We start from the raw sequence: 143804 nt of genomic DNA on the forward strand, positions 1-143804 counted from the left end.
GAGAATTGGTTGCTTTTTTATTATTATTATATCTATATACACATATACAGACACTTAGGAATATTACATTTGATTATTTTCTTAGAGAGCAAGTAAGAATATTCGTTTTCTTATACTTTTAAGAGTTCGCAGTATTATGATTATAAGAAATTTCTTTAAGTTTACAAACAAACTTTTAAATATGGTCCCAACGGGAAATAAATCTAGTATAATTAAATGTAAGCATTACGCATTACTTATGAAGAGAAATATGAGGCCAAGAGCCTGGGGGTTGTAGCGCCACTGGTTTTTATTAATGAAATGTTATACTACATTAATTCTCACGCATCGCATATTAACAATAAGTCTGTCTGTCTGTCTCATTGCCTAGCTGAACATTTCTTTTTATGATTCAGGAAATAATTCTTCGGGCGTTATGTTGCATTGAAATATTTGAAATCGATCCAGTACTGTTTGAATTTGTCCCTTACATAGATACAAAATCTTTCATCTTACTTCACCCCCTGGTTCTTTAATCCAAATCTATATATTTGCCCTTTTAGTTAAAGTATTCTTCCATCCCATTATAGATATGTACATAAGGTTAGGTGTGTTTAATCTAAATATATAAAACAAAGTCGTGTTAGTTACACCACTTATAACTCAAGATTGGCTGGACCGATGTTAGTTATCTCTTTTTTGGTAGATTCTTCTCCGCTCCGAATAGTAGAATCAGTAATAAAATATCGATAATTTTACGAATGCAAACACCATCTGTTGACAAAATTACGCACCATTTTACATCGAATTCGTGTCAGTTCAAGAAATCCCGATCTTGAAGTGAATGAGGAGATGCCTCCAGGCTTTGATTTTGATCGACATGTGTTACTTCATCAAAAAATGTTTTATATCAGAAACTGCTTTAACATGCAGTATTGCGATATTGGCAATAGAGAGAAGAGGCCTAATGTGTAAAACTGTAATTCTTCTTTTGCAATGGCAAGCAATAAACATTTCTGTATTTGCAAAAAAAATTGTATTAATGTTATTACCTTAATGAAATCCTAAATTAAGTTTAACTAAAGTTAACACGATATTATTAGACTGTTAGGCGGAACGAACTTAGCCGGGTCAGCTAGTATTATATATTTAATGTATAACGCTTTATAACCAATATATCGATAATAGTATATAAAAAGTGATTAAAACTTTACCATTTTCACCTAAAAAATTCATTTTCTCAACACCCTAATTACCTTATCCATCATGTATATATTGATAATATTGATAATTATCTCGGATTTATATAATCAACATTCAAAGAGAGCAAGTGTATAGTTCGATTGTGTCTACTAGAGCTATGGCTGAGACTATAGAGAAACCTAATGCAGAGGAGGATGGCAACAAAGACGAGGTGTCTTTGGACAAGTTGCTGATAGAAGAAGTTGGGCAACTAGGAAGATACCAATGGCGCATACTAGCTCTCACTGTAGTTACTGTAATATTTGCTGCGTGGGCGGCAGTTGAATATATATTTACCACAGGAAGGATTCCTACAAGGTATGCCTGCGTAATTATTTTATTTATACATTTTGAAAAAATATTATACATTAATGTATAATATACAACGTATATGTTTTAAAATATACATTTAAAATTGTAGCTAAATATATAAATTTACCAAAATAAAGCTGAAAATACGGTATTACTAAAAAAAAAAATGTGAAAAGCCGAAATTTTGTATCGTTTTATGCTTTGTTTTTCAGATGCCTAATTCCAGAGTGTGACGTTCCGGAGTCTATAGAGTTTCGACCTTCGTGGCTTTTAAACGCAGTGCCTGAGAGTGGCAGCTCTTTTGACAACTGTCGCAGGTTCAGCCCTGCCAACGCAACACTCCACACAGACACATGTCCCGCAAGCCTCTTTAACAGAGACAATGTGGTCAACTGCGAAGAGTTTCTCTATGAGAATACCGATACTGTCGTATATGATGTGAGTAGTAGTATATAGTAATGTTTTATAATCATAAATCAATTTCAAAGAACATTAAACTTGTGCGCATATTCTACTTGCAATATACTCTTGAGCCTTCTGTGCTATCCAGCTAGAAATCGACCTCTATATAAATACATGAACATAACAAAATATACTAGTAGTATGAAAGATTATCGTCAATATTCCGGCCACGCGCCGACAATTTGAAATTGCTTCAAAAATGTCTTTATTAGTTGGTTTTGCAATTTGTTGGTGTCTTGCGTTGAAAAGGAAAGGAAAGCCACTTACGAATAGATAAGGCTTATCAGATTTAAAACAATGCAATGTAAATTATGGGCAAAAAAAAAAAAAATGACCACGTGACTAACACGCTTTAACGGGTTTGGCCTGTTTTATCATCATTGTTCTACTGATATGACAAAGCTTTAATGCGATCAAGAAGTGATCTCTCAAATATACTCTTAATTGTTCTTAGTATGATCTGGCTTGCGACGAATGGCGTCGGACCCTCATAGGATCTGTCAGAACCTTTGGAACCCTTACTGCCCTACCCATCACTGGATTCATATCGGACAGATGGGGCAGACGTACTGCCCTCAGCATTAATGCCATAAACACTGCTTGGATTGGTGTTCTGCGTTACTTTGCAGATACGTATGTTGGTTTCCTCATTTCGCAAGTGGCCGAAGCTACTTTTGGGTCTGGATCTTTCTCTTGCGCTTATATTTTATGTGAGTATTTTCAACGAATTCTATGATTCGATTAGTTCTATTCAATATTAGAAATAAATGCAATCGGCAGCAGTTATTTTTAAAATGAATATTATTTTGTTACGCTTACCTCACCTAGTTTTTTTTCTCGCAGTAGTTGCCTCAAAGAGATCGCTCGAAAGCGAAAAGCCCGCCCGTTGTCCTCCTTTTTATTTAATTATTTTTCTGTATACTTGCAACGAAGTATTAATGAATAAATACAGCATAAAAATAACATACCTACGATATTATTATGCATGATATCCTTTTAATTAAGTCACGTTTGATGGAAAATCCAGTTTGGACATTAAAATGGTTAATTGCTGAATCGAATAGTATTTTCGATTATTTTTAGAAATGATGTAACATAGCCACTCAATACTCTGCTAAATTTAGTCCGTTCGTATGGAAATAATGTCAATCATTTTACATAAAAATAATGTATTTATATGTGTAAATACACACACATTAAATACAATTATATATTGCAGTGATGGAAGTAGTTGGTCCTAAGTATCGCGTGGCAGCAGGAGCTACAATGAACACATGCTTCTCCATAGGTCAAATTACTATGGGATTAATTGCCTGGGCTGTGCCCGATTGGAGGAAGCTTACACTCATTCTTTATATCCCTCAGTTCATAACAATATTTTACTACTGGGTGATGTTCGAATCTATTCGATGGTACATGAGCAAGGGACGGTATGAAGATGCAGAAAAAACACTTAAAAGGGTAGCGGAAATTAACGGAAATCAACTATCTGATGACTCTATCGAATCTCTTAAATTGTCCGCCGAGAAAGAGAAAATCCAAGCGCTTGTAGACAAAGAGGCTAAGAAGGAAGATCCGTGGCTGATCGTAATTTTATTCCGCTACAAACGTGTATTGTTGCGTGTTTGCGTTTCGCCAGTCTGGTGGATTACCACGACGTTTATTTATTACGGCATGTCCATCAATTCAACAAATATGTCTGGAAATCGATACGTAAATTATATTGCGGTGGCTGCCGTTGAAATCCCCGGGTACTGGACTGCTTTTCTCCTAATGAGTATAGTAGGAAGACGACCAGTGTTGGCAGGAGCGTTTTGGGTCTGTGCCGTGTGTCAGATCGCATATATTTTTATACCTTCTGGTTAGTAATATTAATACGTAGTTGTGAAAAAAATATCTGGCTTGAGAACTTTACTTACTGATATTTATATTTTTCTGCAGAAGTGTACAGTTTGTCGCTCGCCGTATACCTGGTAGCCAAGTTCAGTATTGCGATGGTTATGACCTCAGTATACGTCTATACTACTGAATTGTATCCCACAAAATACAGACATACACTGTTCGCATTCTCATCAATGATGGGCAGGATTGGATCTATCGTAGCACCACTAACACCAGCTTTTGTATGTATTAAAACTCTTTTGTGCATTGAGATTAAGATTCCATCGTTCTTATTAGAAACTTCTAAATGAATATTCATATATTGCTTTACGTCGCAGCAATCACGTTCCTGCTATGTTTTGCTAATAATAAATTGTAAGGCGTTTCTAATTTAAAAAATCAAGATTCTTTCCAACAAATCTTTTTTTCCTTTTTTATATAAACTATAAATAGTTTTCAATGCACAAAAATAACAATCAGTAATCAACAAATGTTTTAATGATGAATTAATTCAATTGTATCGAAATCAATTATAATGAATTATTATTTTTCTGTTTTCAGGGGGCAGCTGTGTGGGAAGAATTTCCCTTTGTTCTGTTTGCATGTTTTGCTTTATTGTCGGGAGCGTTAGTGCTAATCACTCCAGAGACTTTGGGTTCAAAGCTTCCTGACTCTATGGAAGACGCTTTTAATATCGGTCTGAAAAAAGATGATCCAAACCGTAGATAGTAACATACTATGCGTTTTATTGAATCAAAGAGTCATTTAGTCATAATATTAGTTACTCTAACGCGTTTAGCCCGGCAATTGGTTTTTTTTATTTTATTTTTTTTATTTATAGAACGGGGGGCAAACGGGCAGGAGGCTCACCTGATGTTAAGTGATACCGCCGCCCATGGACACTCTCAATGCCAGAGGGCTCGCGAGCGCGTTGCCGGCCTTTCAAGAATAGGTACGCTCTTTTCTTGAAGGACCCTAAGTCGAATTGGTTCGGAAATACTTCAGTGGGCAGCTGGTTCCACATAGTGGTTGTGCGCGGCAAGAACTGCCTAGAAAAACGCTCAGTTGTGGAACGGCGGACGTCGAGGTGATACGGGTGGAATTTCGTATTCTGTCTCGGCATCCGAAGATGAAATTCAGCTGCAGGTATTAATCCGAACAACTCCTCTGAACACTCTCCATGGTAAATGCGGTAGAAGATGCAGAGTGACCCCACATCTCTACGCAACGCCAAAGGATCAAGCCGCTCGGAGAGGGATTGGTCGTCGACGATTCGAACCGCTCTGCGTTGTATACGGTCAAGTGGAAGGAGCTGGTACTGGGGAGCCCCCGCCCAGAGGTGAGAGCAGTACTCCATGTGGGGCCGAATTTGCGCTTTATATAGTTGCATGCGGTGGCCCGGAGTTAAGTACCGCCTCGCCTTGCTGAGCACACCAAGCTTTTTGGAGGCTAATTTAGCCTTTCCCTCCAAGTGACCGCGAAACTGAACGTCGTTCGATATGTCAACGCCAAGTATTCCAATGCTGGCTGTGGCTTTAAGAAGAGTGTTTTCGAAAAGAGGAGTAGCGACAAAGGGTGTTTTTTTTAGCGGAAAACGCGCAAACTTGTGTCTTCTTGGGGTTAAATTGGACTAGGTTTTGTCTGCCCCAGTCTGAGACTCCACGTAGTAGAGTTTCGACTTCAGACACAAGTTTGTTCCGGTACTCATCAACAATTGCCCGAGAAATACCTGCCCGGCCAGTGTAAAGAATATCCCCAGTGCTGTCATCCGCATAGCAGTGAATGTTGCTAAGTTGCAACATATCATTGATATGCAGAAGAAATAGGGTCGGGGATAGAACACAGCCTTGTGGGACCCCAGCGTTCACGGGTTTAAGGTCGGAACATGCTCCGTCGATGACGACCTTGATGCTCCGATCGGCCAGAAAGCTGGAGATCCAATCGCATAATTTCTCGGGAAGCCCATAGGCTGGAAGCTTCGAGAGCAGTGCTCTGTGCCACACCCGATCGAAGGCTTTCGCTATGTCCAAACTTACCGCCAGCGCCTCCCCCTTGGACTCAATTGCCTCTGCCCACCTATGGGTAAGGTATACAAGGAGGTCACCAGCTGAGCGACCACGACGAAAGCCGTACTGAGAATCGCTAATCAACTGGTGGCCTTCTAGATAACTCAAGAGCTGGCTATTAATAATGGTTTCCATTATTTTGGAGAACAAGGAGGTTATAGCTATTGGGCGATAGTTGGACGGATCAGAGCGATCGCCTTTTTTTGGGATCGGATGTATCGAAGCGGTCTTCCAGCACTTTGGGACAGTGCCGAGCGAGTACAGGTACCGGTTTCGTCAGGGAAGAGATAAATGATTTAGTTTAAAAGGCTGTTATGGTTATTAAGATATATAATTTATTGTATTGTTATTTTTTTTAAGAAACAATGTAAATAAAAAATACACGAAATGTCTCTATGTAGTGATTTATACCACGTAATTTCACTTTAATTTAAAAATTATTATAGGGTTGTAAATATTTTTTAAGTATGTTTTTAGAAGCATAATTTCATTAAACACAAGAAATATTAACCAATTAAGAAATTACTATATTAAACGTTATCTAAGTCACCAAGTGCAAAGGTTAAAACATTTGTCCGTTTTCTATTAAATCTACGATTATCGTATCTGAATATTTATTAGAAATGTCACAATGTATTTTTTTATTATTTATACAAAGAGTTTAACCAACCAATTAAAGCATGTATATCAGTGTTTCCCAACCTTTGTTGTGCCCACCTTGGCCGTTCTATTTTTTTTTAATAAAAATGTGACTAGAAAATTGTTAACGAAACACTATAATTAAATTTTCGAAAACTTAAAATTCAAATTACAAATAATTTGGATAAATTTTTGAGTAGACCCCAATCAAATTGCCCTGTGACGTGGTGGCGTAGGCCCCACAGGGGGCAATTCGTTGAAATGGAATGATAATGTGTGATGCGCAGTATTCCCCAAGTTGGAAAACACTGATTTATATCAAAACAGATTCGCTAACGTATAATTTTCTAACAATAATGTTTACAAAATAACAAAACGTATATCATTAATAAACGTGACAACGTTGATGGAAAGATTTTGAAATTTACAAAGACAAATAAATTACTTATACGCTACGATTACATTGTTAAAACCTATAAAATATATATTACTCTTGTTGTACAAAATGTCATATATTTATATTTAATAGATACTGTCTCGATTTATAAGGGATTGTTTAAAAAATATTGTTTACCTATATAATATAATATAAATTGTTACTTTGCATATTACCCCAACGGCCAGTTAACTGAAGGCGAAGGATATTATTATAGAAGGATTGGTTAACGCATTGTGTATTTCTCCGGTTATCAAACCAAGGACCCATTAATATATAGGGAGATTTAATTTGGCCAACCACTGACTAACTGAAATCTTTTATCAACTAGATAATCGCTAACTTTATAGTAAGCCTTTTACACAGCTTTTCTTAAATGTATTAAAATACAAAAAAGAATTACTAACTTTAGATAGACTAGAAGATAGCACGGGGAAATTGCGTTTGTTCCGAGTATTAACATTATTCGTATGTTCTGTTCTAGTAAACATATCACTATTTTTGTTCACATACCTACATAATATTTTCATAAAATAAATATTAAGGCTTTACGGTTTTCGCAGGACAATACAATTCTTTTTTGACTGAATTGAAACTAGACAAGAAAAACCTTGAAATTTCTTTGCAAATTATAAAGAAAAACGGAAACTAAATAAAAAAAACATAAATGCCAAGTTCGCGTTTTGTTAAATAAAAAAATTAACACAAACTGCACTCGTATCTACTTAATACGATCTGGAGAAAGTTGTCGAATAAAGAGCTATTGGTGTTTTACGTACCTACTAGTTGGTAAGTAATTTGTAGAGATATAAACAAAATCTCTAAATTGCTATTGGATTAATAAAATTAAATAGACATTCCAAAAAAAATCGTTACTAACCACTAAGATAAGAAAACTTTCTACTATCCGTAATACTGAGTCCGTTTATTAAGATTTGTCTAATCACAGGTTGGATAATAATAATCAATAAGATTTAAAAATGTATGTGGTAATTCATGATTTATTAATTTTTTTATCAGATAAACATAACATACAATAATTTTCGTTTCCATAATAATGCAAAAAATCTGTGGTATATAAAACATCGAAAGAAGGGCTACGACTCATAATGAAATCAGTGTATGTACAAGCGACCTAAGTAGTACACAATCAGACGTAGGTATGTAGCATTTTCCGAACGAGAACATCGCACTTTATAACAGTGCGGAGCGCGCGCTAACGCAGACTTTTTCCAAATACGGCCATGTATGAATAAATAACACACTTTTCTAAATATATTTTAATTGTGTTTTGTGGAAAAAATGTGTATTTTACACATGTGATAAGTGATGATTATTTTATATTATTCTTAGGTGAGTAAAATTAATTTTAGATATTATTGATACGAATAAAACAAAATACATATTTTGAAACAACCTAATTTGCTTAACAATAATATATGTTAGTTCTTTACATTGGATTTTCTTTTACTAAATCCAATGTAAAGAACAAACATATATTACTAGAGAAATATATAAAATACATACATACGTTAGTCAAAATGAGATGACTTATTATTAAATTTATAAGTTGATAATATCTAAGAATTGTTTCTTACAAGATATATATTCTGTAACGACCATTTTTCCATTAAACAATTAATATTATTTTATGTATAAATGCAATCTTAAATGTAGTATTGCATAGTACTTTATTATAACCATCGGAAGAAAAAGCATCCAGGTTTTTTCGACGATTATAAACAAGTTGTCGGCGCAGTGAGAGCGACTATATTTAGCTACGAACGGGTAACAGCTTCGATAATGCTATCACTTTAAGCACTTCCTTATCTTCGTATAACGCGTTATATACTAGTAACGGACGGTAGTACTATAGCAAAATTGTAATTCGATTTCACATAGGGTACCGTAGATATTTTCAGTATCAAAAACAATTTATAGCGTAAAGAATAATAATTTGTCGGTACTAAAAAACAGAATAAAATAGTAAAAGTAAAACTAAAATATTCTCATTATGAATTAATTATTTATTTCTAATACCTATAACTTCTAAAGGTCGTCTCTTAATATATTCAAGTTCTCGACGTTATTTAGTGAATTTTTATTTATAAATGTAAGATCGAATCAAATCAAGAATTTGAAATTACATGTATTAATAATATCTACGTTGTACTCGTATTTACTTTTGGGAAAAGTAATTTACATTTAAATTATATGTAATAACTTTGCTCGTTATTAGATGATTTAATGTAAGATTTAAACTATGAATTTGATAGACAAACTTTCGAAATTCTTCTTATTTTCGTTCGTTTAATTAACAGGTCTTACATCAATTACAATTGTTTTGATTTGGCAAAACAAACACAACAGAAGCATTCGACACGTGCAAAAATTACACATCTAAATAAACAATGATGCTAATTTATTGTGAATATATTCAGACAACAATAGTTTCATTTAAAAAATAAACCAATAGTGACTATCACTTTCTACGAAACTAAGTAACATGTGTTTTGTCAAGGACTGGTCTATATATAAACCAATATATAGATATAAACCAAGTAAAACTTGGACGATTTCGAATGAATTTGGATTTTTTGTAATATAAATTAGCGTGTCTACTTTGCCTTAAATAATCAATAAGATTAGTAGATTTCAATAGTAGTTTCATTGAGAGTAATAAATAGACTTAAAAAATGCAACGTCGTACATAAAAGCATTGAGTGCAGAGATGAAATCTTTGCGTCAGGTTCAACATATTTATAAAATTGTCTCTACACTAGTACATATTTAATTAGTATCAATATAGAGACAATATTTTACATTTATTGGATTGATATAATACTAATAAAAAAAAATTAATGAATATTGTTCGAAATTTCTTACGAAATCAACATTATGTTGTTTACAACTAAAGTAACCTACGAAGACAATAGCATAAAACAAATAATAAAAACCACTAAACTAAACGCAAATTTTATTATAAGTAGTAATGCATCGTAATGACATTTCCCCGCAAGCGATAACGTACCTCAGTACTGGTTTCTAATTAATTTTTATTCTTTTCCAAACGTTTTATGACGAAATAAACACTATAAACACAAATGTGTCACTATACACACAATTTCAATTTCAAATATTTAGTAATTTTTAAGTAGTAGGTATACTTTTTTGAGTAGTACTGCTAAGTTAGGCCATTAGAGTTTGTCTTCATATTAAAATTTGATTTATAAAAATATATATGTATCTGTCGAGTCAAGTCAACCCCTTTGAATAACCATTTCTTAAGCTTTCTTTCTCGCACTTGTAAAATTCCAAATTCAAATTCAAAAGTCATTTAATTATATAGGTATCTAACACAAGAGAGAAAATATTGTAGCAGAGCTGGTTAGGTAATGACCATAATATGTTTAATAACTATCATAACGAATAATAGTATGTCAAATTTAAAATCTTTTTACACGGAATAGGGGTTAACGATGAGAATTATTACGTGAAATTAAATAACAATCGCCGTCCCCCGGTACATATAAATAATATATTTGAACTATATTTATATTTACATTTAGTCGCATACAAACAATCACGTATCATCCACGGGACAGTGTCAAGGGCGTTCTCACACGCGGAGATATTTTGGATATCTTCCAACCCGCTTTGTTTACAGACTAAATTTACTGACACACAAACGAGCAAAATAAAGCAGACCGCAAGCTTTATTGGAAGTATCGCGATATAACGACGATCAACTTTTGTATCAAAAATCATAAGGGTGAATATGATTAAAATTGTACTTTGACGCTAATTTGTAGGATTTTTCTTAATTTTTTTTAAAGCTTGGGGTTTTGTTAGGATATATATTATATAAATCAACTTAATGCCACTCCTCTGTGGTCCAGTTTCACATAGGAAAGGGTTGTGAGGATATATTAAAAGGAACAAGTGTTCAACGAACAATGCTGTTTATGAAAATCGACTCTCACCGACAAAACATTTGTACAATAACCGGAATTAGACGAAATATCAGTGTATAAATTTTGTGTAATGGAGGATATAGTTTTGTGTTTCTTTAAATTGTAATTAACACTACATTATACACTTATAGCTATTTAAATAGAAAGCACGTCGTAAAAATAAGCATATATAATATTATCTCTTCTAAACCTATAACATTAAAAATATTTCGATATGATATACGATGTAATATATGTCGCAGCCTACGCCTAAGCCTACTAGCTTAAGTTGGCTGCAACACATATAAACGTTTTGGTTTAATGCTCCTATACTTCACCTTTGTGCTCCGGGTAATTCTAATAAGTATAAAGTAAATGTAGCAATTTAAAAGTCGCCGAAGCGTGGCACACGTTAGCAACAACCTACAATTTGATAGTACATAATCATTTATAATATACGTATATATACTCATCTTTGGCATGCATGTTTATACAGAACGAAGAATATTTCAGCACACCAAAGTAAATATGTTTGATACTTTTTAATACGTTTTAATTCATTTACTTAGTAGAAAGTTTGGAAACTGTTTAAAGTACTATTTATCTCTTTGTAAAGGCATACCAAAAATAAGCAAATTTAAAGCAAGCAATATTGTTATGGTAGTTAACAATGGTTAACGTAAGAGTTACGTGATCACTATTGCACGGGTTCTCCGACCACGTAACGTAACTCTACTCTTCATAAACCACTCTAAGCGTACTCTATATTTCTACGGGAAATATCGAATGTTCCACTGCCGTAACATGACGATCAAGATACCTACTCTATTAAATATATAGATATTTCCGCTACTGGGTAAAACATATACTTATACACAATATTAAATTATCTTAATAACATTTTAAAATTAGTAAGAACTTTTACTATACGAAATCAGTAACATGTTAGATTTGATAAAAGTTTAATAAGTTTCATTAATTTATTACAGATATCATGCAACGTGTGTGCTAGTAAAGTTTGGAGTCAAGACAAGGCACATATCTTAAAGTAAGTTTTATAATTTTTTAATAACTTTAAAACCTATCATAAAAAGGGAAGTTCATCCTCACTTGAAGTATCACAGCAATTATAAGAACGAGAGAGCATAATGCATTTAATCAAACATTCCAGATGGGGGAACAAGGAGTAGATGGCTTCAATTTGGACGGAATTCTTAGTGAGCTCGGAAGCTTTGGGAAATATCAGCTGCTGCTTCTACTGCTCTTGGGTTTCCGTGACTCCTTCCTTAACATGTGTAACTTTAACTATGTCTTCACAGCTGCTGATGAATCATTCAGGTATACTATTCCCTTAAAGTTAATTAGGATTAGCAATTAATACTTGTAGATGACGTCACAAGATTAACCAAATCCTACAAATAAATAAATGTGCCTGAAATGAAGAACATATTAATTTTATAATCAGTGAGTTTCATGTGTTTTAAAGTGTTAAGTGAATTATTTTACGTCACTTCACAATTTATGTCTCATGAGGAATTGAACAAAGAACCTCTGTCATAATAAAAATGTTATACGGACACTGGAAATTTATTTAACAATGGTAAATTAAAATCTTCATATAATGGGCATAACTAATCACAGGGCACAAATCTTAAGTTAAACGAAAAGAAGACAAAATGTGTTAAATTTGTAACTACAAATGTAAAAAGTAGTCATTCTCAAATAATAATTAAAGACGAGGAAATAGACTTTGTTGATAATGCGGTGTTCTTGGGAATTACTTTAGATAGTAAACTCCAGTGGGGCCGACACATAGAAGGTCTTTCGAATAGGCTAAGTTCCGCAGCGTTCGCAGTTAAAAAGATACGCGATCTTACGGATGAGAACACAGCAAAGCTTGTTTATTTCAGCTATTTTCATAGTATAATGTCATATGGTGTTATTTTGTGGGGTAATGCAGCTGACATTAAATCGATATTTGTAGTGCAAAAGCGGGCTATAAGAGCGATCTGTGGGTTGTCCCCACGGGAGTCGGTCCGAAGCAAATTTAAGGAATTACATATTTTGACTCTGGCAAGTCAATACATTTATGAGAATATTTTGTATGTGCGGAAAAATATAGATATCTTTAAAAAGAATAGTAGCTTCCATAATTATAGTACTCGTAATAAAGACAAAATTAGCGCACCAACCAGAAGGCTGCATAAAACGAGTAATTCTTTCCAAGGCAATTGTATACGTTTTTTCAACAAAATCCCTAGTGAGATACAAGCGTTGTCAATAAATAAATTTAAATCGTACATTAAAGTAAAACTGCTTACTAAGGCTTATTATAATATAAATGAATATTTAAACGATCCTAGTGCTTGGATATGAGTTGCTCCAGTATATATTATAGGTAACACGACTGAATCTCTCGGCTGCATTTCCAGACTCTGGGGCGATCGTCAACATCCACGACTGTTTTAATGTAAAGTGGGAACAAACCGTGATCCATGTGGTATCCAATTATTTCAGTATTATTATTATTTTCTTATGTAGCCAAGTCCACATTTCAAGGATCGTCATGCTCGCTTAAATGTCATTGCTTGTGGCGGCGTCCATGCGTCGGGTTGTCTCTCTCCCTAAAATATGGCGAGGGGGCCGATGGCTGGCCATGCGTCATACTCGTGAACGGGTGCTGCTTGTGGTGACTGGTCGTACTTGAATTCGTGTATGCGGTGATGTTAATTATTTCGACTATGTGTTTGCGTGTTGTTCCCACGAGAATGTAAGTGCGTGCTCCTATTTCACCATGCCTCCTGCTGATAGGGGACAAGTCTTTGTTTTTATTTATGTTCTTATTATTAATTACTTAAAATGTCATGTGGAACATGGTGTAATGGTTGCAGCTCCTTACAACCGTTGTGTAAAAAAAAAAAAAAACATGGCGATTAAAAAGAGTGGCGGAGAGTTTATTGCCAGTTCTTCTCTTCCGTTCTACGCCCTTGATTTGAGAACTGGCAGTAAATGTAAAATTAGAAGCATTAATATTTATATCTTTAATGACGAATCACAAGTGTACATTGTGTTACCTACGTGAATAAATGATTTTTGAATTTGAATTTGAATTTGAATCAAATTCAGTACCAACACAAATGTTTAATAATGGGGACGTAAAGTTTTTGTGGTGGGTGTGCTGTGTGGTGGTGGTAGTGCGCCGACTTACTGGCCAAAAGCATTAAATATTCAACGAATTATATATTTTAAAGATTCAGTTATAACGGATGAGAAGGAATAATTGGTGCCTTGCCTAGTTTTTAGAAGGTTAAATTGGCGGAGCACCAAGAGCCAAGTTTAAGGAAACAATAAAATCGCTTAGTCATAACCATGGACAGTAGAGCAAAGGTCGCAGACACTCCGGGGCTATCTCTTGTTATTATCACGGCTGTTACACTTTATGATTTATTATTATTTTAGACTCGTGTATCGATAAACGTGACGATATGTTTTGAATTCGCCTTTATGCGAATAATGCGAGAAACGCGTGAAATGGCAACCAAAATATTAAATGACTAACGTAAGAGTAAAACGCAATACGAAATGATTTATGCAATTATATTTTTTATACATTAAAGCCCATTTGTTCATATAAATATATTAAATGGTCATTTAAAATGTTTGATGATAAAGAAAAGTTGGGTTTATTTAAACATAGCTGATGACACGATATCACTTCTGAAAATAGTAACATCAAAAATTCTAAAATTATTAATAATTTACTAGATCATCGCGATTGGTCCAGTTCTTTAACTTAATAATTAAGATCGGCCGGTTATGTTAAAGTCGCATTCTTTATATTTATTACATAAAGACGCGTAAAACCCCGTAGCATGACATACATTTCTATCGCTCATTTAAAGATATTCTTTATAGGAATACTTTTATATATTTCTACTCAGCAAAATAATAATTTCGCTGGGAATCGAACCCGAGATCCCTGCGTCATCACTATGCGCAATGACATCTCAGTTACGGAGCTAGTATGAATATTAATATTAATATACTATGAAAAACGTTCCAGATGCCTGAAGCCATCTTGCGACACCAATTCAACTGATTCCTGGATTTTATTTCCTTCCAATGACACAACCTGCTATAGATCCGACAACACATCCTTGAGCTGCTCTTCTGACACATTTGGTCCTAAGGTCGTACCCTGTGAAGAAATCATATACGACAAATACGACAGTATAGTTGCTGAGGTAATATAGCATTTTATATTTCCTATGAAAAAATATACGTGTAACATACAGTCTATTTTACATATACAATTTTGTTCTTTAAATCTCGTATATTAAAAAAACATAAACAATATTGTCGCTGACTATATTTAGTAAACACAATCATATATTAAAGCAGTCACTCGTGTAATTTCCATGTTATCGCTAAAAGACTCGACAAAAATAATAACAAACGGACCAGACGGTAACAGAGTTCATTAACAAGGTTACTATTTGTTGCCTCGCTCTATGTGATCATAAACAGCGCTTTGTAATGAACGAAACACAGCTAAAAGACGTAAAGACCACCATCAGGCAACCGTGCCGCGGGAAACGTAAAAACGTAAGCGTAACGCATTTACCCACGAAAAAAAACTCTAAGTCTAACTGTCACACCGCTTTATATTGAAATGTATGTTTAATATAAAGCAGTGTCACCGCTAGAAGATTTAATTATAATTCGACTGGTTCGCAAAATTATCACCCTCTTAACTAGACATTACAGTGCCTAAGTGTTGTAAAATAACACAAATTAGGAACTCACATGGGACAGTAATGGCAGAGACGCAGTTTCTTAGATTTAATGAGCGAACGTACGATTTAACGTCTCCAACGATTATTTTTATTATAATAACGTACAGATTTAGATGTTCGTTACTAAACGTATGAGATAGAAAGAGACGAAAAAGTAGTATGATTTAAAACTTGAGCTCATAACTAACAAAAAATTACGACGCTAGACTAACTAAAAACTAACTAGACTTTTTGAAAAGTAGTTAAATCTAACACTTCTGTTACCTATAAAGAATAGAAGTATAATCGACTTTTTGGACATTATCAAAAACAAGAATTGCAGTTTATGAGTTTGGGAAAAACTAAAGGGCTCATTTTGGCTTAGTGTGCGTTGATTGCTTAGAGCTTACATTGGTTAGCGCTTCTAATTATTAACTAATATATAAATACAGCAACTTAACTAATGTTAGTTACGTAACTCGAACCATCTTAATATTTTGTTCATGACAGTAATGTTAACACTCATATACTTGGCCACGTTGAATATATTGCATAATTTAAAATTTATATTATATTTTTTCTTAATCCGTTTGATACTCATACTTTGTTTTTGCTCATAATATTACTAAATACACAACAATAATAAAATAGTCACATAATATCACATTTACAATGATGTCGAAGATGTGCATTGCGATAATCTAGCTATATTATATTGAATTATATTAGAATATATCGTAAATTTCAGTTTGACTTGGGATGTCAGCCATGGAAGGCTACTCTTATCGGGACTGTGCACAACTTGGGGCTTGTCTTCTCATTTGTACTCTCCGGATTTATTTCAGACAGGTGAACACTACAAATGTAATTACTAATAAGAGAGTCGTTTTCATTTTAATAAAAAAAATCGGTTGTCTGTAAAGTCGGTTTACTGACGATAGCTGAACGTGACAACGTCATAATCAAAATACTGATGGAATGGTTGCATTTTTCAAATGAAAATTTTAATTTTATTTGTTTGATCGATATTTGTATGGATATAGAGAAGGAGGTAAATGGAAATCACAATGTGACTGGATAGACAGAGAGACAGATGTCGAACGGTGCCGAACGCGGAGGCCGATTGTTCCTCTTTGTCGCTCGTTCCGCGCTCTCGCTTGCACTTCAAGACTTAAAGGGAACGCCTCAGAGCGAGGTAACGCCGCATGCGTCATGTTTTTTTCGTGCATGCAGCCGGCTCCATCGAATTATAAGACGTTGTCACGTCAAAAACTCTATTGTTACCGTATACGAACACAATATGACCTATAACTCAAGAATTGCACGCTTTGTCAGTTTGGTAACAAAGAAGATGTAAGAAAAATTTCATATAGTAATTTAGTTATTTATTGTCAGGTATGGACGGAAAGTGATTATCGTCAGTACCCCCCTAATGGTGGGCATCGCCGGTCTACTCAAGTCTTTCGCCATGGACTACTGGACTCTTCTCGGTTTAGAATTTCTAGAAACTGCCCTTGGGTATGGCAATGCATCTATGGTTTTGTGTAAGTTTTTTTTATATTTCAAATCATTTTCTTATTTGAAAAGATCGTTAATATGATCCTTAATCATTAAACTCTTTACCCAATCAAATTGGTTATTAAGCATAATATATATATAATATAATAATTTATCTAGTTAGTCTTTATAAGTAACTAACGACTCACCTTGGCTCCGTATGGGCAACCGTAACCCGTAAACCTTGAAAAATTATATGTATTCAATTTTACTTCCTCAGGAATTCCGTACTAAATTCCGGTGCAATAGTTATAGTAGTAAAGTATAATATAGTAAAGTAAATATATCGCAAACAGACAGACGAATAGATGCAGCAGAGGACTTATGTATACTATTCTGTATGCTGTTAGTAGTTGTAGTAGAAATCGAGAAACTATTCATTCAACCCCTCTTCGTAACAGTTACAGTTAGACATGATGTCGCTGACTTTTTGATGGTATTTTAAAGCTTTTTGTATTTAATTTCTTGTTTATTTATATAGCTTATGGCACTTATAAATATAGGTTGTAGGAGATCTACTAAAATCTTTTTAATAGAAATATATAAATATATATAACCACTCAAACTTAACTCTTAAAAAAGTAATTAAAACAATGCAATGGTTTCTCGATCGGTTAAGGAAAACATCGTGATGAAAATGGCAAGCCTTAGACCCAAAAATCGACGGCGTGTGTCAGACACAGAAGGCTGGTCACCTACTTGCCAATTAAAAAAATAAGATGATGAAGAAACAAATAGAGATATCTAAGGCCTAGTGTTTGTGGGTTCATTTAGCTCTAGAAGCGGTCAGCCACAAGAGCCGGGTGGTGTATTCCTGCATATCAGACATCTTAGCGTGCCTTGGGGGCGCGTTCTTTGGGCTGATTGCATGGAAAGTGCCATATTGGAGACACCTTATGAGAGCCATCTACGCACCACTACTTGTAGTAGTAAGTTAATTTTTAGTAATCATCGCTATGGCTCGCGAAATACTTTAGAAATAAATAAAATACTATAATACGCAAACTCTCCTTCGATCTATGTATTATTATGTTTAAAGACAAATGCTATAATATACATATTTTCAGGTGTTTTACATATTTCTGATGGATGAGGGAGTACGATGGCTGCTGGCCCATAACAAGAGGGATGAGGCTGTTCAAGTATTGAATAAAGTAGCGAAAATTAATAACATTACCCTATCAAAAAATGCGCAGGATATGCTATCCAGCATTAGTGAACCAAAAACTGACCTTAATAAGGTATATTCTTCAGATTTATTAATTAATTAAAAATATAATATATAGAATACTTTGACTTGCCAAATGATAAATAAGAATATTACATTTTTGTTTGTTGGTTAGAGCAAAAGTTTATTTGAACTAAACTTCACTGTTGTACACTGGCGTTTTTAAACAAAATTTTTAATGTTACGATCGAAAAACACGTAAAGTTACGAAACATAAAGTTGTTTTACATATTCTGTCTAAAACTTACACAATATAATAGTAGAAAGTATTGAACATGTAAACATCTGATGAACTTAGCTCACAGCACCCGGGCTAAATAACACTTAACAATTAAGAGTGAGAATTTGTAAATAAGGGCTGATCTGCGATAAAACAAAATCAGTAAATTTTGTAAATCATAAATTTCATTTTAGTGAAGATCTCCAAAAGTCTAAAAAATTTTAGCCGTCCAGCCTTTCATAGAATTAAATAACAACAGTAGGTAGTAAATGTAAAAGGCGACCTCACAAAGGAAGACAAAAGATGTGAATAGTACTTGAATGCTCAAGTTATTGAAAATTTAACCGTGAAACATATTTTTATGAATCATCATCGATTTTAAGATAGTGTATTTAGTGTCATTCAAAGTTAACAAAACGTTTAAAATATAGTATTCATACTTTGATTGCCTCTTTAAAAATGATATAATTACATTTTCAGGTGGAGAATACTGCCGAAGAAACTCCTCATATTTTCACTGTTCTCCGGTCAAAAACAATTCTCTTGCGAATGGCACTAATCGCCGCGTGTTTCATCTGCTGTTCGTTCGTATTCAGTGGTGCTATTATCAATTCCGTCAGCATTTCTGGTAGCAAATACTTGAACTTTTCGATCATGATGTTAGTTCAGGTTCCGACTAGAATAATCACAGCTCTGACGTTAACAAGGTTCGGAAGAAAGGCGCCGATTTGCGTCGCTTATTGTTTCTGCGCCTTATTTTTTATGGCGTCGGCATTTGTACCTAAATGTAAGTAATAGTTTGGGAGTTTATATACACTAAATTACTGTGAACGTTGTGTTGTTAATATTAGGTTAGAATAGCAAAAATTTAAAGACAGACAGATTAAAAAGAAGATAACTATACCATCTACAGTCGAGCCTTCGAATCTTGGATGTACACGAATGGGTTTTCTATATATTATGAGCGCATTTACTTTCATACAGGAAAGGGAAACATCGTTAAGACAGTGACACTAAGGCATCGTAAAGAAAAAAACATTCTAAGACTTAAGACACGCCATATACAGTACCCACGTGAGCACAAAAGGCTGTAGCACCACTATATAAATATATTAGAATAGATTTTAAAACATCATATTTAATTCCAGCCATATGGTGGGCGTCGGTATTGTTCTATATTGCTGGCAAGATGTGTAGCAGCTACGGAATCTTCTCCGTACAAGTGGTTGCCATGGAGATCTTCCCCACCACCTCCCGTAACTGCCTCACCAACGTTGCTAACACTGTGGGCAGGTTGGGTTCTGTCTTAGCACCGCAGACACCGTTACTAGTACGTTTTTGTAATACTTTTTATTATGAGCTCTCGTTTGATGATTATGAAGAAACTAATTCGAAGGGTTTATACCTCGTTTTAAATAAAGCGGATTAATGTAATAAAAAACGCTTATCATTTATAGTTTAAATAGAAACTGTTTTTAAATACTAATCCGTCAGATATTCAATTGTCCTAACAATGAAAGACAAGATGTCGCTACTTAAAACGTATAGTCTAAAATAATGACGTACTTTTAGTTTTAGATATAATTAATCATTTTATCAAAGAGATAAAATTGTACTCATAAATGTAAATGATAAAGCCACGCTCTAAATTCTTTAATAAGACGATGATATACGACGACGATCTCTAGAACTAGCCTTCTGAAAAGGGCACATATGATTCGGTGTTTTACCTTTGTTAACGAAATACATAGGTTAACGGCGGTTTTTGTTGTCCGTTGAGTGCACTGACAATGTTCTATTATTTGTTAGTGCCTATAGTAGTTACTTTGTTTTTCCTAATAAAATTTCTTATGTTTTTGTATCGTATGTAAACTTTATTCACTTGTTGTGCACTCTTGTGAATTTCGGTTCACCCGTTAGGACAGAAGTGTTTTTATAAATTAAGTAAATATGTATCTATTACAGGAAAAAGTTATGCCCGGTCTACCGAGCATTGTCTTCGCATTGGCAGCACTAGGCCCAGCATTTCTGGCTCTTCTGCTGCCAGATACAAGTCACACAGTTTTACCAGACCAAGTGGCCGATGCTGAGAAACTAGACGCTACTAAGGCCGAGAAAGTAGCAACAGAAAGCTTTAAACAGCGGTTATGATCTTTGTAGATCTTGTATCCCATAACCAGTTTAATGACTTTTACCTTGCCGTATAGCTCCTCTGTCTATCTCTCTCTTTGTACAAGAAGCAGCTTGGAATAGTACGTAAGTAATGTTTTGACTTAGTAAATAAGATTTGTGAACCTGATGTAAAGATTTCACCATGTGTACGAACTTTCAACCTATCTACAATTAGGATTATTGTAAGTTGTGATACTATATTTTATATTTGTAAAAATGTATTATTAAAATTATTTAATTAATGTTATATAATAGGCATTTTTACAATGGTCGCGGTGTTTATTACGAATATAATACCTTTTAAAATATAGGTTTTTGATAAGTATGAACATTCTTTGTAAACATATGATCCACTTTAATAAAAGCAATATTTTAAAGTGTGTTTATATTTGTGTTGCAACGCATAATAAAAAGATTGGTATATTGGGCATTGCATTAATTAAATCATAGTAATCGTACTTATGATTCGTTTTTGTAAGATTCATTGTAGAATGTAAAGTAAGGACACGCGTTATAAATATAAATTAATTGACTAAATAAAGCGATCTCATTCTGTGTTCATTTCGTTTTATTTTCAAAGAATCTAATCTAAAAAATATATAATAGTAATTATATAATAAAATGATGATAAGATATGCGTTTATTATTTGTTTATTTAGTCACAACATGATATTACTTCAAATCTATAAAAAACGTGACGCACTTACTATTAAGTTATTACTTATTAAGTTATTGAACCTAACAAAATTATAAAGATAGCGACTCATTTAACAAGAAACTACACCAGACACCAAGCTATTTAGTTTGCGAGACCTGAACACCTGTGCAACACCGAATTTACCAGTGAAACTACACCAGACGGAGAGCTGTGAGTCTAGAATTTAAGCGAACATATAGGAAAAAAATCTACAACATATCAAAGAGAAATCCTGAATCCCAAATCTATAGGGATTGAATGAAGAGGTTGTGTCAAAAAATTATAGTAGTATATCATAATGGAATAAATTATGATTTTATAAGTGATAATTTAAAAAAATATTACAAAGTCTTCTCAGAGACAAAAACTTCTTGAAAGTTGAAGTTCTTTTCTTTGTTGCTGTTTAGAATGTGACCTTATAATTATTCGTGTCTGTAACTTATATAATTCCACTATCATATCACTTCTTTTATCATAATAATATGTACTATTGAAATAGTTTAATCTTTTGTATAATCTTTAAAGGAAAACATTAAAAAACTGATTATTAGTGTAAAATCGAAACGAATTACTTTAAAGGTATATTTTTAGCGTCGTTAAGTTTTAGATGAGCCATTAATAATTTAATGTCATTGCTAGCCATTGTGAGCCAGACCATATTAACGCATCTGTAAGCAGTTTTTAAACAGATATGTTGACATGTAAAAGTTGTGGGTTATAACTGACTGACTATCAGACAAATTTCTTTTTCTTAATCTCACTTTACTACATTATCGACAGATTAGAGAACTATATTTAACCAATGATAAATAATTTCAGTATCAGAGTGAAGTAATAGACAGATTCGTGATTTGCATATAATATTCAATTGGTAATATCTAAGAAGACCACACAAAAGAACTGAGGCCCAAAGGTTGAGACTCGATAGTTTGCTGTGGTATAGACAAAACAGAAATGATCTCATGCCTGTTTTATAAGACCTGATAAAGTTTCGCAAGAAATATTGTGATAATATTTCGATACAGATCAATTTGTGTTTTGCATTGTCATTTGTCATATTTTATGTAATGGGTTTTTTGTGTGTACGTAGAAATCTGATTGCCATATTAATATAACTGCATAGTTATCATAAATTACTCATAACATATAGTACATATGTACTTAATTTAAGCACAAATAAAACAAGAATTTGATATAAAAATAAGAAATATTTATTACTAAGCGTGAATTATTTAAAAATGTATAATGATTAGACTTTAACATTTCCTTCGTCATTTCTTGTCCCTTCCAATGGCCTCTGCATCAGCAAGAGTATCAGGCATTTTGGTGCCCAATGTTTCGGGCTGAGTGAGAACCAGTAGACCAGATAGTATAGCCATGCCACCGAACAACATTGACGGAATGCCGTGCCAATAGTCCATCTGTGATAAAACAGTAAAATAAAATTATAATTAATTATAATACATATATACAATAAATATATTAAAATTTCAAATATTTAATAATAATATTAATTAATAACCTTAAATAGAGTGATTTCTTTTTATGACAAAATTAATCTTTTTATTAATAAAAAAACTACCTCAGTTTGCTCCTACAGTTTTACCTAAAACATTAATCCCTTATTCTGTTTACACTGACAAAAATTCCTCACAGATGATCTGCATCATATAATACCTCATATAATACTAGTGCAGACTGTATTCTTCAGATTTTTTACCGACTTCTTACAGATGCTTTTACCGACGAAATAATTTTGGATAACCGAAAAGTGAAGTTGTTTAAGCTAGCCGAGAGATATGTATCAAAGGTGTTGGAAATTTACTAGATAAATATTTGGTATATGAAAGCTCTGTTCAAAGTGGGCGGTGCGCAAGCTCACAATCGAGCAAAACCAACAACGAATTAATGATTCTGAGCAGTCTTTGGAGCGGTTCAATCGTAATAAAGATTTGGCTCACAGCGACTTTTTCTGTTATCAGACCTTAATATATAGATATTTGTTGCTTGTTTTTAAGTTATGAGTCATACAAATTGTTTGAACTGGACCAATCAATCGCAAGGATTAGGATCATTTAAATATTCGTCCAATATATAAAAAGCTTTATTTATTAATTAACGTTTCACAAGAGCTTGGAATTTATTTAGTGATAATTCTCTAATTTCGCTTGGGAAATGTAAAAACGAATACAACATCCATATAATGAGTGGTTTATCTTCTGGAGCCTGGTTGGTCGTACGCTCAAATTATTTCTGTTTCGAGTATTATACTGGCGAAAGTCACCATTATTAGTAGGGATGTTTGTTGATGTTCAAATATATTATATTATATTTGAACATCAACAAGAACCGCCACCGAAATTAACTACTTTATTGTTTGTTAACTTGACGTTATTGCTTGCTAAGCTATTGATTGTTTTCCACATCATATTAATATGTGTGTATGGTAATAATATCACTGCTTTGTAATTTGAATTAGTTTGTCTACTTCGATTCTTTTCAAAAAACTCACACTGCAATGTGATGTCAAAACTATTTTTCTTAATCGCACTCAATACATTAAGTGAAGTTAATTAGATTTATTTTTTCTTTCAGTGATTATATAAGAATCTAAGTTTTTAGCATTTTTCTCGTGTGACTTTCATAATAGTTTTTTCGTTACGTGTTTTTATATCTTCGCTTTCATGAACTCATACAGTTCCAAGAAATTGATAGCTTCGTAGTGTCAGTATAGCCGAGGTGATTTTATATTTTTAATAATTTCTAAATATATAATAAGCCTATGGTCCGATAAAGGGAAAATTAATTTAGGTCATTTTTTTTTATAGAACGGGGGGAAAACGGACAGGAGGCTCACCTGATGTTAAGTGATACCGCCGCCCATGGACACTCTGAATGCCGTTGATTTGAATGCGTTGCCGGTCTTTTAAGAATTGGTAACCTCTTTTCTTGAAGGACCCTAAGTCGAATAGGTTCGACAATTCTTCAGTGGGCAGCTGATTCCACATAGTGGTGGTGCGCGGCAAAAACTACCTTAAAAACGGTCAGTTGTGGAACGGTGGACGTCGAGGTGATACGGGTGCAATTTCGTATTCTGCCTCGTCGTCCGATGATGACACTCAGCTGCAGGTATTAATCCGAACAACTCATTTGAACACTCTCCATGGTAATTGCGGTAGAAGATGCAGAGTGACCCCAGATCTCTACGCAACGCCAAAGGATCAAGCCGCTCGGAGAGGGATTGGACGTCGACGATTCGAACCGCTATGCGTTGTTTATGGTCAAGTGGAAGGAGTTGCTACTGGGGAGCCCCCGATCAGAGGTTGAGAGCAGTACTCCATGTGGGGCCGAATTTGCGCTTTATATAGTTGCATGCGGTGGCCCGGAGTGAAGTACCGTCTTGCCTTTCTGAGCACACCAAGCTTTTTGGAGGCTAATTTAGCCTTACCCTCCAAGTGACCGCGAAACTGAACTTCGTTCGATATTTCAACGCCAAGTACTCCAATGCTGGCTGTGGCTTTAAGAAGAGTGTTTACGAAAAGAGGAGTAGCGACAAAGGTCATGTGGAATGCGTAATTTTTGCAAATTTTTGCATTTTCGGCTACAATGCTTGTGGTTGATATTTTGATATCTATATCTATTTTGACTTGGTCTCTTGTGAGTTGGAGATCGGTGAGCTCTCCGAAGTTACGAAAGTGCGAGCGTAAACAACACTTTAAGTAACTGGTTTTGAGCTTCATTAGAATCCGGCCGCATTTATTCACAGCCCGCAGTCCGTGCTAAACATATATTTAATATGCTGCGCTAATATTTTAAGGTAGTTTTTAAACCACAATCCCTCATTAAGCGAATCTAAGAATTTAAGTACTTTGATTTATTTCATAAATCACACTGTTCTTGAGAGTTTGTATACCGGTTCAATGTTAACAATGATTAAAAGCGACGCGACAAATTATTACTATATTATCGTTTCAATCAGTCTACCTACCATGTAATCGTCTTTCTAAAATAACTTTGATAATTGTAAAAGGCTACCTTATTGTGCTGCATGCAGAATTGCTTTTCTGTCGCCTGCTATAAAATACTTACAAGTACTGGTGTGAGTGGTGCTGTGATTGACCCAATTCTGCCAATCATCGAGGAGAAGGCCAGTAACGTGTGTCGAAATTCTGTGGGGTACAGCTCTGATGTGTAGAGGTATAGAGATGTGAACACCAGCGAGATACCGAATTTACCCGCGAGGTACACCACCAGACGGACCACGCTTAGATCTAGAAAAGATGTCATGGTTTCAAACTTTTCATTTATGCGCGTCTATTTATTTTTGAAGTTAAACTTCTTTGGGCGCGTTATGAAAAATTTATGAGAGTGAAATTTTACGATGCGCGCGCACCGTGACACAAAATTAACAGAATGAAGTTGCCCACGGAAGATGTTACGGCATTGGACATATAATAATTTAAAAACAACATTCGAATAATAAAATAAAACTGAACTTTATTGACTATAATAACTCCTTTTCCAGTCTTTGATTATTTAATTGTAATTATTTATTTGCATGCAATCAAAACTATTTTTAATAATGCCAAATAAGTATAACTTCTTACGCGCGTACATTAGTACACGCACCCTTTTTTATTATTTATTTATCACTACTTTTAAACGCGTTTTGACGTACTAATTTACAACAAACAATCATTGTGATCTTGGAATGTTATCCTAATCATTTGTTATCATCATCATTCTCAAAATATATTTCATTAATAAATATGCCCGATATTGAGATTCTAACAGGAATAAAACAAAACATACATGGCCAAATAATTAAATATTGATTAAACTTCTGACCGTATTTACTCATAATTGCAGAATAAATCTTACCGGAGGGAATAAACACAAAAGCTATATTACAAGCGGCGCTGAAGAAGAACCCAGCGGACAGGGTGGGTTTCCGTCCAATCCTGTCCAAAATGAAAACCGCCGTGTAGAATCCTGGAATCTCGATGGCAACGGTCAATATGTAGTTCAGATAGATTGTGTCAGAGAGACTGGTGGAGTTGATAGAGAGACCGTAGTAGACGAAGGTTGTGGTGATCCACCAAACGGGGGTGGTGCACACTCGGCGTAATAAAATCTTAGATTTTAATATTTTGTTGAAGAGGTTATCTTCATTTTCCTGTAACATAAAATTTAATCGCTTTTAGAAATGCGATAATAAATAATCCTACCTACGTGTGTAAAGATTAGTTATTGCAAGGCTTTTTGACTAACTGCTAACGGCCCACTAAACAAAGGACACGTACCTTGGTTGACTCCGCAGTCACAACGGGCGGCAGCAAAAGTCCCCGCATGGACTTCTCGCTGATATGTGTCTTATTAACCCTTGCAATATTTTCCAGTGCTGCCTTAGCTTTTTCGAACTTTTGCTTTGACAGTAGCCACCTGATACTCTCCGACAATATCCAGTAGTAGGAGATGATAAGAAAACATGGAATGTGAAGGGCCATAATCATGTAGCGCCAAGGCTGAATCGCCCAGGCGACTCCGCCGAGAATTGCTTGTCCAACCGAAAACATAGCAGAAGCAGTTGCGCTTGCCACCACTCTCCATTTGGGACCCACCAGTTCAGCAGCTATGGCGAGAAGTTATGTTAAAAGAAAACTCGTATATAAAAAAATTGAACGCTTTAACAAAAAATTTGCCAATAAATGCGTAATTATTTATTTCCAACCTAAGCATTTGAAGGCTTAAAATAAAATTTAAATAACAGTCAGACTTCATTTAAAGGGAGACTTAAGACTTTATAACATAGACAATAGACAAACATGGAATACGGAATATAGCTAAATGTTCTACTCACCGAAAACATACGCTGAACTGAAGGTACCAGCTCCAAGTGTAGTTTGTAGAATTTGAAGAGCCACGTACATATTGTAGTTTACTGAAAAAGCTCTTATAAGCCCGATTAATGCTAAGTTGAATACACTGCTAATCAAAGCCACTCTCCGCCCGAATTTGTCTGAGATGTAGCCTATAACAGGTAGAACAAGCAGAGTTCCCACACTGCTAAGAGTCCCCGGCAATACTCGCAAGAACTCCTGACAACCGAGGTCAAACTGAAACAAATCAAGGAGATATGTTATTTTCGAAAATGACGTTCAATAAAATCTTAAGGCTATTGTGCTTAAACTACTAACATCGTAGACGATAGAGTTGTCTCGTGCATAGACGTAACTATCACATTCAACAGTGACTGACGAGTCGAAGAGGTCCGCGGGACAGTAATCTAAAGTGACGTTAACATCGATATTTCTTGGCCGGTAACGAACGCAGCTGGAAGCGGTCGAACTCTCGGGCATAGCATTCGTTAGCCAATCGGGGTCAAACTGGACTAATCTTGAATCTTCACCACATTCAGGGACACGACATCTGAAAGAACATATTAATACTAAATTCACATTAAATTTTGATAGATGTTGCCTCAATTTACTGTTTTAGAAATATTTACAGTAGTGTAAGAATATACGTAGGTATAAAGCATTTTAATTACCACATTAAGTGAATTTTTAAAAGTTGTTTAATTATTTAAATGATATGAGAATGGAGGAGGTCATATTATGCCAGCTTACACATTTTAAATTTGGAGATATCCGAGAGCAAGCAAGCAATCCCATCATAGTTTTATATGAAAACTGTGATATTCCCATCATAGTGCTTTCTAAAATAAATCATAATCCATGTTACTTGGTGTTTTGTATTTATACAGATTTAATTTATCTAGATTAAACTGTTTCTAAGTCTCTAATTTAGAGTTTTAAAGCCCTGACTTTGTAGTTTTGTTCTAAAATTTAAATTGCATTACTTACCTATGAGGAATAGCAGCAGCTGAAAAAACATATTCACTCATGAAGGCGGACATAATTATAGGTATCGATACCAACATTAAGTATCGAAGCTGAAAGGGTCCAAATTGACCCAACTCATCACGCAGAACATCATCTAAATCGACTCTCTTTATGTCGTCAGTTTTTACATCGGTGGCGGGTTCCATTTTTAATTTTTCAACGCTCACGCCCAACTTCTACACTTTCCTATCATTTACTCAATAAATAAAATATTCGGTGTATCAGCTGCATATCAGACAAAAGTTTGTCTTAATCTAATTTTACTATATTATCGACGGATTAGAGAAATATAGTTAAAAATGATAAATCATTTTATTACCAGAGTGAAGTAACAGTCAGATTCGTGACTTGTATATAATATTCAATTGCTAATATCTAAGAAGACATAATACAAAAGAACTGATGCCAAGAAGCTGAGACTCGATAGTTTGCTGTTAGAGACGAAACAGATTTCATGCTTGTGTTATAAGACATGATTAACTTTCGCAAGAAATATGGTGATAATATATCGATAAAAATCAATAGGTGATTTGCGATGCAAGACTTTATGCAATGGGTTTTATGTGTGTACCTAGAAATCTGATTCCCATATCAATATAACTGCATAGTTGTCATAAATTACTCATATACATATAGTACGTGTATTTAATTTAAACACAAATAAAACTAGAATTTGATATTTAAATAAGAAATATTTATTACTATGCATAAATTATTTAAAAAATTATAATGATAATACTGTAACATTTCTTTCATCATTTCTTGTCCCTTCCAATGGCTTCTGCATCAGCAAGAGTATCAGGCATTTTTGTGCCCAATGTTTCGGGCTGAGTGAAAATCAGTAGACCAGATAGTATAGCCATGCCACCGAACATCATTGACGGAATGCCGTGCCAGTAGTCCATCTGTGATGAAAAAGTAAAATAAAATATTTAATGCGTAACGTTAAATAAAGTATGACGAGTGGCTCCTTTTTGTCACAAAAATAATCTTTTTTTCTGTTTACACTGACAAAAATTCCTCACAGATGATCCGCTATCTATACCTCATATAATACTAGTGCAGCCTTGCGATTCTGTAACTCACTTTTCGAACTCACACACAGCGGTTTTCACAGCGGCGGTCGCGCTCAAATCAGTCGTAAAGCAGTCATTTTACGATTTGGCATTCTGATAAGGAGGGAGTTTGTAGTTAATTGTTTATTATATTTGAAAAGTGAGTTACAGAATCGCAAGGCAGACTGTATTATTCAGATTTCTTACTGACTTCTTACTTTTCTTTTACCGACGAAATTATCAAAAAAGTCCAGAAAATAATTTTGGATAACCGAAAAGTGAAATTGTTTAAGATAGTTGAGACCCTAAAGATATCAAAGGTAAGTGTTGGACATTTGGGGATGAATATTTGGTATGCGAAAGCTCAGTTCAAAGTGGGCGAGCTCACAATCGATCTCACAAACCAACAACGAATTAATGATTCTGAGCAGTCTTTGAAGCTGTTCAATCGTAATAAACTCAAATTGTTTGGAAAGATTTCGCCCCCGGCTACCTTTTCTGTTTGTCTGTTATCAGTAGTTTATGTGTACCTACCAAGTTCGTTTTCTTTCAATATATTTTGGCCCCTGACATTTCCCGTGTTTTTTTTTTTGGTTGGCACATCGTTAATGGTTAAAGATATATTAACATATTATATTTGATTGTTTTTAGCGCTAAATATAACGAATCAAGTTTTAGCAGAAATAGTTAGTAAATTGTTTTGGAACCTTCGCTTATCCGTCTGAGTTACTAACAATTTTGGAAGGAGCGCGTTATATAACCTAACCTAACCTAACCTACCATTAGTTAAGTTACATATAATATATATATTAGTTAATAATTAGAAGCGCTAACCAAATTTTAGCAATCGGCGCACACATGAAGCCAAAATGAGCCCTTTAGTTTTTCCCACACTCAGAAATTGTAATATAATTGAAACGACAATTAAGATAGGCTAATTATTACATAAATACTTACAAGTACAGGTGTGAGCGGTGCTGTGATTGATCCAATTCTGCCAATCATGGAGGAGAAAGCCAGTAACGTGTGTCGAAATTCTGTGGGGTACAGCTCTGATGTGTAGAGGTACAGAGACGTGAACACCAGCGAGATACCGAATTTACCCGCGAGGTATACCACCAGACGGACCACGCTTAGATCTAGAAAAGATGTCATAGTTTCAAATCTAGAAGATAAGCTAGTCTATTATATCTCTATTATATCTATCTAGTATATCTCTATTTTATTTAGTCATAGGTAGTAAACGCAGTAAGTACTAACTGAAATACCGTTTGCTATTTAGGTAAAATTTACTATTAACAATAACTTTATGCAATATTTATATAATAACAGGTATCAACTATAACAATCTAAAGTCAATATTTTATAAAGCTATAGAGATAAAAGTCTCAATTATTCATTAATACACGATTATTTATTTTTTATCTATTTATCTCTTCTTTAAATCGCATTTTGATGGAATAAATTAATTACAACCAATTATTGTAACCTTCGAATGATATTTCAATAATTCGATAAAACCTCATATTCATAAAAATATACATTTTTATAATAAATATGCTCGATTAAGATTCTGATCAAAGCATACACACACATTGCAGAAATAATCTTACCTGAGGGAATAAACACAAAAGCTATATTACAAGCGGCGCTGAAGAAGAACCCAGCGGATAGGGTGGGTTTCCGTCCAATCCTGTCCAAAATGAAAACCGCCGTGTAGAATCCTGGAATCTCGATGGCAACGGTCAATATGTAGTTCAGATAGATTGTGTCAGAGAGACTGGTGGAGTTGATAGAGAGACCGTAGTAGACGAAGGTTGTGGTGATCCACCAAATGGGGGTGGTGCACACTCGGCGTAATAAGATTTTCGACTTAAATATTGTTTTTAGAAGGCCATCCTTGTTTTGCTGGAAATATAAAGAGAATAAGTGCTTATAGCAATCGACCCTTTCAATAAATGTAAATGTAAAAAGGAAAGGTTCAGGAATTAGTTTAGAAAATTCTATTAGGATATGAAAAGATTTTATCCAGTTGATACCCTAGGCCGTTGCAAGTAGAGAGGGCAAATCTTTAACAGTCATGTTTTTTTAAAGAAAACACACTCAAAAATGTTGTTAGGACGTGATATTATAAAATTGATAAATTTCTATATTATCTTGCAATAATCAATCAATTAGGTCATTGGCAATATGTTATGAAAATCACATATCGGCGATTAACTCATTACTAGTATAGAATTATTAAGAATAATAGGTAAATTTTATCAATACTTTTATATAAATTGGTTTCAAGATTTATATATTATTGAAGAGTCTACTGAGAACAAGACGGAGACTTTTTGACTGCAAGCATGCAAAATTAAAATGTGACGTGTGATAAAATAATATATTTAATTAAGGTTTCATATATTTTAAATTAAAGTTAATATAGCCATTGAAAAATCAGATATAATTTAAATACGCAGCGCCATCTTTACGATTTCAATGAGTTTCTTAGAAATCCTCTGATATTTAACGCATGAATAATTAGATATAATGCAATACCTTCGCTGATTCCGCAGTGACAGCGGGCGGCATCAACAATCCCTGCATGGACTTTTCACTAATCTGTGTTTTGTTCACTCTCGCAATATTTTCCAATACCGTTCTAGCTTCTTCGAACCTTTGCTTAGATAGAAGCCATCTGATGCTCTCAGACAAAATCCAGTAATAGGAGATAATGAGGAAGCAGGGAATATGGAGGGCCATAATCATGTAGCGCCAAGGCTGAATAAGCCAAGCTACTACACCTAAAATCACTTGTCCAGTTGCGAACATAGACGTTGCTGTTGCACTCGCTACCACTCTCCATTTAGGCCCAACCAGCTCAGCGGCTGTAACGAGGAATGTTTTATTTTATTTATGGTCTCTGTCAAATTAGTTAATATTACCTGTAGTAATATTAATAAATTATACAATTTACTACAAATGAATACATATCAAACTGCTCACCAAAGACATACGCTGAACTGAAGGTACCAGCTCCAAGTGTAGTTTGTAGAATTTGAAGGGCCAAGTACATATTGTAGTTTACTGAAAAAGCTCGTATAAGACCGATTAATGCTAAGTTGAATACACTTATGATCAACGCTACTCTCCGCCCAAACCTATCGGACACATATCCAGTTATCGGTAACACAAGTAAAGTTCCTACACTATTAAGCGTCCCCGCTAATACTCGCAGGAACTCCTGACAACCGAGGTCAAACTGAAAAAAACATTGCCTTTAAAGTAAAAGTTTATAAAAACCAAATGACAGACAAATTAGAAAATTAAAAATTATATTTATTTTTAAAAAATAGTTATTTTATATTAAAGGGAAAAAAAACTACTTACATCATAGACAACTGAGTTGTCCCGTGCATAGACATAACTATCACATCCAACAAGGACTGACGAGTCGAAGAGGTCCGCGGGACAGTAATCTAAAGAGCTGTTAACACTAATATCTCTTGGCCGGTAACGATCGCAGGTGGAGGCTGATGTCCTCTCGGGCATGGCATTAGTTAACCAATCGGGGTCAAACCGGACTAATTTCGAATCTTCACCACATTCTGGGACACGACATCTTGAACACAAATTAAGTAATAATATTAATTGATGACCAAAACCATTAACTTTTTTAAAGTTTTTGAATTTCTAAGTTACCTGTGAGGGATTGCTGCGGCTGAGAAAATATATTCACTCATAAAGGCGGACATAATAAGCGGAATCGATACAAGGATCATGTAACGAAGCTGAAAGGGTCCAAATTGACCCAACTCATTTACTAAAACATCATCTAAATCTATTCTCTTTATTTCACCAGTTTTTATTTCGTCCTCCATTTTTTAAATTTTAAATCGACACCGCCCGATCTCTGACTCTTTCCGTCCCACAATGAGTACGGTGGTGCTTCGGTTGTATCAGTAAGCGCAAAATGATTGCGATTAATTTAAATTAATACTCAATATACGATGAATAAATATTGATTAAATCAAGATATCTAGTCTAGTAATTTTTTTTGTAAATAATAATTTCCTGCTGATTGTAACCTTTGTGTCGTTGTTTTAGATTGATTAAAACGCCAGAAATCATAAATAAAATTCACTACTATTATAATATTATTTAAACATTTTTATTATATTATTATTATATATAATAATATGTAACTGCAATAACTAATTATTATAGAATGAAGAAATTAAAATGTACTATCCAATAATTTATGTGTGTATGTATATAAATAGTTATAAGCATTCCTCGAACTCTGTAATTATCCTTCAAATCGCTTCAGCCTCCTCCAAAGTATCAGGTAGTTTCTTTGAAAGTGTCTCTGGCTGCGTTAGGACTAGAAGACCAGATAACGCTCCAAATATAGCAAATATTGTGTGCGGCAGACCATGCCAATAGGCAGTCTGAAAAAAATATTATTTAAAAAAATTATAATCGGTTCTATATGCATTTGTTTTTTTTTCTTTAATTTTCATTCACCGTTACGGTATTATGATTAGGACTCACGAGTAGTGGAGTAAGCGGGGCACAAACAGATCCAATTCTGCCAACCATTGATGAAAACCCCAATAAACTGTGTCTAAACTCCGTAGGGTAGAGCTCTGACGTGTACAGATAAAGTGAAGCGAGTACTAGCGATATACTAAATTTCCCTCCTAAGTATATAACGAGTCGAAGAATAGATAGATCTGAAACACACAATAACCTGGAATAATAAATATCAATAAATATATAGTACAGTTTAATAACTCGTATACTTACCTAACGGTATAAAAATAAAAGCTAAATTGCATGCTGCACTGATAAAGAAGCCACAACACAGAGTTTTCCTTCTACCAAATCTATCCAAGGTTAACACTGCACTATAGAATCCCGGTATCTCGACAGCAACGGCAAGGATATAATTTAGATATATTGTGCTGGACAGACTCGTGGAGTTAATCGATAATCCGTAGTATATGAATGTTGTGGTCATCCACCATATTGGGGTCGTGCACACTCTTCTGAATAGGACGCGGGAACGAAAGATAAATTTTACGGGGCTTCGTTGTTGTCTCTAAAATATAAGCTAACGATTAACAAAAATGTATTAAGATTTTTCAGCAAAGTTTGGCTCACTCAAGTTCTGGTTCAGTTGTTGTTTTCATTTCGGTTAGAAACGTCGCGTATTAATTATTGTGTTCGAAAAAGTGCAATGCGCTGACGCAGCGCTGCGGTCGCGTTACGATGAATCGTTGACCAAGTATTTGTTATTGTGTAATGAATTAATGCGCGGTTTTGCCTTTATAATTTTAATTACTATTATATTTATAATGTCATCTCCAAGTGTTATAGAAATTAAAACCCAAAACGAGCAATTACTTGTGGGTGAACTTAAAAAGGAAAGAGCCCGATGCTCAGACCTGGAAACAATTGTCTATCAACTCAAAGAGCGAATCGCTCAGCTCGAACGAAAAGTAGACCAGCCCCTAACACAAAGGGACGAGTCAGTCGCTGAATCAATTCAATATGAGACGGACAAAGAAAAACTGGCTAAAGAAACAGAATGGGTGCGACAAAAAAGCAGAAAGAAAAGGAAACTAAACACCTCCCCTTCCCCCATGAAAGAAGTTACTAATAATACAGTAACAAAAGAAAAGGAACCCCTTCCACCCCCAATCGTTGTCGAAAATGTGATTGAATACCAATCATTTTACGATGCTTTACTTAAAAAAGAAATAAAAAAAGACTCTTTTACCGTGAAAATGCTCAGAAATGGATCGGTGAAGATCCACCGTGATAACACCAAAAGTGAAGCTACCTTCAGATGTATCACAAAGCATCTTAAAGAAGAAGATGCCTCGTGGTTCTCATATGAAAACAAGCAGAGCAGGCCAATAAGAGTAATGGCAAAAAATCTGCATGCTTCTTGCAAGCCTGAAAGGATAGGTGAGGACCTCATTCTCCAAAGGTTTAAAATTTTAGACGCAGCCGTCAAATATAGCTGGAAAAACAAGGAACCGCTTAACATGTTCATTGTTCATTCTATCTTTCCACCGTCAGGAAAACATAAAAAATATTTATGAAATAAAATCCATACTAGGCTGCAAAATTGAAACACAGCCACTTAAATCGCCGAAATTGATTCCCCAATGCAACCTCTTGCATTGCCAGGCTTATGGGCACACACAGAAATACTGCTCCAAGGAGCCGAGGTGTATAAAATGTACTGGAAAACATCTCACTGTTGACTGCAACAAGCCACGAGACGCGAAACCGAAGTGTGTTCACTGTGGTAAGTCACATCCAGCTAATTACAGAGGCTGTGTAGTAGCAAAATAATTACAGATAATGAGAAACGACTTAAAATCAAAATCAAAGACTGAAACGGGCAAATCTGTTAAACCAGCAAAATTAGTTTTAGTTGCTCAGTTAACTAAAGGTTCCAAGACTCTATCACAAAATGAGACAGCTAGCACAGGCATAGATGAAAAGATTAACAGCATACTTTCATTATTGACATCTGAAACATATGAAAGATTTAAGATGTGATGCAATTTCCACAGGAAAGCCTATATACTGGCCAACAGACAAGAATAAAATACCAGATCTTATAGATTTTTTCATATTTAGAGGAGTATCACCAAATGTTCTCCAAATAGAGGAAGCCTATGCTATGAACTCTGATCACTCACCAATCTTACTCACGATTGGCGAAGACCCTATAAAGCGAAAACTGAATCCATCTCTCGTCAACCCACATACAGACTGGGACAGCTTCAAAATTAATCTTGAGAATATGGTAGAACTAAGAGCAGTTCAACCTTTAAAGACTGAGGAACAAATAGAATTAGAAGTAAATAAATTTACAAAAAACATCCAGCAAGCTGCTTGCAGTAATACTCCAAAATTTAAGAAAAAGGTCAAAAACAACTACTTCCCAGAATAGATAAAAAATCTGATAAAGACAAAACGAGCTCAAAGAATAAGGTGGCACTCCACAAGATGTCCTGAAGACAAAAAAATGTCTCAATAACCTCACTAAACAACTGAGGAGAGAGATTACAAAACATAAAGATACTTCAATAAAGAGATACCTAAACTTCTGATGGTTCTACCAACTACTCCATCTGGAAAGCAATAAGAAATATCAAAAAACCTACAACACATATTCCTCCCTTGCGAAAGTCTGATGGGAATTGGGCTGCAAGTAAGGTACAAAAAGTTAGGAGTTTTGCAGAGCATCTAGAATATATATTTCAAATCGATGAAGAAGATTCACTTGACTTCTAAGAAATATCTTCAGATGAGCTAAACATCCGGCTAGTCACACCAAAAGAAGTTTTCAGTGAAACTAAACGTTTGACTAAAAAAAAGGCGCCAGGTTTTGATTTAATTACGGGTGAGGTATTATAGCACCTTCCCTGTAAAGCCGTAGTTAAAATGACAACTTTAATTAATGCTTTATTTCGACTTCAATATGTTACCAACATGTGGAAAGTTGCAGAAGTTATAATGATTCCCAAGCCAGGAAAACCACCACACGAAGTAACGTCTTACTGACCAATCTCACTGTTACCTGTTATAGCAAAACTATTTGAGAAACTATTTCTCAAACGTCTTAACCATATTATTGCCAAAAAGCAGCTCATACCGGATTACCAATTTGGTTTCTGAGAAAAATATACTACCATAGAGCAGGTTCATAGAATTACAAATAATATCGAACAAGCACTAGAAGAACAAAAAGTCTGCTCCACGGTCTTTCTGGATGTAGCTCAGGCATTTGACAAAGTGTGGCCCCGAGGACTTGTTTATCAATTAAAGAAAGTACTGTCTCGTCAATTCTCGAATATCCTTGAGTCATATTTAACACAAAGAATGTTTAGGGTAAGAGAAGAAGATGATTATTTAGAACTGAAAGAAACAAAAGCTGGGGTGCCGCAAGGGAGTGTATTAGGTCCGGTCCTGTATCTCTTATACACATACGATATTCCTGAACTAGAAGATAACGTAATCGCTACCTTTGCCGATGATACTGCTATCATGTCTACGGCAGCTACTGAAAAGGAAGCCGTATTAAAACTAAAAAAAGCCATAAATAATTTTGGCTTGTGGACCAAAAAATTGCGGATACGATTAAATCAGTCTAAATGAGTTCACATAAACTTTACCAACAAAACATCAAATTACCAGCCAGTATATATTGATAACGTCAAAGTGCCGTTCCAAAATTCAGTTCCCAAAGTTCCGCATTCCGCGTTATCAGTTCAAAATAAATTATTGATTTACAAACAAGTCCTGACACCTGTATGGACATATGGTTGCCGGCTGTGGGGCTGTACCAGTTTTAGTAACATCCAAATAATCCAACGATACCAAAACAAAGTGCTCAGGGGAATAGTCAATGCTCCCTGTTATATTCGAAATAACGACCTCCATCGGGACCTTAATTTAGAGTACGTCGTCACAATAATAAAAAAGACTGCTGGAGCCCACGAACATAGGCTCCACCATCACGTGAATGTCGAGGCTATTCAACTCCTTGACACCACGAGCCTAGTGAGAAGACTTAAAAGGACAAAACCATTTGAACTAGTGAATTAGTGTTAGTGCACGTCAGTATTAAATACACAGTGAGTGAAAAAAAAATATAGAACACAAGAACAGAGTGTCTTCCGTTTAATAGAGACTGTAAGTAGTGTTATTGGTCACTTTCTTATGTAAAAATCCTTATTAGTAAACTAGGTTAGACTTAAATTACTTATTAGTCTTAAGTTAGGCCAGATTGTAATGTTCCACGATGTCTCAGTAAAGACACATGTATATATAAAAACTCAAGCTCTGGTGGCTTTAATAATAACACATTATTCACATACGTTTCTGACAATTGTGGGAGGATTCAATAAAGCATCCATGGACGTTGCACTTATATCAGCGTTATTTGTCTTTGCTACATTTTCAAGCACATTTCTAGCTTCATCATACTTCTGCTTAGCTAATAACCACCGCACGCTTTCGAAAAGAATCCAGTGATATGACAATAGGAGAAAAACCGGAATGTAAAGAGTGAGGATGAGAGTCCTCCATGGGCGTACAAGCCAGGCAATTGCTCCCAGTAGTACCTCACCCAGGGCAAACGCTGATGCCAACGTGGCAGAGGTAACCACGCGGTACTTGGGACCCACTAGCTCGGCACCTGAAGTATATTAATATAATAAAATAAGAACCTGTGGCGAGACAACCTTATAAGTCTGGGCCTCAGACTTCTGTATCTGTTTTGTATTTTTTTTTTTTAAATAAAAGTAGGTAATCAGCCATCTGTGCCTGACATACGCCGTCAACTTGTTTGGGTCCATATCCGGTTTCCGCACTATGCTTTACCTCACCGTACAAGCGGATGTTAAAGTGTTGGATGCGCACATAAATAGATTCCATTGCTGCACAGCCGGTGACCTCCAGAATGAGAGTCGCACGCTGAAACAACTAGGCCAACACTACTCGCTAGGAACGCTTTTACTGTTACGTTACTGTTGTTGTCTCCAACAAAATTAAAGTTATAATTTAAATAATTATTTCGTATTTAAATATTTTTCTAACTTTAATTTGGTTTATCGAATATCTAAAATAACTTTTATTCACCTCTAAAATAGATCTTATAGCTTTACATTTTTACTTTAACGGTTTAGAATGTGTTGTGAATTCTAAAAACTGACTCACATTTATGTGTGAAAATATTTATTATATGAAATACTTACCGAATATAAATGCGGAACTCGCTAAACCAGCACCTAATGTAGTCTCCAGAAGTTGAAGAATTAGAAACATTGTATAGTTTACCGAGAAGGCTTTGGAGATGCCAAAAAGAGCAGTGTTGAAGACGCTGAAGAGTAAAGCCATACGTCGGCCGAAATGATCAGAAATGAAGCCAACCAATGGTAGGACCAGGAGTGTTCCAAGACTGCTAAGCGTTCCTGAGAGCGATCTCAGCCATTCTTCACATCCCAAATCAAACTATAAAGAAACAGTTGTATATCATCAAATGCATCAAATATAAGAATATTAATGAAAAATCAAAATGAAAGTGCCCCCGATAATCTTCGAGAGATCATCAGATCATACATGGGCTTCCAAATGTAAGGTTTAAAAACAAAATAAATACACAGTAGCGTGTATTTAATTTGCAACAACCTATTTTTGAAGCGCGGCTTATAAAAATATAAAAAATACCAACATCGTACACCACAGAATTATCTCCTCCATACACAAACCCGTCACATTTTTTAGTACGTGAATGATCGAACAGGTCTATAGGGCAATCTAGCACGGAACTGTTATATCCAGGATAGACAGACACATATCTCTCGCAACTTGCAAGCTCAGATTCATCTTCTATGACTGGTACCGCGTTTGCTATCCATTCTGGGTGGAACACCGCACTCTTGTTTCTCTCGCCGCATTCAGGGATACGACATCTGTTAATTATATGCAAATAGTTTATTTTACAACTTCATTTCCTATGTATATCCAAGTGAAATGATAAAACAATTTTATTTCATGATACAGCATGAAGCTCTTCAAAATTGAGATGTGTAATTTATTATCAATAGTTTACATAAATTGTATCAGAAAAGAATTTTCTATTACAAAACGCATTTAAATTAAATTCTATTACGAATTACAAAGTTCTAAAAGATTTTAATAATTCTTAATTTATGATATATTAAATAATAAATGTGTCTCTTGCGCACCCCAATGGAATATTTTACCTACTACGTATATATTTTACATAAATATAAAGGGAAATGTCACGGGAATAGGCCGAAATAACATAATAACCTTCTACATAAGGATTCCAAGATAGCACGAGAGCGGAAAACGATTGCCTAACCTAACATCTTTCAAAAGTCATTATTTTCTTCTCAAAAAAGATAAAAACAAGAGAAATACTAATGTACCTGTGTGGAAGTGCAGCTGCTGTGAAGACATAGTCACTGAAGAAGGCAGCTGTCATCAGCGGCAATGCGATGAGGCAGATATATTTTAGCTGGAATCGCCCAAACTGGCCCAGCTCGTTCACCAAAACATAGTCTAAATCAATATTCTTTTCTTTAGTATCTGAACTCTCACTTGTGTCAATTGCCATGTTTTAGGGACGTCTAAACGTAATTGTGAGAAAAGATATTGTACCAATTATACTAGCGGATCCTAATTTTATTAAAATTAAATCATTGTTAAGATATTAAAAAGTGTACTAGCGAGAGGCTTAAATGTATTTAGATTTATGATAGTGCATAATATAATATGCGACGATGTCTGGGTATCTCGTTACAAGGTGATATTTCAATTAGTGTGAAAAAATTGTACGAAATATCAAATTCATTCTTCTTATTAGTTGTGACTATACTCGTATATGAAAGATATGAGCAAACGAAGTGTTTGTGGGCATATGGCTGATAATAATTATATTTTTTTTACACTACATTCTGTATAGTTTAAAATAATATGACATTATCATATAACCGTTATGTTAATGCTGGTAGATATTTAGTCGGGATATGATTATTATCTAAATAGCCCGTCGTAAAATTTAAGATAAGTAATTTTAGCAGTGTATATAATTTTAATAATATTAAATAAATTACGTTTTATAGAAAAAGAAAACCTTTCTGCCTTAACATGTTATTCAACTTCTACGCTTGATCTTATACATTTGTAATCGTGCTCTGAATTTTATTTTCCAATGGTTTCGGCCTCCGCCAAGGTATCCGGCAATTTCCTTCCAAAAGTTTCGGGCTGCATGAGGACCAAGAGGCCTGACATCAACCCCAATATAGCGAACACTGTGTTTGTCAAACCAAGCCAATAATCAGTATGAAAGCATTGCCGTTTTATTATTGTTAACACATTTTACATAAAGTCAAAGTCAAAATCATTTATTCATATAGGGTACGCAATGTACACTTATGAACGTCAACAAAATATAATATATACATATATGAAATGCTTCTAATTTTACATTTACTGCCAGTTCTTAAATCAAGGGCGAAGAACGGAAGTGAGTTTTTTGTTTTACACAACGTTTAACATCTAAAGTAATAAATAATAATAAAATAAATTAAAAACAAAGATTTGCACTTACATTCTCGTGGGAACAACACAGCAGTCGAAACAGCTAACATCACCGCATACACGAATTCAAGTACGACCAGTCACGAGTAATGATAACCTAATGGTTAAGACACCCGCTTGCCGATTAAGAGAGATGACATTGGGGCTAAATGACCTTATTAATAATAGATTTATGGAAAATGTATGTTACATCTTCCTTAAGAAATTTTACGATTTTACAAACGACGCCAAACTCTTTGGTATAATAGCTTGCTAAACTATTTATACAAGGAGTTAAATATTTCAAATAAAAATAAAATACATACTTTTAAGTTTCTTGTTGGAAGATTCAATAAAACATTCATAGATTTCGCACTTATGTTTGTTTTATTTGTTTTAGCGACATTTTCTAGTACTTGTCTTGCTTCCGCGTATTTCTTCTTTGCTAACAGCCACCGGACGCTTTCAGACAGTATCCAATAGTAAGACAAAAGAAGAAAGATCGGGATATCATGAGTAGAGATCGCCACGGGCGGACAAGCTAGGCTACTACACCTAGGACTACCACCCCGCAGGAAAACGTTTCCGAAGATGTAGCGGACGTAAGCACTCGATACTTAGGACCTACTAACTCGGTGGCTCTAATTTAACAAAACAATAATTACATTTATGAAAGATAAATTGAACAGTGTAGCAAGGAGCCGTTGTAGCCAGAGTGTGCAGGCGCATATCTCTCACAGCTTGCGAATTTAGGGCCTGCATCTGTAAGTGGTATTGCATTGGTGATCCAGTCCGGACCGAAGACATCACTCTTAGTGCTCTCACCGCATTCGGGAATACGACATCTGATGGAGATATGCATCATTATTTTTACCAGATATATAATTATTATAATAATATTGTAGTACATATATAATTATTCTTGATCAATAATACAATATCCACTTTTTTATAGAACAGGGTGCAAACGGGCAGAAGGCTCACCTGATTTTAAATGATATCGCCGTCCATGGACTGGCGAACTGACGATCTTCGTTGAAGATCACTTTACAGTAGATAAAAATAAAACAGCTTATAATCACAATTCCAGAGTAACACAAACCTATGTGGAATCGCTGTGGCCGTAAACACGTAATGAAATGAAATGAAATGAAATGAAATAGTTTATTCTTGCAAGTAGGACTATATAAATCACTATTACAATGTCTTCCTAAACTAGATGAAGTCGACATTTCCTAACTGACTGCCCTGAGAAGAAATGTCGAAACAAACTCGGGGGTCTTAGTCTCTTTTATAGTCCAGATAATACAATGATAAATTAATAAGTTGGTGTAAACAAATGCAGAGTATTTACTGGACTGGTCTTTGGAAGAAAGAACCAGATCGATCTGAGCAAGCCTGCGCCAGCAGACGGCTAGCATGCCCCGAATAGCTCATGCAGCTCAACCATTTTTGAGGGAGCTGCACAACCCGGTACACAACAATACCGCCAGTGGCACCATAAAAATATGTGGGGCAACAACTCACTCAGATCGCCAGCCCAAAATAACTATAGACTAAAATGTATCAAATTATAAATCAAGCAAAAGAGTTTATGATATACCCGCATAATGTTTACACTTACAATGGATACAAAATGTATCTTTAAGGTGTACCTTAAAGCAAGGAAAAAATAATGAAATTGAAAAATATAATCGTAATATAAACATTATTCACTTGGCATGTCAAAGTGTAAAATATTGTATGCAAAAGCACAAAACATGTCAGTATTGTAGAAAAAGAAAAAATGAATATGCACTAAGCACAAAACATGTCAGTAATGTAGAGAAAAAAAATGTAAAAAAATGAATATGCACTAAGCACAAACATGTCAATAGAATAAAATAAAATGCATATGCAAAAGCACAAGACATGTCAGATTGTAAATATGTACAACATGCAAAAAAAAAAAAAAAAAAGAAGTGAAAGACAGCTTAAAAAAAACACAAGCGATAGCTGTATAAGCGAGCAGCTCAATCCCAGGCGTTTCTATCATTTAAATAATCGGATATCCTGTAATATCCTTTAGTTAATAATTTTGATTTAATAAAAAATTTAAATTTCTTAAGGGGAAGTTTACGAACATCCATAGGAAGTTTATTGTAAAAGCGTATACATTGACCCATGAACGAGTTGCTTATTCTATGAAGGCGAGTAGCATGAACTGTTAAATTATTTTTGTTCCTAGTATTTCGGGAGTGAAGATCAGACAATTTGACAAAATCCGGTTCGTTTTTGTGAACATAAAGTAAATTTTCAAAAATATATTGTGAAGTTACAGTCAGAATGTTTATCTCTTTGAATTTCTCTCGGAGAAAAACTCTAGGACCTAAGTTATATATAGCGCAACAGCTCTTTTTTGTAATAAGAAGATTGTATTAATATCCGCACAGTTTCCCCAAAGGAGAATGCCGTACGTCATCAAGCTATGAAAATAACTGAAATAAACAATTCTGGCTGTATCCACATCAGTAATTTGTCTAATTTTCCTTACAGCATAAGCAGCTGAACTGAGCCGTCCAGACAATTTGTTAATGTGTGGGCCCCACTGTAGTTTAGCGTCAACAGTAATGCCAAGAAAAACAGTTGACTCAACAGGTTCCAACTCTACTCCATTCAGTTGTACATTGGTGCTTAACTGTCTCACATTAGGCGTAGAAAATTTTATTAATTTAGTTTTACTTGAGTTCAAAAGCAGATTATTAACATTAAACCAATGGACAACCTTAGATAGGGCCAAATTAACTTGGTCAAAATTTTCAAGTTGACGCTTAACTTTAAAAACAAGCGAAGTGTCATCCGCAAATAATAGGATTTTGTGATCATCCCTTACACAAAAAGGTAAATCATTGATATAGATAAGGAATAAGAAAGGACCTAGAATTGAACCCTGCGGAACACCCATAGTTACCACAGATCCTTTTGATTTTTTGCCATTAATATCTACACTTTGTATTCTATTGTCTAAATATGAACTGAGAAGTCTAAGAGCCTTATTTCTAATGCCATAGTGGTGTAGTTTCTTGATAAGTGTGTCATGGCAAACACAGTCAAAAGCTTTGGACAAGTCACAGAATATGCCTAAAGCATCCTGTGAATTCACCCAAGCCTCGAATACATTTTTGAGTAGTTCCACACCTGCATCTGCAGTAGACCGACCCTTAGTAAATCCAAATTGTTTGGAGTGAAAAAGATTCTGTCTGTTAAAATGCTTTAGCATTTGCTTTAAAATTATTTTCTCAAAAATTTTGCTCAGTGTAGGCAAAATTGAGATAGGGCGAAAATTCGTAGGATCGGTTGTACTACCAGATTTGAAGAGTGGAATCACCTTGCTTAACTTCATTAAGTCCGGAAACACACCAGATGCGACACAAGAGTTGAACACAATTGCCAGAAATGGGGAAATACATTAAATTATTGAGGATATTATTTGAACTGACAACCCCCAAAGATCGGTGGACTTTTTTACTTCCAAATCTTTAAATGCATCTAGAATGTCCTTAGCACTAACAACTGTAAATTCAAAACTTGTCCCACATTCTGCGACACAGTCTTTAAGTATGTTGTATGCGGAGCCGGAAGACGACAACAAAGTTTGTGTTGTTAATACAGGAATATTAGTGAAAAAAGATTCAAACTCGGTTGCCACCTCCAAATCCGCCCTAACATCTATATCATTAATTTTAAGATGAAAATCATTATTCTTAACTGTGGTTCTTCCTATTTCAGAATTAATAATATTCCAAGTAGTTTTAATTTTGTTTGCAGAAGATCGTATTTTGTTTTTAATGTGTAAAGATTTTGCGGCAGCGCAGGCTCTCTTAAAAGTCTTAGAGTAATTTTTAACATACTCCCTAAACCTTTCACTATGATCATGGTTCCTTTCATTATATAATTCAAATAATCTTATTCTGCTTTTAAAAATACCTGGTGTTGCCCAGTCACTAAACAAAACTCGATCACTAACAGAAACTGATCTAGATGTAAAAACCTTCTTAAACTGAGAATTAATCATGTTAAATAATGAAGAGTAAGCTTGGTCAGGGTTATTGTGATGAGGCAAACCAGGCAGTTTTTCATTTAAATTATTTTTAAAAAGTTCTAAACGATAACTGGTTACTGGAACAAAATTAACATTTTTTCGATTTGCTTTAACAATGTCTTTAGTAAATGAAACCAACTGGCCACAGTGATCTGAATCTAACAGATTAATAATTGAATAGAAAGTTGGCTTCACATTTGTAAAAACATTGTCAATACAAGTGGCACTAGTGGCAGTTATTCTAGTTGGCTCAAGGAAAATATTATATAAATTATATGATTTCAATAAGATTAAAAATCTATTAACAATACTAGATTTATCTAATAAGTTAATATTAAAGTCTCCACAGACGGCAACTGTTTTATTAGTATTAGATATTTTTATTAATACATCTTCTAGGATTTTTTCAAAAGTATCGTATAAAGTACTAGGGGGCCTGTATACACTCAATACAATGAACTGCTCAAGCTCAATACATGCTATCTCAGCAACTCGCTCAACAGACAGGCTCACTATGTCGGTACGTTCTTTAAATTTAAGATTATTCCGAGCAATAATTAAAGAGCCTCCACGTATTAAATTAACTCTGCTGAACGAGCTGGCTACCAGATGATTGTTGAAGCTAAACATGAACTGGTGGTCCTTTAACCAATGTTCAGTAATACATAAGATATCAATGTTATTACAGTTCATGAACAACTCCAACTCCAATTCTTTACCCATCAAACCCTGAATATTCTGATGTACTAAATTTAAAATATGCTTATTATTGATTTTATTATTGACATTTAAGGAGTTTGATGGATCTCCTAATAAACAACTATGACTAGAACTATTGCCAGAGATCACCTCTTTTGTCTTAAAATCTAATTTAAATAATTACTTGGAACAAATTCCAAGGTATCTTGAGAAAAGGTACTATTATCTATCTGCTCAATAGGAGCAGATTGGTTAGCCAAACATTTGGCTTCGTTCAAAATACAATATGATAGCGAATTTGCTACTTGTCCAATATAATGATTACAAAGATAATAGTTATCTTTTGTCAAAAAGTAATTATATCTAATGATGACATTAGTGTCAATAAATTCAAATTGTTTATTATACAGTGTCATTGTATGAATTTTATTATTGCATCTGTACCTAGCATTGTTTTCGGTCTGTGACATACCTTTTCCATAAGGAAAAGCAAATAAGACAACTTTATTTACATTAAGTTTTGATAACTTTTCAAAATAACTGATTAACATATTTACTGTTACATTACTTCTTCTCCCAATTAAAAGTACAATAGTTGTGGATGGGCAATAATTATTACTTACTATTTTATCTAATATTTGTTTATAGGAAGCTCCAGGCATACAACAATTTATGACCTGAGAACCTAAATTTTGGTATAACTTATGAGATATGTTTTTGCCCATTTCATCGCTAAATATCATTATTTGATTTTTGTTTATTACATTAGATTTAACATTTAGGTTTACATTTGTGGCGAAGGAAGTACTTGTGAGGCTATTACACAACTCCCCAGAATGAGTCACAGGTGGCAATGACTCCAGAGAAACAGCTGGCTGTGAACAACCCGACATATCTGTTTTACAGTCTGATGTTTGACTGTTTACTAAGGAGTTGAACATCCTTTCATTCTCACTACACAGATCTATCAAGCCATCCATTGCCAGTATATATTCTCCTATTTCCTTTTGTGAGGTGTCATATTTAGAACTAATACTGTTCAAGGATTCCTGCAGACGGAGAATCTCTGACTGAAGGTGTTGTATATCAGCCTCATATTTTAATTTTCTATGATCGAATCTACATTTTAACTGTTTACATTTATTTAATGAGTTAAAATTGTTTTTACAGGTAGTTTTATTGATTTTTATAAATCTTTGTGTTTTCTTAATTGATTTCTTAATTTTAATATATTTCTTTAACTTATTGTGACTACAACTTATTTTCTGTACTGTGTTATCACAAGTTAAGTCTATCGTTTCAATTTGGTTATTATTTCCCAAAACTGAGTTGGCAGAAGGCAGTGGAGCGGCACCAACCAGTCTATCAAACAGAGCATGTGTATATTGTGCCTGGATTTTCTGGTTAGCACCGTCCATTTTGTGGATTGTCTCTTGGGCTTCACTTAATCTACTTTTAAGGTCAGAGTTGAATCAAACTCATCACTGCACTGATCAAATTGATCTACTAATAATCTAAGTTTATCCCGTTCCTCTGTGATGTTTACTAATTCGCTATGAATTTCAGCCATCTCACTTTTGAGTTTGGTATTGTTGTTTAAAATTTGAAGCACTTCCTTCTCATTGTCATCTTGTTCTCTTTGCAACTCCTCACACAAATTTTTGTATTTATTTAATTCCTGTAATGTTAATTGGAGTTTTGATTCCTCCAAGCGAGCAGCACCCCTTCTGGTCATCACTCTATCCATTCCAGATGCAAAAAAATAGAGAAGTGACAAATCAGATGGGTGTTAAGTCAAAGTTAGAAGAAGAGTTGCAAAGTTTGAGGTTGTAAGTTAATCAGTTCAAGTTAATCCCTTGGCAATAAACACCAAGACACCGTTGTAGTAAACGTGTGTGATAAAGAAATAATATCAATATACTTACACGCAAGATGATAATGCACTTTACAATTATCGTTACAGTTTAACTTAGTTTGACAGCGAACTTTTCTGATACAATATACAGTTTTGCACCTCGTTACACACTTAACATGGAAAAATGGCACTGTTCTTACAAAGTATTGATTATTACTTAGTATATTATCGATAATTAAGTGTAAAATATAAACAAATTTAATTAAAATTTAATTAATTAATTGGGAGAAGTTTTGTTGACCCGAAGTTTTGTTGAAATCGCCGAAGAACCCCGCACTCGTCAGTGCAATGAGACATATGTATTTAATCTGAAATCGTCCAAACTGGCCCAACTCATTTACCAACACATAGTCCAAATCTACACTTCTTTCTACCGTTTCTTCAGCGTCCACATCGTTGGCTTCACACATTTTGCTAACGTAACATATAAAATGAAACTTATAGTATTTAACTTAGCACTGTATTTGAATTGGTACTTTATAGAGGCAAATTTAATCTAAATCGTTACGTTTATCTTTGTATCTTGTAGTGAGAATGTAACTTTAATCTTATCATATTGACAGGGCATTATTAACTACGGGTTAGATATAACCATAAATATAAGCTGAGGCTAAGCATTTAATAGAGTTATTGAACACGTTAAATTATTCATGAGCTAACGAATGTATACAAATGGTGTCCCAGCAAACTTCATAAAGTATTACATACTTAAGACAGTATTGAAACAACAACTACAATTTACATACGCACAAAGGCAAAACGTTTTCAATACGTGATCCGTTCGTGCCGCAAACTTCACAATTCGAAACGTTTCACGCAATTTAAATGTCAAGTAGGTGTATCGAGTTTAGCTTTTTTTGGGCTGTGTCTTTGGAGCGACCGCTGATTTCATCGCTTCTATTTTTTAAATGCTTGTGGCTTTCGTAATCAAAAGTCTTGTCGTACTCAAATGCAGCTTTATCGAATACCGTTTCTTGTTAATTTTGTAATAATTTTATAAGTAGGTACTTTTGTGTATGTGGCATCTTCAATTTTTAATGTTAAACGCTTACGCCCACCTTCTACACTTAACTATTATTAACTCAATAAATCAAATATTCGTTTTAGCTGCTGACTATAAGCCAAACGTTTGTCATAATCTCACTGTACTATAATATAAACTATTAACTATATAGTATAAAATGATAATTATTATACACTCTGATAATAAAATTTTTATTATCAGAGTGTAATAATCGCTAGATTCGTGATTTGCATAATATAGTAATTAATTGCTAATATCAATTAATAAAGAAATAAGAAGACAACGCAAAATAACTAAGGCAAAGAAGACGAGACTCGATATTTGGTGTGGGTAAAATGAAACAGAAATGTATTTCAAGCATTTTTTATTAGATCTAATAAACTTTCGCAAGAAATATTGTACAAATAAATTAATAAAGGTCATGTGTAGTAATCATAAATTACTCCATATACAATTAGTACCTCCATATGTTCTTAATTTATGCACAAATAAAACTAGAATTTAAATACGTAATACATAGTAAATGCATAAATTATTTAAAAATTATAATGATTCGATTTTAACATTTCCTTCATCATTCCTCGATCCTGCATCATTTCTTGTCCCTTCCAATTGCCTCTGCATCAGCAAGAGTATCAGGCATTTTGGTGCCCATCGTTTCGGGTTGAGTGAGAATCAGTAGACCAGATAGTATAGCCATGCCACCGAACAACATTGACGGAATGCCGTGCCAATAGTCCATCTGTGATGAAAAAGTAAAATAAAATAGTTTATGCGTAACGTTAAAGAAATTAAAGTTAAGTAACGTAAAGTAATCGCTCTCGAAGGCAACTAGGAAGGGCTATGAATAATAAAATCAAATTCTATAAAAAACCACATTAAGCGAATCTAATAATTTAAGTACTTTGATTTCTTTTATATTTCACACTGTTCTTGAGGGTATGTATACCGGGTGAATGTTAACAATGATAAAAAGCGATGCCATAAATTACTAGAGGTTCGTTTCACAGTCTACACTTTAACGTGACTGCTTATTCGTTTGGGTTCCCATGTAGCAGCTGTCACTACGTTATGTCCCTATAGTTATATATGTATGGACGAAACAAAGTGCCAGCGTACACACTGTCTGACTGTGAGCGTAAAGACCTAGTTCAGAACTAGTAGATTTCATCGATAAATAGCAAAATCAGTGTTATTTACAACTCACAGATATGAGTGTTTACGCGCATTCCGGTTTCGTGGATTGTGTGGGAGGGAGAGGGCCGACCCTTCCTCCGTTCCTCTCTTGTGATTCGTTTTAGATCGCCGTATAGGCATGTCATTGATTTATAATACAAGTTTATATATTTAATATCATCTTTTATTTGAATGGGGATTAAATATTCCGTATGAACATAGTGGTCCTTCGAGCCGGATATTAAAATTAAATAATATTTGTGATATTAAAATTAATCAGTGCATTTATGCCTATGGAAGCTGGAGGTCAGTGGAGGTCATAGCCAGAAAAGGACTAGTGCCGAGATATAATATTGCTGTCCATTCCCATAATGTCTGAGAAAAGTGATTTATTAAAGGAAATATCTGACCTTACAAAAAAGCGTAGCAGTTACAAAGGGCAATTTACGACATTTATTGGATATTTAAGTTCATTTGAATCGAGTTCGCCGCCAGAACAACGCAATTTTGGTGAGTTAGAATTGCGTGTGGGGAGACTGGATTCCTTGTATGCTAAGTTTGACGACGTTCAGACACGGTTGGAGTGTATTTGTGATGATGTCACACACGTCTTGGAGGAGCGCGAGGAATTCGAAAAAAGATATTTTAAAACGTTTAGTCAAGCTCAAAAAAACCTGTCACACGGGAGACAGCATGTAATTTAAATGGTATCGTTGACCAGTTAAATAAAAATCTAAGGGCCTTAGATACATTGGGCGAATCCACTAAACATTGGGATACTTTATGGTAGGGGAGCCCACGATGCTAAATGGGGATTTACTCGAGCGTTGTAGAGACCTATTGGGATGCAAAGCTTAGATAAAAAGAAGAAAAAAATGTTATATGATAAATTCCTTTTCATCGGTGGGGGAAGCGGCTATAGATAGTTAAATATGTAAAAAAAAACTGTTGCATGGACATCCTCGAGCGCGTCAGATATTGATAGCATCTATGCCCTACGTATTTTTAATAATGTACGTATGTTAATCTGATCGTTTTCATGATGCGGCTGGTTGTATTTAAGGGTTGAAAATGAAAAAAAAAAAAATATCGAGCGCGTCAGATTTTCTAAGGGAGTGTTAAGTGCACCAAAAAAAAAGCTCTCATTCACTAATCTGACGATTTCGATGGGACGCAAACCCACGGCCATTTTCATAATATGCAAAAAAAATCGCAATTTTGAAATACTCAAGCGCGTCAGATTAAGATATATGTGGTTCATCTTTATGTTCTAAACGTACTGTCTCATAATCTGACGATTATCTAGAGGGATTCGCCTGATCTGACAAAAAAAATTTAGAAAAACGATTCACCGAAAGGGCCATTCCTGCAACTTCCCGCTACTTCCATTCCTGGGCGCTTAAAATTGATATTTTGAGCTCGCTGAGTTCAAAGAAATAACATGTCTATGCATTTGAGCTCTCCCAGCTCGAAAGTCTGATAGAATTTTCATAGAACACTATTTTTGGAATTTTCAAACCGCAATAACTTTTGAATGGATCAAGCAATTTTCACGCGGTTGGCGGCATTCGACGCAGTTTTATCATCATCATAAGTAATTTTGCAATTTTAATTGATAGAACCACAAATTTCGGAGTAATCCCGAAAAAACACTTTTTCGGGTTTCTTTCGTTCACGATATCTCTCGAACTAATCAACCGCTTTTGACGAGCTTGGTGGCGATCGACGTGGTTTTTCAAGCTCAAAGGCGGATTAGTTTTTGAAGTTGATCAATAAAGAAACCACTTTAAAAAAAAATATTTCTTATTTTTTTAAGATTTTTCAAAATTTCTCAAAATCTATCGGTCCGAATCGGTTCAAATTCACAGGAAATGTAATTTTGAGGGAAATATTTAGAACACCGTTTAGTAGATTCCGATCGGTTAAAGGAAATGTAGGCATCACGCCGCTGCACGCATTTAACTTTATCGACGATTTTTTGTTATTTCGGCTTGCCGAAATCGTCAGATTATATATTTTTCATTATTCTTGAATTATTTCCTTCAAAATAAAAAAAAAATTAGCTACGCTCGAGAATGTCGAGATGACGGTTTTTTTTACAACTTTGTTGCCCTCCCCTTTTTTTCCGTCACTCTCAAATTGTCAGATTAGTGGAATATACACTTTTTAGGATGTAATTAACTCACCCTACCTTAATCTGACGCGCTCGGGAATTTCTGATGGTCAATTTTTTTTTACTAATCTGATCCTGTCTCCTTCACGGGCGGCCTTATATATGGGCCTCATATTTTGTGGAGGTACTTAACCGGGTACAAGGTATCCCCCTATATATTAATCTGCCGCGCTTTAGTAAATCCCGAAATCCCCTCTTGGGCTCCCCTACCATTATTGGTTTACCTAATAACTCAAAAGTTAGACACAAAATCATTCCGAGAATGGGAGGAATATAAAGGCCGGCTACCCACCGACACACGTATTGAACTTTTACACTTATTAGATTTCTTACGTGTTCGCATTACTTTATTAGATTCAGTTGAACACAACACAAATTCAAAAATTAAACCCAGTCACAAAATAATGACGTTACAGACTAATAAGCCCATCGTTAATAAAAATCATTAGGTATGTCCTAAATGTAAAGGCGAGCATAAACTAAATAACTGTTCTGATTTTTTATCTTTATCAAACGAAGCACGTTGTCAATTATTGCTTTCATTAAAAGTTTGCTTTAATTGTTTTTCAAAAACTCATTTTTCCAATAATTGCAAGAAACCAGGTTGCACGAAAAACATTCGGTAAAAGAAAACATTCGGTATTAATTCACATTCCAGATAAGACGAAGCCGGTAGTACGTGGTGAGAGTGCCGACAGCGCCGCGATTTGCTCCACCAGTGATCACAATGTGTTATCTTTAACGTCGAGTGTGTCTGCCGCGGGAGGCGTTGCATGCGCCCGGGCTGACGTCATGCTTTTAACTGCACTCGTTAAGTTGTACGATAAGAACAATCGGGAAGTTATCGCTCGCATAATGCTAGATTCAGGGAGTACTACTAGCCTCATGTCTGATAAAATATTTAGACAACTAAATTTGCCCTACTTTCCAATTAATCAAACCGTTCAAGGTATTAATTGTGCGATCACGCATATTAATAAAAGATGTAGGTTAACGTTAAAATCTTTACATGAGTCTTACACATCTACGGTCTTACTAATAAAGATTTATGCACATCGTATAAGCCTGTTATAAGAAAAATGTTACTAATAATTCCTGAATTGACAAGGTTGATGTATACTGCTGTTATAACAAGTCTGGTTTGTATGAAGACTTGTACATTGCTTATACAACGCAGAGGCCTAGTTAAACGGGTGTATAAAACAAAAATTGCGTAATTTTATCTGATTTCGCGTTTGACAGCATTTTTTGACTGTTTAGTTCAAGGAAAGATTTAAGTTAGTAGGTATTTGTGTTTGTTGAAAATAGATTTTATAGATCAAATGGAAGATTTAGATAATATTGATATGCAGCTAATACATACGATTGAAGATTTGCCGCCTCCAAGGAAAGTCTAAACATACCAAACTCGGTGCAATCCGTTATTACTTTCGCATGGCGATTTCAACACAAAATACCGCTTTTCAAAGAAGTATGTTATGAAGATCTGTGACATAGTGCGAGCTGATGTCGAAAAGAGTACTAGAGGTGGAGGGTTTTCGATTTAGGTGTCTTCTTCATGGCTTCTCAGTGTCATTAGAAAATGCCAAATTATATATAGTAGCACTGGCAATCATCCACAATATTGCTATTCATATCAAAGAAGACCTGGATGTTACGTATGATGACACTGAGAATGCTCCAGAAGAACCTAGGCCAACCTAGACGCCCCCAAGCAATCTGGCTGGACAAGCTGCTAGAGCTGCTTTTATTGAAACATATTTTTAAGGCTGTTTTATTTACATAGGTGTGGATAGTTAAGGACTTGAAATAAATAAAAAGTTATATTTCATTTAAAACAGGGGTTTTATTTTTTTTATAAGTATATAATTATTTATTTAATTGCTGCTGTAACAATTTGAGCCTTAGAAGATGCTTCTGTCTAGCCCTTTCGTGAGCTTCGGCAAGTTGCTTCTGTTTGAGCTCATGTGTTTCAGCCATCTGCCTTTGTTTTGTTTCGTGCTCTTCCTGGAAACACCGGAACACTACCGTGTTACGGAGTTTGGCACTTTCCACTATTTGAGATGCCTAAAAAATTTAAGTATGATCGTTGAGGAGTTTTGAATGAAATAGTCCTTTCTCTATCACATTGATACTAACCTCTTCTAACTTTTGTACTGCAGAACGCGGCTTTTTATGTAAAATTCTAGTCCTCTTTGTCTGAGGTTTTGGAGTTTCTATTGGCTGAAAATAATAAAATGTTATTAGTATATTAAGTAAATGTGTGTATAATTGCTTTGGTTGATAAAATAAATACAACTTACATTAGAATTATGAGTTGTATCAGAATTATTAAATCAAACGTCAATCAAACACGGCGGGTTGCCAGGGTAACAATAAATAAGGGTCGTTTTGTTATTCAACCAATACACATCGATTATTGGTCAAAGAGGTGTTTATGCCCTGTACAAGCTCTATTCACTGAATAACTATCACCTTGTCATAACGCATGTATAGTGATTTTTTATTAGTAAGACCGGTGATGTTTACTGTTTTATTTTACCATCCTTGACGGATGATGTGCCAAATCGTGCAATTAATATTTCTAGTTTAAACATTCCATCTAATATTTGCCTGGCAGATCCACATTTTTATAAGCCTGCGGCAATCGATTTAATTTTAGGCGCTGATGTTTTTTGGAACATTTTAGGATCGTAAAGAATTAGTTTAGGTTGCAATAAACCTATACTTTGTGAATCTAGGTTAGGATGGCTAGTTTCCGGTCCAATTTGTGATACGGTTTCATTTTCAACTTGTCCACCTAATCTGTGTTTAGTATTAATTAATAATTTTGTTAGTAAAAATTTAATTGATGATGATATTAATTCTAATCGTCAAATTCAAAGTCAGCTAGCTCGATTTTGGAATTTAGAAGAAGTAAATTTTTTTTCTAGTTATTCACTTAACAAAAATCATGTGAAGATAATTTTGTTAAAAACACTACTCGTTTAGCGGACGGACGTTTCTACGTAAGAATCCCATTAAAAGAAGACCCGAGTTGTCTAGGTGATTCATTTCAGCGAGCGAAACGGTTTTTTCTCTCTTTAGAACAGAGAACTTTACGAAATGTATCGTGAGTTTATGACTGAATACCAGTCGTTAGGTCATATGACCGAGTGTGACATTAATTTAAATAAGAATTGTCAGTATATTCCTCATCATGGCGTACTACGCGAAAATAGTACGACCACTAAATTAAGAGTCGTTTTTAACGCTAGTGCGCCTACGTCAAATAATTTAAGCCTTAACAATATTCAGATGGTAGGTCCAACGGTTCAGGACCATCTTGTGTCCATTCTTTTGAGGTTTAGACATCACAAGTACGTGATTTTAGCCGACGTTGAAAAGATGTATCGCCGAATTATCGTTCACATTAACGATAGGTACTTGCAAACTATCCTTTGGCGTGATAATCCGTCACAACCGTTAAGAGCATTTCAATTAAATACGGTCACTTATGGCACCGCGAGTGCGCCATTTCTTGCAACCAGGTGCCTTAAGCAATTAGGACTCGAGTGTAAGGACCCTCAAATCGCTGATATTATATTACATGATTTTTATGTCGACGATTTGTTGAGTGGTGGGGATAATTTACATGTAGTTCGTGATATTCGTGATAAGATTACGACTACCCTTGCCTCTGCTCACTTACCACTAAGGAAGTGGAAATCTAATGAGCCTCAGTTAGTTTTAGAGTCCAACGAGTCCACGCATGATTTAAATGTTGGCGGTAATGAGCCGAGTAAAATCTTAGGCTTAGGATGGTTACCGGATTCAGATAAGTTATACTTTCCTATTGGTCCATCTTTTGCAAAGAAAGCAAGTACGAAACGGGAGTTGCTTTCTATAATTTCCCAAGTATTTGACCAACTTGGCTTGCTCTCTGTTATAGTTATTAAATTTATAATTATTTTACAAAGTTTATGGTTAAAAAATATTTCATGGGATGATCCTTTACCTTCGGATTTTCAAGTTGCTTGGCTAAATGCCTTTAAAAATATAAACATTTTAAATAATTTACGTTTATCACGACGCGTATTGATTGATCCATATGAGCAATTAGAAATACACATATTTTCCGACGCATCGGAAAAGGCTTACGGTGCGTGTGTGTATGTTCGTAGTACTGTCAGTAACGGCAATATTTCTGTTCAGTTATTATACGCTAAATGCAGAGTAGCGCCCATTAAACCTATAACAATCCCTCGTCTTGAATTGTGTGGTGCTCAAGTAGCTGCAAAACTTTATAAAAAAGTTTGCGTATCATTGCGAGTGAAAATTGCTAAAACTATTTTTTGGACAGACTCGTCTATCGTGGTTGGTTGGTTGAATATGCTTCCTAGTAAATTGAATTCATTTGTATGCAATAGAGTAGGTGATATTTTAGAAAATACGGGTAGCTGCGAATGGCGTCATGTCTCGTCCGAGCATAACCCAGCGGATTTATTATCACGTGGAGTTTGCGTCGAAGATATTCAATCGCTATGATGATATTCAATCGATATGTGGTGGTCAGGGCCACCGTTTTTAAAATTGCCCGAGAAAAAATGGCCCATTACCGCTATTAAGTTAGAAATATTGCCTGAATTACGTAATACAAATTGCGCATTTGTTTCATGTGATATGCCTACATTCATCAATTTTGAACGGTTTTCGAACTTTATTAGATCGCATCGATGTGTTGCTTATGTATTGAGATTTATAAGAGCTTGTAAAGGACAACGAGCAGAAACAAATTTTCTTACAGAAACTGAATTAAATGAGTCCCTAAATACTATAGTTCGAGTAGTTCAAAAGGAATCATTTTCTGAGTATAACATTTAAGAACAAAAGATAAATTTGCCTTCAAAAAGTCCATTATTAAAATTTAATATTTTTCTTGATGAAAACAGTTTATTGAGAGTTGGCGGTCGTATTAATAACTCAGAATTTTCGTATAATAAAAAACACCCTTTGTTATTACAGTCCACTCATCGTTTTACACTATTATTATTTCAATATGAACATGTTAGGCTTATGCACGCTGGACCGCAGCTACTGTTAGCATCAGTTAGAGAAGTCTACTGGCCAATCGGTGGTCGCAACCTGGCTAAATCTGTATACAGAAGGTGTGTTTTATGCACACGTATAAAAGGTCGGATAAATGCTCCTCTCATGGGTGATCTACCTAAAAATCGTCTTATTCCTTGCGGACATCCATTTGAGGCTGTAGGAGTGGACTATGCGGGTCCTATCGCATCCGTTAGTCGTCAAGGTCGTGGTTGTCGTATCGTCAAGGTTTATATCGTCGTTTTTCTTTGTTTTACTACTAAAGCCTTGCACTTGGAATTGGTGGGTGATTTATCAAGTAATAATTTTATTTCTACACTTCGACGGTTTATTGCTCGCCGCGGTAAGCCACAACACATTTACTCTGATAATGGTACGACGTTTGTAGGAGCTTACAACGAAATAGCCAGTTTTCTCAAGCAAAATTCTAACTCACTTGCTAATGATTTAATAAATGAAGGAATTAATTTCCACTTTATACCTGCGTATTCGCCACATTTCGGAGGAATATGGGAGTTGGCAGTCAAATCTACTAAATATCAGTTAGTTAGAGTATTAGGTAATAGTAAATTGACGTTCGAAGAGTTGTATACAACTTTAACTCAAATAGAGGCTATATTGAATTCTCGTCCACTTACCCCCCTATCATCAACACCAGAAGATTTGACCCCACTGACTCCAGGGCGTTTTTTAATTGGTCGACCTTTCACGGCAATTCCAACTTTTGATTTACGGCAAGAAAAGGAATCTCAATTAAATCGATTTCAAAGAACAGAACAACTTCGTCAGCACTTTTGGGAGCGATGGAGTAAAGAATACATTTCAGAATTACAAAAACGCACGAAATGGTTAACATCAAAGCAATCCTTAGCTCTTAACACGATGGTGGTGATAAAGGAAGATAATCAGCCTCGTCTCAAATGGAAGCTGGGCCGCATTGTAGCGCTACACCCTGGTCCAGATGGAGTTGTTCGAGTCGCCGACGTCTTAACTTCGAATGGTGTGATCCGGAGATCCTTTTCCCGTATTTGCCCTTTACCAGTTGAACAAGATGGTTGACAGCAGAGCTCTCAACGCGTGGGGGCATGTTTACGCGCATTCTGGTTTCGTGGATTGTGTGGGAGGGAGAGGGCCGACCCTTCCTCCGTTCCTCTCTTGTGGTTCGTTTTAGATCGCCGTATAGGCATGTCATTGATTTATAATACAAGTTTATATATTTAATATCATCTTTTATTTGAATAGGGATTAAATATTCCGTATGAACATAGTGGTCCTTCGAGCCGGCAGCCCTCCCACACAATCCACGAAAGCGGAATGCGCGTAAACAATGAGCGAGTTTTTTATTCATGAATAAGCAAACAAAAAGTTTGATGTTGATTATCCGAACCTATTTTATTATTAATCTAATTCAACGGAAAGTCCATCGAGTTATTGAGTAATACTCATATCCTTGTTACAATACTTGCATATAATATATACAATATACATAGGAACCTATAAACTTATATGAAACGACAATCTAGATACCTAATACCTACCTAATTGCGCTATAAAAATACTTACAAGTACTGGTGTGAGTGGAGCTGTGATTGACCCAATTCTGCCAATCATCGAGGAGAAGGCCAGTAACGTGTGTCGAAATTCTGTGGGGTACAGCTCTGATGTGTAGAGGTACAGTGAAGTAAGTACCAGCGAAATACCGAATTTACCCGCGAGATACACCACCAGACGGGCCACGCTGAGATCTATAACAGATTTTATAGTTTCAAATCTAGAAGACAGGCAATTTTACTCTATACAATTTAGTGATAGGTAGTAAACTCAGTACTGTTTGAAATTGATTATTGACTAGAACTTAATCCAACATTTATATTATTAAAGCTTGATAATTGATATCCATACCACAATTTGTTAGTTTACATTTCTTTATATTGGTTTTTTTTTTTCATTTTTAGTGGTCTAGTCTTCGTATGGCCCCTTTTAGGGAAAAAGCCTCCAGTTATCATCCCGTTTTCCCCCGCTAGTTCTATAACATCATCTGTCCATATTTTATATTGTCGTCCTATACATATCTTTCCAGTAGGTCCGTTGCATTTTGTTACGTATTATTTCAAATGTCCATCTTTAATCCGGCGCTCTAGAAATAAGACCTGCCCATTTCCATTTAATGCTTACAGCGTATACCAGCCTTACGATTCTGTAACTCACTTTTCGAATTCTCACAGGAGTTTTCACGGCGGCAGTCGCGCTCAAATCACTCGTAAAGCAATCATTTTACGATTTGGCATTCTGATAAACAATAAACTACAAGCTCCTTCCTTATCAGAATCTGTAATCTGTAATGACGAGTCGAACAGGTATATCTGTAAATTTTGTTTTGTTACGAATGAAAAAAAATTCTTTGTTTATTGTCCTCAACTTTAAGATGCTTTTTTTCCATTGCATGGTGTCAAGACAGGATTTTTTTAGTTGTTTTCTTTCTGATAACCCACGTTTGACTTGCGTATGTCAGGCAAGGTAGAATAATTGAATCCAATATTATCTTCTTGTGTTGTAGACTGTAGTTTCCTTTCAGAATTTCCTTGTGGGTCCAGTACAAGTCGCATGTTCTATCTACTTCGTTTTCACTGCTGTTCTCGTCGAAAGATAAATATACATACTACATAGTTATTTACATATTCTATAGGTTTACTTTCTACTCTGATTGGATGGCAGACTATTGGATAAAATTCTTGTTTTTGTAGTGTTCACGTATAACTTTTTGACTTTCTAGTGTTTGAAGCTATTTTTCTAGTTTTGTAGCGGTCTTACTGAAGACAGTTATGTCGTCTGCGAATCGAAAGTTGAGTAACAGTAGAGTTAGAGATATGTTTGTTTCGTATCCGTTATATTTTTTTAGTCAACCTTCATCTGTCTTCGATCTTCGAGGACGGCTATAAATAATTTTGGCAAAATTGGGTCACCCTCTCTTACGCCTCTTTCAATTCGAATTTATCGGCCTTTCTTTTCTATCTTTTTTCTATTTAAACTATTCCTGTATATGTTCTGTAATATATTCATATATTTTTCATTTACTTTATTATTTTTAGCGCTATTTATATGAAGTATGCGTTAAACTGTCGAACCCTTCGAATAGTCTACAAATGCTATGTAGGTGTGTTAAATTCATTATATTTTTCGATAGTGTGGATGGTGTCGATAGAAGAATATCCTGTGCGGCAGGATTCCGGTCCAATCTTTGTTTCTTCTGCTCAGTATTATTGATGAAAACAATTTATACATGTTATTACGGATAGCAAGCTGAACAGCCTGTTGTTGTCTAGTGGGTTGCCTTTCTTGTACAGCAATACTATATTTGATTGGCACCATTGTTTTGCCACTTCTTCTTGTTCTATTACCATGTTAAAAAGTATTGTCAGATATGTTACCAGGATAGACGCTCCTATAATCATTTAATAACAGGTATCATCTTCAATTTACACAGTTTAAAGTCAATATTTTATAAAGCTACTGAGATAAAAGTCTCAATAATTCATTAATACGCGACTAATTATTTTTTATCAATAAACCACTACTTTTAAACGCGTTTTTATGGAATAAATCAAATACTACCAATCATTATGACCATTTAATGATATTTCATTATATCGATAAAACCTATTATTCATAATAATGACAAAAATATATAAAATAGTATCAATCGCTTATACTGGGAATAAATAAGGCGCAACTGCGTTTCTCTGTGAATACAAAAGAAACAACATTTAAAGCCTATATTCTAGGTTTTATAAAGTAAAATAATATAATGAAAAAACTAAAATATCTTACATATATTATGTCAAGTGACATATATTAAACATCGTCGATCAGACGGCAAAGACAACATTACAAAAGAGTTTATATAAAATACAATATAGACAAGAGTTTGTATAGGAAAATATGTTTTCCTTACATACATTTCATTTATAAATAAGCCCGATTGAGATTCTTATCGAATAATCAAAACATACACACAGCCGAATAGGTAAATATTGATTAAACTTATAACCGTATTTATTTATAATTTCAGTACATATCTTACCTGAGGGAATAAAGACAAAAGCTATATTACAAGCGGCGCTGAAGAAGAACCCAGCGGACAGGGTGGGTTTCCGTCCAATCCTGTCCAAAATGAAAACACCCGTAAAGAATCCTGGAATCTCGATGGCAACGGTCAGGATGAAGTTCAGATAGATTGTGTCAGAGAGACTGGTGGAGTTGATAGAGAGACCGTAGTAGACGAAGGTTGTAGTGATCCACCAAATGGGAGTGGTGCACACTCGGCGTAACAAGATTTTCGACTTAAATATTGTTTTTAGAAGGCCATCCTTGTTTTGCTGGAAAGATAAAGAGAATAAGTAAACATGCTTATAGCAATCAACCCTTTCGATATAAATGTTAAAAGGAAAGATTCAGGAATTAAATTTAATAATTCTATTAGAATATTAATAGACTTTATCCAGTGGATACCCTAGGACGTTGCAAGAAGAGAGGGCAAATCTTTAACAGTCATGTTTATTTAAAGAAAACACACTAATACGTATATCTCACACTATCAAAATGTTGTTAGGACGTGATATAATAAAATTGATAATATTCTATATTATGTTGCAATAGTCAATCAATTGGGTCATTGGTAATATGTTATGGAAATCGGCAATTAAATTACTAGTTAAAAAGATTAATAGTTAAATATTATCAAAACTTTTATATAAATTACAATTGGTTTCAAGATTTATACAAATTGAAGAGTCTACTGAGAACAAGAACAGAAACTTTCACCGAAACCCTGTAAAATTAAAGTAATATGACGAGTGATAAAATAATATATTTAATAAAGGTTTTATATATTTTGAATAACTTCAATTTAAATTTAAATTAAAGATAATATACAAATTGAAAAATCAGATATATTATTAATACACTACGCCATATTTACGATTTCTTGAGTTGACTATCTTGGAATGTTCTGAAATTTAACGCATGAATAATTATATATAATGGTGTACCTCCGCTGATTCCGCAGTGACAGCAGGCGGCATCAACAATCCCTGCATGGACTTTTCACTGATCTGTGTTTTGTTCACTCTCGCAATATTTTCCAATCCCGTTCTAGCTTCTTCGAACCTTTGCTTTGATAGAAGCCATCTGATGCTCTCAGACAAAATCCAGTAATAGGAGATAATGAGGAAGGAGGGAATATGGATGGCCATTATCATGTAGCGCCAAGGCTGAATAACCCAAGCTACTCCACCTAAAATGACTTGTCCAATTGAAAACATAGACGTTGCTGTTGCACTCGCTAACACTCTCCATTTGGGCCCAACCAGCTCAGCGGCTGTAACAAGAAATGATTTATTTTATTGTCAATTTATGGTCTCTGTCAAATTGTCAATAATTAATATTAACTGTAGTAATATTAATTAATTATTATCTTCAAATGAATTCATATCAAACTTCTCACCAAAGATATACGCAGCACTGAAGCTTCCAGCTCCGAGTGTAGTTTGTAGAATTTGAAGGGCCAAGTACATATTGTAGTTTACTGAAAAAGCTCTTATAAACCCGATTAATGCCGAATTAAATACACTTATGATGAACGCTACTCTTCGCCCAAACCTATCGGACACATAGCCTGTTATCGGTAACACAAGTAAAGTTCCTACACTATTAAGCGTCCCCGCTAATACTCGCATGAACTCCTGACAACCGAGATCAAACTGAAACAAAAAAAATATATTTTTAAAATATAATTATTTTATATTAAATAGAGAAAGGAACTACTAACATCATAGACAACTGAGTTGTCCCGTGCATAGACGTAACTATCACATTCAACAGTGACTGAAGAGTCGAAGAGGTCCGCGGGACAGTAATCTAAGGAGCTGTTAACACTAATATCTCTTGGCCGGTAACGTTCGCAGCTGGAGGCTGATGTCCTCTCGGGCATGGCATTAGTTAACCAATCGGGGTCAAACCGGACTAATTTCGAATCTTCACCACATTCTGGGATGCGACATCTTGAACACAAATTAAGTAATAATATTAATTAATTGATGACCAAAATATTAACTCTTTTGAAGTTATTGAAGTTCTAAGTTACCTGTGTGGGATTGCTGCGGCTGAAAAAATATATTCACCCGTAGCGGCAGACAAAATAAGCGGAATCGATACAAGGATTATGTAACGAAGCTGAAAGGGTCCAAATTGACCCAACTCATTTACTAGAACATCATCTAAATCTATTCTCTTTATTTTACCAGTTTTTATTTCGTCCTCCATATTTAAAATTTTAAATCGACACCGCCCGATCTCCGACTCTTTCCGTCCCACAATGAGTACGGAGGTGCTTCGGTTGTATCAGTAAGCGCAAAATGATTACGATTAATTTAAATTAATACTCAATATACGATGAATAAATATTGATTAAATCAAGATATCTAGTCTAATAATTTTTTTTGTCAATAATAATTTCCTGCAACCTTTGTGTCATTAGTTTTAGATTGATTAAAACGCCAGAAATCATAAATATAATTCACTACTATTATAATATTATTTACACATTTTTATTATATTATTATTATATATAATAATATGTAACTGCAATAACTAATAATTATAGAATGAAGAAAGTAAAATGTACTATCCAATAATTTATGTGTGTATATAAATAATTATAAGCATTCCTCGAACTCTGTAATTATCCTTCAAATCGCTTCAGCCTCCTCCAAAGTATCAGGTAGTTTCTTTGAGAGTGTCTCTGGCTGCGTTAGGACTAGAAGACCAGATAACGCTCCAAATATAGCAAATATTGTGTGCGGCAGACCATGCCAATATGCAGTCTGAAAAAATATTATTTAAAAAAATTATAATCGGTTCTATATGCATTTGTTTTTTTTTTTCTTTAATTTTCATTCACCGTTACGCTATTATGATTAGGACTCACGAGTAGTGGAGTAAGCGGGGCACAAACAGATCCAATTCTGCCAACCATTGATGAAAACCCCAATAAACTGTGTCTAAACTCCGTAGGGTAGAGCTCTGACGTGTACAGATAAAGTGAAGCGAGTACTAGCGATATACTAAATTTCCCTCCTAAGTATATAACGAGTCGAAGAATAGATAGATCTGAAACACACAATAACCTGGAATAATAAATATTAATAAATATATAGTAGAGTTTAATAATATACTTACCTAATGGTATAAAAATAAAAGCTAAATTGCATGCTGCACTGATAAAGAAGCCACAACACAGAGTTTTCCTTCTACCAAATCGATCCAAGGTTAACACTGCACTATAGAATCCCGGAATCTCGACAGCAACGGCAAGGATATAATTTAGATATATTGTGCTGGACAGACTCGTGGAGTTAATCGATAATCCGTAGTATATGAATGTTGTGGTCATCCACCATATTGGGGTCGTGCACACTCTTCTGAATAGGACGCGGGAACGAAAGATAAATGCTACGAGGCTTCGTTGTTCGCTCTAAAATATAATACAGCTAATGATCAGGAAATGTATTAAGATTTTTCAGCAAAGTTTGGCTAACTCAAGCTCTGGTGGCTTTAATAATAACACATTATTCAAATTAACTTACGTGTTTTATAATTGTGGGAGGATTCAATAAAGCATCCATGGACGTTGCACTTATTTCAGCGTTATTTGTCTGTGCTACATTTTCAAGCACATTTCTAGCTTCATCATACTTCTGCTTAGCTAATAACCACCGCAAGCTTTCGAAAAGAATCCAGTGATATGACAATAGGAGAAAAACGGGAATGTAAAGAGTGAGGATGAGAGTCCTCCATGGGCGTACAAGCCAGGCAATTGCTCCCAGCAGTACCTCACCAAGGGCAAACGCTGATGAGGCCGTGGCAGAGGTAACTACGCGGTATTTGGGACCGACTAGCTCGGCAGCTGTAAGTATATTAATAAAATAAAAACTTGTGGTGAGACAACCTTCTATCAGATCAGCCTCAGATTACTGATTTCATTAAAGATAAATGGGCTAAGTTTACGCAAACCGGAAACGGAGTACGATTTGTTAAGTTGAAGAGATTGGGTAAAAAATTTAAGTGCTTTTTATACGCTTTATATTAGCTTCACCTGTGTGTATGTATGTATGTAACCGACTCCTTCGGACTCGATTTTGACCCACTTTTAACGGACAGATTTAATTCAAACTTTGCGCACCTGTCAAAGATCGATGACAATGCAATAATCCGAAAAAAAAATGAACAGAATAAAAAAAAATTAACTAAAAAATAAATAATAGTTTAAAAAAACTAAAAAACACGCTTTTAAAGTACATCAAACTAAAAAGTGAAAAATAATTCCTAATTTAGGCTGAAAGTGGTAATGAACAAAAAATACTGGTATTATATTTGAAAAAGCGAGGGGCGCGTGTGGGGGTTTTTTTTTTTCACTTTTTAGTTTGATGTGCTTTAAAAGCGTGTTTTTTTAGTTTTTTTTACTATTATTTCTTCTGTCTTGCAAATCTTGAGACGACATATTACCTCGAGACTTTAACTTATCTATGAACTAAATATATATGTACATACGCGTAAACAACGTGATCAATCAGAAAATCTATTCTGGTATCTCTTCAGCGCACAATATGAATGGTTTTAGTGGCCATTGATCTACATTTAATACTGCCCAAGAGAGACCGTTAGACCACGGGATGAACAATCGGCAGGTTTGGTTTCGCCAGAAATGTGGTAGAAGTTCTTAGGAGATAAAACCACCTGAACCTTCGTAACTATATTGGCTACAAATGTCTTTATGCAGTGGGGACTGGAATTTATCCAGTTTAATGCAATCGTTGAAACAGACATAGCGACTACTCGATGCACAGATTTTTTTTTTTCAAAGTGTCACAGCAGTTATTAATTTTGTCATGGGGTGAGCGGCACAGAGCTCAAGTCGAGCTAAAGAAACAACTTTCAGCTGTGTAATCTATAAGCGCATAAGCGGGCCATAGACGGACCGCATGTTGCAGTCAAGACCGACTGCAATATGAAAAAAATATAGAAAAAAAAATGAAATTTTAACGGAATAAGCGAAAGTATTACATATGAATATATTAACCCAAACATACCATCCTACTTGTTTTCTTAGAGAAGATTCTTTGATGGTCGGATATCAAACTGCGTCTTCATCAGATTTAATCTGCCATCACCCGCAAAACCCTATGTTGAAGCATGTAACGATTTTGTCCCACTCACGATGGTGATACGGACTACAGCAACTGTCCCTCAATCAAGACAGTTGTGCATTCATGTCAGTTGTCTCCAGCGCCTCTTATTCGATGTAGAGGTAAAAAATGTGTCCAAAATTATGCTGATTGGAAAGACAATACTAGAAAGCGCTTATGGTGGAAAAGAATACTCCTCCAAAAAGGGCCTTCTTAATCTTAGAAAAATACAAATTTTGTCGTGCTTGCAATAATAAACTTGGAACAGATTGCGTGGATTCATTATTTGGTGATCATTCATCGGCCTTTGTTCTTGTTCTTTTATCCATATCATCCACAAATAATGATTAATTATTCCAAAATTAACTTATTAAAAATAATAACATAAAATGAAATATCAACAATACGATTAAATTCAACTATAAACAGATTTATTACGAACGTTCACTGTGATTTTTTTAGAAAAAAGAGATGTAGGTAGATACTAATTACGCATGATCATTTTCACCAAATCAGGCACAATATATTATTAAATACGTAAATATGGATAATAGATTTATGAAGACATATACTATTTACAAAACCTATATTTAATTTATCGTTAAATCGTTATAATTGTCTCCCTTCTTTGACTGACACCGATTTAGCGCAAACAGACCCATTGAACTAAAATCTGATATTATAATGTTATATATTAGAATGATAATGTTAGACAGATCTGAAAGTACAACATCTGCGTTACCTCCTAGAGTACCATTGTCACGATACCAGACGTTAAAACGGTTTATGAGTAGAATGTGTTGTGAAATCAGCTTATATTGACGTCAGTAAATACTAAACACTGACGAAAACACTGTGGAAAAAAATTATGAAATGAAATACTTACCGAATATATATGCAGAACTCGCTAATCCAGCACCTAGTGTAGTCTCCAGAAGTTGAAGAATTAGAAACATTGTATAGTTTACCGAGAAGGCTTTGGAGATGCCAAAAAGAGCAGTGTTGAAGACGCTGAAGAGTAAAGCCATACGTCGGCCGAAATGATCAGAAATGAAGCCAACCAATGGTAGGACCAGGAGTGTTCCAAGACTGCTAAGCGTTCCTGAGAGCGATCTCAGCCATTCTTCACATCCCAAATCAAACTATAAAGATACAGTTGTATATCATCAAATGCATCAAATATAAGAATATTAATGAAAAATCAAAATGAAAGTGCCCCCGATAATCTTCGAGAGATCATCAGATCACACATGGGCTTCCAAATGTAAGGTTTAAAAACAAAATAAATACACAGTAGCGTGTATTTAATTTGCAACAACCTATTTTTGAAGCACGGCTTATAAAAATATTAAAAATACCAACATCGTACACCACAGAATTATCTCCTCCATACACAAACCCGTCACATTTTTTAGTACGTGAATGATCGAACAGGTCTATAGGGCAATCTAGCACGGAACTGTTATATCCAGGATAGACAGACACATATCTCTCGCAACTTGCAAGCTCAGATTCATCTTCTATGACTGGTACCGCGTTTGCTATCCATTCTGGGTGGAACACCGCACTCTTGTTTCTCTCGCCGCATTCAGGGATACGACATCTGTTGATTATATGCAAATAGTTTATTTTACAACTTCCTTTCCTATGTATATCCAAGTGAAATGATAAAACAATTTTATTTCATGATAATTATAGCTCTTGTTTTTCAGCTAAAAAACATTGCAACTACATAATTAGGTTATATGAAACTCTTCATAATTAAAATGTGTTTTTTATTTCATTTAAACAACATTAATTTACATAAATATTACCATAAAAGAATTTTCTATTAAAATTAAACTCTGTTACGAATTACAAAATTCTAAAAATCTTAATTTAACATATATTAAATAATAAATGTGTCTCTTGCGCACCCCAATGGAATATTTTACCTACTACGTATATATTTTACATAAATATAAAGGGAAATGTCACGGTAATAGGCCGAAATAACATAATAACCTTCTACATAAGGATTCCCATATAGCACGAGGGCGGAAAAATAATAACCTAACCTAACATCTTTCAAAAGTCATTATTTTCTTCTCAAGAAAGATAGAAACAAGAGAAATACTAATGTACCTGTGTGGAAGTGCAGCTGCTGTGAAGACATAGTCACTGAAGAAGGCAGCTGTCATCATCGGCAATGCGATGAGGCAGATATATTTTAGCTGGAATCGCCCAAACTGGCCCAGCTCGTTCACCAATACATAGTCTAAATCAATATTCTTTTCTTTAGTATCTGAACTCTCACTTGTGTTAATTGCCATGTTTTAGGGACGCCTATACCGAATGTGAGAAAAGATACTGTACCAATTCTATTACCGGATCTTAGTTTTAATAAAATTGTTAAGATGTTTACTAGCGAGAGGCTTAAATGTATTTAGATAGTGAATATAATATGTGACGATGTCTTGGGTATCTCGTTACAAGGTGATATTTCAATTAGTAAGCAACAAACTTATAATGTATCAAATAATTAAAGATTTAAAACGAAATGTTTGAGGGCATTTGATGGTTAATAATTATTTTTTTTTATTTTCTACACTACATTTTGTATAAGTAGTTTATAAAAAATCTGTTAATTAAATATGCATAACAATGTGTACGATTTGGAAACCCTTTTAAGTAAGAAATACCTGTGTCAGGGATCCCAACTCTTCCATAAAAAACTTAAGTATAAATTCCTTAAAATATATTTATATATAATTTAATTACATCTTTTATTTTATTTACTTTTCAACTGTTATCAACACGCCTGAGTGCATGAGTGAGTGTGTGGGTGCAAATGTGTGAGTGAGTAAGTCAGTGAGGGAATAAAAAAAGAGTGTATAAACTACATAGTACACACTATTCTCAAAAGCATCTCTAAAACTGCGCAAGGTATGCTCAGAAGCCAGTCCTTTAGTCGTATCTTTACATTGTAGACGGTGAGCGGGTATGAAGCAACCTATTTAATTTATTATATAATACTAGTAGACCGGCCAAGCGTTGCTGTGGCTAAGGTTTTTGTTATATTACATAGTAGTAAACTATTCAAGGGAAACGGTAGGAGAACACCAGTCATGGGGACCACCATGCTTTTTTGGTGGTTATGCCATTAAATTGTAGCTTATGTGAAACGTTGGTACTTTCAACACAGCGCCATCTGTTAGGATTGTGACTATTAAATAAGAAACGAATATTTTGCAATAAAATAAATAATATTCCGGGAATAAATTGAGATATAAGCTATCCTATCTTTTAAGTTAGACCAAACTGCACACGGTGTTAAATTTGATTGAAATCGGTTCTGTAGTTTAGGAGACCATAGCGGACAAACAACGTGACACGTAATTTATATAGATTAAGATTAAGATATAGTCTGCGGGCATATTGCGATATAATAAAATCATATTTATTGAAAGCGTGAAGTTAATGCTGGTAGGTATTTAGTCGGGATATGATTATTATCTATATACTATATAGCCCGTCGTAAAATTTAAGATAAGGCAACCGAGTTTCAGCGGAGTATAATTTTAATAATATTCAATAAATTACGTTTTATAGAAAAAGAAAACCTTTCTGCCTTAACATGTAATTCAACTTTGTTAATGAAGGATAATCTGAAAGTTAAAACTAATTTATTTTCTAAGAAAGAAAAAGGATTTTAAATTAAAGATGATGTTTTCTTGATCAGAGGTGTAATCGGAATGACAATGTAAAATTGATAGTTAAAATACGCCTTGTTCCGCTTATAGTAGATATGCCATCTGCTGCGTAGTTGCTATTTAATAAGTTAAGGAGTTATGCACCAATAGACTTCTACGCTTGATCTTATACATTTGTAATCGTGCTCTGAATTTTATTTTCCAATGGTTTCGGCCTCTTCCAAGGTATCCGGCAATTTCCTTCCAAAAGTTTCGGGCTGCGTGAGGACCAAGAGGCCTGACATCAACCCCAATATAGCGAACACTGTGTTTGGCAAACCAAGCCAATAATCAGTCTGAAAGCATTGCCGTTGTAATATTGTTAACACATTTTACATAATATTATGTATGCACATTGTAATAACTTACAAGAAGTGGTGTAAGAGGTGCGCATATAGAACCAATCCGACCGACCATAGATGAGAAGCCCAATAGACTGTGTCTAAACTCTGTGGGGTAGAGCTCTGACGTATAGAGGTACAGAGACGTGAACACCAGTGAAATACCGAATTTACCAGCGAGGTACACTACCAGCCGGAACACTGTGAGCTCTAAAACAAAGAAACAATATAAAATTACGCGAATTTAGGCTAAATTGTAAACTTTATTAAAAATAAACTTACCTGGTGGTATAAAAACGAATGCTAAGTTACAGGCTGCACTAAAAAAGAAACCAGTACAAAGAGTCATCTTTCTCCCGAATCTATCCAATGTAAGCACGGCCGTGTAAAAGCCTGGTATTTCTATTGCAACTGTCAGGATGTAGTTGAGGTATATTGTCTTTGATAGATTCGTGGAATTAATAGAAAGGCCGTAGTAGACGAATGTTGTGCTTATCCACCAGATCGGTGTAGTACACACGCGTCTCAGAAGAATTTTCGATTTAAAGATTGATTGTATTAGATTCCGACGATCAGTCTGCATCTTCTAAAATACTTAAATGTTACTTTTAAAGTATATTTATATTTCTGGTATTATTAGTTGCAGTGTCGAATAGAGTAATAATAACCTAATGGTTAAGGCACTCACTTGCTTGCCGATTAAGAGACATTACATTGGGGGCAAATGACCTTATTAATAATAGATTTATAGCCAATGTCTAAGTATGTTACATCTTCCTTAATAAATTTTTCGATTTTACAAACGACGCTTGCTAAACTTTTTATACAAGGAGTTAAATATTTCAAATAAAAATAAAATACATACTTTGAAGTTCCTTGTTGGAGGATTCAATAAAGCATTCATAGATTTCGCACTTATGTTTGTTTTATTTGTTTTAGCGACATTTTCTAGTACTTGTCTTGCTTCCGCGTATTTCTTCTTTGCTAACAGCCAACGGACGCTTTCAGACAGTATCCAATAGTAAGACAAAAGAAGAAAGACCGGGATATACAGAGTCATGAGTAGAGATCGCCACGGGCGGACGAGCCAGGCTACTACACCTAGGACTACCTCCCCGCAGGAAAACGTTGCCGAAGATGTAGCGGACGTAAGCACTCGATACTTAGGACCTACTAACTCGGTGGCTGTAATTTAACAAAACAATAATAATTACATTTATGAAAGATAAATTGAATTCTAATAATAGGTCTGATTAAATAAAATAATTATTTTGACTAACTAATAAGTGCCAGTTAAAGCTAAGCTAAGAAAAGTACTAACAAAAAATGTAAGCTGAACTTGCTAATCCTGCTCCTAAAGTAGTTTGCAGTAGTTGTAGAGCAAGAAACATGGTATAGTTTACTGAAAAAGCCTTGAAAACCCCAATCAAGGCCGTGTTGAAGACACTGAAGAGTAATGCCATGCGTCGCCCAAAGTGGTCAGAGATGTAGCCGACAAGTGGTAGGACCAACAGCGTGCCAAGACTACTCAGTGTCCCTGCCAGGGTTCTGAGCCATTCTTTACATGCCAGGTCAAACTGCAAAAGATAATTCATTAATATTGCTATACTTTTACGGTGTAATTAAAAAATTTGGTTAGTAAAAGATACTAACGTCGTACACAACAGAAGTGACCCCATCGTAGACAAATTCATCACATTTTTGTGTGATTGAGTGATCAAAGAGATCTATGGGACAGTGTAGCAAGGAGCCGTTGTAGCCAGAGTGCGCAAGTGCATATCTCTCACAGCTTGCGAATTTAGGGCCTGCATCTGTAAGTGGTATTGCATTGGTGATCCAGTCCGGACCGAAGACATCACTCTTAGTGCTCTCACCGCATTCGGGAATACGACATCTGATGGAGATATGCATCATTATTTTTACCAGATATATAATTATTATAATAATATTGTAGTACATATATAATTATTCTTGATCAATAATGCAATATCCACTTTTTTATAGAACAGGGTGCAAACGGGCAGAAGGCTCACCTGTTGTTAAGTGATATCGCCGTCCATGGACTGGCGAACTGACGATCTTCGTTGAAGATCACTTTACAGTAGATAAAAATAAAACAGCTTATAATCACAATTCCAGAGTAACACAAACCTATGTGGAATCGCTGTGGCCGTAAACACGTAATCGCCGAAGAACCCCGCACTCATCATTGGCAGTGCAATGAGACATATGTATTTAATCTGAAATCGTCCAAACTGGCCCAACTCATTTACCAACACATAGTCCAAATCTACACTTCTTTCAACAGTTTCTTCAGCGTCCACATCCTTGGCTTCACACATTTTGCTAACGTAACATATAAAATGAAACTTATAGTATTTAACTTAGCACTGTATTTGAATTGGTACTTTATAGAGGCAAATTTAATCTAAATCGTTACGTTTATCTTTGTATCTTGTAGTGAGAATGTAACTTTAATCTTATCATATTGACAGGGCATTATTAACTACGGGTTAGATATAACCATAAATATAAGCTGAGGCTAAGCATTTAATAGAGTTATTGAACACGTTTAATTATTCACGAGCTAACGAATTTATACAAATGTTGTCCCAGCAAACTTCATATAGTATTACATACTTAAGACAGTATTGAAACAACAACTACAATTTACATACGCACAAAGGCAAAACGTTTTCAATACGTGATCCGTTCGTGCCGCAAACTTCACAATTCGAAACGTTTCACGCAATTTAAATGTCAAGTAGGTGTATCGAGTTTAGCTTTTTTTGGGCTGTGTCTTTGGAGCGACCGCTGATTTTATCGCTTGTATTTTTAATATGCTTGTGGCTTTCGTAATCAAGAGTCTCGTCGTACTCAAATGCAGCTTTATCGAATACCGTTTCTTGTAAATATTAGTCGACACTGTTATGCACTTTCAGCAACAGCGCGTCTGCGAGCTTGAGACTGTTCCGGTGTCTCTGCAGCCCGTTGAGAAGTTAGATACTCAGCATGCTGTCGAAACCTATCTTGGGACTACTCTGATGTTCGGCAGCTGTATGAGCTGCCTCACGCTCTGCCAGTTCAAGCCTTCGCAGTTCGGCTTGTGGAAACGTTTTGTCAAGCTACTTTCATAGTTCGAGCTTTATTGGAGCTTTGGAAAAGATTATACTTACGCATTCGTGGAATAATTTTTAGCACGTGTTTTTTCTACACTTCCAAAGAATACAGTATGGTAGTTATTATTGTTAATACTTTAAAAATGCAATACTTGCCTATTTAATTAAAATTATAAGTACTTTTTTTAATGTTTCAACGTCTACGCCCACCTTCTACACTTTACTATTATTAACTCAATTAAAATATTCGTTTTAGCTTATGCCAAACGTTTTTCATAATTTCACTGTACTATAATATAAACTATTAACTATATAGTATAAAATGATAATTAATTTTATTTTCAGAGTGTAATAATAGCCAGATTCGTGATTTGCATAACATAATAATTCATTGCTAATATCAATTAATAAAGAAATAAGAAGACGAGACTCGATATTTGGTGTGGTTAAAATGAAACAAAAATGTATTTCAAGCATTTTTTATAAGATCTAATAAACTTACGCAAGAAATATTGTTAAAATATATTAATACAGATCATGTGTAGTGATCATAAATTACTCCATATACAATTATGTAGTACCTACATAATTCAAGCAAGTTCTTAATTTATGCACAAATAAAACTAGAATTTAAATACGTAATACATAGTAAATGCATAAATTATTTAAAAATTATAATGATTCGATTTTAACATTTCCTTTCTCATTCCTCCATCCTGCATTATTTCTTATCCCTTCCAATAGCCTCTGCATCAGCAAGAGTATCAGGCATTTTGGTGCCCAATGTTTCGGGTTGAGTGAGAATCAGTAGACCAGATAGTATAGCCATGCCACCGAACAACATTGACGGAATGCCGTGCCAATAGTCCATCTGTGATGAAAAATTAAAATAAAATATTTTATGCGTTTAATCGCTCTCGAAGGCAACTAGGAAGGACTATGCATAGTAAAATCCAATTCTATAAAAAACTACATCCATATTAGTAACCACATTAAGCGAATCTAAGAATTTAAGTACTTTGATTTCTTTTATATATTATCTCACTGTTCTTGAGGGTATGTATACCGGGTGAATATTAACAATGATAAAAAGCGATGATATAAATTACTAGAGCTTCGTTTCAATCACAGTCTACACTTTAACGTGACTGCTTATTCGTCGCACATGTAGCAGCTGTCACTACGTTATGTCCCTAGTTAGTTATACTTGTATATTTATGGACGAAACAAAGTGCCAGCGTACACAGCGTAGTAGATTTCATCGATATATAGCAAAATCAGTGTTATTTACAACTCACAGATATGAGCGAGATTTTTATTCATGAATAAGCAAATTTCAAACAAAAGGTTTGATGTTGATTATCCGAACCTATTTTATTATTAATCTAATTCAACGGAAAGTCCATCGAGTTATTAAGTAATACTCATATGCTTGTTACAATACTAGCATATAATAAATACAATATACATAGAAACCTATAAACTTATATGAAACGACAATCTAGATAGATAGGCTAGGCTACCTAATTGCGCTATAAAAATACTTACAAGTACTGGTGTGAGTGGTGCTATGATTGACCCAATTCTGCCAATCATCGAGGAGAAGGCCAGTAACGTGTGTCGAAATTCTGTGGGGTACAGCTCTGATGTGTAGAGGTACAGTGAGGTAAGTACCAGCGAAATACCGAATTTACCCGCGAGATACACCACCAGACGGGCCACGCTGACATCTATAACAGATTTCATAGTTTCAAATCTAGAAGATAGGCAATTTTACTCTTTACAAATTAGTGATAGGTAGTAAAATAAGTACTATTTGAAATTGAGTTAAAATTGATTATTGACTAGAACTTAATCCAACATTTATATTATTAACTAGCTACCCGCCCCGGCTTCGCACGGGTGCAATGCTGATACTAAATAGGTACACTACAGAAAAACTGTGCGGCCGGCCGGTACCGCTGCAAACGCTACGTCCCGCAATTTTTAAATCTGTTATATCTTCGAAAATATTCACTTAAATCATACGGTGTAAAGGGCCATTTAAATCTATATTAAATGAACAATGTATTCAAGGTATTTAATTGGTTAAGGATTAATGCTGTATTGGTTAAAATCGCTTCGAAAATTAGCCATTATTTGTCGTAAAAAGTAAATGACAAAAAAAAGTTATTGTGGGTTATCCATAAGAGATAGACATATACCATCACGGACTTTTCTGTAGACCTTTTCAATGTGTACAATACTTAGTACATTATTTTGATAAAACTCGTAGGGGCTGGCAACAGGCTGAACCTGCGTTTGCAATGTAAGCGGAAAAAATGTAATTATTTACGACATCACATTAGAAACCTCAAAAATAACAGTACTTCTCCACTATTTAATGGATGTTATTATACATATAAACCTTCCTCTTGAATTACTCTATCTATTAAAAAAAACCGCATCAAAATCCGTTGTGTAGTTTCAAAGATTTAAGCATACAAAGGGAAATAGGGACAGAGAAAGCGACTTTGTTTTATACTATGTAGTGAAGCTTGATAATTGATATCCATACCACAATTTGTTAGTTTACATTTCTTTATATTGGTTTTTTTTTTTCATTTTTAGTGGTCTAGTCTTCGGCTCCTTTTAGGGAAAAAGCCTCCAGTCATCATCCAGTTTTTCCCCGCTAGTTCTATAACATCATCGGTCCATATTTTATTCTGTCGTCCTATACATATCTTTCCAGTAGGTCCGTTACATTTTGTTATTTCAATTGTCCATCTTTAATCCGGCGCTCTAGAAATAAGACCTGCCCATTTCCATTTAATGCTTACAGCGTATACCAGCCTTGCAATTCTGTTACTCACTTTTCGAACTCTCACAGCGGTTTTCACAGCGGCGGTCGCGCTCAAATCACTTGTAAAGCAGTCATTTTACGATTTGGCATTCTGATAAATAATAAACTACAAGCCCTCCTTATCATAATCTGTAATGACTGACAAGTCGAACAGGTACATCTGTAAATTTTGTTTTGTTACGAATGTCAACATTTCTTTGTTTATTGTCCTCAACTTTAAGATGCTTTTTTTCATTGCATGGTGTCAAGACAGGATTTTTCTAACTGTTTTCTTGCTGATAACCCACGTTTGGATGTAACAAGGATTGATGCTCCAATAATTATTGAATTACAGGTAACATCTTCAATGTACACAGTACACACTTTAAAGTGAATATTTTATAAAGCTATTGAGATAAAATTCTCAATAATTCATTAATACGCGACTAATTATTTTGTATCAATTTATCACTACTTTTAAACGCGTTTTTATGGAATAAATCAAAATATACAACCAATCATTATGACCATCGAATGATATTTCATTATATCGATAAAACCTATTATTCATAATCATGACAAAAATATATTTCATTAATAAATTTTGATTGAGATTCTTATCGAAAAATCAAAGCATACACACAGCCGAATAGCTTAGTATTGATTAAACTTATAAGTATTTATTTATAATTTCAGTACATATCTTACCTGAGGGAATAAAGACAAAAGCTATATTACAAGCGGCGCTGAAGAAGAACCCAGCGGACAGGGTGGGTTTCCGTCCAATCCTGTCCAAAATGAAAACACCCGTAAAGAATCCTGGAATCTCGATGGCAACGGTCAAAATGAAGTTCAGATAGATTGTGTCAGAAAGACTGGTGGAGTTGATAGAGAGACCGTAGTAGACGAAGGTTGTAGTGATCCACCAAACGGGAGTGGTGCAGACTCGGCGTAATAAGATTTTCGACTTAAATATTGATTTTAGAAGGCCATCCTTGTTTTGCTGGAAATATAAAGAGAATAAGTAAGCATTCTTTTAGATATAAATGTAAATGTAAAAAAGGAAGATTCAGAAATCAATTTAGGTAATTGTATTAGGAAATGAAAAGATTTTATCCAGTGGCTAACGAAAACACACCTATACATATCACACTATTGAAAATGTTGATAGGACGTGACATTATAAAATATTTCTAGATTCGTTTTAAAACCGTGATATTTAAAATTGATAATATCCTACATTATCTTGCAATAATCGTTAAATTAGGTCATTGGCGATATTTTATGAAAATCACATATCGGCAATAAACTCCTTACTAGTTAATAAGATAGTTAAATTTTATCAAAACTTTGATATGTATAAATTACGATTGGTTTCAAAATTTATACATATTGAAGAGTCTTCTGAGAACAAGAAGAGAGACTTTCACCGCAACCCTGTAAACTTAAAGTAATATGACGAGTGATAAAATAATATATCTAATTATGGTTTTATATATTTTAAATAACTTCAATTTAAATAAAAGTTAATATACAAATTGAAAAATCAGATATTATATTATTAATACACTACGCCATATTTACGATTTCTTGAGTTGACTATCTTGGAATGTTCTGAAATTTAACGCATGAATAATTATATATAATGGTGTACCTCCGCTGATTCCGCAGTGACAGCAGGCGGCATCAACAATCCCTGCATGGACTTTTCACTGATCTGTGTTTTGTTCACTCTCGCAATATTTTCCAATCCCGTTCTAGCTTCTTCGAACCTTTGCTTTGATAGAAGCCATCTGATGCTCTCAGACAAAATCCAGTAATAGGAGATAATGAGGAAGGAGGGAATATGGATGGCCATTATCATGTAGCGCCAAGGCTGAATAACCCAAGCTACTCCACCTAAAATGACTTGTCCAATTGAAAACATAGACGTTGCTGTTGCACTCGCTAACACTCTCCATTTGGGCCCAACCAGCTCAGCGGCTGTAACAAGAAATGATTTATTTTATTGTCAATTTATGGTCTCTGTCAAATTGTCAATAATTAATATTAACTGTAGTAATATTAATTAATTATTAACTTCAAATGAATTCATATCAAACTTCTCACCAAAGATATACGCAGCACTGAAGCTTCCAGCTCCGAGTGTAGTTTGTAGAATTTGAAGGGCCAAGTACATATTGTAGTTTACTGAAAAAGCTCGTATAAACCCGATTAATGCCAAATTAAATACACTTATGATCAACGCTACTCTTCGCCCAAACCTATCGGACACATAGCCTGTTATCGGTAACACAAGTAAAGTTCCTATACTATTAAGTGTCCCCGCTAATACTCGCTTGAACTCCTGACAACCGAGATCAAACTGAAACAAAAAATGTTTGTTTTTAATGTATAATTATTTTATACTAGCGGACCCGACAGACGTTGTCCTGTCTTAACTATGAATATTGATTTCAAATTGGTATAATGAATGAAAAAATATTTCAGAAACAAAGTGTTTATTATTCTAATGCTTTATGTTATACAACATTCTTTGTTTGTTTTTCTGGCTCGCATATTATTATATTATCAATATTATAACTCCGATCGAAGCATTTATTTTGAACGATATTCATTTTTCTTACATCCTCTGACGATATTTGCAGCACGCATTCTGTCAATGTTGTGTTATGTCAAGCGCCATAAGGTTACACCAAAAAGTTCGAATTGTATGGTGGTTAAGTATTCTTGAATTTTATAATTTTCCGCGCAATTTTTTTCTTTTTTTTTTATAAGAACCTTCTCCTGACAATTAAAAACACAACAAAAAAAAATCAGACAAATCGGTCGAGCCGTTTTCATGTGATGTCGTGACAACGGAAAACGGGTTTCATTTTTATATATATAGATTTAAAAGAGAAAAAAACTACTTACATCATAGACAACTGAGTTGTCCCGTGCATAGACATAACTATCACATCCAACAATGACTGATGAGTCGAACAGGTCCGCGGGACAATAATCTAAGGAGCTGTTAACACTAATATCTCTTGGCCGGTAACGTTCGCAGCTGGAGGCTGATGTCTTCTCGGGCATGGCATTCGTTAGCCAATCGGGGTCAAACTGGACTAATTTCGAATCTTCACCACATTCTGGGACACGACATCTTGAACACAAATTCCGTATTAATAAGACAATTGAACACACGCAGACATTAACTGTTTTGAAGTTGTGTTACCTGTGAGGGATTGCTGCGGCTGAGAAAATATATTCACCCATAGAGGCGGTCAAAATAAGCGGAATCGATACAAGGACCATGTATCGAAGCTGAAAGGGTCCAAATTGACCCAACTCATTTACTAAAACATCATCTAAATCTACTCTCTTTATTTCACCATTTTTTATTTCGTCTCTTGCGTCCTCCATTTTTTTATTTTAAATCGACACCGCCCGATCTCTGATTCTTTCCGTCCCAGACTGAGTACAGTGGTGGGATTGCGATTAATTTAAATTAATACTTAATACACGATTGATAAATACTGATTAAATCAAGATCTAGAATCTAATATTTTTTAAAGAATCATGTCGTGATGATTGTTTTGACCTTTGTGTGATAGTTTGGAATGATTAAAACGCCAGAATACATAAATAAAATTCATGACTATTACAAAATCATTTACGCTTTTTTTTATTTTATTATATTAAATAATATTTATCTGCAATAACTTATAATTATAAATGAACACAGAATGAAGAAAGTAAAATCTTTGGAGCAAGCAATGGCGGAATTTTACGTGCGTCTTTTTGGGGTATAACACTGGATACATTTTGTAATTGGTAAGCACATATTGAAAAATCACAGAACAAAATAGGCAGCTTCGTTTAAGTGTTAAAACGACTAAGGAAAACGTTGACGAAAACTATTATATACTTAGATATGGAATTATAGTTTGGGGGAATTCAGTCGAAGTAAATAGTGTATTTAAGGTTTCAAAAATGTATTAGAACAATTTGTGCAGCAAACTATCTTAATAGTGTACCTTTGTTTAAGAAGCTCAAAATTTAATCTCTTCCCTGTATGTAAATTTTTGAAATGTCCTTATTCGTTCACAAAAATCATAAATATTTTAAGTCAACGGGAATAGACCACAGTTGAACACATGGAAAAAAAATTGGCCATGCAAAAAATTTATCTTGAATTGTATTGGAAAAACACCGTTTGTGTGGCAATCAAGGTTTATAATAATTTACAAAAAACATTCGAAGATCTTCTTACTAGAGTTTTTAAAATGCGACTTAATATACTACTTTGGGAAAAAAATACTATTCAATTAATGATTACTTGCATGAAACACTGTAATTGATATTAAATTGATAATATATTTTAATAATGTGATGATCTAGTGATAAAATAATATAAGAATTGACTATAATGATATGACTCATAATGTAATTGTAACTTCTATTCTACCTTTTAAGACTATTTTGCAAGCCATTATGTATGGCAGAATATGCGAATTTCAGATTGTACCACCATAACATGTTTGTACAATATTCTTGAATATCATACATATTCTTGCAAATAAATTATTATTATTATTATTAATATTAAATAAATATACTTTTATAGAAAAAGAAAACCTTTCCGCCTTAACATGTATTTCAATTTCTACGTTTGATCTTATACTTTTGTAATTGTGCTTATACAGTTATACAGTCACAAGACATATTTCCTAATCTATAAACGGAAACACCCACGCGTGTTCTCACGAAATATGCTGACGGACTGTCTAGCTCCCAGTCTCAATTATTAGATATTAAGTTAGTCTTAAGCTTATCAAATGTAACCGGTCGAATAAATATTAATTAAAAATAAAATTTTATTCTTTTTAAAAACGCTCCAGCGCGACCTCGCGTTTTGACTGGCGCAGCCGGTAGGATTTTCACATCCCGCGAGTATATAACTAAATTGAAAATACTCAAATCGATTTTCATAGTTCTTGAAATACCGTGGACTGTCTAATAGCAGAGTGAAAATCCCCGAATCAAATAAATAAGTCAAATAGAAGAGCATTAAAATAATATCCGGTGCAGTGTGTGATTAGTGACTCAGGAAGAATGGAATTGGGCTGGCGGTGAGTAAACCTTTTCACTTCCCGCTTAAAATTTCATTTTATTCCACATATTATATATTATTACATTATCTGATTTTGTTTCGTACCAAATCTACGAATAAAATTGTACTCAGAGTGTAATTAGATTAGGAACTGTAGTTTTAAAATTATATTGCACAAGAATAGGAAATATAATATAGATTAAATATATAGATTGATAAAAAAATTATATTGCACAAGAATATGCAATATAATATAGATTAAATATATAGATAGATAAAATTTTTTATTATTAATTAGTACGGATTTATTGCAAATTCAAAATTATAGAAGTAATTTAAAGAAGTGGTAGTGATTATATTGTATTGTTATATATTATAAAAATTAAAGACTAAATATGTCAATGGAAACATTTAAATTTGTAGCAAGGGAGGTTTTGTCCTTGATTCCTAAATATGATGGGACAGAAAACTTACTAAATTTATTTATTGCAAAAAGTGAATATGTGATAAAAGAATTTAGACTCGAAGGTAATACCGCTAGTGGGCAAAGCGGCAACGCTATTAAGTGAAAATCAAAATATTACATCATGGGATCATTTTAAAGATATATTGACTCAACATTTCGGCGACCCGCGTTCAGAAGAATGTATAGCAATAGAATCAGAATCATTAAAAATTAAATCTGGAGAATCATATATAGAGTTCTGTCAAAGAATACAAAGTGTTAAAAGTTCCCTCACCTCAAAGGTTAATAGGTTAACCGATGAGAGTATTAAAGCAGCCAAATTAATCATTTATAATAATACGGCTCTTAATGTGTTCCTTTATAATTTAACTGAAGATCTTTTACGTATCGTTCGCCTAAAGGTCTGTACTAATTTAGAGAGTGCATTAAGTGTTGTTACTGAAGAGGTTAATTTTCATTATCAATATTCTATTAAAAATAAATTGTGGATGAATAGTGCATCCCCTCAACAAAATAATTTTAAACCTGGCATTTCTCCTCAAAATAATTTAGCATCAAATGTGCCTCCACAGAATAACTTTAATTACGGAATTCCCCCACAGAATAATTTAAAATTCGGAATGCCCCCACAAAATCACGTTAAATTTGGAATGCCCACACAAAATAACTTTAGATTCGGAATATAACCACAGAACAACTTTATATTCGGGATACCACCACAGAACAACTTTAAATTTGGAATGCCCCCGCAAAATAATTATCGGTTTGGAATTTCGCCTCAAAATAATAGTCGATTAGAGCAGGGTCCTAGGTTCGATATACCACATCAAAAAGAGAATCCACAACCAGTTAACACAGACGTTTCTATGCGAACCGCACCGATAAGACAAAATATGATTAATGACTCTGAATATTATTACGAACCATACTATTACAACGACTATAGCGATTATGATAACTATGAATCAAGCGAAACAACCGTGTGTGAAAATTTTAATTTGTTAGAAAATCAAGAAAATTCTAAAGATAACAAAGAAATAGATTCGCAGCAAGTAAATTTTCAGGGAGAAGCCTCGAATCATATACCGAAATAATAAATCTTAACTATTGTGAGAGTGAGTGTGAGTAACATTTTAAAATTACCACACATATTAATTCCGGAACTAAACGCAAAATTTCTTATAGACACTGGTAGTAGTCGTTCGTTTATCAGTCCTTCTAATAGTCCAGTCATTATAGTAAGTTCACCTCGGAATTCGAGATACCCAGCTGTAAGTCTGTAAATAGTTGTATATTGACACCCTAAAAGTTGTCTCAAAACCTACATATGGTAGGGTGTAAGCAACTATTAAATTTCAAGGTCAAAGGTCACAAAAATCGGTTTTTTGCGCTTTTTTTGGAAATATCTCATTTCCTATGGGTTTTTGCTATTTGTATATGTGATCAATATTGTAGAATACAAAATTCTCTACAAATTTTGTCTAAAAAATTTTTTTATACGGTGAACCGTTTTCGAGATAGAGGGCGGAGAGCGCGCGGTCACAGCATCACTTCAGGTCAACCGGTGCCTCCGGTCGAAAACGCGCCATATAGTTGATGAACTATCGATAAATCAATGATTATAAATATTTGTCAATTTTTATTAACTATTATATTATATTTTATCATTTTCTGCTAGATATCATGGTTTAATTGGCTCAGATGTATTAAAGGAATTAGAAGCTAGCATTGATATGAAAAATCAAATACTGTATACAACTGGTTCTGCCATACCTATATTATATAGTCCTCCGTACGAAGTTATAATTGAACCCAGAACAGAATCAAAAATTAAAATCCCTACTAACCTACAAAATGGAGATGCCATAGTAGAACAGGTCTATTTCAGTAATGGCGTTCGTATGCCAAATGCTATCGTTACATGTGAAAACTTCTTTGCAAACACCGTAATACAAAATGTATCCGAGAAACCATTTAAAATAACTTTTAAGGAACCTATTAAAGTCTCAGTTTTTAATATAAGTGAAATTTGTAAAAGTAATTTTATAAATGAAACTTTAACAATTGATAATATTTTAAAAGAAAATTTGTCCAAGCTTCGTTTAGATCATATGAATAGTGAGGAACGTGACGTAATCTCTAAACTATGTTACGAGTTTCGTGATATATTTTATTCTGATAACATTCCTTTATCATTCACAAATCAGGTTAAACACAAAATTAGGACAGTTAACGAAGACCCCATTTATATTAGACCTTATAGACATCCTGCTTCTCAAAACCAAGAGATAGAAAAACAGATAAATAAACTCTTAGAAGATAACGTCATAAAAAAATCATTTTTCCCTTATAGTGCAACGGTTCATTTGGTACCAAAAATAAAACATTTCCGGTCTTATTTATATAAAGAAATCAAACACTAAACTAACACATTGGAAATTTCAAAAATGGAAAGAAAAATTCAAACGCAGACGCATCATCTAGAAAAAGAGTTAACACGCGACGTAGTAAGGATAAGGCTCGTTATCATATTAAAAGCTCGAGTATCGGGTCCAATTCATAGAAACGTTGTTCCAGTGATAACTCGACACTAGCCTATTCAATTTGCACTTCCAAGAAGTACAGTTACAAACTAGTTTCATAATGAATAATATAACAGTGGAAAAATATAAACAATTAGTTCCGACTTCAAAAACTAAACGTGGTTTATTGAATCCTATTGGAACATTCATTAAAGCAATAACTGGCAATCTTGATAATGAAGAGGCTATTAGATATGAAGATTTAATTAATAAATTAAAAATTAGACAGGACGCTATAAGTAATAAAATAACCATAGTTGCCGAAATGATGAGTACTGTAACAAAAATTATTAATGTAACAAGGAATAATTTCATTCAAATTAAAGAACATAAAGTTTTGAGGACATAGATCTCAGGTTAAACAATTCTAAAATGTTACAAATGAGTAATGAAATTATTCATTTTTATAATATTTTTACCCGTAACTTTCAAACTATTTACTCAAGACTAAATGAAATTGAAACAGCTCTCGCTTTTGCTAGGATTAAAATATTACATCAATCTATTGATTGATACTAAGGAATTACTGTCAATTTTAAAAGAAATAGAATCTATGTATAATTTAGTATTTCCAGTGAATATTGAAAATATTGTAAAAATTGAACTGAATATTGAGATGGAAGCGTATATCAAACAAAGTCAGATAAAGTTTATTATGCACATACCCTTAATTAAAAATGAACTTTATAATTATTATAAATTAATACCTTTACCAGTGCTTAGTAATAGTAATAATATATCTAACATTATCCTTCCTAAGTATCCCTATGTCCTAGTGAAAGGGTTGAAAGTCGAGCTGCTCTCACAACCATGCCAGGAAATAGATGAAAACCGATTTTTATGTCCTGAATTTGAAACTGCACCGGTATTGAAGGACGAATGTATTACTACACTAATGAATTTTTCCCCCAACACATCTTCATGTCGTCCTGTGCCCGTTCTAATCGAAGATGTTAAGATTTATTTAGTACAACAAAATCACTGGATAATATTTTCTAGAATGTGTGACAACGACGTTTCACATGAGCCATTAATGGGCGTTGGATAAGAATCAAGGATTTCAACTTGAAAAGAAACGAACACCAGGGAAACGATATCGCGTTTACCCGATTCCCAATCGTAAACCTACCGGTAATCTCCAGCGAAATTAACTCACAGAACAAGCGTCTGAATTTCTGACGTTCAACTCTTATGGTAGCTGTACACACTCGGCGAGACACCCCGAGACAGGCCGAGGGCGAGAGTGTACAGTAGAGCTCTCGTCTCGCCTCGCTTCCTCGCAGTCGGTCTCGCCTCTCTCGGTCGCCTGTCGGTTTTTTGCGCACGAGTCAAAGGGTCTCGCGAGTAAAACGAGAGCGACCTGTACACACTCGTTCAATCACTTGCTCGCTGACTGTGGTTGTGACAGGACGTATCGCACAATGTGGTCTAACGAACGCGAATTTTGGCTGGTATTGCTTCTCTCATAAGAGTATTCTTCTTAGTTATCAACGGAGCAACTTTTTGCAGTAAAAATTGAAAGTCGACTAAAGACATTCTTGTAAAATTATCAAATTGGCCAGAGGGTTCTGCCACTAGCTCTGCCAATTGATTTTCCATGGTGCTGCGGAAATAAAGTAAAAAATAAATGAATGACATACAAAAGGTAAAACATACATACAAGTAGCAATTTACAATTTTGGATAATATTAAAACTTTATGAACCTAATTACCTATTTCTGTTGCGGTGCATAGTAACCATCCACCATCTTCTTCTTCGCCATGGCTTCGTAATTTTTTTTTTATGGTAAACGTGAAGAAAATTATAATAACTTATTGCACAAAGACAAACAGAAGCAGCGGTTTCCACGTCCATTATTAACGGTGTTTTAAATACAAATAACGTAACGAGTGTGTACAGGCTGCGCTCTTCTCTCGGTCCTCTCGGTCGAGACTCTCGGCGAGAGGCTCTCGCCGAGTGTGTACAGCCACCATTAAACCTTTTGGTGAAAAATAGTGTTCCTACAAGTGTTAGTGAAAGTGAACTAAATCAATGGACCTTTGGTATAATTAATATAGTAATAAGTTTTTTACTCATGACATGTGTCATTTTACTAGCGTTTAAAAATAGAATTAAGAAAATTATGTTTCAACCTAAACAGAATATTCGAGATCATCCAAACCCTGAGGATAATCTCGATTCTAAGGAGAGAGGAGTTATATAGTCACAAGACATATTTCCTAATCTATAAACGGAAACACCCACGCGTGTTCTCACGAAATCTGCTGACGGACTGTCTAGCTCCCAGTCTCGATTATTAGATATTAAGTTAGTCTTAAGCTAATCACCAATGTAACCGGTCGAATAAATATTAATTAAAAATAAAACTTTATTTTTTTTAAAAACGCTCCAGCGCGACCTCGCTTTTTGACTATACAGCTGTGCGTGCGCCTTTGTAGGTAAACATTTTGTTGCCGTTGTTCGTACGTACTTTAGGTAATGCAAGATAACTCGTTCGACGCATACTTTTATGAGTCACACGTGGCGGTTTAGATAAAGCTAGACTAGTGTGGAGAGAATTTGTTATAATTTTTTTGACAAGAATACATCTTCTATCTATATATATATATAAGAAAAATAGTCTTCGTTTAAGGCTCCTTCACGCCTAAACCACTGATCGGATCGACATGTAACTACTGCCATGTATGCCAATAAGGTTTACAATAATATACCAAAATAATCAAAAGATCTTCCGACTAGTCTTTAAAAAGCAACAAGCACATTTAAATTCGTGCGGCAGCATATGCGAATTTACGATTGTACCACCTTATACATTTTTGTACCATATTCTTGCAATAAATAAACTCAAACTCAAAATATCTTTATTCAAGTGGGTAACCAAGTACACTTTTGAATCGTCAAGTTAAATGAATGGTAAATTAATCGTAAATTATTATTATCAATAAAAAATATATTACACTTTATCAAAAAGATACCTCCTGATATAAAACGAGTGCTAAGTTACAGGCTTCACTAAAACAGAGTAATCTTTCTCCCGAATTTATCCAATGTGAACCTAGTATTTCTATTGCAAGCATGTTGATGAGGTGTATTGTCTTATTAATAGACAGGCAGTCGACAGTAGACAAATGTTGTCGACTACTACTACCAGATCCCGAAGATCAGAAGAATTTTCGATTTAAAGATTGATTGTATTAGATTCCGACGATCAGTCTGCAAATTCTAAAATACTTAAAGAATGTTAAATGTTGTTACTTTTAAATTATATTTAGATTTGTGGTTTTATTCGTTGCAGTGTCGAATAGAGTAATAACAACTAATGGTTAAGACACTCACTTGCTTGACGATTAAGAGAGATGAGATTGGGGTCAAGGGACCTCATTAATGATATGATGATAATATATTTATAGGCAATATCTAATTATGTTAGATCTTCCTAATGAAATATTACGATTTTATAAACGACGCCACATTCTCTGGTATAATAACTTGCTAAACTGTTTAGACAAGGAGTTAAATATTTCAAATAATAATACATACTTATAATTTCCTTGTTGGAGGATTCAATAAAGCAGTTATAGACTTCGCACTTATGTTTGTTTTATTTGTTTTAGCGACATTTTCAAGTTCTTGTCTTGCTTCCGCATATTTCTTCTTTGCCACCGGACGCTTTCAGACAGTATCCAATAGCAAGACAAAAGAAGAAAGACCGGGATATACAGAGTCAGGAGTAGAGATTGCCACGGGGGTGTCCCCCCGTGGCAATCTCTAGCCAGGCTACTACACCTAGATTTACCTCCCCGCAGGCAAACGTTGCCGAAGATGTAGCGGACATAAGCACTCGATACTTAGGACTTACTAACTCAGTGGCTGTAATTTAACAAAACAATACTCGTAACTGCGTTCAAGAAAAATAAATTGATGATTGAATAAAATAAATATTTTGTCTAATTAGTGCCAAAAAAAAGTACTAACAAAAAATGGGACAGTGAAGCAAGGATTCGATGTAGCCAGAGTGCGCAGGCGCATATCTCTCACACATTGCACCTGCATCTGTTTGTGGTATTGTGCGTTGGCGACCTTTTATGAATTGGCACGCTCTTTTCTAGAAGGACCCTAAGCCGAATTGGTTCGGATATACTTCAGTGAACATAGTGATGGTGATACGGTTGAAATTTCGTACTCTGCCGAATCCGATGATGAAACTCAGCTGCAGGCAGCTATAATCCGAACAACTCCTCTGAACACCCTCCACAGTAAATGCGGGCCCCCAAGGCTCGATTCTCGGGCCTTTCTTATTTCTGATTCAGAGATTCTCATTTCTGAGACATTCACTTCTATTTAAAGTTAATAGGAAAAACGTATTAAGGACGATGTAAACCATTCTATCTCTCGTATAGATAACTGGTTTAATGTTAATAACTTATTGCTTAATGAGAATAAAACAAAATGTATTAGATTTACAACTACTAGCGTAAAGCGAGATATTGGTAACCTGAATATTAAGGACAGGGAACTAAACTTTGTTGACAAAACTGTTTTTCTAGGAATAACAATAGATAAACTCCAGTGGGGCCCACAAACAGAGACTCTGTCGAACAGACACGGCTAAAATTGTGTATCATAGCTAACTGTGTATTCTACTATGAAGTGCTGCAGCAGAGGTTCAATCCATATTTGTGCTGCAGAAGCAGGCTGTTCAGGGTATTTGTTGTGTTTCACCGAGGGAGTCGGTACGGACTAAGTTTAAGGAATTAAATATTATTACACTATCTGGTCAATATATTCTTGTAGCCTTGTTGTACTAAAAATAATAACGATTTGAAAACAAATGGTGACTTTCATCAGTATAATACATGAAACAGAACTAATTTGAGTGTACGACCAACCAGGCTCCACAAGATAAACCACCTTATATGCAAATTGTATTCGTTTTTACAACAAACTCCCAAGCGAAATTAGAGAATTATCACTAAATAAATTCAACCCTCGTTAAACGTATATTAATCAATATAGTTTTTAATAAATTTGACAAATTTTTAAATGATTTTTAAATTTTTAAATTTCCTAATCCTTGGGGTTTTTTTGCTCCGGTTCAAACAATTTGTATGACTCAAAACTTAGCGATTAAAAAGAGTGGCGGATAGTTTCTTGCAAGTTCTTCTTGCGCGCTCTTCGCCCTTGACTTGCGAACTGGCATTAAATGTAAATTTACAATTAATTTTACTTCATTTTTGACGTTCATAAGTGTACTTGTTTACCTATATGAATAAAGTTATTTTGAATTTGAGCCCAACTCGTTCACATAGTCCAAATCTACACTTCTTTCAACTGTTTCTTCAGCGTCCACATCCTTGGCTTCACACATTTTGCTAACGTAACATATAAAATTAAAGTTATAGTATTTAACTAACACTCAGCAGCATTTCAATTTGTACTTTATAGAAACAAATTAAATCTAAATCGTTACGTTTATCTTTGTGTCGGTATTGGTATTGTGAGAATGTAACTTTAATCTTATCATATTGACAGGGGACGACGGTTTAGATATATGTACTCATAAAGAAGCTGAGTTAATAGAGGTAAAGATCACGTTTATATATTAAATAGCAAACTTCTTAAAATATTACATCCATTATTTAGACAGTATCGAAACAAATTTTACAATCATTTACATACGCACAAAGGCAAAACGTTTTCAATTTGATCCGTGTGATCCGTTCGCGCCGCAAACTTTGTAATTTAAAACGTTTCACACAATTTAAATGTCAAGTAGGTGTATCGAGGTTTCCTTTTATTGGAATGTTTTTTGGAGCGAGTGCTGATTGTGAAATCAGGAAATTTATTCATTAAATGCATTTGGCTCACTTGACCAACTAAGCCTTATCAAGATTTCGTCTTTATTTAAACATGTACCTTTTTCATCGTCTACATGTTTTTTTTGTCTATTCTTTATGTCTTAATTACTATAAATCTTTAGCAGTTTTACATTTCTTGTAGGCTCCATATTCTATTTTATTTTGTCTTACCTGGTTGCCTGGAAGAGATCGCTCGAAAGCGTTAAGGCAGCCCGTTGCCGTCCTTATTAAAATATTATAATTGTACCCATTTCTTGCAACGAAGTTTTTAATAGTACAAATTAGATCATAAGATATTCTTGAGACGTGTAATATGTTCAATGAAGTGTCAAATATCCAATGTGTCGTTATAATCTATATAAAAATGTTATGTTGGTTTGTAGACGCTTCAAAAACTCAAAAAGAACTGAAATTTTAGCATGATGATCCGCATCAAGGATTGTTTTTATCATTTTTTTCCACAAGTATTGCAAAATTAAACTTATATGAAATATTTTCTTTGTTTTGTTTCTCATTTCTTAACCATTCAATTACAATGTGCTACAGCGAAGCGTGGCAGGGAACTGCTAGTATTATATAAAAGAATTTTTTTTCCAAGAAAACAAATCCTTGTATTTCATTTAAAATCTTTACTATATATCGTTATTATATTTATTTATATTAATCGTTACTGTATGTATTTATTTTCCTATTAAACCCTTTATATATAACACTTTTTTTGCTCATTGCAAAGCCGGATTTTTTACACTACCTGAAATGCAAGCTAGGTACTTTCCTTTTAGTGGTAATGAAAATGCCGCTAATTTGAGACCAGAAATTACATCTGATTTATAAAAATAAAACAATGCTTTTCTATCTTAAATAAAATGGGTAGGTAGGTCTGTAATTATTTTAATTTGCTATATACGTGAACAAAAGATATTTCGGGTGTTTAAAACTTCTAGTCAGTAATCAGTACATAAATGATTCTCAAAACAAGAAACAAGTAATATTCAATGTTTCCTTTAACTATATTTTTTTATTTATAAAAAAGTCTTAAATGTTACGCAAAATAAATACCTACTTTAAATGGGTAAATTACATAACTTAAATTTGGTATGAAAACCTTGTATTTCCACTTTGAAAAATTTAATCTTTTACGCCTTTATCTTTCCGATATCTTCAGCTTCCTCCAGGGTATCTGGTAGTTTTGTTCCAAGTGTCTCTGGTTGCGTTAGAACTAGAACACCAGATATCAATCCCAAAATAGCGAATATTGTGTTTGGCAAACCGAGCCAAAGGTTAGTCTGAAATGGGAATGCGTCGCTTAAAGTTATGTCTGTCTAATACGTATTCAAACATAATTTTTCTTTTCGTCTACATTTCTTTCGTTTTACAGACAAGTGTCTGATTATCTGTTTGTTTGTTCCAACACGAAACAGTTTCTTTCGGCGATAAGCCCTCCCTCGAGGGTATCACCCTTCTCGCAAGACTCTCCTCTTCATGCAATAGATGAAGATGAATATTGAAATAGATGATGTTAAGTGATATAGGTAATATCTTGTCACTAGGATTAAAAAGAAAAACTTACAAGTAATGGTGTAAGCGGAGCACAAACAGACCCAATTCTACCGATCATTGAAGAAAACCCTAAAAGACTATGTCTAAACTCGGTGGGGTAGAGCTCTGACGTGTAGAGGTACAAAGACGTGAACACCAGTGAGATACCGAATTTACCCGCCAAGTACACCACCATGCGGAAGGCAGTCAACTCTGAAATAGATGTTAAATTATATTACCAACGCAATAATAAAGACCAAATAAAATACGGTATACTAACCTGCTGGTATAAAAACGAACGCGAAGTTACAGGCTGAGCTAAATAAAAAGCCGGTACAAAGTGTCGCCTTTCTCCCGAATCTATCCAATGTAAGCACGGCTGTATAAAACCCTGGTATTTCTATTGCTACGGTGAGAATATAATTTAAATACACTGTTTTTGACAGGCTTGTTGAGTTAATAGATAGGCCGTAGTAGACAAACGTCGTCGTAATCCACCAGACTGGAGTTGTACATACACGTCTGAGCAGAACGGAGGATTGCAATATTGATGTTGTCAGACTGTGATTCTCGTCCTGAAATATCAATAGAAGGTGAATCCCGGTGCACCAATGGGTTTTCTATCTAAGCATGCCGCTTTTCCGATACCTCAGGTATACCCGAAGAGTCTTCCAAATAATATTAGAATAAAGAAATGATCACCAAACAGATTCAGAAATCTGAGGCCCAGATCCTTAAAGGTTGTAGCGCCACTGGAATATTTCTTTGTATTACAATTTGAAACTTATTCATTTCCTAACATTCAATATTGATACTTACTCTTTCCGGTTTAGTGGGAGGATTCATCAATGCATTCATAGATTTCTCGCTTATTTCGGTTCTGTTAACTCTTGCGACATTTTCCAGCGCTATTCTAGCTTCGGCGTACCTTTTCTTTGATAAAAGCCATCTGATACTTTCCGAGAATATCCAGAAATAAGATAAGAGAAGAAAGACCGGGATGTAGAGAGATAGTACCAAGGTCCGCCAAGGCTGGACAAGCCAGGCCACGGCACCGAGGACTACCTGACCAATGGCAAACGTAGAAGAACATGTAGCGGAGGCAAATACTCGGAACTTGGGGCCAACTAGCTCTGCAGCTGAAACATTATCCAATAAGTTTATTTTGAAAATATATATTAATTCTGCTTATTATGATACAGCAGAGAACTAAATGACGAAGAAATCGAAACAATTACCGCCATATAAAATGTTTATGCTTTCTTAGACTGGTATGCATATTATATGTATATTTAGTAGGTATTGAAATAAATTTCTATTGATAAAGTAGTTATTTGAAGGTTACCTACCAAAAATATAGGCAGCGCTAAACAATCCACCGCCTAACGTTGTTTCTAGTAGTTGCAAGGTCAAAAACATTGTATAGTTTACGGAAAACGCCTTAAATACTCCTACGACAGCCGTATTGAAGATGCTGACGAGCAGAGCCATGCGTCGTCCATAATGGTCAGAAATGTAACCGATGAATGGAAGAACTAGTAACGTTCCTAGGCTACTTATGGTTCCTGCGAGAGTTCTGAGCCACTCCTTACATCCGAGATCAAACTAAAACGACAATAAAACTATCGAATATTTAAGAGAACAAAATATAAATTTTACTTATATAAATGAATTGTGATCAATTAATTTATCAAAATACATAACTCGACGTTCGAGTGCTTTGCTGTTGTCATCGGCGAGAGGTCAATTTATATCCGCTTAAGAAATTTTATCGAAGTACTCAAACCAAGACAAAGACCAAAGACCAATATTATTTATAACAATAATTATTTTAAGGTAAACACTTACGTCATATACGACAGAAGTGTCTCTCTCGTACACAAATACATCACATTTCTGGGTATATGAATGATTGAACAGATCTATGGGACAGTGCAGCAAAGAGCCATTAGGGCCAGAGCCTGCAGGTGCATATCTTTGGCAACTGGACAGCGCAGAACCCCCCGATTTGACCGGCACTGCATTGGCGATCCACTCTGGGCGAAAAACGGCACTCTTATTTATCTCGCCGCATTCCAAAATGCGACATCTGAAATTATACGGTTCTCACTAAATCGTTCCACAGTTTAATTACTAGATAAGTCACAACTACAATAAAAAAACAGTAATAAAATACATTTTTATCTTTTTCGATGACACGATTAGCAGTGATAGACAACTGGTAATTAAAATGTATCCTGATTAGTAATAAACATCATCGAAATTTGTATCTTCGAAAGATACAAACAAATATGGGTCCCGGGTTCGATCCTCGGCTGAGACGAACATCGATGTGATGAACATTTGGTGTTGTGCTTAGGTCTTGGGTGTTTAAATATGTATTTATATGTCTATCTATCTATCTATAATATGTATGTATATCCGTTGCCTAGTACCCATAACACAAGCTTCACCAGCTTAGCATGGGACTAGGTCAATTGGTGTGAATTGTCTAAAAAAAAAATAAAAAAAAATAAAAATTATTTGCAATTATAGTACCTAATATATATCTTTATAGATAAGTTTTAGTAAAATACGCAGTATTATAATAGAATATGCATTAAAATACCAGATGCATAACAATAATTTAATTCTGATTTGCATTGCCTTATACCAATTTTATCCTCAATAACTGCAATCTACAGCGCCATTTCACCTAGACCTTTAAACATCTGATATTTCCCTATGTAAAATTAACATAGCGGCAAGTATAATAGGACTCCAATGGAACACTGCATTCTATTGTACATATATTTTAGATAAAATATTAGTTTGACTTCTAACCTGTGCGGTACTGCAGCTGCTATGAAGACGTAGTCACTGAAGAAAGCCGAGCTCATGATAGGCAACGCAATGAGGCAGATGTATTTGAACTGAAATCGCCCAAACTGGCCCAACTCGTTAACCAGGACATGGTCCAAATCTATTACTTTCTCACTTTTTCTCTCAGATTCCAAACTTTCACTTTTGTCAGTCATTTTATTTAAGGAATAAAATTCGTCAAGACAGCGAGCGCTGTTTCAACTCGTCTCGTTCGTTGGCTTGCTCAGGTTTGTTTCATTGGGTTACTTAAAGTAATTAAGAGTTATTATTAATGTTGTCTTAGAAATGCTTGATGACCTATGTCGTTAATATACTAAATTATTGTTATTAAAATAATGTTTAATACAAGTTATTGGGATCACGTCCACTACCTTAGCAAGCTAAGCGACGACAGATAATAAAACATAATATTTACATGGAATAGATCAAACACATAGTCGTTCTTACAATTTATTATATCCCACAGTTGTCTGATCTAAATACCAGAAATATTTGTCATAATTTTATTAGTAATAATGACTAGGTACCTAATTAATGCTATTGCATTGCTATCGGATACAACATATTGTTGAGTCGCGAATAATCAACCTAATACTTCAAACTTTTTATCGTGTACTATATTGTAAAACAAATATATATCTAGAAAAGGAAGCACATACCAACAACTTTTAAATTGAAAACAAGCTTATAGGCGTAGAAAGGACCTCGGTCGGAAACGTAAGTTAGTAACGTCTTTACACTTGATGTGCTCGAACAAGATGTATGTCAATATTACTTAAACTGATAATGAAAATGAAGATGATCTTATCTCATAGGGGTTTATTATCACAAACTGCAGCAGTTACTGGCTTTTACAAGATTACGGAGACGAAGATAATGACAACAACGCATTTATGATTGTTAAACCGACGTAGGTAAGTCGTATTACTGTTTTTCTATAGGTATTATTTTAAACTGAAGCATCTACTGTTTTTCCTATGTTACATTATTAACTATATTTTAATTATAGATATTTTCTTCCACTTAACATATGAAAAAGTTAACATAATAACATTTTATACCCGCACTAAATTTTAAACACTCAAAAGCCAGATAACCCTTCGCTAGATCAATAATTATTAATGTTACACTTCACAACCGACACCAACACGATCACACTGTTGTGTACCTATGTTAATTTAACTTAGCTTTAGAGTCCACTGGCCCAGTTGCATCACTTTCTGAGTACGACCTTAACCAGTAACGAACGACGTTTGATCTCTCTCCAATATTAGTAGAACTAATGGATATTGCACTAGCCCGAATTCTTTGTTTCTAATAGTAACTAATTAACTAAGAACTACCTTCTTTTGCGATAAATTTAAAAATAAACAAATCAGTGAATGTGTACGATATATGTGTGATCACAGTTATTGCCAACCTGTTACTAACATTTTCATTGGAAAACGAAAGTATTTACTAAGTCTAAAAGCATAAAATTAACAATTTCTTATTGAGGTCGTGGTTATCTGGTGTGTGTAAGCCTTTATCCAGATGTTAACTATGTTGATCATCCATTTCCTGATTACATTATCAGACAGAAAATACATCTCGGATATAATAGCCTCATTGTGTATACATCCGCTAAGATGCAAGAGGTGTGACCGGCTATGACGCGGCTCTGCAGTTTCGCATATTATATATGATTACTTTTAAAATAACCTACAAAACTTCGTAAAGAGTGGTTACTACGTGACAGATAGAAAATTACCATAAACCTGAATGTTATAATTTAATTTGTGGTAATATTCAAGGCGTCTAGGTGATGTATTTGGTTGATACGATATCTATCTCCATACTAGCCTATCAAAATCGATTTAGCGTAATGCGTTATGAATTTGGCATACAATTCGTATCAAAATGAGATGCTTTTGTTTTACAATTATGGCATATATAATGAATATATATGCCATAATGATAATATAATGAGGTAGACATAATTCAATTGTCTCTACAAATAACATCAATTTAAGTCAATTATTTAAACACTGAAACGATTCATGATGAGGGTAGATTTTCTATACCGTGATTACCTATATAACATATCAATATAACACACAACATAACAAATGAGGCGAATACCTTGCAAGCCCTTGATATAATTTTACTATTGAAAAAGTGGTTATTTGAATTCTGAACACAAATAAAATTGTTAAAATTACCTAAGTGTGTCAATTTTGCGCCTTCTATAATTTTGTGAGCAAAATTTTTAAACAACATTTTGCGTATTACTTTTGTAAGGTTTATCGTTACCGCGAATAAGAGAATAGTAAAAGCAAGTCAACTATCATCGTAAGGTGACAGTTTGCCTACAATTAAAATTATCTCTCACAGATAATTTCGGTAACTTTCATCATTAGGTTTTATTTTGCTTTTACTACTAAATAATAGACATACATATTAGCTGTACATTTATTTGTCATTACCTAGGAGGTCTCCAAATGTTCATATAATATTCACACATTGTTCTTTACGTAAATTATAGTGTTGAGCTCCAAAATAATATAGACTAGATCTATAGTTTATCTTAATTTTTTAAATAATACTCGGCAGATTGAACATTTTCAAAATCTTGTTTTGCCATCACATAAAACAATGAAACCTGCCAGTTATAAATTAAATCCCGTTTTAAACGGCTTTAAACGGCACGCTATAAGAAATAAAGTTAACCCATTATTTAAAAACGTACATTATTGATAAACCTCAAATAGGTTTAGATGTTTTGTTTTTATCATTGTGACAACAAATGAATGTGACAAAACATCATCTACTCAGCACTTACCGTATTCAAGCGATAGTTTAAATAAATAATAGTTATTTTAGAGATACATAGATAGAGAACAATTATATCCCTAATATTATACAATTTAAATAAAATAATTATGATTGAGGTAATGTCGGGTGTGTTATAAGCATGTTTCGATGCCGTCTTACTTACCATAAAGTATAATTAGATTAAATACGCTTCAGTATTGTTTCTGGTATATAAAATGAAATTTTTACCTACATTTTATGAAATAATTATTTGTTATTAACGTTTATCGGTCGTCTAAGTTTTCTCTTAGGTGCTGTATATATAAGAATATATAATTGTTAATTTCCGGATTGCCACTAGCGACCCGTTTACCAAATAAAACATATTTTTTTGTACATATACACCTTTACAAAGCAAAAAATAAAATAGTATATAGGTATCCGGCTCACCCTCATTCATAACAAGGATGATCAAAGTTTCACTAGAACCCTCGTGTCTTTTCATCACAGCTCCCACATCATTTGTCAGAAAGAGAGCGACTATTTCAGTGAGTGTATTCTTAGTAGACGACATTATTTTTCTATTGGATGAGCTTATGGAGCGCAAATTAAGAGGGCGTATTGCAGACACGTGATAGAACAAACAAAATTCAAAGGGAACCAACAAATCGAAGCGCGACACTTAAACCTAGTCCACTATGATGTCTGTGGTCTTTTTGGTTCTCGGTGCAATAGCTATCCCTTCAGCCTGTTTTATGGTATCAGGCAGCTGGATGTGGAGAGTTTCTGGCGTGAGCAGCATCAGAAATCCTGCTATTGCTGCCATTAATCCGAATAAAAGGTACGGCAGTGACGGCATGTACTCCATCTACAAAAAAATATATTAAAAAATAATAAAGTAATCCACGTTTTAGTATTTGTTGCAAGAAATACAGTACAATTAAAATAATTAAATAATAAAAAGGGCAACGGGGGGGGGGCATACTTATCACTGTCGAGCGATCAGAGAAATAAGTAAGGAAAAAAGTTAAATAAGGTGAGCGCAAGAAGTGCAAAACTACATAAGATATACTTACTTAGACAAAAATAATGTAACAAAACAATGAAATTATAACATAATAGTAATTTAAGCGGATAGGGACAGGAAGCGAATTCCATGCCTCACTGCGGAGTGCGGAGACCCTAAAAGATCGCCAAGAAAGGAATTATGTGATGGGATTTCAAGAATATAGTTCTTGGAAGAGCGTAGGCTATAGCTATGAATTCCCAGGAATATAAAATCGTTTTTGAGAAAGACAGAATGGAAAATAAGAGATATAGAACGTGATAATAACGCCGCTAACAAATGGGTTACCAGCCTAGACCCTTACGGAAAGCAGAGATGTGGTTATACTTTCTTAGATCGAATATCAAACGGATAGAAAAATGTTGCAGATGATCAAGTTTATTAAGCAATTCAGGCGATATATACAGGAGGTAACCTGGCCCCGTCAATTTTCGATGTAAAATATGGGCTGCCAATGATAATAACTTTGCTCTTGTTTGAATTGGTTTAGAGACCAAAATCTTTACTATAGTCAATTATCGTTGCCAGCTCATCGTTTGTTGATTGTATGGCATGCTTGGCAGCTCATTGAGACTTCATTGAACGTAGGTTTAACAACGAATTAGATAATAGACGAAAAGGAAAAAAACATAATATAAATAACAAAGAGAAGAGGAGTGAGTACGCCGCCCTGCGGAACCCCAGAACTCCACTGAGACAGGCAATTGCTGGTCTTAATGCACGGACAGCATGTAAATAAATATTAATAGAACTATGCAAACCCACGAGAATTTCAAAATTTATTGTATTAAAAGCGTTGCTGACATCTATCAGTGTGAGAATTGTAAGTTGTTTGTTGTACCAGCGCAGTAGCCGTGCTATGGCCAGCCAAACTGAAGTGTATTAAGTGCGGAATTGTTTCGAAATTCATTTAGTTTTCTCATGTATAAAGCGTTCAAGCATCAAGTATCAATTGAGATAGGTCGGAAATTGAAAAAGTTAGTAGGATTAGCCTTTTTGGGAATGATAAATCCATGCTTCTAAGAGGCAGGAAATTTAATTGAAGAAATTGAAACATTAAAGATATGAGTGATTACAGGATGGACAATGATTTAGATCAAGATAGAGAACGAAAGTAGAATAATATAACGTACAAGTATTTTAGATATAAAACCATTAATGCGTTACAACAGTACGTTTGTTGGAAAAGCTTTTTAACCTCATTTTTTTTATAGATTAAAATTTTTCAATGTTTAGATTACCCATTTTCTTTGATTAATTATAAAAATGCCACGACACATGCGATCATGAAACAATGTAGGTAAACAAGTTATCTGTTGGAATTTCAATGATAATATGACACTTGCTAATTACTGTTCATGCCCTTCAAAGACAAACAATTATTTTCTTCGTGCAAATATGTATTCAATATAATTGATATTTAATAAGTTCTATAAAACCATGGAATATTGACACGCTACATAGTACATACTACACTAAGACACTAACATACCTATTATTAATAATTCTAAGGTTGCATTTTAAAGACAATTAGAAACGCCAATAAAACATTTTGATCTATAACATTTTCACAACTACATTAGCTAAATAACCGACCAACTACACCCTGTATACTAATCTAAGTACGAGATCAAACCAGCAGAGGTGTAAGTGGTGCGGCGGTGGATCCTATTCGTCCAATCGCGGAGCAGGAACTTATCATGGATTGACGCACCCGAGTTGGAAACAATTCTATTGTGTATATGTAGATAGACGCAAACACCATGCTGATCATAAACTTGCTCACCATCGTTAGAGCTGTTCTCTCTGCAACATCAGTTTCTAAATGAGGTAGCTACCTCTAAGCAAAAGGAGCTCATTCTACTTGTACATTATTGGTATTTAAAAGCTTGCTAGTAGATGAATTTAGGCATAATTTTCAAGTGCCAGCTGATACATTAATCCCTATTCATTTCTTAAAGAAATACTTGAACTTTAGACGAATGAAACATGTCAACTGCTACTACAGATGAAAATACAATATTCTATTTTGGTATCTAAGAGTTATATGATCGCATTACGCAGATTTGTTTCTAAAATCTATTAAATTCTTACCAAAAGGGGGGTCTGTGGGGCGATGAGCTGCCCTATTCTACCCCCCATAGAGCACAGCGCTACCATCGTGTGACGGACGGATGTGGGGTACAGTTCTGATGTGTATATGTATATACTACTGAACACCATACTGATGGCCAGCTTTCCCAACAAGTTGAGGCACGTTTGAGCCCACTGCACATCTGAAATAACCTATCACTACACTACCATACTTTAATGATGAAAAACTTTTATACATAAACTAAAAAAAACTAGGTTATCTATTTAAATTTACCGGTATGAAGGTAATCAGCAGTAATTACCATTTAATAGCGAATGTACAAATACGATGATTTAAAAAATTAAACTAACGTTCTGGTATGAATGGCAGTCCGAGCAGTGATAATCCGCAAACGAAGAATGCAGTCATAATAGACGCCTTCCTCCCGAAGCGGTCCAAGGTCAACACACTGAGACAGTATCCCGGAATCTCCACCAGCGCAGTGAGTAGGAAGTTTACGTAACTATTGCCCCCGAGGGATACAGAGTTTATGGAGAGGCCGTAGTAAATAAACGTCACTGTGATCCACCAAAACGAGCAAATAAATAATCTCGACATCAAAACCCTGGAGCGGAGGACTTGCATCGCCAAAGATTCCTTCTTATCGTCGTTGGTAGGGACGGAACCTTCCAATTGAACATTCTCATCGGTCAATAATTTTATCGTCTCCGGGGATAATTTCTTTTTGTTTATCTCGGCAGCTTTAAATATTATTCTTGCTGCATCCTTTATTTTTCCTTTGCTTAGCAGCCATCGGACACTCTCTTCTATAATAAAACAGTACAGGATAAATATGAACGATGGAGCGTAAAGGACCCTCGTCAATGTTCTCCATTCTGGAATTCCCCATGCGATGAGTGACACGAACGCTTGCCCCATGGCAAATGCGCAGGATATCATATTGCCACCGAGGACTCTCCGGTTGATTCCCACCATCTCTAAAGCTGCAAAAGAATCATTCATTCAAACCAGTGAAACTATTTGCAGTTCATTAACCTTAACAAACACAGAACGGTCGTACGTTGGAAAATAGTATTATTTTATAATTCATACAGATGAGATCTGACTAACTTCGATGGTATTGGCTATATTTTATAGTGAGCTATCTACTTAGACCACTTTCCACTATCCCAGCTCCACATAATCGATGATCGAATTGTTCAATTGCGAACGGATGGCGTAGTCTTGCTCTTTCGCGAATTTTGTAACGTTTTTGACATTCATAAGCATGCCCTAAGACGCTTCTAAATTGAATAAACGTATTTTGATTTTGATTTTGAATGCCCTCACCCAGAATGAAACCCGAGGTGTAGACGCCTGAGCCGACAATAGCTTCGATTAGCTCAAGGCTAACGTACATGATGTAGTTGGTGGAAAAGGACCGGATCACGCCCACCGCCGCAGGTGCCACCGCCGTCAGGATAAACGCTACGCGTCGACCGAATCTAGAGATTATATTATTTTGATATGGCTTTCTCACACTTTCAAGTTCGTTTGAATACATATTAAGCCAGCTACTGAGTCGTTACTTATTTGGGTCTTATGAGTACATATTTTATTAAAGTTAAAGATTGTTCAATAACGTTTATGTATCAATCAAGGATGAAGAAATGTTGCTAATTTTTGGAAAAGCACTTTATTATTATTATAAACAGTAGAGTGGAGTGAATAACTTACGTGTCAGATATATAGGCAGTAAGCGGCAGCGCGATGAAAATGCCTGCACTGTGTATGGTCCCAACCAGCGTTCGCTTCCACTCTACGCATGCCAGGTCAAACTGGTTATGGAAAATGAACAAGAGTAAAGAGAAGAGAACGGTTTACTCACACTCAAGTGCTGTGTAAACTATATACTTACGGTGGCAACAATAGTATTGTTGTGTTCATAAACCCAGCTATTGCAACGTTCCGTCTGGGAGTTGTTAAAGGCATCCGCCGAACAGGTGTCTCCCGTAGACACATATCGCTCGCACCGGCCGCCCGAGTCCGGCAGCGCCCACGGCCCCCAACCATTGGTCTCGAAACGAGGCGGCGTTGCCTCACATTGGGGCACGCGACATCTGACATAGGTGAAACATATTATATGACAGGGATTGGCTAACCAGGAAGCCTTTGTTTTTCCATTTTTTTAATGCTTTTAAGTCCAAAACAGTTGAAATATCTCTCGGAATGTACATACGTAAGTTTGACAGGCAACCTAATCTACGAGCTGCCATCTAATGTTAAGGATACCACCGCCCATGGACACTCTGAATATCAGAGGGCTCGTGAGTGCGTACGGCGTCATCTTCTATAAATTCTAATGAAGAAAGAAATATTGTGATTACAAATTCCAAAGATTTTGTAAGCCGTTATAACGTTATTGATAAGCTAATTTCTATCGTGTAGAATTGATAATGATTTTTAATCAAGGTTTAAGGAAGTTTGCTATCTCAGAATGCCACGATTGGCTATTTAGTCCCTACCTAATATTGCTACGCAACGATTTATGGCAGTTGAAATCACGAATGTTAATCTAAGACATCCTGCTAATCAGATCAAGTTGAGGAAATGTCCTTCGCTAAGTATTATCCTGAATTGCTGCATAATTCATGCCCTGGAGCTGCCCCTTTTTATACGTAAAACGATAACATTGAATACTATACACAAAAAGATTGTCGTAGTATGAGTATCTTCATGCGAGTACATTCATAACACCTACATGATTCAACGAACAATATCTTTCTCTAGAGAGCGAATTTAATAAAGACAATAATCCGCTCACATTTATCAACTAATCCATACAAATCGACGATAAGGTTTAGTATCGAGGCATCGCGTCCAAAATTCATTAAGTGTGTGCCATTAAAGCCATAAATATCCCGACGTTATAATGCTCCCCGATCCTATCAATTTGCAAGAGTAGGTAATAATAATGATAACTTTTAATAATACACTGCCATATATATTCTGTCAGGGTATGATAATGTCATATTAACTACTTTGGGACAAGCCGTTGGCGATAACCCTAAGCCACGCTTAGTGAGTTAAAAAAACCACTTTCAAAAAGCTTAAAACACTAATGTAATAGATGAGAGTAAATACAAAAGAAGATTTATGACGAGTGGCTTCTAACAGTGTACTAACAATAGAAACCTAAGGAATAGACAGATTAGATTAAAAAGAAGGTTGTAAAAATAGCTATATAAATTTTATTATAGGCTTTCTTTGGTTTATATTGTTAATAGACAAATCATTTAAATCCTTAATCAGAAGTAATAAAAACTATTTTATGAATAAATAGACAAGATAGATAGATAGACAAGATAAATAATAATTTTCACGTTGTCAACGTAACAAAACCATTTAGCACGGCAGCGACCTCGAATCCCTCGACGATTCCCTTCCGCGAAAACTTTATAAACAAAATCTCTCACAATGATATTATTTGTTCAACACAATTATTGCGTATAATCATTATCTCAAGCAGGTGTAATGTTATGTATTACAGAATTGTTATTGGCGATAATGAGATTAAGGTGGTATGATGTACGAAATTAATAGAGGCAATAAATAAGAGAAAGAAAAAAACGCACGTTCTCCAGAGCTAGAGCTGTCACTTTTAAAATTGTATTTTAAAACAATAATTAATTTCTGGGAAAAGAAATTAATGCATTCTTGTAGTCGGCAACACTTGTTACACTACAGTTTATTTTTAAACAATTTCCCCTGATTGTTTAGACCCATCACATGAAATGTTTTTTTAATAACTCGTAATCACCTGTAATTTATGCTGGCAGCTGCAAAGATATACTGACTATTGTAAATCGCACTAAATAGTATGGGTACCAAGATTAAGAGGTAGTTCTTAATCTGATATCTTCCGAACTGTCCCAACTCCTCAAGGACTAAGTCTAAGTTTAACTTCTTTTCGGACATCGTGCTAGGTAACGGTCAGCCACTGCGTGTACACACCACGCTCGCGGCGCGTTCGGCCAACGTGTGGCTAATCTGATTGACTTTTTGCGATACAAATCGGTGAGAAAATCGTCACGTGTCGATAGGCCGTTTAAATAAAATTAACTCAGATAAGGGTACATATCTGTCACTTACTGTTACCGTCTTTTTATAAAATTTTGTCTGCTGCATCCACCTCGGTGTTAGTGTGAATGCAAGCAAAGCGCGTGAACACACCTGTAATCGATTTTAGCGGCGTTAAAGATGTACTGGCTCTTGAACATGGCGTTGAAGATGATCACGGGCACCACCCAGCCGTACACGTGGCACTGGTACCTCCCGAACTGGCCGATCTCCAGGAGTATCTTGTCTAACTCCACATCGCGCGGCTTGCACATCTTAACATTTTCACTTAACACAATAACATAACTAATTTGTAGAGCTATTTAAACCTGAATTTATGCAATAGTAATATAAGTAGTAGTTCAAAATCTGTTGTTTTTAAGAAAAAATAATCCACGCTTGTCAAACGATGGCATTTCATTAAATTTTTCGCAGATTAACATGCCTCGTCACTATGGTCACTTAGAAAAAAAGGTTTTAATAAAGTTTTGATTGTCGTTGACAAGGTGGAATAAGGAAAATCTGAATCTCACGTAGGTAATGTACCAAGAGCATAACCTCCAGCTAGCAGGCACTGTGTACATCAATAATATATTTCCTTAACTTGATCCTAATTAGGGCTGGTTGTGTTAACGTAACGATAGAAATACAGTCGAAGTTTTTCCTTATCCACTGTAAATCAGAAGATAAATGTTTAAAACATTTATCTTCTGATTTAGTACATTCATAATGTTACTGTACCTACTAGTATAATTGCGGTATAATTTTATTAAATACAAGCAATGCCCCGCGGTTATACTCGCGTAGATACCGATCTCGTGGTAGTGGAAAGTCTTCTAAGTCGGACTATAGGATCTATTTTTGTTATCATAAAAGTTTTATTTTACTTAGTTTTCTTAGTTACTAATTAACTACTTCCTTTCGGATTATTATTTACACTTTTATTATAATCTAATCAATATACAGATTTTACTTTACAACGAATATATATCTAATACATTTTTAAATTCGTAACATCATTTAGGTACGTAGAATTATCCGACATTAGTAAATTTAAAAATACTCTTTAGGTATTGAAAAATTATTGATTTCAAGTAGATAATAAAATTTTTGTTAAACTGTCCAGCAATTTTAAGCTTGATTATAAATTGTTAAAGATAAAAACAAACATTGCAAATGCAACTTTCTTCTATAATATTAGAGAAAAGATTTATTTGTAAAACTTAAGTTTCTTATAACTTACGTTTACACAACATTTAACGTAGTTTTGTGGCAGCAAAATAATTTCACGTTTTGAGTTCCGACTCGGGATAACAATTGCCCATGGGCAAAACATTATTTTTGTAGATATTGATACGTTCTATAAAAGTTTGTTCAAGTTTGAAGTTATATAGTTTACGTAAAATCAGTGAAGTGAATTATAGTGAATCAAGATTCAAGCCATCATTGGAGTGTTTAATTTCCTACCCTAAAAACTAGATCAAGCCCTTACATTAGTATAGATTCACTTTGATGGTCCAGCAGTGTCACACCAGAAGCTTTTCTGAAAACAGTGACTACAATATATCTAGATGTAAAGCAGAGCGTGATAAACAGCTTCATATGGATATTAACTGCTGACTGCTATTAAAATATAAACGATCTCGTCGTAGATACAATCTTTTCCGTCATTTTCAAGATAAAGTAAGTGTATCGTTTGTTAACAAGTGCTATCTTCTATCACTTCGCTGCTTTTTCAAGTTTTTATTTTTAATATTAGTATGTATTAGTGAATACTACCGTTTGGCTAATCAGTCTCATATTTTAATGCGCCAATGTGGACAGAAACACAATTGCTAGAAGTGATCTTTGTCACGTTATCAGCACGAGATGTTACAAAATTACCGACAATTAAGTTATTATTATGATTGCAGACACGTGTAATGCTGTACTTTCAGCAATTATTATTGTCTCCTACTTAACAGTGTAGTTAGATTACCATCGTTGACTTTTATTTTCCCTGAATGATGAATAAATGTAAGCAAGTAAAAAGCTTGGTGTCATGGTAAATTTCATTACAAACTTTTTGAAAAAAATTGACGGTTTAAAAGAGTGACGGAGACTTTATTGCCAGTTCTTCATCCCCTTGATTTGATAACTGATAGTCAATGAAAATTTAGAAGCATAAATTTTTCTGATGTTCATAAGTGTATATTAAGTTACAGGAATAATTAGTTATGAGTTTAATTACGTTTTGTCACATGTTTAATAATAAATTAGTTAACCAAATGTGTTAACAATTAAAATGTCAACTGTGTCAATTAGCGCCCGTTAATAATTAAGGCGCGGGATTAGAATTTTTCGATAATCACTAGATGAAAATACAAAGGATAAGTTAAAAAATAAAACCAGATATTATGTAACGTAATAATTACAGTTTTCCCAAACTTTAATATATACATCAACACCGAATGCGAACATCTACATAAACGTGTAAGAACAGTTATAAACATATTTATATATCATATAATATATTTACAATTTAGGATTACAAAGTTACAACAGAGGCAGCTAAACGTACCTTTATCATTTCTCATCTTTCTTGGTCTAAATTCTACGTCCGTATTCTATGCCCGTAACATACCGCAAATAAACCCAAAGTAAAATATAAAAATAAAGCACCTAACACAAGAACAAAACAGAGGGCTAATAGTTTACACAATCGTTGTTAAAATGATAACACTTTCTATACAAAAGCATATCGCCTTATCTTAAAACAATTCTTTTGATAAAATATTGAGATGAGAAATAGAGACTTTTCAGTAGTATTATTTAGGTTATTGTGCAAATAAAATATCTTCTATAACTATCGTGTCTTATTTTCAAAAAATAAGAAAACAGAACTTTATCTAATTAATTAATCTTGCATTGGAAATACAGATCAAATACGTCGTAAAGAAATTTAACATTTTAAGGATGTTAATTTAAAAATATATAATTGTACTATTGTTATAATTGTGATAATTATACGTGTTATGCTATCATTCATAAATAAGAATATTTACTCTCCTTTTTGTTTTGTGAACAGAAACAGCACGACTAAGAACCTCGATTGGTCAATCTATTTAATAAACATCTCACTATAACTTTTAGAGTTAATATAATGTTTATAAATTTCAAAATGTGATAAATATTTACAAAGATAAGACACACGAATATTCACGTTAAAATTCATCAAGTTATTGTTATTTGATTCGCGTAATTTTAGTACGCGTGAACAATGAATAATAGCAAAGTGGAATGACGTATTCGCGAGATGATTTTCGTTAATTTATGTTTGCACTAATAGTAAGGTGACATCAATTCCTAGGCATCGAAATCATTACTTTTCACACTCGGAACATTCCTAACCAAAGATGTCGTCACAATTTACTCTCGAGTTGAACTCTCGTCACTACTTCAAAATCGTATGACAAGTCTTGAAATTGTAACTTTCCTATATTTTATATTCTCCGATTCCTCTAAATACGTTTTTAAAATCTACAACATACACGAAAATGGCTGTAAAAGAGCCGTATTTTTGTTCTTTTCGCTTTTTTATTCTTCAACGATTAGTACACCGAATGAATTTAGGAAGACCGAATGGAGTTTTTTTTAAACAACTACTGAATAAAGCTCCGATTAAAAGTATCGTCACGGATTTATGCTTCGTGATATAGGAATTTATGAATTATATAAAAACAAGTGAAAACGTTATTAGAGACAGCGTTATCTGTGGTCGCCCTGACACTCCTGACATCTACGTCGCTATTGTTTATGGGGTCACTGTACTCTACGGCAGCGAAATCTCTGTTAACTTTTTATATTATTTTAGGGTATTTGATGGCGTCAAACGACAACTGATCGAAGACAAGTCACATTAAAAATGGTGTAATATCCTGCAAATTAACATATTAAAGATAAAATGACTCAGATAGCGATGTTACAACAAAATGGCGGACCGTAATTACTTTTGCCTTAACCCTAGTCTCGTTGCGAATACAACGAGAGTTTCACCCGACTTTCCCTTAACGTAAACCTAACGTAACAGTTCACGTCACTCCGCAATTTCGGCAGATCCCGTCCTTCACGCGACGAGTCCTGAAAATTGCCACCACGATTAAGACTCCCCGGGGGGATGAGCCGCGACGCGGCACGCGTAGGGCCGTCGGCGCTCACCGTGTCAGAGGTCGGGGCAGAGCGGCGTGAGCGGGTGCAGCGCCAGAGCGGCGGCGGCGGCGTCGGCGGCCGCGGCCGGCTCGCCCAGGGCGCCCAGCACGAGCGCCAGCCTGCGCCACGTGTCCGCCCGCCCGGGCTCCAGCGCGCCCGCCTCGCGCAGCGTCCGCTCGGCGAGGCGCAGCCAACCCAGGGAGTAGTAGGCTCCACCTTTAAGGGGCGAGAAGGAGTCAAGAGACCGAGTCGCGGGGCGCTCGCGAACGAGCGGGTCGGTCGGACGAAGAGAGAGAGAGAGAGAGAGAGACAAATAAAAGTTAGGCCTCACCGAGTTGCAGCATGGTGTCCACGTGCGTGGGATGAATGGCGAGGGCGTTCTGGTAGCACTGGCGCGCCTCCTCCCACTCCCCGCACGCGCTGTGCACGCGCCCCCGCTGCGTCGGTTAACAATTCATTAATATGCAAAAGCCGATCGGACAAAAGCAAAATCATATTTCGCTCACCGTGTACAACACGAGATGGCTGAAGGGCGTCAGAGCGGCCGCCTCCGACACGCAGCCCGCCGCCGCACTCGTGCGACCCAACCTGGAACGGGGCACATTCTCAACGCAATGAACGACGTCGATCTCCCTTCCGGTCCCGTCGGCCCCGCTCACCTCAGACAGAGATCGGCCAGCAGCAGCCAGGCGTGGGCGCGATGGTCCGCGAGGGGCGAACGCGCTCGTTGCGACAGCGTGGACGCGTTCTCGGACAACGCCCGCTCCACGCGATACGCGCCCGCCGACTCCGCTCGCACCGACGCTGTCGGGGTCAGGGAGAGACTAGCGTCAACTTAGGAGATCCTCGTGAGGCTTCTCAACTCGGCGGAAGCGCCGATAATGTCACCGAGTCGACTGTCATTTGGACTCGAACCGAGAATTAAATCAGATATTCCTTTGCATTGCATTTTTGATGAGGCCCTATTTTTAAGAGGTGAATAAGTGAGCGCCCGCCCGCGTGAGGGGGAGGAGGCACCCACGCCTTACCGGCATCTCTCACGCTGTGGGGGTCGTCCCGGAGCGAGTCCGAGAGCGCATCCAGTTCCGCGTACTGCTGCTCGCCGTCGGCCTCCTCGGCGCCGTTGAGCAGCCGCAAGAGTTCTTTGCCCGTGGCCAACGCCGCCTGAACGCGACCATCACGGTTACATCGCGCTACGCGACTATATTTTCTAAATCGAGGAGCCTCCTCGTTTAACTTTGTAAAATTTAGAGCTTAGAAAGTGAAATGCGATGAGGCTAAATCTATATTTATCTTTCTTTCTATATCGCCACATCGGACCCCACCACCCACCTCGCCTCCCTCCCAGAGCAGCTGCAGAGCGGCCAGCGTCCAGAGGGGCCACTCGGCCGTCGGGTAGTGGTGCCTGGCCAGGCGAGCTGCGTGCAGGGCCCTCGAGCCCCTGGGGCCGGCCGCCGCGCAGGACCAGAGCGACGCCGCCAGGCGCAGGCCGCCGCCGCACTCGGCGCGACACGAGAGGCAGGCGCGGGTGGCGTCCTGCGACAGAAACTTCGTTGACGAGGCGGAAAGGCGAAGGGGGCGAAGCGTCACCGGTCGGCAGCCTCACCATGGCCTCGTTGAGCATGCCCTGGTGCACGTACTGCAGGGCGAGGTGGTAGAAGGCGAGGTGGTCGTTGTCGTCGAGCTGCACGCTCTGGACCAGGTACTTCAGGCAGACCTCGTTCTCCGCGTCTTTCTCGATGCGACTGTTCGTTTTCTGCAAACGCCGTTTACACGTTAATATGGTCGACGAGCGAGTCCCTCGCGAGTTAACGCCCGGGAACGCTTCGGCTCGACCGCCGTGGAGAAATTGCGGTCACCTGCGCCTTCATCTGGTGCCCGATGGCGCAGTGCAGGTAGCAGCGCGCCAGCCGGGGCGCCGGGGTGTCGGGGCGGGCTCGCGCCGCACTCAGCGCCTGCTCGGCCAGCTCGATGCCCTCCTCTATCTGCACACGAGCGCTCGGTTACCGATTTTGGCTCCCGACGAGCGAAAATAACTCATGCGAGAAGGCCACTCACCCATCCGGCCCTGAAGGCGGTGGTGGCGGCCACCAGCCTCAGAGGCGCGTCGTGAGGCACGAGAGGCGCCGCGCGACGGGCGACGCTCACGGCCCGCACGTGGGCGTTCCACGACGGACTACCTGCGGACAGACCGTCCCTTTAGACCCCGAGCTCGAACTCGACGCCCGATCGACGCGTCCGTCCTCACCTTGCTTCGGCGGCGGACGAGCCAGCAGCGCCGGCCCGGAGTCGGGCCCGGAGGCGGCGGCCGTGGCGAGGGCTCTCTGCCGCCAGATGTGGCCGCACCCGAACGAGAACTTCATCGCGCGCTCCAACGACTGCAATTGAGAGAAATGAGAAGCTGCCGGACGTCATTTCCGGGCCGTCGAATGCGGTCGGTCACCTCCAGCAGCAGCGGCAGCTGGCCCCAGCGCGTGACGGCGACGGCCAGGAGGTCCACGAGCGCCACGGCGTTGTGCAAAGAGTGGGCTCGAGCGGCCTCGAACTCCGCGCTCTGCGAGAGCACGGCGTCCCTCACGGCCATGGCCTCCCCCACCACCAGAGACAGCACCACCTCCTCGTGCACGTTGCGGGGCACGAACTGCTCGCGAACATCACTTTAGACAGATTTCTCCGATCGAACGAACCGAATGCGGGAGAACAAAGAATACCTGGTTGATGGCGGCGTACTTCTTGGGTTTCCAGGGTCCGTCCGAGGCTTGTTCCTCTCTGCGCCTGCTCAGAGTTCCTCCGGTCGGCGGGGACACGCCTTGCGGGGCTTTGTACACCTGCGATATAAATACACAGTATTCGTACATGTCATACGCCCGCCCGACCCGACGCTTACCGACTGGCGATCGATGACGAACCGACCTGTCCCGTGACGCCCCTCATGAGCACCTCGGCCAGCTGTCGAGCTAGCGTCAGCCGCAAGGCCTGCGTGGCCACGGACTCCACCGCCGTCAGCATTTCCCGATACCTTCGAATCATAACCAAAGAGTGACCGAGTGAGCGAACGAGAGTGTGGGAGAGTGATCTGAATGAACAGACCTAGGCCGTAACTAACGTAGCACTTGTATTTTACTTTGTATAATAAATATAATAATACATTGTAAACTAACAATTAATTAGCAAAGAAAGTGTTACATTCAAATTGATTAATATAAAAAAAAACCGTAATGAGCTCTATAAAAATAAGCATGCAATTTTTTTTGGACCAGTTATAATTTCAAATTTTACTAGCAACTACAGCAATTTAGTTCTAGTACAATTGGTCGTTTATATCGCAAGTTATACGAGATTTATTATAAGCATTTTGAAGACATGAGGAATGCGTATTTCACCAAGCATTTTTTAAGCTATTTGTCATATTTTTATAATATTTAAAAGTTACTAAATCTAAATCCTGAAGTAATCCACTTGGAAGGTGTTAACATATATTTTAATAATTTAAAAGCAGAGATAGTGAAACATGTATATAGTTCATATACCTCGCACCGAGACAAATTGTACAGGCATTACCGCAAATTATTGAAGTGAAACTTCTTTATCGGGGTTGGAAAAAAATTTAGTGTAACATTTTTTCGTTACACGTCACATTTTTCCGTTACGCGCCATCTTTTGAAGTGAAACTTCTTTATCGACGTATGGGAGAAATTTTGTAGCAGGTTACGCGCCATGTTGCTTTTTGAAGTCAAACTTCTTTATCGGCGTTGGAAAAAAATTTACACACATTTGTCACATTTTCCGGTTACGCGCCATCTTTTTCTTGTCCCTACCACGGTTGATCCGAAGAGATTCGAAACCATTAGTAACAAAAATAACGATAACAATGATAGTAATACTAATAATAAAAATACATAGTAGTACAGTAATAAGTTAAAATGAAATAATTGTATTTGTATTCATGTCTATGATAATAAAAGCCTTTTGTTAAACTTTATCTAATTTAACTTTATTTAACCAATTTTTGTAAAGTTGCATATAGTAGATCATTTTTCGAAAAATAAGGTCATAAAGAAGTTTCACTTCTTACGTGTGTACACCTAGTACACGCACACATTTTTATTTTATTTGCTCCAATATTCCAGAATGTTCTAATAAAACTTTTGTAAAAATGTCAGGTAAACTTCTAAAGTCTTAAAAGTAAGATTGAGTAGAACTGAATGACAGGTGAGGGAATGTAAGAGATTCAATATATCTTATTTTTCCTGTTATTGTAATATAGTTTCCATCAGAAAGAAAAGAAAGATCCTTTAGAAATATCTATTTTGATTTGTGTAAGCTGCACAAAAATACGTTAAAATACAACTCAAGTCACATCAAAGAACTACGCATTCATTTAATTTATTTGTTCCTTCACTACTTCCTTAATTCATTTGGACATTGATTAGGAGTCGTATTTGTTTTATTGATGTGTATTAGTTTCATGAAAAAAGTCTCTTATAACGTTATCACCACAAATATAACTTTTACAAACTTCACCAATTTAATTTGAATTAACAGAATTAAACTATTTATATAAACAATTCACGGAGTTAATGTTTACAGGTCCTGCGCCATGGAATAGAAAAGAAGAGTTTTAAGGATTTCCGAAAGTATAGTAGCTATAGATTCCTGCAAGTACTTTGGTATTCAATCATTAGAATGTAGACGTAAACAATACGACCTTATGTTTTTACACGCTATTTGCAACGGTTTAATTGACTGACCTGACTTATTGTCGCTTTTACTATTTCACACCCCTTCTTCATACAATACAAGGCAAACCCAACTATTTAAAATTCCTCGGTCTAATACAAACTATTTACGTAACTCAGTCATGTATCGTATACCTTCAGATTATAACACAAATTACCAGCAAATAGATATATTTAATGTAACAAAATTTTTTTTTAAAAATAATTAAAAAAGCTCTGGTATCTTTTACTAATAATGGCTTTGTTATTCTTCCTTTATATTAAATATATATTATAATGAACAATGAATCTTAGAACTTAGAATTTATTATAAATACATATATTCTTTGTATTTGTATAGGTGAAACTGTGCTTTGTGTATGTTTAAATGTGTATTCCGTTTTGGCTATTGTGTACAGTGTAAGTAAATAAATACACGATGCGATACTATACGAGTATATCGATATATATATATATTACTATACTCGTATGTATATTATGGACAATGTGGATGGGCTTCGACCAATTTGGAAGAATATGTTTGTTATATGAATTCAAAATATAGAGTGAATTCTAACACAATCATTTGTATCCGTGAGCATAGCACATATAGTTCTCTCCTATTACCTGTCGATAGCGGCGGTGAGTCGTCCGGCCCGAATGTGCAAGAGAGGCGCCCTCTGAAGGGCGGTCTCGAGCGTGGCCCCCGCCCTGGCGGCCGACGCCCTCTGGAGGTACAGCAGCGTCAACTCGGACGCAAGTTCGAAACTACGAATCTGAAATTTGCCATAATCCACTTCAAACATAATATTTTACGGTTAACCTCCACCTTTATCGAATAAACACGAACAAATTTTAAATATAAATAAACCTTTTTATTTAAAAAAATCCATTCACGAGAGCAGTCCCATACCCTCTCCTCTCGTCCTCCTCCCACATTAAGATGTTATAACGTTTCGTTTATCGTGTCACATTTATATATTTTAAAGACGCACACATACAAACAGAAGAAAACAATCAAATGTGATAAGCATGGATACAATACGTGTGATGCCTCATGTTCATCAAAATTTAATGTAGATTAAATGTCTACAGAAGTGGTGGTGGAAAATTGTACTATATGTAAGTAGTTAGAAAAGTTATTGAAATGACAAATTAACTTATGTATTAAAGGAATCCTTAGTTTTATGTTTACCAACTCTGCCTCACATTCGGCTTGTTTAAACTTGCTGGTAGACGACGGTAACACACTCTGCTCCAAGCATAGCCCTTTAATAGCATAAGACTCGGCTACGATGCGAAGACTTCGACTAAAACAGTTTTATTTCAATTAGGAAATAATTACTAAAGAATGTTTTGAATTATTCACACCTATCTCATCTTCATTTTAAGAATGTAAAGTAGCACATAACGTAATATAGTCGTGTAAAGCAGTAGGTATTCATATATTTGTTCATACACTATCAATAATTACCATATTACATCATGCCCCACTTCCTTCATGACTGTGACTCATAATCCAATTTTATCCAAGTAAAAGTTACAAATTCCATGGAAAAAATGTAGTATGATTAAAGTTAGTAGATTTATCTCTTTTAAGATTATCTATGTTTACATAATCTTTAGAAACTGGCTTTTTTTTTTAGCAAAAACTTTATAGACAATGAGATCAATATTTGCTAGAAAATAAACCATTTTGGAAACAAATATAACTTTATCTAAATATAGCAATTTATCAATAAACCAAATATGTACATATTACAGTAAATTTTCAAGCCATTAAAATTAATGCAACAACAAGTTACTTAAAAGTTAAGTCAGATAGATTCTCATACCAAATATATTTTTTTGTTTTATATATAGGTATTAAATATTCTAAATCACATGCAACATAAACAATTTTCTAGTAGTTTGTTAAACTTACACAGGCAATTCTTTCTCTGTCAAAGTGTTTAATTCTGCAAACTTATAGTGTTTTAATGCATCATCATATGATCCACATGCAAAGTGAAGCTTGCCAAGCAACAAATGAGCATCTAATGCAACTCCTGCTTTCTTTCCGGCTTCGTCTGTAGCCAGTGTCAAGTATCCTTTAGGCTCAGACAGCTCTCTTTGAGCACGCTCTATATTCTCTTTGATAGGAGGCCATTCATCTAGATAGACTTCTAACTTGCCTTCCCCGATCAAGAAGTGTGCAAGGCTCTCTGGAACACGACAATTAAATAGTATAATTATTGTTTTAAAAAAATTGAACTTTTTTCAAGTACATTAACATTGTAATGATCAAATAGGATTGCTTATACAACAAAAATGAATTGGGCATATGCAAGCAGAAAAACATAAATAACAAAGAAAGAAGTTGGATCAGGCATAAAGTTAAAATCTCGAAAGCCTCAATTTTTGTTTTGCATAATTATCTTTAACAAAATTGAAGAGCCAATATAAAAAGATAGTGTTTACTATACTGGTTGTATTATGATGAAATACGACGTTGAGTAAAGTGCAGTGAATCTTTTACCGTGCTGTGGTGACCTGGCCTTGAGTTGCTGAGCTAACTCTACAGCCTTCTTCCAATTAGACTCCTCGCGACTCTTTTCAATATCGGTCTCGTAGGTTCGCACAGAATTTTTACTTCTCGATGTCATGATAATACCAGTTCATACAATAGATGTCACAGCATGTATTCACAAATTATCATTTTATGATAACATTACAAAATCTTAACAAATAAATCAAAATAATATTCAGTCTACAGTGAACAGTCCTAACTCCACTCGACAATCCCCTCTCCTATCCGATCAGATGACAGAACATGGAGATGGCTTAACAATATCTTCAGACTTCAATCAACGATCACTAATCAGTAATCACTCGACACTCCTCAGCGGTTTAGCCTTGAGAGTTGAGACCCATTAACAGAATCATACACTAAATGTCATCTGACATCTCCATAATGGTATACTCTGTGCGTTGTGTGTCATTATTAATAAGTAATAACATAGATGATAATATACACTACTGACACAGACGTTCGTTGGTTGGGGTGCGCTATACAGTTTATTCTATCACATCATACTTTCAAAGATAGGTTGCGATCTTATATAAAACTTGGTTTATTTGATGATTATAAATTATTTAATTAAACTAACCCGAGTTCGTAAAAAATAATGTAACATAAACTTGTTAATTACTTTGAATTTTTATCCTTAATAACATGAAATACTAGATGGCGTTAGGTGTTTCAAACAATATTATGATCACTGATACATTAATAAATAATTTTTAATTTACGATGAACCATAAACGTTTAATAAGAATTGTTATTTTTTAGTTTATATAATATAACTTTAAACCTTTTTTAATAATATTTTACATACACATGTACCTAAATGTTGATCTAGAATAATAACTAGAATTCTTATGATTCTGAAATGTTGTAAAATTAATTATATTTTATAGATACCTTCTGGTAAGTACCTGTATCATAATATTATTACTTTTATTGATTAAACAATGTAAACTTATGAACGTCATTAAAAATTGAAATAATTGTAAATTTACGCCGACGCCCTTGTCGCCGAAAGAACGAGAGGAATATCACGATTCTTTGATCTTTAATTTCAGAATTCATTAAAAATTTAATTGCATTGTTTCGCGTCTCTTTTATTCCAAACCAAATATTCCAATTCCTAATGAAAAATACACGCATTGGATTTATATTTATTTTTCTCATTGAAATACAACTGAATCTACTTTATCCAAATTTCGTATACAAATTCGAGCGAACTCATTATTCTATAAATAGCTTTAAAACTTATCAACTGTGTTTTCCGGCGACGTCGCGGGGAGGCACTAGGCCGTGACTGACACTGTCCCTCGGTACTATATCCACGCGGGACGGATTACTTCCAAGAAAACTTTTGGTTTTCTGTAACGAAAGAATAAAGAGACCATTAGATATTACTGTGATAGTCACATTATAAAAACATACACTTTTCTGTATTAATTTTTTTTTTTTAAATATCGGATTCCAAGGTATCCCTGTGGTAGTTGAAGGAGATTTATCCTGTATGGCTTTCATTTTATGTCCTTGTCAGTTCTAAATGGTTCATATTCTATAATAATAACAGGCAATATCTATGAATATCGCAAACAAGTAGCGTGATGTTCAACCGTAATCCGATTACATTAAGAATACGCAGCGCGTCGCACTACGACAACTTGCCGCTCCTATTCTAATTGTTACGCAGTTGTGATGCAACTAGTCTTACTTCAAGCCAAGAATAAAATCCGCACAATGATGTAGGAACAGAGAATCTGTCTTGTTCCTTACACGTGATGATGTCAAATACTAATAAATAATCACCAGGCTTTCTGAATTGTATATTTTCTATTCCCATTTGTCTCGTACTGAATATATTAAGATTTTCCATTCTATATTTTAAAAACGCAAATTGAAATTAAGTCTCGCTATATCTCGTTTCTGACGAGAGCAAAAAACGAATGATACTCTATAGGGTAGTTAATCTAACGAACTGCGCTTCTGAATATTGAAGTGGCTCAATAATATTAAACGGTTTCCGAGTGCAGGGAAGACGGAAAAATGTTTATTTTCATTGGCCCATATCCGCTGCTCCGAGACTCGTTACTTTATAATTTCCGCTCTGCCCTTACAACGAGTTATTTCGTTTCACAACATCGCTGTAGATGTTTGATGACTTAATTATTTCATATTTCGTCTATAACTTTACTTTAATTGTTAATCGTGATTTGTATTATATTGAGAACAATTAGATCTTGTCTCAATATCTCAAGTAACTAGAAACAAAAATATTAATATTATTAATTCATCGTTTTTACATGCGCAATCTGTAGAATTTAATAAATCCGATCCAGTGCCAACTGATGATTCAGCATTCAGATACATAAAAGTAAAGCCAAAGTCAATAACGAATGTGTGAAGCCTCCCAAAGCGCATCTATCGCTAGGCATGGGCGCGGCAGAGGGGGCGGTCGGGCGGGTAGGGGAGCACCCCGTTCACTGTAAAACGAGCCTGAACTGCCTACATGGATAATATTACGTTAGTACACCGGTATATGTGTGCGTAACTTTGAGCAGGGCTTGCAATCTTCCATATTCCGATCGAAAATTCATTAACGTAGTATGTACTTGTTATTGACGCCAAGTAGGGTCTACCAAGTATGAGTATACCAAGTAAACTCCAACACATACTGATACTACTAAATAAATACTTACTTACTTCTATTTTAGTATTTCAAAACTCACCTCCAGTCATGTTTAACACAATGCAAGAAAGTTCTGGTCTGTTACGTCGGGAACAATTGATTATCAATTACGTTCTGGCAGAATAAAACGCACATAACTTTGACTTCGTTCCCTTGGACTTTTTTGACTAAGTGTAGCAACCCTATTTAAGCAGGGGTGGCAACTGGTACCTAAGGGGATGAATGACGTAGGTCAATGTCGGGGCGGCGGCCGCCTCGCACCGGCAAATTGGTTTACGACTCTTCAAATTGCAACGTTAATTAATTACATCGTTCAAGATCAATTTTATCAGCGGTCTTAAGACTGGCCGTAGAAGGTTCAAGTAGGAGACAAATTTCCTTGAAAGGACATGCATGTCTGTCTCGCATTTCGACATTGTTTACTATTCCTTATAGTATACACATTTATAATGATTTACGTTGATATTATACAAAAATAATGACACACCCTGTTTCTTGTATATCTTGTTTGCATATTTCTAATAAGCAGTTCAATAAGTTGTTTAACCTTTTTTATTGTACTACGACGTATTTACGTTATTTAAACTCTACACAATTCTCGTACAGAGTGGTCACATTAAAATTGTCTATATTATAGTCATTATATATGATTATCTTTAAACAAAAAAGTAATTTTCCACTTGTAACTTAAGAACCGTTTGTTGATGTCTCCGTCCCGAATTAGCAGGATTATCATTATAAAATACAGAAAGAAATTGTTCAACAGATTGCAATCTAATGAGAATAATTATTGACCCAAACTGTGTCACATATCACAAGCATACAAGCAGAATTTATTTATTTAGTTGATAGTAATCCTAACCTAACATAAATTATATATAACAAACATTTATACTAAAAATATAGCCAAATCTGGAATATGTAATATATACAAAAAGGTTCAAACAATTACAAAAACAAAAATGTCAATAATCAATTTAATACGTTTAAAGTAATACCTCATTCAGCTGTGTTGCGTGATGGTGTGCTCATGGTGCACATGATTTAGCGCTTTAATATGGATATTCTTTCACAATAGCTAAACAAGTCAAGGCTTAAATATTGGTCATTGTATGTTTGGGCTGCGCTGCGGCTAGTTTGGTTAATTTAGAGGTTGGATATTACAGCATACGACTAATAGGAACAACGGAGGTGAAACAGAGGAGCGCAGATAGTTTATCAGTTAATATATTGGCCATAACTGTCTCAGCACAGAAATGTTAGGAATCGCGGCTGATCGACAAAGCAGGCTATTTCCATGGCTACAAAACTATTATTACATTCCAAGTCCAGAACGCAAACATTACCAGAAAATGTATGTTTATTCCCTTTGTGTATTAAAAACATGTGATTCACTGACTCTTAGTATAAATATATTATCTACCATTATGTAACGTACTTTCACATGAGATGGTATTTAACTTAGTGCTGTCTTCAATAGATTATACTGTTTAGCCTCCCTTTCTTTATTATTTTAGTTTATTATATAAGTAAGCAAATCTTTTTGTTAATGTGGTCGAACATATCGTGAAGTGAACATTAAAAATATTTGATCAGATTTTTGGTTAATTTCACTCACAATGCTTTTTCGGTTTTAAAAAATATAGCAGGCCACGTCCCGGACATAATTGGAAGTTGTCATCCATATCCCAGTAAGACTTAAGGATCCTTAATATTTACCCTAAGTTATCATACGAAATTAAAACAATAATTACCACTTTGGACTAAACTATTAAGAAACTGAATCACTAGTTCAAGAATAATTTCACCATTTTTAATTTCCACAATGCACTTACACTCTTTTACAATAGCACTTGCCACCCTCCCATCCCATCCATCGCTTTCCTAACATTATCACAGTCATTCACTTCTAGTGTGTACAAATGTCTCAACCATGTAAACCTGTATCTTTGTTTTAGTAATAAGTCTTAGCTTTCTATTTTTCTTTGTATAGTATTTTGGTAACAATTGTTAAGTTAATATTTCATTAAACCCGTGGAAGGGCGGAGTATCCTGATGTACAGGTTTCCCTAGACTTAGTTCAGGGGATTCAATATCTGCTTAAACAATTTAACTTGTTATTGAATAAAGAAATTTTTTAATTTTGTTTTTTTTACTTCTATGCTACGCATAGCCTACGAATTTTCGTAGACTCGTAGCAATGAAACGCTTAATCAACCGAAGTATTTATTTTCATCTACCAGCAATACCTTAAACATTTAAACGAATATTGTTTACTTATATTAATTTATGAAAACATGATTGAACTAAATTAAATACATATACCCAGTAATAGAAGAGAGGTTTTATAAAGTGAATATATTAATTTATGAATCTTTGTCGCGATAGTAGAATGTAGGCGAAGAGAGAGAGTGAAAGAGCACAGACCACGAAGCCTTCAGAGTTTACTAATTTTTCAAACTCGTAATGTTGCCTAGATGAGTACATTTAATAATACATACTATTATAGTTATAACCAAGCCGTAACAACCGCATACTAAAATAAATATAATTAGCACTTATGATACTCTATTACTACGGATAAAAACATGGAACATTTTGTCTACCATATATTACTTAACAATAAATGAATAATGAAGCTAGCATCAACGCCGTTGTAAAGAGAGAGTGTCAGTCGTCTCTGGGCGCAGCGGGCGGAGGTCTGTGCGGTATCGAGCGAGAGCGCGTCCTTGGCCCGTTGCAGCGCAACCGAATTATTCAGGTTTCGGCAACGTCGCACTTTCATATTCCTTTGTTCGAGCGCCGCCAGCGCCACCTCCGACACTGCGACACTTTCATGAACAATTAATACTCCGCTACAAACTGCAAATATAGTACTTTGAATTGCCCTGCTTAGAAGATATATAGGATGTAACGTGAATAAGTCAACATATTAATAGCGTGACAGAAACTGCGCTTGTAAACAAAAAAACAAAAATATCATCTCTTTTCGCTTCATATAGCACGAAACGATTGACACCTGCTGTAAAGAGGTTTCATCACTCCCACATGACGCAGAAATTGTGCAGGTAGTATCGTAAATATCAGAAATTCCCATTCCCCCGCCCTCTGCCCCTCCCCGCTGGCACTCCCCGCTGGCCTGGAGTAATCTCCCTCGACGCGAGTTTCATAAACTTTCAGGTATGATTGTACATTAATAGGGATGCTGCGTAATTGTCGATGAAACCCGAGACGCAGTTGGAAGTGTTTGATCTTTGTTTGGTTTCGATCGTTACTTAACAGCTATAATGGTACAGTGTCCATGGGCGACGGTGTCACTTAACAACAGGTGAGCCTCTTGCCCGTTTGTTACATAAAAAATAAATAATAATAGCCAAAACATTAAATGTTTTTTATTGATAAAGCACTTTAATAAGACTATTTCAGACATTTGATTTACACTATGACAGTAAACTATATCAACAATGTGCATTTAGGCAAGCATAAAGTCACACAAATAAAGAAAAATAAATTAATACTGAATTTATGTTTCAAAATCAATATAATAACTTTATCGATGTCGATAATCAGGTACAAAAGGCACTTACAAGAATAAATTTTGCATACTGTAGCTTCTCTTTTTCATTTAAAACTTTGTAATAGCTAACTTAGATAAACATTTTTCTGGAGTTAAAAGAAAATGAACATAATAAATCATTACTTAAATAAGTAGACACTAATTTCATCACCTATCCTTTCATCTGTGATCGCTTGCGTACATTTGTTTGGTGTTTAAACAAACACTGTGACTGTGACTGTGAATTATTATTTAAGGTGTTAAAATCGGATTAAAAAGTTTGGTGGTGTTAGCAGTTGGCTTTTCATGTCCATGACAACGTAATAAATTCATAAACGCTACGGCCATTGTGTTGAATGTGACTATATTTTCTGTTTGATGGGGACAAATTACACCAAAAATAGAAAAAAAAAACAGTTTACACGGCTCTTTTAAAATTAATACATTCTGTAAAATAAGCTTAAATAAAATTGAATTTTAATATTTTCTGCCATTTCCACATCCACATCCTCGTCGAATATTCTGCGCTTCACAACAGATTCCACTCACTTGGGAAGATACCCATACAAAACCGAGCTTGCCTGGAAGCTCTGAAGGGACAGCGCCACTGCCGGAATAGGGCACAGTGGGTGATTCTCATACTTGCCTGAAAATCCACAACGGTTCAATACAACCGAGAAGCTTTTAGCCAAAACAAAAAAAAATATAAAGCACATGACAGTACTCTTAAATTTACAAGACCCCGGAAAGTTATATATTTTTAAATATTTACTGAAACATGGAAAATTCTCAGTTAAAGTGTTAATATGGTCTCCACGCCGTTATTTCTAATTAGTCATGTTTTGGGTGTGGCAAACGCGACATCATCGGCTTAATTTAATTATCTTTCGCTAATTTATGACTTTGGCCATTAGTCGTGTACATAGTGCTCAATATTAAGCAAATATTAACCCGATACTTCAGCATAAGGATTTAAAAAGTTGCTCTGCTCCGTTGAAGCTTTTAATATCGTAGAAGGTAATTATGAAGCTCCATAAGATATTCAGGGAAACAGAGTAAAGTTTGAGTTGTGTCGTTAGTGCGCTCATTAGTGACGCCGAGCCTCTCAAACTAGCCTAATTATGCCAACCCCACCCCGCTTCGATATTCATGAAATATTTTTAGTTTTGTTTGACATTGTTCTTTGAGCCGAGTTTTTAACAAATACACCAGTGTTTTGGGCCTGTGTTACTTTGAAATCTGGGTCACGGTGCCAGAGCTATCTCGAATCATGCTCTTACAAAAGACTGTACGTTAAAGCCGTATTAGCTGCGCCAAAATTTAACTAAATATGTGACTACAAAATGCGGCATGTAAGCTAATCTACACAAATAGCTACTAACCTAGATTCGTTCATTATTTCGTCATGTTTAAAGTTGTAGTACTTCTTGGGCATCTTTCTATGAAACTAAAATCTCTTTATAATCTCAACAATTCGCCTTTAGTCTTTTCTGTTTGTATATTGGGGCTTAGCTGAAACAAAGACGCTAAGCCCGAGGCGTGAGTACCGGGCAGGTCGTGTAGGTCGACCTAATTTCTGACTTGGCCAGTCCCCGTGACGTCAGCGTTTAAGGGCGCCCACAAACGATGCTTAGTTTCATTGAATTAAAACTGTTCAACAATAGAGCTGCAATGCCACTGACCTAAGCAATTTTTAAACTGAAACTTATTGTGGCGTTGATATCAGAATGTGAGAAGAAAAACTTTTTATAATTTTTTTTCATAATTACAGTTTTCTAATTCTAATAAAGCGAGTTTTTGTAATGTTAAAATAATACATTTTTTTGACTTTAAAATTGGAATTAATCTTATTGTTGTTTTGTCGTCTCGAACAATATACCATAATAATCGAATTTTGCATTAATCTCACATCGTTACATAGTTCTAGCATTTCTTATCTGTGACTCGCTTACATAAATTTTGCGGAATATTTATGAGGCATTAGAGCTAAAACAATTCGTAGAAACTGGGTTTAAGCGTACCTTTGGAGACTGGCAACTAGCGAGCATTTAGCATAACAATAAGTGAAGCAGAAACAATAGCGAGAAGTTTATGCAAATAGCAACACAAAGCGTCTAAAGTGGCTGCTTGTAGCGACGACCTTGCCTCCGACAACCCTCCACAGTACTTAACACTTGCAGTTGGATACCACTAAGCGACTATTGCCATTATAAAAAGAACAATGAATCGAAGAAGAGTTCATTATATTTTAGAGGATAGATATAAAGACTTTTATTCATAATTTCTACTATATTTTCAGTCAAGTAGAAGTGACGTTTTCATAATTCATTTCAGATTTAATTAAATGGAAGGTATATTGAAAACTATTTCAATGGGTACTATTTCATGAAACTAAAAAAACTATAAGTTTATTGCACTACAAAAAGTGCAGTAATCTAGGCAGCAATTTCTCTTAGACGTATCTAGCTTTAAACTGCATTTAGACTGCATATTTTTATATTATTTCTGTACCGTCGCTGAATACATAAGTAGATATTTACGTTTTCAAGTCACGATAGAATATTTGCAGTTATTTCGTAGAAGCTATATAACGGAGCAAGTTTAATGTAGTCAACATTATACCTTAATATACTAAAGTGAATGTAAGTTGTAACACTCCCATGTAAATGTCTAATAATGCCGAGACATTTTGATGCTACAAATGATTATCTCGTATCATAAATAAATGAGAAAAGAAATAAGAGGAAAAGGCTAGATATGTGGAACTACGTTTCAGGGCGTGACCTGTCGATCTCTATAGAAATGTACAAGAAAAGCATAAGAATTTCCATTTAAAAATAATGTGATACGTAACTCACATACTTCATATAAATTCCGATCCTAACGCGAGCATTTATTGGATCGAGATTGCAATCTGGGATAGGCGAGATTGGCCGATAAGCTGCGGATTAGTTACGAGCTGACGGCTTCCAGATGGAAATATATCGGATCACTGTTCCTACATCCTGTCAACAAATGAATAATCGTGTCAGTCGCTTTCACTAAGCGTAGATAATTCTTCGAGTTAATTATTATGTTTTAGAAAAGCAGGAATATGTCTGTTTCAAATTGTGGTTGTAACTGACCCTGGCTCAGCATTATGCTGTGGAGCAGACGTGTTCCACAGCACTGGTCACTCTGCCAGAGACCACAACAACTAGTTTGCGCCTCAGACGCAAAAAAATGAAAAATAATGTAATAATAATAATAGTAGAAAAAATAATGATAGCGAAAATTAACAGTGTCAGTAAAGAAGTATACACAATTCTGCGTTTGATTTATTTTTAATAACAATAGAAGATTAGTGTTTTGTTGCCTGCAATCTGACAATATTTGTTTCGCCAGTAATCGAACAATAAGGATGTTTAGTTTAGGTGGAAAGGAATTCAATAGTTTTCTTGTACTAATATACTTAAGAAAATATAACGACGTCAAAGTAAAGCTGCATCTAAGAAGTGAGCAGAGCTATCGAGAGTGGAGTGGCGTGTGGAGAGGGCGGGAGGTCAACGAGCCGTTTGCGACTCGAGTCTCGGCCCTCACTTTACTCCTTCATATAACATACTACAGCTAAAACTGTCACTATTCTCTCTGACAAACCTAACTTAACGAGAAATTTATTTTTTCTGTACAAGCAAGTAGTCGACTTGTTGGTCACCTAATGTCAAATGAAACATATTAATAGAACATGTGATTTAAACATTTTACGATATTCGACAACAGCGCCAAGATGAGGAAAATGTTTGCACAACTTAAAATATGATGTTATTCGACGAATATGTATATTTTTGTAGATATTATTTAATTGGAAACTTAATAAAAAATATTTTAAATTACAATTTTCTTAAACTACATAATAATAATTAGAAATGTGTGCAATTACACCCCACGACCCAAGATTCTCTACTCCAAAGGGAACAAAATCAAAGTTGAAAGAAAGACTTATATTTGAGCAGTTTATTATTTTCCGTCAGCTCTGCGGTCGCCCCAGCTATCTTGCTTAGGTACTTTTTATTGGAAACATTCATATGCTAATTCTTAATATTTCCTTTGTTTATATTATATACCCGTCCTCGTCTTCTACCGAGCCATACAGTTTTTTTGTTTGTATGTATGTCACCAGGGGCAGAGTAAGCATTTACTATTTTGCCTGGTATTGGTCTTAGTTAAAAATGTTAATCATTTCTCGTTTTTTTGTTTTATTATGTCAAGTGTATTTATGCACTTCAATGTTATGCTGTAGTCCAGTAGTCTGTACCATGCCGTAGACGTTAGGATCTCTACGGAGCCTCGACATCTCAACAATTTATTCTAATTTATTTTATACATACAGTGTGAACTCTTTATAACGAATTTCAAGGGCAGCACCGAGCATTTTTATTCATTATATACAGGTTTAGTTATAGGGATGGAAGAGTTATTATATAGGTATTGGGTTAAACCAAATAAATTTAACTCATTTTTATAACGAAAGACGTTATAGAGAGTTTACACTGTATATATTTATTTATATATATATATCTCCGTGGCACTACAACCTTTTTAGGTCTGGACCTCAGATTTCTGTATCTGTTTCATGATCTGATTGGCATCCTGCCCGTGTACCTCCTGTAACATAAAAATCTTTTCTAATAGGCAAGTAGGTGATCAGCTTCCTGTGACACACGCCGTCGACTTTTTGGGTCTAAGCAAGCGGGTTTCCTCACGATGTTTCCTTCACCTTTCGAGTGAATGTTAAATGCGCACATAGATAGAAAATCCATTAACACTGGAGATCGAACCCACGATCTCAGGGATGGGAGTCGCACGATGAAGCCACTAAGCCAAAACCGCTCAAAATAGGTTACATTTAAAGTGATTTTTATTTGGAGAAAATACGTAACCAGCCGTCGTAGCGTTAAAGATGTGATAACATAAAAATGCGGCGAAACGAGCGACAATTGAAGTTAAATCGAGTTTGTTTGTGAAGTCCGGCCCCGCAATGTCTCTTTATGGGCTTCCACATTAACTCTACTCTACATTTTCTCATCTACCCTTTCATGTTTATGTTTAGTATTCTCAGGAGTAACTCTTAAGTAAAGAGTTTCTTTACTAAATTTGATATCAGGGTTAATGAGAAGCTTTACACGTGCGGTTAAATCAGTTCAACCTTGAGAAATTTAATCTAACATTATCATTTTAACGTACGCGTAATCACGGATTAGAGAAGTCGGCGACAAGAATAAGTAATAAAGAAGTTTAAGGGAGCCAGCACGAACAGGTCATTTAAAATGTGGCCGTTTTATAGTTGGGCTATAAAGTGCACTTACTGCGGCGAACTGTCCATAAAGCGGGGAGCGCCGTAAACTGCGGATAGTTTTATGACGGAGCCTCCATATGGAAATTACTTTTTCATTTATTACTTAACTCGTAAACCCTTTCAAGTTCGATCACGTAAGCGTATTCAGACTTTGGAACGAACACGTAATTATATCGTTTGGCTTTAGTCGCTTAATACATATCAACATATGAGAAGAAAATAAAAACATAGTAAAGAAAATCGTTTCCTTTTATTCTAAATCTCGGCACGTAGGTAACAAATGAATGCGTGTTATTTGTCGGGGCCGACCGCGCCCGGGGCGATGGCCCTTTGAAACCCTTTAAACCCTCTCTCCTTCACATTCTTTGTTTTGCAAAACTTAGAAATTGACATAATTATTTCTCTCTATGACACGACAAGCAAGTTATTGATATTTAATGTTTCTGTCATATTGCTTCAAACAAGATTATTGAGAGGATTGATGTCACAAGGTGAGAAACGCAATGCGGCAAACTTAATGAGACCTTTCGATTCACTTTTATCTGTTGTGTTAAGTCCATTTATACCTGTTAAGGCCACCAACAGAAGTATATGAGCAATCACAATATAATGAATTTTTTAAAACGCTCAAAAACAATGCTAGTAGCATTCTGTACTTCCTAATTTAGTTTCCTAATTCTCGTTCGTTCCTAGTTCGTTTCATTTTTTGTTTTTTCACGGGACTAACGCTGTCGACATTTTCGACATTTTATATACCCAAAATTGTATCCAAACCCAAGATTTTAATTAACGGCGAGATTCCTGACTTCTGTTATCCATGCGTACAATAAACGCATGTGGTTTTAATGCATTAATTAAACTGATAAGAAGCAAATACTGCAGAGGATGACTTAATTAGCAATAAGGCAAAAAGGTCCCAAGTACAGTGCGGAGTGTGACGTCATTGCGAGCGAAACAGGGTCAGTAAACCAGTTAAGCATGAAGCTAATACGCTTATAAGAATATTGGATTTGTCGGCTGCCGCCCTCCGCGGATCTTCACTACCATGTGGCTTCATATTACTATGCGTCAATGTAAGCTTCGCTCCCGTCTTTGCCTGTACTATAATTATTTATGTATGATAGGAGTAAACGAGATCCTTTTGTATTAAAATCGATTTGCACACTACTTTGTCTAGAAAATGTGCTTCAAATGTTTATTACTATTTCGCCTCTTTTTATCAATTTTAACTCAAATTATTTTTCTGAATATTGGGGTACATGTTTATTTATTATCAAATTTAATTTCCAATAGGTATCGAAATAGGCACGTTATAAATGAAAGGTTCCATTAAAATGATTTATACATCTCGTGGCACAAGGCTACGAACTACGGACTGCGTTGCTACGGATTTGCTACGCATGTGTTTGTTCACGTGCTGTGCAATACGAACCTACGGCAACTTACATCCACTATGACTGAAAAATATATAATATCATTACTGCATAACCTTAAATAATTGGCATATATCACGGTTACAGAATTATATCAATTCATTCCGAATTTAATAATTAATTATAAGGTTAATCGTAGTGATTGTATTATATAAAATGATTATTACTGTATAATAATTCCCAGGAATATTATTATAATTAAAGAATTGTTTAAAAATATTACTTTGCTTAAATCATATTTTTTAATATCATTGTTGGCAGTTTACGAAATGATCGATCACTGGTAGGTACAATACGATATTGTGATAAAATATGTAACTTCAAATACGTTATGTAAAAAGCGTTCCATTTTGTCACGAAACACTAAAAGCAAACGTATCGCTGACACATAAATCCCAGCTCGTTTGTTTATCTGTCTGCTATGAGTAATGGCTTGCATCAGCCGGGTGCCAGCCCAGCAAAGTGCTTGGATTTCTATAACACGCAACTTAAGGGATAAACATGTCTTTTGAAACAAGATGTTATTCGTTGTGATTTTTTAGCTTAAGGGATAATATGCCCTTAACCCAAGCTCTTGAAGCAATAACAAATCAGATTTTAGGTTTAAACATTGTAACTATTGTAACATCAAAATCTGCTTCGAATGTTATTGAACACTTGAACATATTTACTTCAAACCTTCAATAACATTTTAATATTTCATTACAAAGAAACCGTTCAGTTTAGAATGATTTTATAATAATTAATTTTTTTCGTGTATAGGTAATTATTTCGCACGCTTTTTCATTTTCTTGTAACTCGTTAAATAATCAAAACGTTTTTCGTTTATTACAACTTGCTCATCGACATTTATCAATTATTGTAATTACTGTGGTTAGCAATTGATAAAGTAATCCAATTTCTAAAAAAGGTACTTGTAAAAATAACGACCCAAAGCCACAAAGACGTAGAATAAACACAGCCTTTGTAAACAAAATTTAACTTTCAGCGAAATCAAATAAAACCTTTCAGCGCACGTTTATTGACATCAATAAAGTTCGTTTATGGAAAGAAAAATTAGACAGCTTATTTGAATACAAGATTGAAGGAAGGATGTACGTTGATGGCTTGATGCGTATTGCGTCGTAAAGGACCTTGGATTTGCATTTCGTTCTATTTTATTTGACGAGTCTTCCAAATGGAATAAAGCAATTATTGCGTTCGATAAACGTGACATTTCCCAGCTCGCTATACATTGCTGCTTATCAGCCAAAATTGTAACAACCGCTTGATTTAATAAAGAAATGTACTGCATTACATTTCGTACAAGTTTTAGTAAGAGTAGAGAGTGTTGAAGCTCACGGGCGCCTCACGTGGCCAAGCCCAGATCGATAGTACGAGCACGACAACTGTTGCGCCATCCACCGCCTCCTTCTTACAAATACCGCATTGTCGTGCCAGACAGAGATGGAAACCAGGATTCATACGTAGATTCATAGCGCAACATTCTAGCACACAGCTATTTCGCTCCAACCTGCGTAAAAATAGGTGGTGGGACAAGGACACGAGATGCGGCAAGCGTTCCCGAAACGCCACAAAAGAGGTCGCTTGATGAATAACAATGCGGACTGCGGGTAAGATGTCCTTATCGAGCTCTAACTTTCATAGTGAATTTATTATTTCACCGTGAACATCGAACGCATATTTCATTCCGAATTATCATAGAAAACTTAATTAATTTCGATCAAGCTAATTTAAAAATGAAGCAACAATTATCATTGAAGCAAGATAGAACAAAATTCTTCTCCTATTGTTCGTAGCTAATAAATGAGGTGCGTGGTATTAATATTCTGTATCCTTGATGCGTACAGTAGTAACGTGCGAGCCATTTCGAATATTATTTCAGCACTTTTTGTTGATTAAAAAGAATCTATATTATTAAACATATCATTGATATCAATGCAACACAAAATTTAACGACAACAAATTAGTATGTGTGGCAGGAACTGTCGCTCTAATGGATTGAAACTTAGAATTATTCATATTTGAAGCGAGTGAATATTTATGAATAAATTATGAGACAGTGGAACCCCTCGAATGTTCCAGTCGAATTGTTGCTACGTTCAGGACAAAATGGGGATATTTTTAAATAATTGACGGAAAATACTCGAATATGTTCAGATTGTTTGGACGAGTTGTTTCGTTGACCTAATTACTGCTGAGGTTATATCGTTCAATAACTACGATAAAACCTTGATTGATTTAATTTTTCTTGATAAGTAGAAACATCCCCCTAAACTTTTTATGTAATTGAAGTCACTATGGCATAGCTAGCAGAAAATAAGAGACTGGACCAAGTAGACGCCATCGATGAAGTTAAAGTAATGAGTTCTGGATCCACTCGCCTGTCACAGATGTGTATCAAACTGAACTCTACCAAACAACATTCATTTTGAAATGCGCCAGAAGCGACGATCCCTAATTTAATCACGATTAACTTGAAGAATTGTTCATAAAAAGAGGAGATTTTTTTTAGTTATCACTTTTTATATTACTATTCCTTCTTCAGAATTGATTCCTAATCAATATTACAGATTGTAAAGCTATGGGTGTACAAAATATTTATTATAATTAAATAAGTTGTGTCTAAAACCTTTTTCATAAAACTGTTGAACGTTCATTCTATTCGTAGGATGGGTTCATTAGGTATTAAATTTTCCTATCTAATTGACTCCTTCCGCGTATAAGACACGGTATATAGTTATTGATCATTTTTATTATTACGTCCATCGTCATAATTAAACATATTTTCGCCCATTAGGTGTACAATTATTAATATTATCCTTTGTACGTTTGTAGCACGTAAGAAATCAGTATTTTTAATGTAATATCCGCTATAAAAATATTTACAAATAAATAATTACTATACAAATTCAAAGTCAAAATCATTTTATTCATATATGTAAACAACCACACTTATGAACGTCAGAAAAGAAGTTAAATTAATTCTAAATTTACATTTACTACCAGTTCGCAAGTCAAGGGCGTAGAGCAGCTTAATTCCTACAGAATTATTGTAATAATACCGCAGTCGGACAGAATGCAGAATGCAGATATATTTTTAAGATTTATGGGCCGTCCAAAATATTTATTTTTTCAAGAGGCGAATTTAGGTTGGTTTAGGCGGAAAAGCGTTCAGAAATGGTCGAGAAGAAGTGGAATACCCTCATGCAAAAGATACTATAACTAAAGAGAAGTAAGAATTGTATTCGGCAGTTTAATTTCCCACACACGCAATAGAACTTCACAAATAAATATCCATTAGCTGCTCTCACGTCGGCTTCTACGATTTGTGGCGGTTTCGGGGCTGTTTTATCTCCCTCGTGTTTTATATACACTATAATATTTATTTAAGCCTGCAAAGGTTCGTAACAAGATTTTTCGCCAAATCTCATCATGAATTTCGGTTTACATTATGTTGTGTAACCTAATTGAAACAAGATCTCTATCGAGCAAAGAGATAATTTTGGTTCAAATAAGACAGACATGTTTACGACTACGACATCCTCTGCGTAAATTATTGTCAAAGTTTTGATTGAGAAAATTATAAAGAAACATCTAAAACTCAAGTTTTTATTTTAAGCTTCTAACTTTTAAATAGTTTTCTATTTATACATTTTGTAGTTGTTTTAAGAACTCTCCTACATCTAGTCTTATTTAAAAAGCTACTACATGCCGTTTCACTTACTAAATCACATGAAAAGGTTTGTGCAGCAGTTTTTTATGGATAATGAGCAACTTTTTGGCCAAGCAGATTCCGGATTTCATGGTTAGTTTGGTTTAGGTCAAACGGACATAGCTCGTTGTTCTATGAAAAAGCTATTCGTTGCGAAATCGTGAATCTCTCTGCCATATTTACTTATTTATTTACGGTTTCCGGCTTGAAAAAGCCATCTCAGCGATATATGGCAGTTAGAATGTCGCCATGTCGGCTGAGTTGGGAGAGACGTTTGCCAAATACTCGTAATTGCAACCCTTTGTCTCGCCTAGATTTACTTGCCAGAAACTGTGCCGCATCGCACCAATTTTATTGCTGCCGTCTCGGAGGCATGCCCTTATTATATGCTTTCTATTTTCTCAAGGCTTTGCGGCTTGCGTTTCTACTTACATTACGTTTAATAATTGTATGAAAAATAAAAAAAATACAAACTGACTTATACTACGTGGCCTAATATGATTTTCCTAAACACATTAATTACTACGATTTTATTGGAAAGGATGTAGGTCTAGGAATAAATCACTTGTCTTGTAGAAGGCAAATCGCACGAAATTACCTTCTTTATATAATTATAAAGAAGAGGTTATATAATTATAAGGTTATAAGTAGAGGCATAACGGAGGATATATTATGTAAATTCTTTAATTCTCAGAATTTGAAAGTTAATTCCGATCCAGCGTTTTATTTATATTAAAATAAAATTGGGTTTCTCTTGAATAAGATTAGAAACCTGCAGTACTTAGGAGTAAAGGATACTTCTTCTTGTACTGAGTCACTGAAAGTTAAATGACAGGAAATTAAATATGTTAATATATAATATAATGCGTGCCGGGGAAGTGCACCTTTTTCTTACCATGACAATCTAGACTTGACATTCTGGTTTTCAATATTTTGTTCTATATTAGTTTAGATACATACAGTACATAACTAAAAACGTTGACTGTACAAACAGCAGAATATCTTATCTTCACTATTTTACGTAATAACCTACGTTTTCTATTAATCAACACACAAATTAAAAAGTGCATAGGCCACATATCTTCAATTGGTTTGCGTGACACGCGCTTTAACTTAAATTTTCTGAAGTTAACTCGAATGTCATAAAAAAAATACGTTCGAATTCAGCCGTCTTCAAACTGAATAGCGTGTGTAGCCACATTAGAGCGTTACACCACCTGCATTGGCGACTCTTACCCACTTTAATTACCGCAAGACTATTAATATTCAAACGCTGGCACACGACAATTATACACCAATTTGCATAATTGTACGTTCGTGGTTTTCTGGAAAACTTGTTTCCTTAATTATTCTCACTTTTTTCACATTTTAAATTAAATTTTCTTCTATAGGGCCTAGTTTGTCGTTTACTTTTAATTAACTGTATGTTTTAAATTAATAGTTTGAGTGACCAATGATAGTTTTTTCACGTGGAGCTACATTAAAGATGGGGTTAACTATTAATTAATTAATGAACTAAAATTATTTAAAACAATTACAGCGATTTTTTTGTACGTTGTGAACTGAATTCTTGTTGCACTTCACCTAATCTATAAATCTAAGAATAGAATAAACTGAACACAAAAAATATCTTGTAAAGTATCGATTTAATTGAAACTTTATGTAAATTAACCCTGCTGCGTTTAATATAAGTATAATATAGTAAAGAGCACGCGAAGCCTGCACAGTATCGATCGCTGGGAAACTTTCCCCACAGGTAGCTTGTAGCTGCTTGTTGCTTACTTGTAGTCTTGCAGTCACGGCACGATTTTATAACTAAGGATATTACGAATAATTTTATTGTTTTTCTCCTATACTTTTTAAGGTTCTATGATGAAAATTTTATGATTGTTTAACAGATGCCGATCACCTCTTCCATTCGGACATTAAAAAAAAAATTCACATACATAACTAGTGACTGCATTAATTTGATGTAGATAATTTGTGAGCGTTTAGATTATTGACGCATGTGACCAGAAGACGATTTCATAACTTTTATCCGTGGTCTACTGTCTTATTATAGTCATAAAATTCAAAATTTCCAAGAGCTATATTAGCTTGAAGATATAACTCTTGCAGGTGAACCACTCTGGGCTGATTACGTAGGTATTTGTAGAATGCAAATGTGTTGTTCGAGAACGAAGTACATTTATGGTTGCATATTGCAAATTAAAGTACGGGATTATGATTATTATAGCAGCACTGATATCGTTTCCATCTACCTTTAGCAATTATCTTTCGGATGTGAATTCTGTTTTCGTGTACCAATAATATAGATACCATTGTGTCCTGCAAGCAGTATTTTATTGCGATAACAGTAACGACCATTAAAAAGGTACAAGCTAATTATATTGGTTGCCGCCGGAGGTCAAAAAAATCCAAGTGTTATAGACTTAAAATATTAATTAAAATAAAACTTATAATTTAGTTACAAATTGTGGCAGGTCGATGCTGCGCACGTTTGCTTTCTTACATTTCTGCGATATACGTGAATTTTAAGTAATTTATGGTAAAGTGTCCTATGGTCTTCATTACGTCGAGTATGCACAATTCCACACCGTGGAACCACTGATATTACTAGGGCTACACATAACAAGCGTATAAACATAAAATATAGATTATAAATAATCGTCAAGTTAGTCTTTTTTACACGTGAATATAGTTAATAATAAACCATTTACAATTTCATTTGTGCCCTGACCCAGTTATCTAATATTTTCGTCATTTGTTATCCACTTAAATGTTGACCTAATTCATTATTTTGCCTTTCATTATAATAATTTAATTAAACTTAAGTGCTTTAATGTAAGTGACACAATAAATAATGACTCAGTTAAAATATAACAGAAGAACTATAGACTAAACCAAGAGTGGAATAGTACCAACTTCATATTAAGGACATATTTTATTTTAAGTATTTTGATAATAAATATAGCTGACTCAGGGAAGATTCCAACGGAGAAAGAGTTTATTACATCAGTCCAGTAGTTTTAAAAATTAAAATTGTAAAGTCAATACTGACTGAACTAAGAATTTAGTGAAAGTACTATTAAATAAAATAAATACAACTTTTTTAGGTCTGGGTCTCAGATTTCTATATCTGTTTCATGATCATTTGTCAATCTAATAGGCAAGTAGGTGAACAGCCTCCTGTGCCTGACACAATCCGTCGACATTTTGGGTCTAAGTCAAGCCAGTTTCCTCACGATGTTTCGCTTCACCATTCGAGTGACACAACCAAGGATCGAACCTAGGACCCCAGGGATGAGAGTCGCAGGCTGAAGCCACTAGGGCAACACTCGGTTGAAAGTACTATTACAGATTTATAATAGTAAGTACGTTTTTGATAATGAAATGTGCATTAAGTAGGGGAAGTTAACGACGTCGAAAGATGGCACGACTCATTAACTTTGCTTATCCTGCTGCTAAAGTCTACAAAGTACCTTTAATATTATAAACATTTTAAATACAACATAAAAATCGTACCATTAAATGGATATAATATTATAATATTAGTCAAATACAATTCAAGCAACGACGTACGCATTACTACATAATGCGTACTACCTCACGAGTCACGAAATACCTCAAAATGTAGAAGCATTAAAGGCTGATTCACGCTACACCGTGTCGCGACCGGGCCGGGCCTCGGCCGGGACACGGCCACCGTGCGCCGTCCTGGACATTGATTCATGTTACACCGGGCTGTTTGGGTGTACGCACGTACGTGCTTGCACCACTATATCTGTTTTTGTCAGCTAGTGATTTCATCTGTCGATAGACTTGACGCTTAAGTAATTATGCAATTTTCACAATTTGAATTGGCAGCTATTGCAATTGCCATCAATGACGAAGTATTAGAAAAACAAAGCGAAAGTACTAAAAGAAGATCGGGTGTACATCCAACCTGGAGAAAGCGAGAAGCAGAAGGGGAATTTTCTTTACTTAACAAAGAATTAATATACGACGAGAGCAAGTTTTATGGTTATTTTAGAATATCTAAAGAATGCTTTACTCATTTACTTTATTACCATTACCAAAAAAATTACAAGATTTCAAAAGCCATATTTATCGTACATAGAAAAAATTCAACCTCACTAAGATTTGACGTTGGGTGCCCGGGCGCCTACGTTCATGTTACGACGTGCCGGGGCCGGACCGTGCCGGAGCCGGGAAACAATACCCACCGACATTACAACGCCGTGCCCCGGCCGTGCCCCGGCCGTGCCCCGGCCGAGCCACGGTCAGGCATGAATTACTTCATACAAAAGTATATCAATAATGTTAGACCGTGCCCCGGCCGGGGCACGGCCCGGTCGAGACACGGTGTAGCGTGAATCAGGCTTAAGGCTGATTCACGCTACACCGTGTCTCGACCGGGCCGTGCCCCGGCCGGGGCACGGCGTTGTAATGTCGGTGGGTATTGTTTCCCGGCTCCGGCACGGTCCGGCCCCGGCACGTCGTAACATGAACGTAGGCGCCCGGGCACCCGCAGAGCAGTCAACGTCAAATCTTAGTGAGGTTAAATTTTTTTTTTTTTTTTGACAAAAACAGATATAGTCGTCCAAACACGTACGTGCGTACACCCAAACAGCCCGGTGTAACATGAACCACTGTCCCGGCCGGCGCACGGTGGCCGTGTCCCGGCCGGGGCCCGGCCCGGTCGCGACACGGTGTACCGTGAATCATCCTTTACTCGCTCGACGACCAAAACGGTTTTTGTCTTTTACTGTGTAAAGGCCTAGTGTTTCAGATTATACCGTTAAATGGCGAGCTTTTAACTAGAAAATAGTTAATATTATATCAAGTAGTAGTTTATCTGCTGGTCTTCTTTCAATCATAGTCGAATGTAGCGTGAATAAGTAGATTTCACCGTCTAGTAATTTGAAGTGTAACCAGCTTGTTAATTCAAACACGATGTATTCAGCTGAGTCATGGCAATACCCACCGCTCACATTATTTATATAATGTACATTAGTTCTAGGGTGAATATTTCATTATTTTTAAACTTTCTCCGTTAACGTTATTAAAGCTCCGTCGACGTAGCAAGCTCGTGAGGATTAAAATTTATTATGCTTTTGTATTTAATCACCTTTTTAATCTCATTAGCTATGCTTATAGCCCAACGAGTTATTTCACTGTTAAAAAATATTAATATTCTAGAGGATATATAATATTAGTAATTATTTTAAAACAAAAGACCTATGTAATTTTAAAGCTTTGAATTAACGAAACCTTTATTGTTTTGTAAAGGTACAAAACGTTATGTTACAAAGGTTTATTTAAAAAAATCATTGGCGCTACAACCATTTTAAGGTCGTCATATTTCTGTATCTGTTTCATGATCATTTGTCAGTCTAATAGGCAAGTAGGTGATCAGCCTCCTGTGCCTTTTAAGAAAGGTTTAGTAACAAAACATTTGTTAGCATTTTTCAATTAATCAATATTAATTTACAAACAGCAACAAAGGTCCGCTCGCGTGTCCCTGGCTTAATAGTAGAGATTAATACACGCGAGCATCATCATACCATCACTTATGGTATGATACCATTTAATCTTCTATCTATTTCGAAAGACAATATGATATATGCTAGACAATAAAAACAGCAGGTCGTACATGGCAGAGAGTGGCACAGTGCAGACAGAAATGGCGGGATTTGCAGGAGGTCTTAGCCAAAAAAGGGCAACAGAAAACTAAAAAGAATGAGATAGAAATAAAAATGTGTTTAAGTGTAAGAGTATCTAAAATAAATGGCTATTATATTTCGAAAACTAAACGTAGAATGAATCATCACATGCACCCAATCATTCAATAATATGGTTGTGTCATAAAATGGACATAACAGCATAGCGACGCATCACGCAACGCGCAGCAATGTTTGACCTTACAAACATAACCATTCCCCTTTTAAAATATTATTGTAAAGATAAAGTTGGCTCATCTTCTATGTAATTTAACCGTCACATATGGGTAATAATATCGACACGGTTTGCTTTTCTACCAATGAATCTTGGGACTTTTTATATGCCTGAACAAATTATATGAGCAAAAATATTTTCGTTTACTTTTGCTAATTATGTTAATCAGCAAGCAATTTGTAAAGTACGTCTACGTGACGTAATTATTATTATCTAGACGATTAATTATGGCAGAATACACAATAAGGCCCGCGTGGTCAACCACTTGTAGATTTTTTCTGATGATAATACTATGGTTTTACCACCTTCCTCTATTTTATGTAACTGTGGAGTAAGCTGGTAGTGCGTAGAATAAATTATTATATGTGACTAAAGAATTTTAAAGTTTTTCTGAAAACACTCGTTAATCGTACTACCTTACTCATTTCTGATTAATAAGTGCAGTGATGAAGTGACCGACAACAGTGAATATTGTCTTATCACTTGTGAACAAAAACTAAAGCATAGAAAGCGTTTGAAAAATAAAAAAAAGCTTATAGCTGGCTCTATACGTCATATGACATGTGTATGTGTACCTAAATGAAATACCTAATTCATACGTATGTCCTTTTTTGATTAATGGTTGTAAAGTCATTCTACTCCAGTCAAATTACGAAATAAATAAACATGAGCGAACACAGTTTGGGGATTTTGAGGATCGATAGGGGGGTGTATTCTGAGCATAAATTCCAATTTGAGGGGTTGTACTGAGGTCAGCTCAAGGTCATTTCGATGGAAACGCGTTTAATTCGATATCTCGAGAATGGTTAGTGTTAGGCGAAAAATTGTAGAGACCTTTTCTTTTCCTAACTAAATTTACTAACTTTTTTATTTGAAACTTTTTTTTATAACATTAATATTTTTCAAGTTATTACTCTCGCAAGGCAGAAATTTTACTTTTTTTTCAATTTTTCGTCGTTTTCTCCCCAACCATTTAATTTTATTAAATTTTACCGATCATGGAAGTGTAGATCTTTTAATTATGAACAATTTTGTTCTTAAACTTTTTTCCGTAATGTCAATACCTTCGGAGTTATAGATTACTTTACCGAGCGAAATCCGCGCCACTGTCGCAATATAAAAAGGTCAATCGATTAAACTATTTAAAAATTAGGTATTTAATTTAGGTAAATTTAAGTAAATTAACAATTAAAACTGTTTCACACATTTATTTATAGAAAAATAGGTTATATAATTCGGAATATTAAGCACCCGAGGTCGATGGAAGTGATTCGTGAATATTCGTGGTCCTGACGGTATCGGGGCATACGTCGTCCTAAATTATCCGGAGCTGGTTTCAATGACATCGCTATCGGCTAATAATTACTGATTAATTATCATTATTAATCATATATTAAGATTAATAATTTACTGAGATCGATTGCGTGCAAATGCAAAACCAAATGCGGCAAAGCGTGCGAATGCAGAAAGGCCGGCCTCTTTTGCTCAGTGATTTGCACCAATTGCCAAGAGAACTATTGTTCGAATGTCGCGAACGTTATCGACGATGATGATCTTGACGCAATGGACGAGGATGACGTTTGCCCCGATACCGTCAGAACCACGAATATTTACGAATCACTTCCATCGACCTCGGGTGCTTAATATTCCGAATTTTATAACCTATTTTTCTATCGATAAATGTGCGATACAGTTTTAATTTTTAATTTACTTCTTACCCAAATTAACCCAAGAATTAACCCAAGGATTTACCCATATTAAATACCTAATTTTTAAATAGCTTAATCGATTGACCTTTTTATATTGCGACAGTGGCGCGGATTTCGCTCGGTAAAGTAATCTATAACTCCGAAGGTATTGGCATTACGGAAAAAAGTTTAAGAACAAAATTGTTCATAATTAAAAGATCTACACTTCCATGATCGGTAAAATTTAATAAAATTAAATGGTTGGGGAGAAAACGACGAAAAATTGAAAAAAAAGTAAAATTTCTGCCTTGCGGGAGTAATAACTTGAAAAATATTAATGTTATAAAAAAAAGTTTCAAATAAAAAAGTTAGTAAATTTAGTTAGGAAAAGAAAAGGTCTCTACAATTTTTCGCCTAACACTAACCATTCTCGAGATATCGAATTAAACGCGTTTCCATCGAAATGACCTTGAGCTGACCTCAGTACAACCCCTCAAATTGGAATTTATGCTCAGAATACACCCCCCTATCGATCCTCAAAATCCCCAAACTGTGTTCGCTCATGTTTATTTAACCCGTTTTTAGCCATAATTTGACTGGACTATTCGTCAAATTCGGATGCTTATTGGTTTTAAAAAGCATCAATTTATTTATTTTTAGAGAGTTGATTTATTTGGTGATGTCTTTATAATGTCTTCTAATAAAAGCTAATAACGAAATTGTCATTATTTTCTTTATAAAATACAATAATATTTAAGATATTTTTGAATTCAACATTGTTTGTATAAATTGTCGTAAGATATCTTGTGTCATTGGATGCAGGTAATGAAATGCAGGTCGAAACGGAAAAAGATAAAAAATATAAACTTGTATCGGTATCATAATAACTCTAAGGTTGCTTTAGCAGTAGTTTAAGTATTTAGCTTAAGTTACTAAGAAGATTTCGAAAACAGAATCAAATTATAAGTGGATTTCAGGAAACTATACCAGGATGTAGTAAAAATGTTTTTGCTGTAAAACAGTCAGCAGCTAAGACTTGTAAAAGTAACAGCATTGCAAAACACTTAGACAAAAGAAAAGAAATAATATTAGCAAAACATTATAGGAATAACGTCTACTCTAGACTGTGTGTTTTGTTATGCAATGAAAGAAATTATCTTAATATGTTTGTTTTATTTCACTAATCCATATTAGTCCGATTAACATATCTTCTTCTTCAGTCTCACACTTGTGAAGGTCGTGTTAGCGGCGCCACACAACTACCTACATTCTCCCCTGTCTTCGGCAAGCCTCTACGTCTGGGTGATGTTAAACCCGTAAGGGACTTTACTTGATCGGTCCAGCGAGTAGGGGATCAGCCTCGAGGTCTGATGCCCACCACTCTACCAGTCACCAGATTTTTTACCTGTAACCGTCTGAGTATAAATAAGCACGTTTGTTTCCTTAGCTATCCAGGGAATCCTTAGATTCCTTATATTTTAATTTTACACTCCAAAAGTTTGACGGTCCATACCGGTTTTGGAACACGTGTTGTAAACGTTCTTGAATTTTAAAAAAATGTGATTATTGCTCGATATTATATTTATAACGATAGAACATGTCGAAAACGGAAAATACTAGTCAGAGGAAAACTACTGCCAACCTACGTAAAAAGTGACATGTGATTAAATGTGTAAAAGTTATGTCAATAAAAGACAATACAACATGTGATTACTTTATCTTATTTTTACGAATTAGGATGTCTTACGAAAATAAAGGATCAACTATATTCCTTCGGTTGCTATTTATGCTTTAGTTCTTGTTCTTAGGTATTTTCGATCCAGTATGACGTTTAACTTATTTAGTGATCTTAACTTAATAGCAAATTTATTATAATCGGTTCGATACTTTTTTTTTTTTGGGCGGCGACTCACTCAAACCAACTTGTGAATCAGCTAAATAGATAATGTCTACCCACCCTCTGTTAGTTAAATGGGGGGAGAAATGAATTCAAAGATTTTCTCTTTACTATGACAATACCTGTGTCACCTCTTATATTATGAGTATCATATAGTAAACAAGAGTTCTATAGGGTTCAAGGGAGCGTGAAAAGCATTCTTAATCAACTATCTTATCATTGGTTCTTCAATGATTTTACACAAGAAATGCATCGATTTGTAATAGAATGTGTCCAAGAATGCAAAAATTTACAAGGTGAAACATCGGACGGCGGGAAGCCTGCGCAGTCCGGACAGCTGTTATCTCGTTAGTCGGGCGGCATTGCGGGTGGAGCGGGTGAGGCGAACCCGAACTGGGACAGCGCGCCTGGTTCGCGGTGCGGCCTGGCGCAGCGGCCGCGGCCGGCAGCCGGCAGCCTATTCGCGCGCGCGCCGCAGTGACGCATTGCAGGTATAGGAC

The 143804-nt window shown here is 35.2% G+C and overlaps 12 protein-coding genes and 3 long non-coding RNA genes across 26 annotated transcripts; 3 read left to right on the forward strand and 12 right to left on the reverse strand.

Annotated features, from left to right (window-relative positions):
• Nucleotides 1-1337: 1337 nt before the first annotated feature.
• LOC125061765 (organic cation transporter protein-like) lies at nt 1338-4684 on the forward strand. The gene is made up of 6 exons (XM_047667366.1): nt 1338-1539; nt 1746-1971; nt 2450-2705; nt 3215-3856; nt 3937-4118; nt 4438-4684. Exons 1-6 carry the CDS (start codon nt 1340-1342, stop codon nt 4603-4605), a joined length of 1674 nt encoding a protein of 557 aa, XP_047523322.1. The 5' UTR covers nt 1338-1339; the 3' UTR covers nt 4606-4684.
• Nucleotides 4685-8159: 3475 nt separating this feature from the next.
• On the forward strand, nt 8160-21481 carry LOC125057787 (solute carrier family 22 member 1-like). 3 transcript variants are annotated; one of them, XM_047661692.1, is made up of 11 exons: nt 8160-8177; nt 11960-12018; nt 12142-12308; nt 15034-15214; nt 16494-16594; nt 17141-17289; nt 18077-18231; nt 18370-18543; nt 19231-19537; nt 19899-20080; nt 20716-21481. In XM_047661692.1, the coding sequence occupies exons 3-11, from the start codon at nt 12142-12144 to the stop codon at nt 20899-20901; spliced, it is 1602 nt and encodes a 533-aa protein (XP_047517648.1). In that variant the 5' UTR covers nt 8160-8177; nt 11960-12018; the 3' UTR covers nt 20902-21481. The 3 variants fall into 3 exon arrangements, with proteins under 3 accessions (XP_047517648.1, XP_047517657.1, XP_047517642.1); XM_047661701.1 differs by lacking the exon at nt 8160-8177 and adding an exon at nt 8196-8370 and having other exon boundaries at nt 11960-12004; XM_047661686.1 differs by lacking the exon at nt 8160-8177 and adding an exon at nt 8197-8370.
• Nucleotides 21482-22807: 1326 nt separating this feature from the next.
• LOC125057765 (organic cation transporter protein-like) lies at nt 22808-28735 on the reverse strand. Its single transcript, XM_047661637.1, has 7 exons — nt 28486-28735; nt 27817-28048; nt 27480-27735; nt 26923-27251; nt 26501-26795; nt 25709-25890; nt 22808-23040 (listed from the first exon to the last, which is right to left on the reverse strand). Exons 1-7 carry the CDS (start codon nt 28668-28670, stop codon nt 22891-22893), a joined length of 1629 nt encoding a protein of 542 aa, XP_047517593.1. The 5' UTR covers nt 28671-28735; the 3' UTR covers nt 22808-22890.
• A 491-nt stretch (nt 28736-29226) lies between these two features.
• On the reverse strand, nt 29227-33724 carry LOC125057774 (organic cation transporter protein-like). Its single transcript, XM_047661649.1, has 7 exons — nt 33267-33724; nt 32955-33186; nt 32571-32826; nt 32124-32452; nt 31193-31487; nt 30537-30718; nt 29227-29429 (listed from the first exon to the last, which is right to left on the reverse strand). Exons 1-7 carry the CDS (start codon nt 33443-33445, stop codon nt 29280-29282), a joined length of 1623 nt encoding a protein of 540 aa, XP_047517605.1. The 5' UTR covers nt 33446-33724; the 3' UTR covers nt 29227-29279.
• Nucleotides 33725-33752: 28 nt separating this feature from the next.
• Nucleotides 33753-41460, reverse strand: LOC125057778 (solute carrier family 22 member 4-like). 2 transcript variants are annotated; one of them, XM_047661673.1, is made up of 8 exons: nt 41237-41460; nt 40550-40682; nt 39826-40066; nt 39350-39605; nt 38471-38790; nt 34374-34668; nt 34119-34300; nt 33753-34015 (listed from the first exon to the last, which is right to left on the reverse strand). In XM_047661673.1, the coding sequence occupies exons 2-8, from the start codon at nt 40603-40605 to the stop codon at nt 33881-33883; spliced, it is 1485 nt and encodes a 494-aa protein (XP_047517629.1). In that variant the 5' UTR covers nt 40606-40682; nt 41237-41460; the 3' UTR covers nt 33753-33880. The 2 variants fall into 2 exon arrangements, with proteins under 2 accessions (XP_047517629.1, XP_047517619.1); XM_047661663.1 differs by lacking the exon at nt 41237-41460 and having other exon boundaries at nt 40550-40888.
• An 8308-nt stretch (nt 41461-49768) lies between these two features.
• On the reverse strand, nt 49769-64179 carry LOC125060343 (organic cation transporter protein-like). The gene is made up of 7 exons (XM_047665216.1): nt 64001-64179; nt 63686-63917; nt 63362-63617; nt 62907-63235; nt 61940-62234; nt 59422-59603; nt 49769-50163 (listed from the first exon to the last, which is right to left on the reverse strand). Exons 1-7 carry the CDS (start codon nt 64177-64179, stop codon nt 50014-50016), a joined length of 1623 nt encoding a protein of 540 aa, XP_047521172.1. The 3' UTR covers nt 49769-50013.
• LOC125060351 lies at nt 54597-55037 on the reverse strand. The gene is made up of 2 exons (XR_007118848.1): nt 54910-55037; nt 54597-54837 (listed from the first exon to the last, which is right to left on the reverse strand). It is a non-coding gene; the product is annotated as an uncharacterized LOC125060351 (long non-coding RNA).
• Nucleotides 64180-64185: 6 nt separating the features above from the next.
• On the reverse strand, nt 64186-69529 carry LOC125060332 (organic cation transporter protein-like). The gene is made up of 7 exons (XM_047665210.1): nt 69225-69529; nt 68463-68703; nt 67987-68242; nt 65502-65821; nt 65095-65389; nt 64844-65025; nt 64186-64739 (listed from the first exon to the last, which is right to left on the reverse strand). The coding sequence occupies exons 1-7, from the start codon at nt 69410-69412 to the stop codon at nt 64605-64607; spliced, it is 1617 nt and encodes a 538-aa protein (XP_047521166.1). The 5' UTR covers nt 69413-69529; the 3' UTR covers nt 64186-64604.
• A 1289-nt stretch (nt 69530-70818) lies between these two features.
• On the reverse strand, nt 70819-73764 carry LOC125060318 (solute carrier family 22 member 2-like). Of its 2 annotated transcripts, none has more exons than XM_047665184.1 (7): nt 73324-73764; nt 72826-73066; nt 72494-72749; nt 72038-72357; nt 71455-71749; nt 71201-71382; nt 70819-71127 (listed from the first exon to the last, which is right to left on the reverse strand). In XM_047665184.1, the coding sequence occupies exons 1-7, from the start codon at nt 73512-73514 to the stop codon at nt 70987-70989; spliced, it is 1626 nt and encodes a 541-aa protein (XP_047521140.1). In that variant the 5' UTR covers nt 73515-73764; the 3' UTR covers nt 70819-70986. The 2 variants fall into 2 exon arrangements, with proteins under 2 accessions (XP_047521140.1, XP_047521131.1); XM_047665175.1 differs by having other exon boundaries at nt 71455-71758; nt 73324-73763.
• A 1068-nt stretch (nt 73765-74832) lies between these two features.
• Nucleotides 74833-81708, reverse strand: LOC125060327 (organic cation transporter protein-like). Its single transcript, XM_047665197.1, has 7 exons — nt 80333-81708; nt 80029-80260; nt 79222-79477; nt 78767-79095; nt 77821-78115; nt 75840-76021; nt 74833-75162 (listed from the first exon to the last, which is right to left on the reverse strand). The coding sequence occupies exons 1-7, from the start codon at nt 80518-80520 to the stop codon at nt 75013-75015; spliced, it is 1632 nt and encodes a 543-aa protein (XP_047521153.1). The 5' UTR covers nt 80521-81708; the 3' UTR covers nt 74833-75012.
• Nucleotides 81709-92208: 10500 nt separating this feature from the next.
• Nucleotides 92209-96943, reverse strand: LOC125057420 (organic cation transporter protein-like). Of its 4 annotated transcripts, none has more exons than XM_047661123.1 (8): nt 96580-96943; nt 95480-95763; nt 94505-94745; nt 94006-94261; nt 93476-93795; nt 92937-93231; nt 92688-92869; nt 92209-92403 (listed from the first exon to the last, which is right to left on the reverse strand). In XM_047661123.1, exons 2-8 carry the CDS (start codon nt 95671-95673, stop codon nt 92254-92256), a joined length of 1638 nt encoding a protein of 545 aa, XP_047517079.1. In that variant the 5' UTR covers nt 95674-95763; nt 96580-96943; the 3' UTR covers nt 92209-92253. The 4 variants fall into 4 exon arrangements, with proteins under 4 accessions (XP_047517079.1, XP_047517071.1, XP_047517089.1 ...); XM_047661115.1 differs by having other exon boundaries at nt 96178-96943; XM_047661133.1 differs by having other exon boundaries at nt 96862-96882.
• LOC125057460 lies at nt 96334-114603 on the forward strand. The gene is made up of 2 exons (XR_007118207.1): nt 96334-96432; nt 114349-114603. It is a non-coding gene; the product is annotated as an uncharacterized LOC125057460 (long non-coding RNA).
• Nucleotides 97956-106238, reverse strand: LOC125057446 (organic cation transporter protein-like). Of its 4 annotated transcripts, XR_007118206.1 has the most exons (8): nt 105685-106236; nt 103370-103571; nt 103189-103289; nt 102802-102956; nt 101823-102455; nt 101472-101653; nt 101014-101183; nt 99067-99179 (listed from the first exon to the last, which is right to left on the reverse strand). XR_007118206.1 is itself a non-coding variant. In XM_047661161.1 (7 exons), exons 1-7 carry the CDS (start codon nt 105843-105845, stop codon nt 99000-99002), a joined length of 1602 nt encoding a protein of 533 aa, XP_047517117.1. In that variant the 5' UTR covers nt 105846-106238; the 3' UTR covers nt 97956-98999. The 4 variants fall into 4 exon arrangements, 3 of the variants coding, with proteins under 3 accessions (XP_047517117.1, XP_047517099.1, XP_047517108.1); XM_047661161.1 differs by lacking the exon at nt 101472-101653 and having other exon boundaries at nt 97956-99179; nt 105685-106238; XM_047661143.1 differs by lacking the exon at nt 101014-101183 and having other exon boundaries at nt 97956-99179; nt 105685-106234.
• LOC125057406 (tetratricopeptide repeat protein 7B) lies at nt 107965-117437 on the reverse strand. 2 transcript variants are annotated; one of them, XM_047661088.1, is made up of 18 exons: nt 116995-117437; nt 116401-116680; nt 115672-115786; nt 115104-115252; nt 112672-112777; nt 112470-112586; nt 112202-112399; nt 112007-112136; nt 111817-111938; nt 111618-111743; nt 111365-111514; nt 111091-111294; nt 110787-110922; nt 110418-110562; nt 110265-110346; nt 110090-110195; nt 109768-109974; nt 107965-109689 (listed from the first exon to the last, which is right to left on the reverse strand). In XM_047661088.1, the coding sequence occupies exons 1-17, from the start codon at nt 117119-117121 to the stop codon at nt 109772-109774; spliced, it is 2496 nt and encodes an 831-aa protein (XP_047517044.1). In that variant the 5' UTR covers nt 117122-117437; the 3' UTR covers nt 107965-109689; nt 109768-109771. The 2 variants fall into 2 exon arrangements, with proteins under 2 accessions (XP_047517044.1, XP_047517052.1); XM_047661096.1 differs by lacking the exon at nt 116995-117437 and having other exon boundaries at nt 115686-115786; nt 116401-116539.
• Nucleotides 117438-142566: 25129 nt separating this feature from the next.
• Nucleotides 142567-143742, reverse strand: LOC125062250. The gene is made up of 2 exons (XR_007119210.1): nt 143598-143742; nt 142567-142812 (listed from the first exon to the last, which is right to left on the reverse strand). It is a non-coding gene; the product is annotated as an uncharacterized LOC125062250 (long non-coding RNA).
• Nucleotides 143743-143804: the final 62 nt, after the last annotated feature.

The sequence above is a fragment of the Pieris napi genome, chromosome 2 (assembly GCF_905475465.1).
Source record: "Pieris napi chromosome 2, ilPieNapi1.2, whole genome shotgun sequence".
Classification (NCBI taxonomy): Eukaryota; Metazoa; Arthropoda; class Insecta; order Lepidoptera; family Pieridae; genus Pieris; species Pieris napi.

Bases quoted from the DNA above. Each gene is read 5' to 3' on its own strand.
- LOC125057406 (XM_047661088.1), bottom strand. From the start codon at position 117,121: ATGACATCGAGAAGTAAAAATTCTGTGCGAACCTACGAGACCGATATT. The intron at 116,681-116,994 runs GTAAAAGATTCA...GTCGTGTTCCAG, and splicing joins GGCCAGGTCACCACAGCACG to AGAGCCTTGCACACTTCTTG. The intron at 110,923-111,090 runs GTGGGTGGTGGG...GGTCGCGTTCAG, and splicing joins TGCTCTGGGAGGGAGGCGAG to GCGGCGTTGGCCACGGGCAA.
- LOC125060318 (XM_047665175.1), bottom strand. From the start codon at position 73,514: ATGTGTGAAGCCAAGGATGTGGACGCTGAAGAAACTGTTGAAAGAAGT. The intron at 72,358-72,493 runs GTTAGTACTTTT...GTTAAATTACAG, and splicing joins AAGTTCAGCTTACATTTTTT to CCACCGAGTTAGTAGGTCCT. The intron at 71,128-71,200 runs GTAAGTTATTAC...CAATGCTTTCAG, and splicing joins CACCTCTTACACCACTTCTT to ACTGATTATTGGCTTGGTTT.
- LOC125060327 (XM_047665197.1), bottom strand. From the start codon at position 80,520: ATGGAGGACGCAAGAGACGAAATAAAAAATGGTGAAATAAAGAGAGTA. The intron at 79,096-79,221 runs GTGAGAAGTTTG...TTCTTGTTACAG, and splicing joins CAGTGCTGCGTATATCTTTG to CCGCTGAGCTGGTTGGGCCC. The intron at 75,163-75,839 runs GTAAGTATTTTT...TTTTCATCACAG, and splicing joins CACCACTCACACCAGTACTT to ATGGACTATTGGCACGGCAT.
- LOC125057765 (XM_047661637.1), bottom strand. From the start codon at position 28,670: ATGGAACCCGCCACCGATGTAAAAACTGACGACATAAAGAGAGTCGAT. The intron at 27,252-27,479 runs GTGAGTAGAACA...TTCTCGCCATAG, and splicing joins CAGTTCAGCGTATGTTTTCG to CTGCTGAACTGGTGGGTCCC. The intron at 23,041-25,708 runs GTAAGTATTTTA...GTTTTATCACAG, and splicing joins CACCACTCACACCAGTACTT to ATGGACTATTGGCACGGCAT.
- LOC125057446 (XM_047661143.1), bottom strand. From the start codon at position 105,845: ATGTGCAAGCCGCGCGATGTGGAGTTAGACAAGATACTCCTGGAGATC. The intron at 102,456-102,801 runs GTGAGGGCATTC...ATTCTTTTGCAG, and splicing joins CACCTCGGGTTTCATTCTGG to CTTTAGAGATGGTGGGAATC. The intron at 99,180-101,471 runs GTAAGAATTTAA...ATTTTTTTGTAG, and splicing joins CCCCACAGACCCCCCTTTTG to ATGGAGTACATGCCGTCACT.
- LOC125057774 (XM_047661649.1), bottom strand. From the start codon at position 33,445: ATGGAGGACGAAATAAAAACTGGTGAAATAAAGAGAATAGATTTAGAT. The intron at 32,453-32,570 runs GTGAGCAGTTTG...TCCTCGTTACAG, and splicing joins CAGTTCAGCGTATGTCTTTG to CCGCTGAGCTGGTTGGGCCT. The intron at 29,430-30,536 runs GTAAGTATTTAT...TTTTCATCACAG, and splicing joins CACCGCTCACACCTGTACTT to ATGGACTACTGGCACGGCAT.
- LOC125057787 (XM_047661692.1), top strand. From the start codon at position 12,142: ATGGGGGAACAAGGAGTAGATGGCTTCAATTTGGACGGAATTCTTAGT. The intron at 16,595-17,140 runs GTGAACACTACA...ATTTATTGTCAG, and splicing joins TCCGGATTTATTTCAGACAG to GTATGGACGGAAAGTGATTA. The intron at 18,544-19,230 runs GTATATTCTTCA...TTACATTTTCAG, and splicing joins CAAAAACTGACCTTAATAAG to GTGGAGAATACTGCCGAAGA.
- LOC125060332 (XM_047665210.1), bottom strand. From the start codon at position 69,412: ATGGCAATTAACACAAGTGAGAGTTCAGATACTAAAGAAAAGAATATT. The intron at 68,243-68,462 runs GTTGGTATTTTT...GTATCTTTATAG, and splicing joins ATAATTCTGTGGTGTACGAT to TTTGATTTGGGATGTGAAGA. The intron at 65,026-65,094 runs GTAAGTATATTA...TGTGTGTTTCAG, and splicing joins TTTTATTTTTATACCATTAG to ATCTATCTATTCTTCGACTC.
- LOC125057420 (XM_047661123.1), bottom strand. From the start codon at position 95,673: ATGACTGACAAAAGTGAAAGTTTGGAATCTGAGAGAAAAAGTGAGAAA. The intron at 94,262-94,504 runs GTAAGTGTTTAC...TTGTCGTTTTAG, and splicing joins ACACTTCTGTCGTATATGAC to TTTGATCTCGGATGTAAGGA. The intron at 92,870-92,936 runs GTTAGTATACCG...CATCTATTTCAG, and splicing joins GTTCGTTTTTATACCAGCAG to AGTTGACTGCCTTCCGCATG.
- LOC125061765 (XM_047667366.1), top strand. From the start codon at position 1,340: ATGGCTGAGACTATAGAGAAACCTAATGCAGAGGAGGATGGCAACAAA. The intron at 1,972-2,449 runs GTGAGTAGTAGT...AATTGTTCTTAG, and splicing joins CCGATACTGTCGTATATGAT to TATGATCTGGCTTGCGACGA. The intron at 2,706-3,214 runs GTGAGTATTTTC...TATATATTGCAG, and splicing joins CTCTTGCGCTTATATTTTAT to TGATGGAAGTAGTTGGTCCT.
- LOC125057778 (XM_047661663.1), bottom strand. From the start codon at position 40,737: ATGGCAATTGACACAAGTGAGAGTTCAGATACTAAAGAAAAGAATATT. The intron at 38,791-39,349 runs GTAAGTATTTCA...AATATACTTCAG, and splicing joins GAGTTCCGCATTTATATTCG to GTGCCGAGCTAGTGGGTCCC. The intron at 34,669-38,470 runs GTATGTGAATAA...CTTATATTTTAG, and splicing joins CTCCCACAATTGTCAGAAAC to AGACAACAACGAAGCCCCGT.
- LOC125060343 (XM_047665216.1), bottom strand. From the start codon at position 64,179: ATGGAGGACGAAATAAAAACTGGTAAAATAAAGAGAATAGATTTAGAT. The intron at 63,236-63,361 runs GTGAGAAGTTTG...TTCTTGTTACAG, and splicing joins CAGTGCTGCGTATATCTTTG to CCGCTGAGCTGGTTGGGCCC. The intron at 62,235-62,906 runs GTACACCATTAT...TTATCTTTCCAG, and splicing joins TCACTGCGGAATCAGCGGAG to CAAAACAAGGATGGCCTTCT.